Raw genomic sequence first — 116,445 nt, 5'->3', positions numbered from 1 at the left:
GATATTGAGCTGTTAGAGAACCTCCAAAGGAGGGCAGCGAAGATGGTGAAGGGCCTTAAGGGGAAGCCATGTGAGGAGCAACTGAGGGCACTTGGTGTATTCAGCTGGAGGAGACTGAGGGGAGACCTCATTGCAGTTAAAATTTCTTTGTGAGGGAAAGAAGAGGAGTAGACCCTGATGTCTTGTCTTGGTGACCAGTGACAGGACCCAAGAAAATAACCTGAAGTTGTGTCAGGGGACATTTGGGTTGGATATTTGAAAAAGGCTCTTCAGCCAGAGGGTGGTTGGGGGCTGGAACAGGCTCCCCAGAAAGGTGGTCACAGGACCAAGACTGGTAGAGCACAAGGAGTGTTTGGACAATGCTCTCAGGTATGGGGTGGGACTTCTGGGGATTGTTCTTTTACAGGCCCAGGAGATGGACTTGATGATCCTTGTAGGTTCTCTGTGATTCTGTGATTCCTGTCAAACAAAAGTGGCCATGTAGTACTTGGAACATGTACTTTGGTGGTTGCTATGGTTACGAAGAACATAAAGTGCATTTTGGAAGGTGCAAAGGCTTTTCTTTATTCAGACTGATTGATAGTGGATTTTTTTGTTTGCTTAAAGTCAAGGCTATCTCTGATTGTAATTTTGATGTGAAATTTCAGAAGTAATTAGTACATGTCAGAAAGTTACTAAGAAGCATATTTAATTTTTTACTAGAAATGGAGGCTTATCTGATAATTATTACGTCAAAATTTGCAGAAATACAATCCCATATTTATCAAGCAGTTACACCAGGAAATAATTTTCAGTGAAATGCATCAGGGATACAAATCACAAAATAATTTTATTGTACCACTCAGCACTTCCACACCTAATTCTGAAAACATATAAAAGGTGGAGGGTTCACACTGTTCTTTCTACCTGCCGGAGCATCAGCTCTGCAGTCAGGATGAATCTCCCTGTGAGTATGCATGCTTTTCTTCCTTATACAATGAAACTTTGATTCAAACCCATTCCTTTATCTCTCAGAAGGGTTCTGCCTCTCTGGGGCACTAAGGCTTTCTCTGGAGACATTTTGCTGCTCCAGAATGAGCAACTCACCCTCTGCTCCCCAGAGGAGCTGAGGAGGTAAAGGATTTTTTCACAGCTTGGCTGTACATTATTCAGAAAACAGGAAGCCTAATCCATGTCCATTATTGTCAATGCTTTTGCACAACTGGAGCACTGCACTAGGGGATCAAGCCCTTCCCTGTAATGCCAGAGCAGAAGAAAAGGAAAAGCTTTCTCCTCACTCTTGTAAAATACCTGTGTGAGCCTGCACAGGTCTGAGAAACAACTTGAGATTCAGCTCCTGAAAGAGCAAGTGTGAAATGTGTCTACTTTGCAGTGCCCTGGGGTAAAGCAAGAGTGCCTCCCTTTTGGGGCACTGATGCAATCCCAGCATGAAAGCCAAAAAGGATCTAAGGATCCCTTAAACACCAGATGATTTGTCAGCCAGAGCTGCAATTACACATTTGTATTTGATTTTCATTTCAGATTTTGACTGCCGTCCTTCTTGGACTCATCCTGACTCCAGCCCTTGCTGATTATGTGAGTACAAGTGAACAATTTCTACAAGAATGGCTGCTCTTTCTATGTTTCCTGCTTCATGAGATCTCATTTTTCTTTCTTCACCCCTTTGGAGGAAACAAATTGAAATCTCTGACAGATGAAGCTCTGGCACTCTCAGTGGGGTAGAACTTATTCTAGTGTAGCAAAGATTTTTATAAAAATTTTGGGAGATCACTGACTAGTTTAGAAATCTAAAAATGTCTTATTTTTTAAATGAGTCTCTGAAAAAAATTGAAAATCAGCAAATCATCCTTGGACTAAAGACTGAGGTCCCCATCACTACTGTCCAATCACAGATCATGATGACAACTTACCAGAGAGCAGCACTTCCAATGCAGCAGCACTTTTTCAAAAATTGTCAGACATCAGTGCCTCCCTTCAAAGACTAAACATCTTCTTTCTCTCGGATTTTCAGTCTCAGCAGACGGATAACAATTGCCAGGTGTCTGTTGGAGGTGTTTTCCAAAATCTGACTCTCAGTAGTCAAACATTTGTGGTGGTTATTGAACAAAGGAGTGACCACTTCTCATGGAAAACCATCTGGAACTACAAAATGGTGAGTGGTAGGGAGGGGGCTTGTTCACAAAGCATATGAGGATACTGGCTGCTGGTAGAGCTGGCTGAGGGATGGGGACTGTTTCCTTATTCTGACTGTCTGGAGCCCATGATTTGGGGTAACAACCTCTGGCATTCGCTCCTGTTATAACAAAGGATTTTCTCCAATCCCAAGGGTAGAAAAATGGAATTGCAAGTGGTCAATAACTTTTTCTTCAGGGTATCATTGCAACCAAAGTGATGCCAGAGAGAACTTGCTACGTTTCCACCATGAACAGAAATGAGATGCCCAGCTTTGAAAATCTGGTCCAACTGGTTTCGCAGAATAGGGTAAGATTCAAAATCAGTGGTAGCTTTGAATGCTTTACTGTAGTTGATAATAATTTTTAGCAGATACTGCTATTTTCCAAACCTTCTTAACCAATGGGCAAATAAAAAGACATTTTAGCGGTGATATTTTTAGTAATGTTTTACAGTTACATCATTTGTAAACATTAAAAAACTACAGTATCCCTCCTTGGATCGCTTTTAGTGAAGATTCACCCTGTTGAGTCCAAGTCCCAGATTAGATAGATTATTTTGACAATGTTTTAAATAATAATAAAATTCAATCTTTTTTTACAATCTGGGTAACTATGATTTAGATTTTTGGCAAATTACGTATCATAATTTCTCAAAATCATAGTCTAAAAGAAATTTTTTTCTTCACAAGATCTATATGAGGAAGAACAACTATTGCAGTATCTCAGAAAAAAATCTTTAAGCTTTCAAACACATGAAAGAAAATAAGCACCATGATTCTTTAGTTCAGCCATCCACGTTGCCATAGACATTATCAAAATTATCTCAGCATTCAGCATATTCACCATTCTTTAACATTGGTTTTCTTTGAAATCTGAGAACTGAGTCTCTGAAACACCCACACTTTAAAGAGCAGGAAGACCTGCAGGGCAGACAGAAATCAAGAGGAGACTTCTGCAGACTTCCAGTCCGAGTGCCACTGAGGGGCCAGGGCAGCAAATGTGCAAATGCTTTGGAAGGAGCTCTGGCTCCACAGAGTGCCCACACTCCTCATCTCTTCTTCAGCACTTTCCTGCACTTCCACTTCCCCTCAGGTTCCCTACACCCTGACTCTATTAGAATGAGCTCTGCTTTTAGAGCTGCCTACAAGTCTGGATAGTGGTCCCACAAAATCCCAGGGGATTAAACGGTGTCCCTAAAGGCAGGTCAGACTCAAACACCCTGGCCCTAGTCATTATTCCAGAGTTAGGAAGAGCCCAAGCTGGAACCAGCTCCTGACACTCAGCTTGCTGCATGCTGGTTTTTCATGTTTAGAACCTGCTCGGTCTTGGAAGGCCGACCAAGAAGATCACCTTTGTCACCAATGGATTGGTCCACAACCTCAACTCCTATGGAATAGAAATCACCACTATGTGCAGCGGACTCACCACCTACATGGCTTACGAAGTTCACAGTGAGTGCAAGCATGGGAATTCTCAGTGTTACTGCTCTGGTCTTTTACTGCTCTAGTCTCCTGGGGCATGACTAAGACACAATTGCTGCCCTTCTACCTCAAAACCCACAGACACCAAGGGTTTTCTTTCAGCAGTTGCACAAAGGGTTCGGCACCTCTGCAGAATGGGACTGCAACAGGCTGGGGTTACTGTACTCATAAAGGACCCAAAACAAATCCTCAGAGCTCCTCTCCAGAAAGCTTAATGTGCGTATTGGCTACACCTGAGCTGCCCTGTAATTCCCAGTAAAGGAGAAGGGTTGTTGTAAGAACCACTGGCCTTCAGGTTAGAGCTTACTGCACAAATTTCCCCAGTCAGTCACCAAACCCTTTTTCTTCAAAACACGCAGCCATGTGGCTATGATCCGTGCCGGTTTCTTTTTACATGGGCAACAATCCTATTCCCCAGGGCTTTAATGACATTGACATAGTAGGATTCTTTCACAGCGTCACAGCCCATGTGACTGGGCCCATGAAATGGCAGCAATCTCACTGTCAAATGCCCAGCCTTCAGGACTCTCAGGAGCCAATGCAACAGAGCCCCAAATTTTGCAAGGAAAATCCCACAGGGTTTTCAAGAGTACAATTTTGTGGCCATTCCTTGATCAGACACCCAGACAGTGCATGTCACTTGTACAGCTCAAACATTCCCAGTGCAGCAATTTGTCAGATCCTGGCTGGATCACAGCAAAAGCAGCACCCTGCTACACAAAGGCAGCAAAGATCTTAGGCGGTAGCTCATGGGGTTTTGCTTCTTCCTTCCTTGCTTTCCAAGGACTCCAAGTGAATCTGGGATCATGCATTACCCTCAATGTCCTGAGAGTCGTGGAGCTTCAGTACTGCACTGGCAATGGCGATGGCAATGGACAGGTGAGAAAACCTTAGCCCTTACCTTTCTTGAACCAGAATGGGGGCCTTCAGAGCTGCTGCCCAACGCCAGCCCTGATGCCCTTCCTGCCTGGCATCTTCTCTTTTGAGAGCTTCCTGCTTGAGGGTGCAGATGCTGAAACAGAGCACTGGGTCAGCAGAGGCTTCCCTCCAGGACTTCACCATGGATTGAACTGTGGCCAGTTGTCTTGCACGCATCAACAGGTGTCTAAAGACACCTGTCACAGCTGTCAGATGCGGCAATGTTTCACAGAAAGCTTAAAAAGGTTTCTTACGGCCTTTGCCCAACACCACAGCCGTGATTCTGGCTCCTTTGGAAGAGACTGAGGGCAGGGCGGGCACTTCCCAGGGGGCAGCAATTCTTCCATTGTAGCAGGGATTTTTCAGAAGCTTTGGGCACATCACTGGCTCCCTTCAAAGGTGAAACGTCTTCTATCCCTTGGCTCTCTAGTCTCCTCAGATTCCTGGCGGCTTCGTCAACAACACCCAAGTCATCATTGGTGGCCAGTCCCAAATTGTGACCATCAACAGGCAGTGGCACGTGGCAATCATTGAGCAAAGCAGCATCAGCGGGTCCTGGAAAACCATCTGGAACTACAACACGGTGAGTGGCAGGGAGGGGACTCATTCAAAAAGTGTCCAAGGAGACTGGCTCCTTGTCGAGCTGGCCCAGGGGTGCTGTTTGTTTCCTTTTTCTGACCGTGTTGAGTGCACCATTTTGGGTAGGAACTCTAGGGCACTCGTTCCGGTTTTAACAAAGGGTTTTCTCCAATCCCAAGGCTTGAAGGAATGAAGTGCCAGCACTCGGTAACATTGCTTTTTAACAGGGCGTCGTTGCAACCAAAGTCACGCAACAGAGCACCTGCTACATTTCCATCATGAACAAAAATGAGATGCCCAGCTTCAGTAATCTGGCCCGCCTGGCACAAGAGAGCAGGGTAAGATTCCAAAGGAGTAGCAGGTTCCTCAGCCTGGAGTTCACTGGCCCATTTCTTCATGTGCTTTTTCCTTCTTGGCAGGATGAGGTTGTCACAAGTGGCAGGATTTTCTTCCTCTCAACAGTAGTGGGGCTTGAGAATTTTTCCATAAGGAAGCTTTGCTGAAAGAAGAAAGGGGCTGCACCATTGCCTTCCTCCCCTTCTCTTTCTCTGATGATGTTGAGCTCCCAGTCTTGCTGGGCCAACCCTGTTTCGGAGGAGCCCTTCACGGGCCTTGCTGCTCTTGGCATGCCAAGATCTCAAAGTCATACGCAGACTATTCAGTACCAAAGTGCATTGGTCAGCTCGGAACTTTGCACTGCAGCTCTTCTTGGCCAGACTGCCTTTTCCTTTGGGGCGCAAGAGAGCGTCTCCCTATTCCCGAGCCTTTCCCCCGAAGGGAGCATGCCTAGCAGGAACCAGATCCCAGCACTGCTCTTGCTGAATGCTGGTTTTTGTTGTTTAGAACCAGATTGGCTTTGGAAGACCTACCAAGAAGATCACCTTTGTCGCCAACGGACTGGTCAACAACCTCAGCTCTTACGGATCAGATGTCTTCTCCATGTGCAGTGGACTCACCACCTACATGGCTTACAAAGTTCACGGTGCGTGCAAGCATGGGAATTCTGTCTCTAAGTGACCTGGCATTTGTTTCCCTGGTGGGAGGACCAATGCACAACGGTTGCTCTTCCACCTCGAGTCACACAGACACCAAGAGCTTCAGCAGTTGCACAAAGGGTTCGCCGTCTTTGCAGATCCGCACTGGAGCAGGGTGGTGTCACGGCTGCAATAAATGGCCCGATCCAAAGCCTTACAGCTCCTTCCTGGGAAGCTTAGGGAGGCTTACGTTTGGGCCCCGAGTGTTCCCGCTCACGCTGAGCTCCCCCGCAATGCCCAGTCTAGAAAAAGGGTCGTCCTAGGAACGGCTGTGCTTCCGGTCAGAGCTGACTGGTGGTTTGAACGGCAGCCGAGGTCTTAGGCGCTAGCTCATGGGGTTTTGCTTCTTCCTTCCTTGCTTTCCAAGGACTCCAAGTGAATCTGGGATCATGCATTGCCCTCAATGTCCTGAGAGTCGTGGAGCTTCAGTACTGCACTGGCAATGGCGATGGCAATGGACAGGTGAGAAAACCTTAGCCCTTACCTTTCTTGAACCAGAATGGGGGCCTTCAGAGCTGCTGCCCAACGCCAGCCCTGATGCCCTTCCTGCCTGGCATCTTCTCTTTTGAGAGCTTCCTGCTTGAGGGTGCAGATGCTGGAACAGAGCACTGGGTCAGCAGAGGCTTCCCTCCAGGACTTCACCATGGATTGAACTGTGGCCAGTGCTCTTGCACGCATCAACAGGTGTCTAAAGACACCTGTCACAGCTGTCAGATGCGGCAATGTTTCACAGAAAGCTTAAAAAGGTTTCTTACGGCCTTTGCCCAACACCACAGCCGTGATTCTGGCTCCTTTGGAAGAGACTGAGGGCAGGGCGGGCACTTCCCAGGGGGCAGCAATTCTTCCATTGTAGCAGGGATTTTTCAGAAGCTTTGGGCACATCACTGGCTCCCTTCAAAGGTGAAACGTCTTCTATCCCTTGGCTCTCTAGTCTCCTCAGATTCCTGGCGGCTTCGTCAACAACACCCAAGTCATCATTGGTGGCCAGTCCCAAATTGTGACCATCAACAGGCAGTGGCACGTGGCAATCATTGAGCAAAGCAGCATCAGCGGGTCCTGGAAAACCATCTGGAACTACAACACGGTGAGTGGCAGGGAGGGGACTCATTCAAAAAGTGTCCAAGGAGACTGGCTCCTTGTCGAGCTGGCCCAGGGGTGCTGTTTGTTTCCTTTTTCTGACCGTGTTGAGTGCACCATTTTGGGTAGGAACTCTAGGGCACTCGTTCCGGTTTTAACAAAGGGTTTTCTCCAATCCCAAGGCTTGAAGGAATGAAGTGCCAGCACTCGGTAACATTGCTTTTTAACAGGGCGTCGTTGCAACCAAAGTCACGCAACAGAGCACCTGCTACATTTCCATCATGAACAAAAATGAGATGCCCAGCTTCAGTAATCTGGCCCGCCAGGCACAAGAGAGCAGGGTAAGATTCCAAAGGAGTAGCAGGTTCCTCAGCCTGGAGTTCACTGGCCCATTTCTTCATGTGCTTTTTCCTTCTTGGCAGGATGAGGTTGTCACAAGTGGCAGGATTTTCTTCCTCTCAACAGTAGTGGGGCTTGAGAATTTTTCCATAAGGAAGCTTTGCTGAAAGAAGAAAGGGGCTGCACCATTGCCTTCCTCCCCTTCTCTTTCTCTGATGATGTTGAGCTCCCAGTCTTGCTGGGCCAACCCTGTTTCGGAGGAGCCCTTCACGGGCCTTGCTTCTCTTGGCATGCCAAGATCTCAAAGTCATACGCAGACTATTCAGTACCAAAGTGCATTGGTCAGCTCGGAACTTTGCACTGCAGCTCTTCTTGGCCAGACTGCCTTTTCCTTTGGGGCGCAAGAGAGCGTCTCCCTATTCCCGAGCCTTTCCCCCGAAGGGAGCATGCCTAGCAGGAACCAGATCCCAGCACTGCTCTTGCTGAATGCTGGTTTTTGTTGTTTAGAACCAGATTGGCTTTGGAAGACCTACCAAGAAGATCACCTTTGTCGCCAACGGACTGGTCAACAACCTCAGCTCTTACGGATCAGATGTCTTCTCCATGTGCAGTGGACTCACCACCTACATGGCTTACGAAGTTCACGGTGCGTGCAAGCATGGGAATTCTGTCTCTAAGTGACCTGGCATTTGTTTCCCTGGTGGGAGGACCAATGCACAACGGTTGCTCTTCCACCTCGAGTCACACAGACACCAAGAGCTTCAGCAGTTGCACAAAGGGTTCGCCGTCTTTGCAGATCCGCACTGGAGCAGGGTGGTGTCACGGCTGCAATAAATGGCCCGATCCAAAGCCTTACAGCTCCTTCCTGGGAAGCTTAGGGAGGCTTACGTTTGGGCCCCGAGTGTTCCCGCTCACGCTGAGCTCCCCCGCAATGCCCAGTCTAGAAAAAGGGTCGTCCTAGGAACGGCTGTGCTTCCGGTCAGAGCTGACTGGTGGTTTGAATGGCAGCCAAGGTCTTAGGCGCTAGCTCATGGGGTTTTGCTTCTTCCTTCCTTGCTTTCCAAGGACTCCAAGTGAATCTGGGATCATGCATTGCCCTCAATGTCCTGAGAGTCGTGGAGCTTCAGTACTGCACTGGCAATGGCGATGGCAATGGACAGGTGAGAAAACCTTAGCCCTTACCTTTCTTGAACCAGAATGGGGGCCTTCAGAGCTGCTGCCCAACGCCTGCCCTGATGCCCTTCCTGCCTGGCATCTTCTCTTTTGAGAGCTTCCTGCTTGAGGGTGCAGATGCTGGAACAGAGCACTGGGTCAGCAGAGGCTTCCCTCCAGGACTTCACCATGGATTGAACTGTGGCCAGTTGTCTTGCACGCATCAACAGGTGTCTAAAGACACCTGTCACAGCTGTCAGATGCGGCAATGTTTCACAGAAAGCTTAAAAAGGTTTCTTACGGCCTTTGCCCAACACCACAGCCGTGATTCTGGCTCCTTTGGAAGAGACTGAGGGCAGGGCGGGCACTTCCCAGGGGGCAGCAATTCTTCCATTGTAGCAGGGATTTTTCAGAAGCTTTGGGCACATCACTGGCTCCCTTCAAAGGTGAAACGTCTTCTATCCCTTGGCTCTCTAGTCTCCTCAGATTCCTGGCAGCTTCGTCAACAACACCCAAGTCATCATTGGTGGCCAGTCCCAAATTGTGACCATCAACAGGCAGTGGCACGTGGCAATCATTGAGCAAAGCAGCATCAGCGGGTCCTGGAAAACCATCTGGAACTACAACACGGTGAGTGGCAGGGAGGGGACTCATTCAAAAAGTGTCCAAGGAGACTGGCTCCTTGTCGAGCTGGCCCAGGGGTGCTGTTTGTTTCCTTTTTCTGACCGTGTTGAGTGCACCATTTTGGGTAGGAACTCTAGGGCACTCGTTCCGGTTTTAACAAAGGGTTTTCTCCAATCCCAAGGCTTGAAGGAATGAAGTGCCAGCACTCGGTAACATTGCTTTTTAACAGGGCGTCGTTGCAACCAAAGTCACGCAACAGAGCACCTGCTACATTTCCATCATGAACAAAAATGAGATGCCCAGCTTCAGTAATCTGGCCCGCCTGGCACAAGAGAGCAGGGTAAGATTCCAAAGGAGTAGCAGGTTCCTCAGCCTGGAGTTCACTGGCCCATTTCTTCATGTGCTTTTTCCTTCTTGGCAGGATGAGGTTGTCACAAGTGGCAGGATTTTCTTCCTCTCAACAGTAGTGGGGCTTGAGAATTTTTCCATAAGGAAGCTTTGCTGAAAGAAGAAAGGGGCTGCACCATTGCCTTCCTCCCCTTCTCTTTCTCTGATGATGTTGAGCTCCCAGTCTTGCTGGGCCAACCCTGTTTCGGAGGAGCCCTTCACGGGCCTTGCTGCTCTTGGCATGCCAAGATCTCAAAGTCATACGCAGACTATTCAGTACCAAAGTGCATTGGTCAGCTCGGAACTTTGCACTGCAGCTCTTCTTGGCCAGACTGCCTTTTCCTTTGGGGCGCAAGAGAGCGTCTCCCTATTCCCGAGCCTTTCCCCCGAAGGGAGCATGCCTAGCAGGAACCAGATCCCAGCACTGCTCTTGCTGAATGCTGGTTTTTGTTGTTTAGAACCAGATTGGCTTTGGAAGACCTACCAAGAAGATCACCTTTGTTGCCAACGGACTGGTCAACAACCTCAGCTCTTACGGATCAGATGTCTTCTCCATGTGCAGTGGACTCACCACCTACATGGCTTACAAAGTTCACGGTGCGTGCAAGCATGGGAATTCTGTCTCTAAGTGACCTGGCATTTGTTTCCCTGGTGGGAGGACCAATGCACAACGGTTGCTCTTCCACCTCGAGTCACACAGACACCAAGAGCTTCAGCAGTTGCACAAAGGGTTCGCCGTCTTTGCAGATCCGCACTGGAGCAGGGTGGTGTCACGGCTGCAATAAATGGCCCGATCCAAAGCCTTACAGCTCCTTCCTGGGAAGCTTAGGGAGGCTTACATTTGGGCCCCGAGTGTTCCCGCTCTCGCTGAGCTCCCCCGCAATGCCCAGTCTAGAAAAAGGGTCGTCCTAGGAACGGCTGTGCTTCCGGTCAGAGCTGACTGGTGGTTTGAATGGCAGCCGAGGTCTTAGGCGCTAGCTCATGGGGTTTTGCTTCTTCCTTCCTTGCTTTCCAAGGACTCCAAGTGAATCTGGGATCATGCATTGCCCTCAATGTCCTGAGAGTCGTGGAGCTTCAGTACTGCACTGGCAATGGCGATGGCAATGGACAGGTGAGAAAACCTTAGCCCTTACCTTTCTTGAACCAGAATGGGGGCCTTCAGAGCTGCTGCCCAACGCCTGCCCTGATGCCCTTCCTGCCTGGCATCTTCTCTTTTGAGAGCTTCCTGCTTGAGGGTGCAGATGCTGAAACAGAGCACTGGGTCAGCAGAGGCTTCCCTCCAGGACTTCACCATGGATTGAACTGTGGCCAGTGCTCTTGCACGCATCAACAGGTGTCTAAAGACACCTGTCACAGCTGTCAGATGCGGCAATGTTTCACAGAAAGCTTAAAAAGGTTTCTTACGGCCTTTGCCCAACACCACAGCCGTGATTCTGGCTCCTTTGGAAGAGACTGAGGGCAGGGCGGGCACTTCCCAGGGGGCAGCAATTCTTCCATTGTAGCAGGGATTTTTCAGAAGCTTTGGGCACATCACTGGCTCCCTTCAAAGGTGAAACGTCTTCTATCCCTTGGCTCTCTAGTCTCCTCAGATTCCTGGCGGCTTCGTCAACAACACCCAAGTCATCATTGGTGGCCAGTCCCAAATTGTGACCATCAACAGGCAGTGGCACGTGGCAATCATTGAGCAAAGCAGCATCAGCGGGTCCTGGAAAACCATCTGGAACTACAACACGGTGAGTGGCAGGGAGGGGACTCATTCAAAAAGTGTCCAAGGAGACTGGCTCCTTGTCGAGCTGGCCCAGGGGTGCTGTTTGTTTCCTTTTTCTGACCGTGTTGAGTGCACCATTTTGGGTAGGAACTCTAGGGCACTCGTTCCGGTTTTAACAAAGGGTTTTCTCCAATCCCAAGGCTTGAAGGAATGAAGTGCCAGCACTCGGTAACATTGCTTTTTAACAGGGCGTCGTTGCAACCAAAGTCACGCAACAGAGCACCTGCTACATTTCCATCATGAACAAAAATGAGATGCCCAGCTTCAGTAATCTGGCCCGCCTGGCACAAGAGAGCAGGGTAAGATTCCAAAGGAGTAGCAGGTTCCTCAGCCTGGAGTTCACTGGCCCATTTCTTCATGTGCTTTTTCCTTCTTGGCAGGATGAGGTTGTCACAAGTGGCAGGATTTTCTTCCTCTCAACAGTAGTGGGGCTTGAGAATTTTTCCATAAGGAAGCTTTGCTGAAAGAAGAAAGGGGCTGCACCATTGCCTTCCTCCCCTTCTCTTTCTCTGATGATGTTGAGCTCCCAGTCTTGCTGGGCCAACCCTGTTTCGGAGGAGCCCTTCACGGGCCTTGCTGCTCTTGGCATGCCAAGATCTCAAAGTCATACGCAGACTATTCAGTACCAAAGTGCATTGGTCAGCTCGGAACTTTGCACTGCAGCTCTTCTTGGCCAGACTGCCTTTTCCTTTGGGGCGCAAGAGAGCGTCTCCCTATTCCCGAGCCTTTCCCCCGAAGGGAGCATGCCTAGCAGGAACCAGATCCCAGCACTGCTCTTGCTGAATGCTGGTTTTTGTTGTTTAGAACCAGATTGGCTTTGGAAGACCTACCAAGAAGATCACCTTTGTCGCCAACGGACTGGTCAACAACCTCAGCTCTTACGGATCAGATGTCTTCTCCATGTGCAGTGGACTCACCACCTACATGGCTTACAAAGTTCACGGTGCGTGCAAGCATGGGAATTCTGTCTCTAAGTGACCTGGCATTTGTTTCCCTGGTGGGAGGACCAATGCACAACGGTTGCTCTTCCACCTCGAGTCACACAGACACCAAGAGCTTCAGCAGTTGCACAAAGGGTTCGCCGTCTTTGCAGATCCGCACTGGAGCAGGGTGGTGTCACGGCTGCAATAAATGGCCCGATCCAAAGCCTTACAGCTCCTTCCTGGGAAGCTTAGGGAGGCTTACGTTTGGGCCCCGAGTGTTCCCGCTCACGCTGAGCTCCCCCGCAATGCCCAATCTAGAAAAAGGGTCGTCCTAGGAACGGCTGTGCTTCCGGTCAGAGCTGACTGGTGGTTTGAATGGCAGCCGAGGTCTTAGGCGCTAGCTCATGGGGTTTTGCTTCTTCCTTCCTTGCTTTCCAAGGACTCCAAGTGAATCTGGGATCATGCATTGCCCTCAATGTCCTGAGAGTCGTGGAGCTTCAGTACTGCACTGGCAATGGCGATGGCAATGGACAGGTGAGAAAACCTTAGCCCTTACCTTTCTTGAACCAGAATGGGGGCCTTCAGAGCTGCTGCCCAACGCCTGCCCTGATGCCCTTCCTGCCTGGCATCTTCTCTTTTGAGAGCTTCCTGCTTGAGGGTGCAGATGCTGAAACAGAGCACTGGGTCAGCAGAGGCTTCCCTCCAGGACTTCACCATGGATTGAACTGTGGCCAGTGCTCTTGCACGCATCAACAGGTGTCTAAAGACACCTGTCACAGCTGTCAGATGCGGCAATGTTTCACAGAAAGCTTAAAAAGGTTTCTTACGGCCTTTGCCCAACACCACAGCCGTGATTCTGGCTCCTTTGGAAGAGACTGAGGGCAGGGCGGGCACTTCCCAGGGGGCAGCAATTCTTCCATTGTAGCAGGGATTTTTCAGAAGCTTTGAGCACATCACTGGCTCCCTTCAAAGGTGAAACGTCTTCTATCCCTTGGCTCTCTAGTCTCCTCAGATTCCTGGCGGCTTCGTCAACAACACCCAAGTCATCATTGGTGGCCAGTCCCAAATTGTGACCATCAACAGGCAGTGGCACGTGGCAATCATTGAGCAAAGCAGCATCAGCGGGTCCTGGAAAACCATCTGGAACTACAACACGGTGAGTGGCAGGGAGGGGACTCATTCAAAAAGTGTCCAAGGAGACTGGCTCCTTGTCGAGCTGGCCCAGGGGTGCTGTTTGTTTCCTTTTTCTGACCGTGTTGAGTGCACCATTTTGGGTAGGAACTCTAGGGCACTCGTTCCGGTTTTAACAAAGGGTTTTCTCCAATCCCAAGGCTTGAAGGAATGAAGTGCCAGCACTCGGTAACATTGCTTTTTAACAGGGCGTCGTTGCAACCAAAGTCACGCAACAGAGCACCTGCTACATTTCCATCATGAACAAAAATGAGATGCCCAGCTTCAGTAATCTGGCCCGCCTGGCACAAGAGAGCAGGGTAAGATTCCAAAGGAGTAGCAGGTTCCTCAGCCTGGAGTTCACTGGCCCATTTCTTCATGTGCTTTTTCCTTCTTGGCAGGATGAGGTTGTCACAAGTGGCAGGATTTTCTTCCTCTCAACAGTAGTGGGGCTTGAGAATTTTTCCATAAGGAAGCTTTGCTGAAAGAAGAAAGGGGCTGCACCATTGCCTTCCTCCCCTTCTCTTTCTCTGATGATGTTGAGCTCCCAGTCTTGCTGGGCCAACCCTGTTTCGGAGGAGCCCTTCACGGGCCTTGCTGCTCTTGGCATGCCAAGATCTCAAAGTCATACGCAGACTATTCAGTACCAAAGTGCATTGGTCAGCTCGGAACTTTGCACTGCAGCTCTTCTTGGCCAGACTGCCTTTTCCTTTGGGGCGCAAGAGAGCGTCTCCCTATTCCCGAGCCTTTCCCCCGAAGGGAGCATGCCTAGCAGGAACCAGATCCCAGCACTGCTCTTGCTGAATGCTGGTTTTTGTTGTTTAGAACCAGATTGGCTTTGGAAGACCTACCAAGAAGATCACCTTTGTCGCCAACGGACTGGTCAACAACCTCAGCTCTTACGGATCAGATGTCTTCTCCATGTGCAGTGGACTCACCACCTACATGGCTTACAAAGTTCACGGTGCGTGCAAGCATGGGAATTCTGTCTCTAAGTGACCTGGCATTTGTTTCCCTGGTGGGAGGACCAATGCACAACGGTTGCTCTTCCACCTCGAGTCACACAGACACCAAGAGCTTCAGCAGTTGCACAAAGGGTTCGCCGTCTTTGCAGATCCGCACTGGAGCAGGGTGGTGTCACGGCTGCAATAAATGGCCCGATCCAAAGCCTTACAGCTCCTTCCTGGGAAGCTTAGGGAGGCTTACGTTTGGGCCCCGAGTGTTCCCGCTCTCGCTGAGCTCCCCCGCAATGCCCAGTCTAGAAAAAGGGTCGTCCTAGGAACGGCTGTGCTTCCGGTCAGAGCTGACTGGTGGTTTGAATGGCAGCCGAGGTCTTAGGCGCTAGCTCATGGGGTTTTGCTTCTTCCTTCCTTGCTTTCCAAGGACTCCAAGTGAATCTGGGATCATGCATTGCCCTCAATGTCCTGAGAGTCGTGGAGCTTCAGTACTGCACTGGCAATGGCGATGGCAATGGACAGGTGAGAAAACCTTAGCCCTTACCTTTCTTGAACCAGAATGGGGGCCTTCAGAGCTGCTGCCCAACGCCTGCCCTGATGCCCTTCCTGCCTGGCATCTTCTCTTTTGAGAGCTTCCTGCTTGAGGGTGCAGATGCTGAAACAGAGCACTGGGTCAGCAGAGGCTTCCCTCCAGGACTTCACCATGGATTGAACTGTGGCCAGTGCTCTTGCACGCATCAACAGGTGTCTAAAGACACCTGTCACAGCTGTCAGATGCGGCAATGTTTCACAGAAAGCTTAAAAAGGTTTCTTACGGCCTTTGCCCAACACCACAGCCGTGATTCTGGCTCCTTTGGAAGAGACTGAGGGCAGGGCGGGCACTTCCCAGGGGGCAGCAATTCTTCCATTGTAGCAGGGATTTTTCAGAAGCTTTGGGCACATCACTGGCTCCCTTCAAAGGTGAAACGTCTTCTATCCCTTGGCTCTCTAGTCTCCTCAGATTCCTGGCGGCTTCGTCAACAACACCCAAGTCATCATTGGTGGCCAGTCCCAAATTGTGACCATCAACAGGCAGTGGCACGTGGCAATCATTGAGCAAAGCAGCATCAGCGGGTCCTGGAAAACCATCTGGAACTACAACACGGTGAGTGGCAGGGAGGGGACTCATTCAAAAAGTGTCCAAGGAGACTGGCTCCTTGTCGAGCTGGCCCAGGGGTGCTGTTTGTTTCCTTTTTCTGACCGTGTTGAGTGCACCATTTTGGGTAGGAACTCTAGGGCACTCGTTCCGGTTTTAACAAAGGGTTTTCTCCAATCCCAAGGCTTGAAGGAATGAAGTGCCAGCACTCGGTAACATTGCTTTTTAACAGGGCGTCGTTGCAACCAAAGTCACGCAACAGAGCACCTGCTACATTTCCATCATGAACAAAAATGAGATGCCCAGCTTCAGTAATCTGGCCCGCCTGGCACAAGAGAGCAGGGTAAGATTCCAAAGGAGTAGCAGGTTCCTCAGCCTGGAGTTCACTGGCCCATTTCTTCATGTGCTTTTTCCTTCTTGGCAGGATGAGGTTGTCACAAGTGGCAGGATTTTCTTCCTCTCAACAGTAGTGGGGCTTGAGAATTTTTCCATAAGGAAGCTTTGCTGAAAGAAGAAAGGGGCTGCACCATTGCCTTCCTCCCCTTCTCTTTCTCTGATGATGTTGAGCTCCCAGTCTTGCTGGGCCAACCCTGTTTCGGAGGAGCCCTTCACGGGCCTTGCTGCTCTTGGCATGCCAAGATCTCAAAGTCATACGCAGACTATTCAGTACCAAAGTGCATTGGTCAGCTCGGAACTTTGCACTGCAGCTCTTCTTGGCCAGACTGCCTTTTCCTTTGGGGCGCAAGAGAGCGTCTCCCTATTCCCGAGCCTTTCCCCCGAAGGGAGCATGCCTAGCAGGAACCAGATCCCAGCACTGCTCTTGCTGAATGCTGGTTTTTGTTGTTTAGAACCAGATTGGCTTTGGAAGACCTACCAAGAAGATCACCTTTGTCGCCAACGGACTGGTCAACAACCTCAGCTCTTACGGATCAGATGTCTTCTCCATGTGCAGTGGACTCACCACCTACATGGCTTACAAAGTTCACGGTGCGTGCAAGCATGGGAATTCTGTCTCTAAGTGACCTGGCATTTGTTTCCCTGGTGGGAGGACCAATGCACAACGGTTGCTCTTCCACCTCGAGTCACACAGACACCAAGAGCTTCAGCAGTTGCACAAAGGGTTCGCCGTCTTTGCAGATCCGCACTGGAGCAGGGTGGTGTCACGGCTGCAATAAATGGCCCGATCCAAAGCCTTACAGCTCCTTCCTGGGAAGCTTAGGGAGGCTTACGTTTGGGCCCCGAGTGTTCCCGCTCACGCTGAGCTCCCCCGCAATGCCCAATCTAGAAAAAGGGTCGTCCTAGGAACGGCTGTGCTTCCGGTCAGAGCTGACTGGTGGTTTGAATGGCAGCCGAGGTCTTAGGCGCTAGCTCATGGGGTTTTGCTTCTTCCTTCCTTGCTTTCCAAGGACTCCAAGTGAATCTGGGATCATGCATTGCCCTCAATGTCCTGAGAGTCGTGGAGCTTCAGTACTGCACTGGCAATGGCGATGGCAATGGACAGGTGAGAAAACCTTAGCCCTTACCTTTCTTGAACCAGAATGGGGGCCTTCAGAGCTGCTGCCCAACGCCTGCCCTGATGCCCTTCCTGCCTGGCATCTTCTCTTTTGAGAGCTTCCTGCTTGAGGGTGCAGATGCTGAAACAGAGCACTGGGTCAGCAGAGGCTTCCCTCCAGGACTTCACCATGGATTGAACTGTGGCCAGTGCTCTTGCACGCATCAACAGGTGTCTAAAGACACCTGTCACAGCTGTCAGATGCGGCAATGTTTCACAGAAAGCTTAAAAAGGTTTCTTACGGCCTTTGCCCAACACCACAGCCGTGATTCTGGCTCCTTTGGAAGAGACTGAGGGCAGGGCGGGCACTTCCCAGGGGGCAGCAATTCTTCCATTGTAGCAGGGATTTTTCAGAAGCTTTGAGCACATCACTGGCTCCCTTCAAAGGTGAAACGTCTTCTATCCCTTGGCTCTCTAGTCTCCTCAGATTCCTGGCGGCTTCGTCAACAACACCCAAGTCATCATTGGTGGCCAGTCCCAAATTGTGACCATCAACAGGCAGTGGCACGTGGCAATCATTGAGCAAAGCAGCATCAGCGGGTCCTGGAAAACCATCTGGAACTACAACACGGTGAGTGGCAGGGAGGGGACTCATTCAAAAAGTGTCCAAGGAGACTGGCTCCTTGTCGAGCTGGCCCAGGGGTGCTGTTTGTTTCCTTTTTCTGACCGTGTTGAGTGCACCATTTTGGGTAGGAACTCTAGGGCACTCGTTCCGGTTTTAACAAAGGGTTTTCTCCAATCCCAAGGCTTGAAGGAATGAAGTGCCAGCACTCGGTAACATTGCTTTTTAACAGGGCGTCGTTGCAACCAAAGTCACGCAACAGAGCACCTGCTACATTTCCATCATGAACAAAAATGAGATGCCCAGCTTCAGTAATCTGGCCCGCCTGGCACAAGAGAGCAGGGTAAGATTCCAAAGGAGTAGCAGGTTCCTCAGCCTGGAGTTCACTGGCCCATTTCTTCATGTGCTTTTTCCTTCTTGGCAGGATGAGGTTGTCACAAGTGGCAGGATTTTCTTCCTCTCAACAGTAGTGGGGCTTGAGAATTTTTCCATAAGGAAGCTTTGCTGAAAGAAGAAAGGGGCTGCACCATTGCCTTCCTCCCCTTCTCTTTCTCTGATGATGTTGAGCTCCCAGTCTTGCTGGGCCAACCCTGTTTCGGAGGAGCCCTTCACGGGCCTTGCTGCTCTTGGCATGCCAAGATCTCAAAGTCATACGCAGACTATTCAGTACCAAAGTGCATTGGTCAGCTCGGAACTTTGCACTGCAGCTCTTCTTGGCCAGACTGCCTTTTCCTTTGGGGCGCAAGAGAGCGTCTCCCTATTCCCGAGCCTTTCCCCCGAAGGGAGCATGCCTAGCAGGAACCAGATCCCAGCACTGCTCTTGCTGAATGCTGGTTTTTGTTGTTTAGAACCAGATTGGCTTTGGAAGACCTACCAAGAAGATCACCTTTGTCGCCAACGGACTGGTCAACAACCTCAGCTCTTACGGATCAGATGTCTTCTCCATGTGCAGTGGACTCACCACCTACATGGCTTACAAAGTTCACGGTGCGTGCAAGCATGGGAATTCTGTCTCTAAGTGACCTGGCATTTGTTTCCCTGGTGGGAGGACCAATGCACAACGGTTGCTCTTCCACCTCGAGTCACACAGACACCAAGAGCTTCAGCAGTTGCACAAAGGGTTCGCCGTCTTTGCAGATCCGCACTGGAGCAGGGTGGTGTCACGGCTGCAATAAATGGCCCGATCCAAAGCCTTACAGCTCCTTCCTGGGAAGCTTAGGGAGGCTTACGTTTGGGCCCCGAGTGTTCCCGCTCACGCTGAGCTCCCCCGCAATGCCCAATCTAGAAAAAGGGTCGTCCTAGGAACGGCTGTGCTTCCGGTCAGAGCTGACTGGTGGTTTGAATGGCAGCCGAGGTCTTAGGCGCTAGCTCATGGGGTTTTGCTTCTTCCTTCCTTGCTTTCCAAGGACTCCAAGTGAATCTGGGATCATGCATTGCCCTCAATGTCCTGAGAGTCGTGGAGCTTCAGTACTGCACTGGCAATGGCGATGGCAATGGACAGGTGAGAAAACCTTAGCCCTTACCTTTCTTGAACCAGAATGGGGGCCTTCAGAGCTGCTGCCCAACGCCTGCCCTGATGCCCTTCCTGCCTGGCATCTTCTCTTTTGAGAGCTTCCTGCTTGAGGGTGCAGATGCTGAAACAGAGCACTGGGTCAGCAGAGGCTTCCCTCCAGGACTTCACCATGGATTGAACTGTGGCCAGTGCTCTTGCACGCATCAACAGGTGTCTAAAGACACCTGTCACAGCTGTCAGATGCGGCAATGTTTCACAGAAAGCTTAAAAAGGTTTCTTACGGCCTTTGCCCAACACCACAGCCGTGATTCTGGCTCCTTTGGAAGAGACTGAGGGCAGGGCGGGCACTTCCCAGGGGGCAGCAATTCTTCCATTGTAGCAGGGATTTTTCAGAAGCTTTGAGCACATCACTGGCTCCCTTCAAAGGTGAAACGTCTTCTATCCCTTGGCTCTCTAGTCTCCTCAGATTCCTGGCGGCTTCGTCAACAACACCCAAGTCATCATTGGTGGCCAGTCCCAAATTGTGACCATCAACAGGCAGTGGCACGTGGCAATCATTGAGCAAAGCAGCATCAGCGGGTCCTGGAAAACCATCTGGAACTACAACACGGTGAGTGGCAGGGAGGGGACTCATTCAAAAAGTGTCCAAGGAGACTGGCTCCTTGTCGAGCTGGCCCAGGGGTGCTGTTTGTTTCCTTTTTCTGACCGTGTTGAGTGCACCATTTTGGGTAGGAACTCTAGGGCACTCGTTCCGGTTTTAACAAAGGGTTTTCTCCAATCCCAAGGCTTGAAGGAATGAAGTGCCAGCACTCGGTAACATTGCTTTTTAACAGGGCGTCGTTGCAACCAAAGTCACGCAACAGAGCACCTGCTACATTTCCATCATGAACAAAAATGAGATGCCCAGCTTCAGTAATCTGGCCCGCCTGGCACAAGAGAGCAGGGTAAGATTCCAAAGGAGTAGCAGGTTCCTCAGCCTGGAGTTCACTGGCCCATTTCTTCATGTGCTTTTTCCTTCTTGGCAGGATGAGGTTGTCACAAGTGGCAGGATTTTCTTCCTCTCAACAGTAGTGGGGCTTGAGAATTTTTCCATAAGGAAGCTTTGCTGAAAGAAGAAAGGGGCTGCACCATTGCCTTCCTCCCCTTCTCTTTCTCTGATGATGTTGAGCTCCCAGTCTTGCTGGGCCAACCCTGTTTCGGAGGAGCCCTTCACGGGCCTTGCTGCTCTTGGCATGCCAAGATCTCAAAGTCATACGCAGACTATTCAGTACCAAAGTGCATTGGTCAGCTCGGAACTTTGCACTGCAGCTCTTCTTGGCCAGACTGCCTTTTCCTTTGGGGCGCAAGAGAGCGTCTCCCTATTCCCGAGCCTTTCCCCCGAAGGGAGCATGCCTAGCAGGAACCAGATCCCAGCACTGCTCTTGCTGAATGCTGGTTTTTGTTGTTTAGAACCAGATTGGCTTTGGAAGACCTACCAAGAAGATCACCTTTGTCGCCAACGGACTGGTCAACAACCTCAGCTCTTACGGATCAGATGTCTTCTCCATGTGCAGTGGACTCACCACCTACATGGCTTACGAAGTTCACGGTGCGTGCAAGCATGGGAATTCTGTCTCTAAGTGACCTGGCATTTGTTTCCCTGGTGGGAGGACCAATGCACAACGGTTGCTCTTCCACCTCGAGTCACACAGACACCAAGAGCTTCAGCAGTTGCACAAAGGGTTCGCCGTCTTTGCAGATCCGCACTGGAGCAGGGTGGTGTCACGGCTGCAATAAATGGCCCGATCCAAAGCCTTACAGCTCCTTCCTGGGAAGCTTAGGGAGGCTTACGTTTGGGCCCCGAGTGTTCCCGCTCTCGCTGAGCTCCCCCGCAATGCCCAGTCTAGAAAAAGGGTCGTCCTAGGAACGGCTGTGCTTCCGGTCAGAGCTGACTGGTGGTTTGAATGGCAGCCGAGGTCTTAGGCGCTAGCTCATGGGGTTTTGCTTCTTCCTTCCTTGCTTTCCAAGGACTCCAAGTGAATCTGGGATCATGCATTGCCCTCAATGTCCTGAGAGTCGTGGAGCTTCAGTACTGCACTGGCAATGGCGATGGCAATGGACAGGTGAGAAAACCTTAGCCCTTACCTTTCTTGAACCAGAATGGGGGCCTTCAGAGCTGCTGCCCAACGCCTGCCCTGATGCCCTTCCTGCCTGGCATCTTCTCTTTTGAGAGCTTCCTGCTTGAGGGTGCAGATGCTGAAACAGAGCACTGGGTCAGCAGAGGCTTCCCTCCAGGACTTCACCATGGATTGAACTGTGGCCAGTGCTCTTGCACGCATCAACAGGTGTCTAAAGACACCTGTCACAGCTGTCAGATGCGGCAATGTTTCACAGAAAGCTTAAAAAGGTTTCTTACGGCCTTTGCCCAACACCACAGCCGTGATTCTGGCTCCTTTGGAAGAGACTGAGGGCAGGGCGGGCACTTCCCAGGGGGCAGCAATTCTTCCATTGTAGCAGGGATTTTTCAGAAGCTTTGGGCACATCACTGGCTCCCTTCAAAGGTGAAACGTCTTCTATCCCTTGGCTCTCTAGTCTCCTCAGATTCCTGGCGGCTTCGTCAACAACACCCAAGTCATCATTGGTGGCCAGTCCCAAATTGTGACCATCAACAGGCAGTGGCACGTGGCAATCATTGAGCAAAGCAGCATCAGCGGGTCCTGGAAAACCATCTGGAACTACAACACGGTGAGTGGCAGGGAGGGGACTCATTCAAAAAGTGTCCAAGGAGACTGGCTCCTTGTCGAGCTGGCCCAGGGGTGCTGTTTGTTTCCTTTTTCTGACCGTGTTGAGTGCACCATTTTGGGTAGGAACTCTAGGGCACTCGTTCCGGTTTTAACAAAGGGTTTTCTCCAATCCCAAGGCTTGAAGGAATGAAGTGCCAGCACTCGGTAACATTGCTTTTTAACAGGGCGTCGTTGCAACCAAAGTCACGCAACAGAGCACCTGCTACATTTCCATCATGAACAAAAATGAGATGCCCAGCTTCAGTAATCTGGCCCGCCTGGCACAAGAGAGCAGGGTAAGATTCCAAAGGAGTAGCAGGTTCCTCAGCCTGGAGTTCACTGGCCCATTTCTTCATGTGCTTTTTCCTTCTTGGCAGGATGAGGTTGTCACAAGTGGCAGGATTTTCTTCCTCTCAACAGTAGTGGGGCTTGAGAATTTTTCCATAAGGAAGCTTTGCTGAAAGAAGAAAGGGGCTGCACCATTGCCTTCCTCCCCTTCTCTTTCTCTGATGATGTTGAGCTCCCAGTCTTGCTGGGCCAACCCTGTTTCGGAGGAGCCCTTCACGGGCCTTGCTGCTCTTGGCATGCCAAGATCTCAAAGTCATACGCAGACTATTCAGTACCAAAGTGCATTGGTCAGCTCGGAACTTTGCACTGCAGCTCTTCTTGGCCAGACTGCCTTTTCCTTTGGGGCGCAAGAGAGCGTCTCCCTATTCCCGAGCCTTTCCCCCGAAGGGAGCATGCCTAGCAGGAACCAGATCCCAGCACTGCTCTTGCTGAATGCTGGTTTTTGTTGTTTAGAACCAGATTGGCTTTGGAAGACCTACCAAGAAGATCACCTTTGTCGCCAACGGACTGGTCAACAACCTCAGCTCTTACGGATCAGATGTCTTCTCCATGTGCAGTGGACTCACCACCTACATGGCTTACAAAGTTCACGGTGCGTGCAAGCATGGGAATTCTGTCTCTAAGTGACCTGGCATTTGTTTCCCTGGTGGGAGGACCAATGCACAACGGTTGCTCTTCCACCTCGAGTCACACAGACACCAAGAGCTTCAGCAGTTGCACAAAGGGTTCGCCGTCTTTGCAGATCCGCACTGGAGCAGGGTGGTGTCACGGCTGCAATAAATGGCCCGATCCAAAGCCTTACAGCTCCTTCCTGGGAAGCTTAGGGAGGCTTACGTTTGGGCCCCGAGTGTTCCCGCTCACGCTGAGCTCCCCCGCAATGCCCAATCTAGAAAAAGGGTCGTCCTAGGAACGGCTGTGCTTCCGGTCAGAGCTGACTGGTGGTTTGAATGGCAGCCGAGGTCTTAGGCGCTAGCTCATGGGGTTTTGCTTCTTCCTTCCTTGCTTTCCAAGGACTCCAAGTGAATCTGGGATCATGCATTGCCCTCAATGTCCTGAGAGTCGTGGAGCTTCAGTACTGCACTGGCAATGGCGATGGCAATGGACAGGTGAGAAAACCTTAGCCCTTACCTTTCTTGAACCAGAATGGGGGCCTTCAGAGCTGCTGCCCAACGCCTGCCCTGATGCCCTTCCTGCCTGGCATCTTCTCTTTTGAGAGCTTCCTGCTTGAGGGTGCAGATGCTGAAACAGAGCACTGGGTCAGCAGAGGCTTCCCTCCAGGACTTCACCATGGATTGAACTGTGGCCAGTGCTCTTGCACGCATCAACAGGTGTCTAAAGACACCTGTCACAGCTGTCAGATGCGGCAATGTTTCACAGAAAGCTTAAAAAGGTTTCTTACGGCCTTTGCCCAACACCACAGCCGTGATTCTGGCTCCTTTGGAAGAGACTGAGGGCAGGGCGGGCACTTCCCAGGGGGCAGCAATTCTTCCATTGTAGCAGGGATTTTTCAGAAGCTTTGAGCACATCACTGGCTCCCTTCAAAGGTGAAACGTCTTCTATCCCTTGGCTCTCTAGTCTCCTCAGATTCCTGGCGGCTTCGTCAACAACACCCAAGTCATCATTGGTGGCCAGTCCCAAATTGTGACCATCAACAGGCAGTGGCACGTGGCAATCATTGAGCAAAGCAGCATCAGCGGGTCCTGGAAAACCATCTGGAACTACAACACGGTGAGTGGCAGGGAGGGGACTCATTCAAAAAGTGTCCAAGGAGACTGGCTCCTTGTCGAGCTGGCCCAGGGGTGCTGTTTGTTTCCTTTTTCTGACCGTGTTGAGTGCACCATTTTGGGTAGGAACTCTAGGGCACTCGTTCCGGTTTTAACAAAGGGTTTTCTCCAATCCCAAGGCTTGAAGGAATGAAGTGCCAGCACTCGGTAACATTGCTTTTTAACAGGGCGTCGTTGCAACCAAAGTCACGCAACAGAGCACCTGCTACATTTCCATCATGAACAAAAATGAGATGCCCAGCTTCAGTAATCTGGCCCGCCTGGCACAAGAGAGCAGGGTAAGATTCCAAAGGAGTAGCAGGTTCCTCAGCCTGGAGTTCACTGGCCCATTTCTTCATGTGCTTTTTCCTTCTTGGCAGGATGAGGTTGTCACAAGTGGCAGGATTTTCTTCCTCTCAACAGTAGTGGGGCTTGAGAATTTTTCCATAAGGAAGCTTTGCTGAAAGAAGAAAGGGGCTGCACCATTGCCTTCCTCCCCTTCTCTTTCTCTGATGATGTTGAGCTCCCAGTCTTGCTGGGCCAACCCTGTTTCGGAGGAGCCCTTCACGGGCCTTGCTGCTCTTGGCATGCCAAGATCTCAAAGTCATACGCAGACTATTCAGTACCAAAGTGCATTGGTCAGCTCGGAACTTTGCACTGCAGCTCTTCTTGGCCAGACTGCCTTTTCCTTTGGGGCGCAAGAGAGCGTCTCCCTATTCCCGAGCCTTTCCCCCGAAGGGAGCATGCCTAGCAGGAACCAGATCCCAGCACTGCTCTTGCTGAATGCTGGTTTTTGTTGTTTAGAACCAGATTGGCTTTGGAAGACCTACCAAGAAGATCACCTTTGTCGCCAACGGACTGGTCAACAACCTCAGCTCTTACGGATCAGATGTCTTCTCCATGTGCAGTGGACTCACCACCTACATGGCTTACGAAGTTCACGGTGCGTGCAAGCATGGGAATTCTGTCTCTAAGTGACCTGGCATTTGTTTCCCTGGTGGGAGGACCAATGCACAACGGTTGCTCTTCCACCTCGAGTCACACAGACACCAAGAGCTTCAGCAGTTGCACAAAGGGTTCGCCGTCTTTGCAGATCCGCACTGGAGCAGGGTGGTGTCACGGCTGCAATAAATGGCCCGATCCAAAGCCTTACAGCTCCTTCCTGGGAAGCTTAGGGAGGCTTATGTTTGGGCCCCGAGTGTTCCCGCTCACGCTGAGCTCCCCCGCAATGCCCAGTCTAGAAAAAGGGTCGTCCTAGGAACGGCTGTGCTTCCGGTCAGAGCTGACTGGTGGTTTGAATGGCAGCCGAGGTCTTAGGCGCTAGCTCATGGGGTTTTGCTTCTTCCTTCCTTGCTTTCCAAGGACTCCAAGTGAATCTGGGATCATGCATTGCCCTCAATGTCCTGAGAGTCGTGGAGCTTCAGTACTGCACTGGCAATGGCGATGGCAATGGACAGGTGAGAAAACCTTAGCCCTTACCTTTCTTGAACCAGAATGGGGGCCTTCAGAGCTGCTGCCCAACGCCTGCCCTGATGCCCTTCCTGCCTGGCATCTTCTCTTTTGAGAGCTTCCTGCTTGAGGGTGCAGATGCTGAAACAGAGCACTGGGTCAGCAGAGGCTTCCCTCCAGGACTTCACCATGGATTGAACTGTGGCCAGTGCTCTTGCACGCATCAACAGGTGTCTAAAGACACCTGTCACAGCTGTCAGATGCGGCAATGTTTCACAGAAAGCTTAAAAAGGTTTCTTACGGCCTTTGCCCAACACCACAGCCGTGATTCTGGCTCCTTTGGAAGAGACTGAGGGCAGGGCGGGCACTTCCCAGGGGGCAGCAATTCTTCCATTGTAGCAGGGATTTTTCAGAAGCTTTGGGCACATCACTGGCTCCCTTCTATGGTGAAACGTCTTCTATCCCTTGATTTTTCAGTGTCCGCAGACAGATAAAAACTGCCATTATTCTGGTGCATGTATTTACCAAAACATAACTGTCAGTAGTCAAGCACACATGGCAATTATCGAGCAAAGGAGCAACCACCTCTCATGGAAAACCATCTGGAACTATAACATGGTGAGTGACATGGATGGCGTTGTTCACAATATTTGCTGGGTGACTGGCTCGTGGTAGAGCTGAGCCAGTGTTAGGTTGTGTTTCTATAATCTGACCATCCTAATTCCACGATTAGAGGTAGAAAGTTTTACCATTTTTTGCTCTTTTTATGTAGATTCTATTCCATGTCTTTATGTGGAAAACCAAACTGCGTCTGCTCAATAACTTTTGTTTTCCAGGGCATCATTGCAACCAAATTGGTGCAAGAGAGAACGTGCTACATTTCCACCATGATCAGAAATGAGATGCCCAGCTTTGATGCTCTTGTCCTATACGCTTCAGAGAACAGGGTATGATTCAAAGTCAACAGTTACTCGGAATATTGTACTGTATATGCTGTTCCTTTTTTTGCCTGAAACCCTGCTGTTTTCAAAACCCTCTTAACCAAAAAGTTATTTAAAAGCCATTTTAATTGATATTTTCATGGGTATTTTCTGTGATATATTTCAGGTATATAATTTGAAAGCTTTCAAAAATTGCAATATCCTCGTTTGTTTGCCTTTAATGCAGGTTCACCCTATTGAGTCCAAGTCCCAGATTAGATAGATTATTTTTACAATTATTTAAATCATTATTTCAATTGACCTTCTATATTGTCTTAGTAACCCAGACTTTAGATTCCCTGCTAAGTATGTTTCATAAAGTCACATTGTCAATGCCTAGAAAAATACTGTTTCTACAGAATGTTGAATTTAGGATGAACAAATATTTCAATTTTATATACAAAATATTTTAGTAAGCTGTCAAACTTTTTTAAGAGGACTATCTACCATGTTCCTTTTGTTCAGCCATCCACATTAGCATAGACATTATCAAAATTATCTCAGCCTTCAGCATATTCACCTTTCCTTAACATTGGTTTTCTCTGAAATCTGAGAACTGAGTCTCTGAAACACCCACACTTTAAAGAGCAGGAAGATCTGCAGGGCAGACAGAAATCAAGAGGAAACTTCTCCTGCAGCCTTCCAGCCCGAGTGCCACTGAGGGGCCAGGGCAGCAAATGTACAAATGCTTTTGAAGGAGCTCTGGCTCCACAGAGTGTCCTCATCTCTTCTTCAGTGCTTTCCTTCACTTCCACTTCCCCTCAGGCTCCCTGCACCCTGACTCCCTTAGAACGAGCTCTGCCTTTGGAGCTGCCTACAAGGCTTGCTAGTCATCCTACAAACACCCAGGGATTAAATGGTGTCCCTAAAGGCACGTCGGTCTCAAACACCCAGCCCTGAGTCATCATTCCAGAGGAATATGCCTAGCAGGAACCAGATCCCAGCACTGCTCTTGCTGAATGCTGGTTTTTGTTGTTTAGAACCAGATTGGCTTTGGAAGACCTACCAAGAAGATCACCTTTGTCGCCAACGGACTGGTCAACAACCTCAGCTCTTACGGACCAGATGTCTTCTCCATGTGCAGTGGACTCACCACCTACATGGCTTACGAAGTTCACGGTGAGTGCAAGCATGGGAATTCTGTCTCTAAGTGACCTGGTATTTGTTTCCCTTGGGGAATGACTAAATCACAATGGTTGCTCTTCCACCTCGAGATTGACACAAAGTTAGCAACAAACATGCATCATTGTAGAAGAGCAACCCTTGATACGGAGATGTGTGAGATAAATCTGTTGAGTCGCTGCCAGTTTCTTAATCATAGAAGTTCTTGTATTGAGGTAAAAAAGAATATTCTTTTGAAATATATTCAAATAATTCTTTTACTCTGATGGTGCTGAAGCACCATCAAAATCTTCTGATCCTTTCTGCAAGCTGATTGTTTCCAGCCTTCTTTTGGAAAACATTCTATGACTTAGGCTCCAGCTGTTGCATTCTGGCTTAGCAGTAGTTCCATGTACTCACTGCTTGCTTTGCTTGAAGCTTTCTTTGGCAGCTTAAAGGGCTTAATGTGATTGAAAAGGCAAGTGATATGTGTCAGGTATTAAGGGCTGTCATTGAATGCTCAGAGCACTTAACTGCATCTAAGCCACTGCCTCTTCTTTTTTTTTTCTTTTTTTTTGATGTTGTTTGTATAGGACCCCAGCTGAATCAGGGATCATGTATCTCACTTGATGTCCTTAAACTTGTGGACCTGAATTATTGTGATGGCAGTATCAAGGCCTGAAAACTTTATCTTTCTTCAGTCAAATACAGAGGCTCTGAGCTGCTTACCAAGGCAAACCTCGATGCCATTCTTCCCTAACATCTCCTTTTAGAGATGTTCTTGGGGATTCAGATTCTGACACAGATCAACTAGTGACCACATCTTCCAAATAAATTCCTTCATTATGGATTAACTCCAGCTTGTTTGTCATTACTCTACCCTTTTTCATCTAAGAACCCCTCCACAAAAATATTTTTATTGCCTCTCTTCTGCCCCATTTCAGCCCTTCAAATGCTCTTTTCATTGCCAGCTCTCAATACAGGGCACTGCCAGAGAGCTGGGCAAGCCCCAGGGTGTGTATGGTACAAACAAGACATTCACAATTAGGACCTTCCTTCCCTGTTTGGGGAAAGACACCTCACATTAAAAATCTTAATTCAGGGGCCACAAAAGGCAGAAAGGAAGAAAGAAAGATGGGCAAAGCAATGAATTTGCCTTCCTTAGGGGAAGGGGAATCTCCTCTGTGGGATTTACAGAGTTTTTCTATTCCTAAAATAAGGCAAGGTTGGGATTCCAGTTGCTCAAACCTTTAAAATCAAGATTATTTCCTCTCCTTTAACAAAAATTGCAGGATACCCCAGGCTATCCAGGTGAATACAAATCTATCTTCATTCCCAACACCAGCCATCTAACATCCCTCAGTTCCTAGCATAATCAAATCAGCCCTTAGTCCATAATCAGGTGCTACTCTCCTGAAAAGGCTCTCAGAACATGCAGGGCCATGTCTGACAAACAGAAAGCAGATTCTGAACGATCTTGGAGAGGAAGGTCAGCAAAAGAACTCAGCAATTCCTATGATTTAGAACCAATCTCATCATCTCTGGGGACTCATTCAATATTTTTAACACAGCAAGATAACCACCCCCCTTGGTTTGAATGGTGCTTTTGGTTAGAGACACAACTTCAGGCTGAGTCTTTTGCCACATTGGCACAAAGCATCAGTCACTACAAGTTTACTGGGAATCTGTGCTCTGCTTCTGATGATCCTTGGTTTCCAGTTAAAAGTGCCTGTTAAACACATTGAGCTTACCATGCCCAGTTTTCTCTCCCTTCCCTGTATGCAGTGAATTCAGTCAGGCAGGTATCAAAGCCTCCTCTTATCAGAGCACTTCCCCAGGAAGCTCGTCATGCTTCTGTGAACACAGGGCACCTGCCAATAAGGTAAACCCATGTTCAGATTTAACTTTGGGATATTATGTATAAAAAGTAAGAGTACACATCAATTAGCAGCAGAGCTGGCCTGGCCTACCATCCAAATGAAGTTGCCTGTAAGTATATCTACCACTTTCTCATAAAACTCTTAAGGCTGGGCAGCTTTTAAATGGTTTTGAGCTTTTCATGACACTGTGTAAACTCTTAGGGATTTCTGCAGGGCTCAAAAAGTGAAAATGCCAAAGGGGTGGGGACTACAGGGGAGAAATCTCCCTTTTGGCAGGGATGGAACTCCACATGCCTACTCAAACGTGAAAGAGAGAAGTGCTCTGTTCCAGGGGCAACACACACTCGTGACACACCACACAACAATATTCTCTCCTTCACAACTCAGAGGCAAATCAACAGTCTCAGCAAGCCACATAAAGTTAGGGCTCAGCTGTTTGCTGAGAGTTTGACACATGAGAAACCCCATGTGCACTCAGACACTTCTCATCATAATCCTTTAAAATGAAAGTTTGGACCAATTCTATGTTCAAGGGAATGTCTCCATGTTAATAATTGTTCATGACAGGTAACACAAATTAATTTATCATCATAGCAAATAATTCTCCTGCATACTTAAATCCTCTTCAGCTGGATCCCACTGCAGAAAGTGCTGAGCCTGTGCACAAAGTAAAGTGGAAGTAAGAATTATTTTAAGACAGAAAACTTGATGCAAGATAAGCAGTCATAGTGTCCAAATGTGAATTTCAAATGCTCCTTTCAGGTTGTGATTGCTTCTCTTTTTGGCAGTTTTCTGGCTCCTGCTCTAGCTAACAGGATGTTGTGGTTTCAGTCACTTAAAAATCACTATAACAGGTATTGGTAAAAGCACGTTTCAGTATGGGTTTGCGAAAGAACAAGTTAACAGAATTCAATGGCAAGGGTTAGTCTATTGCTTATAGCCTAGATGAAACCTGCAAAAGAAAATCAAATTAAAAACACTTTAGAATGGCACACACAGAGTCCAGGGATGTAAAGGGTGAGGGTGCAAAGGGTTTAAGAGTATTTAATCACTGACTCATTTACAAGGTGATTCAATAGTGTTTACTACAATTGCAACAAAGACTGAAATATAGATTCAAGATAGCAACATATATACCGTAATCACTCCTCATGCACCCAGACTAAGGCCAAGAGCTATCTATATCTATATATGTGTGTGCAGAAGTACCTATTAAAAATTCCCCTGGAGTTCACTAAAACAGGTCAAAATGCCTTTGTATTTCTCAGTGGGTGAGGGTTGTGTCTTAAGGAGTGGGGTAGAAGCCCAGTCTTCAGAGACAGTCTTTTGAGCTCCAGAAGACAGGTTGCTCCGTGGGAGATGCTTGTGGAACCCACTGCAGCTCAGAGGGCTCCCTTAGCTCTGCTGTTTATGGAGTCAGGAGATGACATTCCTTACTCCCCAGGAGATTTCCACCCTGGCCTATCCCAAGTTGGTAACAATAGTCCCGTTCCACTCAGGCTATGATACAGGTAGATAATGTTCCAAGGTTGTCAGGGGATGACTGATTATCCCTTGGTCCCTGCCTGGGTCAGGTAACCAATATTCCTGGTATAGTCATTGTCCCTCCTACGTTTCCCTCTAAGAGTTCCTGGTCGTGAAAACCAGCTCGGGGTAAAGCCTGAATGTAAAGGCTGACACAACAGCAAATGACAGCTTCCCAGCCTCCTCTCTGAGGCCAGAAATCATCTTGCCTTTAATCTGACTGTCAAAAGCAATAATTCCCCAAAACATGGCTGCTGGAGTTAATGTTTTATTGAGTGAAACACTGCTGGGAATCCACAAAGCTAAACCTCCTTTAATATATTCCAAAAAATGGAACATCAAGAAAAGCTCCAAGGAGCACCACAATAAAAGTTCACACCACTATGTCACCAGGGTTATGCTTGAGCAGGAGAACACATCATACACAGGCCATTGCTGGAAGAGGCAATAAAACCTGGTTTTTTGTTTTTATTTTTTTGCCTACCAGCAGATTCCTACATCATAATCATCAGACTCCAGCCAGTCAAAATTTCCAAAAGTACAATCCCCATGTTTACCAAGTAGTTACACCAGGAAATAATTTTCAGGGACAAGTGACAGGGAAACAAATGACAAAATAATTTCATTGCAGCATTCAGCACTTCCACACCTAATTCTGAAAACATATAAAAGGTGGAGGGTTCACACTGTTCTTTCTACCTGCAGGAGCATCAGCTCTGCAGTCAGGATGAATCTCCCTGTGAGTATGCATGCTTTTCTTCCTTATACAATGAAACTTTGATTCAAACCCATTCCTTTATCTCTCAGAAGGGTTCTGCCTCTCTGGGGCACTAAGGCTTTCTCTGGAGACATTTTGCTGCTCCAGAATGAGCAACTCACCCTCTGCTCCCCAGAGGAGCTGAGGAGGTAAAGGATTTTTTCACAGCTTGGCTGTACATTATTCAGAAAACAGGAAGCCTAATCCATGTCCATTATTGTCAATGCTTTTGCACAACTGGAGCACTGCACTAGGGGATCAAGCCCTTCCCTGTAATGCCAGAGCAGAAGAAAAGGAAAGGCTTTCTCCTCACTCTTGTAAAATACCTGTGTGAGCCTGCACAGGTCTGAGAAACAACTTGAGATTCAGCTCCTGAAAGAGCAAGTGTGAAATGTGTCTACTTTGCAGTGCCCTGGGGTAAAGCAAGAGTGCCTCCCTTTTGGGGCACTGATGCAATCCCAGCATGAAAGCCAAAAAGGATCTAAGGATCCCTTAAACACCAGATTAGGAAAAGGGAAGAAGGATTCTCATGATCAGATTTGTCAGCCAGAGCTGCAATTACACATTTGTATTTGATTTTCATTTCAGATTTTGACTGCCGTCCTTCTTGGACTCATCCTGACTCCAGCCCTTGCTGATTATGTGAGTACAGTGACCAATTTCCACATGGCTGCTTTTCCTATGTTCCCTGCTTCAAAGATCTCCTTGAACCTTTCATTTTTCTAACGCCTTGGGGAGATAATCACTTGCAAGCCTAAGTGTTCTTTCATTTGGTTTTCTAGCATCAACAGACTGAGCTAAGCAAGAAAATCTCCTTTAGTGGAGGCTACCAGCTTATGACCATCAACAGGTAATGGCTCATGGCAAGTGTTGAGCAAAAGACCAACCATGGGTCCTGGAAAACCATCTGGAACTATGACATAGTGAGTGCAGGGACGGGCTGGTTCAGAGACTGGCTCATACATTGAGTAAAAACTGGTTTGTTACTTTTTTTTAATATGTATGAAATTCCAATATTAATTATTAAATTCCAAATGATCAATAACTTTATTTTACAGGGTTTTATGGCAACCAAAGTGCTGCCAGAGAAAACTTGCTATCTTTCCATAATGAACAGAACAGAGATGCCCAGCTTTGATGCACTCCCTCAGCTGGCTCAAGACATCAGGGTAAGACTGAAAAGGAGCAGTTACTTGGAAAGTTGTACTTAATGCAAAGTAAACTGATATGTGAGACCTAGCATATTTTTAATACCAACAGAAGGTATATATAATATATTTTATATATATATATATATATATATATATATATATATATATAAAATACTCTGAAGACCAGGTTCATCACACCATTAATTGGACATTTTTATCAATGGCATTTTAGAACAATGTAACTTTAAACTTTTGAAAATTGAAATACCTTTTTTCAGATGCTTCCAGTGGACGGCTTACATGTTTGGCCAATGTTGTAGCTCAGTTAGATTATCCTTAAAATGTTTATAACAACTAAAGCTATGAATATGCCTGGAGTTAAACAGATCCCATCACTGATCTTGCTGAATGCTGTTATTTGATGTTTAGAACCAGAATTATCCAAGACCCCCTTCAAAGGAGATCACATTCACCCTCGTCAAGAGAACAATTCGTGACCTTGAATCATATGGACCAGACATTTTCTCCATGTGCAGAGGACTCTCAACTTCTGTGGCTTATGAAGTTCATGGTGAGTGCAAGCATGGGAATTCTGTCTCTAAGTGACCTGGCATTTGTTTCCCTGGTGGGAGGACCAATGCACAACGGTTGCTCTTCCACCTCGAGTCACACAGACACCAAGAGCTTCAGCAGTTGCACAAAGGGTTCGCCGTCTTTGCAGATCCGCACTGGAGCAGGGTGGTGTCACAGCTGCAATAAATGGCCTGATCCAAAGCCTTACAGCTTCTCTCCAGGAAGTTTAAGGGGGCTTACATTTGGGCCCAGAGTGTTTCCACTCACACTCATGCGCTTCCCTGTAATGTCCAGTCAAGAAGAAGGGTTGTTCTTAGAACCACTGTCCTTCAGGTTAGAGCTTACTGCTGAACTTTGCCCAGGCAGCCACCAAACCCTTGTGCTTCACAACACTCAGCCATGTGGCTTCCATCCTTGTAGGTTTTTCCCTGGGGCAACCATCCCATTCCTCAGGGAGTTAATGACCGTTACATGGGAGGATTCTTTCAGAATGTCATAGCCCATGTGACTGGGCCCATGAACTGGCAGCAACCTCACTGTCTAATGCCCAGCCTTCAGGACTCTCAGGAGCCAGTGCAATAGAGCCCCAATTTCTGCACGGGAAATCCCAAAGGGTTTTCAAGAACACGTCTTTGTGGGCATTCCTTGCCAAGCCACACAGCTGGTGCTCTTTGGGGACTCCAACAGAATCTGTCCCTGGTACAGCTCAAACATTCTCAGTGCAGCAATTCTCCAGACCCTGGCTGGCTCACAGTAAAACCAGCACCCTCCCATAGAGAGGCAGACATTGCGATGGAGATGAGCATAAATCAACTGAGCTTCTGTGAGCACCTTAATTGTAATTTGATCTTGCAATACAATTTCTTGTAGTGATGGGAAAAAAACACATTTGTTTTATATATATCCAGAGAAACTAAATTTAACTCAGAGAAGTTAATCCCGAAACACCCTCAAAGTATTCTTAGCCTTCCTGCCAGCTGGTTTTGTCCAGCCCTGTCATGGAAAGACACTTTAGAGCTCATGTTCAGGATCTTACATTCTGGCATAGCAGGAATGCACCTACTTACTGCTTGCTTTGCTTTAAGCATCGACTCTGTCACCTGGGAGGGCTCAATGAGATTGAAAACTGGAGTGCAGTGTGCCAGGTATTAAGGACTCTCAGTGAATGCACAGAGCACTTAACAGCATCTAAGTCTCGTGGTAATTGTTATTCTTTTCTTGTTTTTGAAGGACCACAATTCAGTCTTGGATCATGCATCAAACTCGATGTCCTTCAGTATTTGGCCCTCACGTACTGCCATAAGGATAATTTTGTGTAAATCATACCTTTCTTGAACCTTGTGAAGATGCTCCAGCAGCAGCCTTTTAGCAGCTGCCCAGACTCAACCATGATGGAGTTATTCCCTGGCATCTCTTCTTTCATTCCTTTGTACTGAAACAGATCAATTGGTGAACAAAGCTATCAATTAAATTCCTTCATCATGGTCTAACTCCAGCCTGTTTGTTTTTACTCTACCATTTTTCATCTAATAACACCTGCACAAAAATATTTGGCCTCATTTGAGCCCTTTCACTGCTCTTTTCACCTCAGCACAGCCAGAGAGCTGGGCAAGTTCTAGGGTGTGTATGGTACAAACAAGGCATTCACAGTTACGACTTTCCTTCCCTGTTTGGGGAAAGATGCCTCACATTAAGAATCTTGATTCAAGGGGCACAAAAGGCAGAAGAAAAGAAGGGCAAAAGAATGAATTTACCTTCTTTAGGGGAAGGGGAGTCTCCTTTGTGGGATTTACAGAGTTGTTCTGTTCCTAACATAAAGCAAGGCTGGGATTCTTGTTGCTCAAACGTTTAAAATCAAGATTGAGTATTTCCTCTTCTCTAACAAAAATGGCAGGATGCCCTGAGCTGTGCCACTCAGCCTCTGCTGTGCTGCCTGACACCATGATATCATCATTGCCCTGGGAGTGTTGAGGAGCCTCATCACCTTCTGGGAAGGTCTGGATCAGCCTATGGCAGTCAGTGAAGGTGTTTCCACCTCAGGGAGCTCTTGATCCTTTGAAAAATTAGAGCAGTCAAGGGAAGATAAAAATCCTCTTGGCCACTGAGTGTCAGCCTCGAGTTGCACAGCTGAGATGGAAAAGACACCAGACTCACATGCAGAGAAGTCTGCTATCCCACAGCACCAGGAGAGTGCAGTGGTGCCAGTACAGCTGTGCTGAATTACAGCACTAGAGGCACAGTCAGGGACTCTAAGGACGTGTCTGCACCGGGCAGGAATTCCTGTGCAGAGATAACTTAATTGTGAGAATAACACTGGGTTGTGTAGGAAGCTTCCACATAGTGCTGTAACAGCTTCCTGAAGTGTCCTGAAAAACAGGGAATATGACTTTTAGATCTTGACAGAAACCATTGCCAATCATGCAGGTCAGACACCTGGGAGCCAAAGGGAACCACCCCCTGAGTCACCCAAGGTGCTGCTCCCAAACCCAAGGGCACCATCTGGAGCTTAATCACCCTTTGCACAGCTGTGTGCAGTTAAAACACCTCATTATTGTCTCTTACACAAAGACTAGAATACACTCTTCTCAAGCGGCAGTAGGTCCCTTACACACCACCTGCAATTTTCATAATGTTTTTGTTTCTGGCATTTTTAGTAAGGGAGGGGTGTTGGGACCATGAAGCGTAGGAATTTTGAACTTTCTGTGCTTTCTGGCACTGACCCCCAAAAGAGCACTACTTTTGACTTGAAGCCTTGGAGAAGGTTTCCAAATTTGAGTGATGTAGTTGGGATCTCTGGGATGTAGTTTGAATAGAAGTGTGTAATATCACATGGTGAAGGGTTTTGAATTTTTGGGGCATTGGCTCTTTTTCCTTCTTGTTCCTTCTTCTTCTTAGTTTTAGTTAGTAGTTTTTGCTTGGATAGTGCTGCACTGAGGGTCACAGGTGGTTGGTTATTGGGTCAAAAGTATAAATAATATCGATGTTAGTTTTTAATTGGATAGGTAGGCCTTAAAAGACTTGCAACAAGCAAAGTCCAGCTCTATTTTGTCATTTTTAGCTTGTTAGCAGTAGTGCTGTAAAACTCACTGTATTGTAGATAAGAATTAATAAAAACTGAGTCTGAACACAAAAATCCTTTCTCTCATGCTTCAATCCCAACTCTGATTGAAGGCAGAGGAAAAAAGAAGCTACCCACTAATAGGGAGGAGGGCAGAAAAATTCCAACACCCCTCCTGGGTCCCACAAGAGCTTGAGGGTTGATCCTGCTCTTACCAGATCATAAACAAAAACGCACACTCTTAAGGCAGGTATATGAAGAAGATTAGTCCTCAAGAAATTCAGAATTTCAGGATAAAGCTGTGTTCCACTTGGTCAGTGGCTCCCTCCCGCTCAGAGCACTCACAGCTTCATTCCTTGGCTTTTCCCCAGACCTTCCTGAGCCTTGTGTCAGTCTGAATCCACAGTTACACAAAAAATCTGATCTCCTCCTCCAGATTTTGTTAAGGATGTTTTAAAGACAAATTGAATGCTTTAGGCAGTTCAGGGCAGCTAGAAAGCTTGGCTCAGGTGCATTGCATCCCCTATAACTCCTGCTGAGGCTGCTCCACTCACCTGCTGTTGGCACTTAGGAGTTTGGGTTTGCTGGTGTGGCCTGAGGGTCTGGGAGGGAAGCTGGGGAGCTCTTGGTACCTCCAGTTTAGCTCTTACTGGTTAAAGGGTTCCCTCACTGGGGAATGGTGTTCCTTTTGAGCTGTTCTGCTCTGCTTTTAGAGCCTGCGGTGCTGTTTGTGGAAAGAGCTAAGAGGTGAGTGTTGATGAATTTACATTTTCCACTGAGTTTCCTTGGAAGAGGGAGACTTTAGGCTTTAGAAGCCAAACTGAGTCTGGTGAGTTGGGGCAGACTTTCATAAGCACAGGCACTGCTGAGTACTCCTCAGGACTGGGAAAATGCAAGGCAGGAAGCCTGGCATGGCTTTTCACTGCTGTGAAGATGCTCCAAGTTTTTAAAGGTCTTTAAACTCAGATGTTGCCTGTGTGGGAAGCAAAGGTGTAGTGACAGGACAAGGGGGAACAGCCTTAAGATGAAGGAGGGCAGGGTTATATGGGATACTGGGAAAGAATCCTTCCCTGTGAAGGTGGTGACAGGCTGGAATGGAATTCCCAGAGAAGCTGTGGCTGCCCCTAGATCCCTGAAAGCGCCCCAGGGCTGGGCTCTAAGTCCATCCCAAGGCTGTGAATCCGTGCCCAGGGCTGGGTCCTGCTGAAAGAACTCAGCCTCTTTGCCGGGCTGGGGCTGCTGTTCATATGCTCCGTGCACAAAGCTGCGAACCAGACTCTGCTCGAGTTCTGGCCACGAGATGGCATTCTCTGAGCTTCTTTTGCTAAGAGCTTGCCATCTTTAATAATAACAATAATAATTAAAGGGGGGGGGGGGGTGGAAGCCACAAACCCTCCCTGTATTCTAAAGTCTGTGACAAAGCAAGATTTGTAAGGAGGCTACTCCTGCTCTTGCCAAACAATGGTGCTGCTTTTCGAGAGCTGCGAGGGAGACTGAGGGTCAAGTCCCTTTAAAAAAAAAAAGTGAAATACAGTATTGTGCATCTTGAAATCTGAAACCAAGAAACAGAAGTTCGAGGGAAACAAGGGGGAAAGTCTTGAAATTCCTGTGGACAACTGTTGCAAGTGGAGTTTTAAGGAATACAATACATATCTATACCTTTTAAAGGTCATTGAATGGCTTTTGTGGAGAAACCTGTGAAATAAAGGAACCTTGGAAGAAGAGATTTCTTTTTCTCCTCCTCTCTGGATATAATGGCCATTGCAAATCAAAACATCTTGAGACTTGGCTTCAAGTGTGTCTTCCTAGCAATTTTTGCACTCACCTGTGATGGACACGGTGGAAAGAGAGAGAATGGTGGTCCTGCCTGCTACGGAGGATTTGATTTGTATTTCATTCTGGACAAGTAAGTCAGTCCTACTTTGTTCTTTTTCACAAAGTTCCTTCACTAGGCATGAACTGGAATGGCACACGCTGATACCCAGGAGGTTTTCTTTGGATTTGGGTTTCGTAGAAGTCACTAAGTCTCCAAGGAATCTCTGCAACTCGGGACTGCTTGCTTTGTTGTTGTTGTTGTTGTGGTAACTATTTTGCTAGGTCCAGTGCATAAATCCCGCTGTGCTCTGTAATCACATAGTTGTAAGTTTTCCTGACAGGGGAGCTTTGTGTGTACTCAGACTAGAGGGTTGCACTTGGAGCAATGGCTGGGAGCAGAGCAACACTCTGGTCCCCTCTGGTTTCCCCACGAGACGAGGGGAGGTTGAGGATCTCACGAGAGCAGAATTATTCCTGCAGGCACTAATTCCATGGCTGAGAACGTGCAGGGAGCACTGCCCACAGCTCTGCTCGTGCCCCCCCTGCCCCCTCAGCTGTGCCCCAAGCAGCAATTCCAGGTAAAAACCAGCCCAGAGAGGGGCTACTCCCTTTGGAAGGAGCTGAATTCAGCTGCTGGGATGGAGAACAGCTCGAGTGCCTCATTGAAAGAGCTTTATTTTCCCCTAGCTGAGTCACACTTTCTGTGTTTCTTCTGTTAATCAAAAGCATGTTTTGACTGTTTAGCTGGTTGTGCTGAAGATAACTCCCTAGCTCATTTTTTCATCACTAATTGTGGCAGTGTCATCTCCTTGGCACTGTAAGAGTGCTGCTTTTTTCAGATGTGGATGGAGCAATGTGGAATTATTTTGTGCTGAGCTTTTTAAAGCTTCATACTAAAGCAATGCAACAATTTAAAAAAAAACAAAAAAACTTCCAAAATACTGGCTGAAATTATTGTCCTGATTTTCTTGATCAAAAGTAGTTATTTTGAACCAAAGGCTTGGAAATGCTGGAGGTGATCCCTGCCAGAGCCATGGCACTGACATTAATAACCACAAATTTCAGAGACAGGAAAGTATTTGCAAGTTGCCAAAAGTGTTCACAGATGAAGTTTCTGACTGATCCTCTGAAGTGTTTTGCAGTAGCTCCCACAATCCATTAGAAAAAATGACTTGAAATTATAGAACCCTTTATTACAAAATACTGGGTAAAATCTAAGACTGAGACACTGGCTGCTACAGTTGTCCTGATGCCCCAGGGGAAAGATTTATTTATTTTGTTCTGTGGAAAGATCTACCTGGCTTATTCATTTTGCTGGTCTTCAGTTATTAGCTGGAATAACTCTATAGCTCCAAATGGAAAAACCCCAAACAAATCCAGAACATGGTTCCCCTGGAAGCTGAAGCAGGCTTGAAGGTTTTCTCAAATGTCATGGATGTGCTGTGTTACACCTCTGAGCCTGTGTAACTTCAGCAGGCCCTTAATTCAAGTTCTGTGCTGTTCCCTTGCTAAAACCCATGACTTCTGAGCTTCACTCATGGGATTATAGATTTGGGTAGAAACATAAGACTTGGCACAAGCTTTAAAGCAGGCAGGCTGGCCCCAGTGTATGTATCAAGGTATCCAACAAAACTCCTGCTTTGACAGCTGTGCAATTCCTATGCCTGAATTTTTTCTGGTGCAGAAATGAACAGGATCTGATGTAAAAACTTCCTTGCTCTCCAGTGGAATTTTGGAGGAGCATTTTGGCTTTTCAGCTGTTGCGGAGTACAATACACCAGGGGACCTGGTCGTTTAACTTCTTATGAGTGATTTACTGTGGTGAAGTTGGTTACCACATATTATGTACACTTCCATGAAATCATAGAATGGTTTGAGTAGGGAGGTCTTTGAAGATCATCTGGCTCCACCCCATGCCATCTGCAAGGAACCTTCCACAGACCTTCCAAGACCATTTCTTGTCCTCTGCAAAATCTCAGACTGTGTCTATTTTCTCAATTTAGTCTCAAGCTGTATGCCATTTGGAGCAGCTTTGTGAGTTGCAATTTGCTGTTCGGAGTTGCTACTTGCTCTTTAGAGTAGCTGTTTAGGGTTCTACTGTGTGCTCTTTGCTGTTTGGCTTCTGTGCAGGTGCTGAGCACCTCAGGGTGAAGGTCACACCAAGATAAGCCCAGTGCTGTGGAAGGTTGGCCTGGCTTACTTTGGGAAAGTTGGTCCAAGGTGGCCTCTCCTTTTGTGTTCCTGTGGTGTTGAGAGGATTCCTGGGTTCAGGCTCCACACACAGGAGGAGTTGGTGCCAAGGAATTAACAGCCTGGTGCAAATTAAGATACAGGGCCTTCATTAAGAATGAAGCAGTGAGATGTTGCTAAAAAAGCCCGAATGTTTGTCTTTGCTGAAAAATTGTCCAGTTATTCTAAAAATATTCTCAATGTGATTAACTAATGTGACCACCTCAAATTGACATGGTGCCCAGCCCTGCAGTGAGCAAACATCCCCTCTCCTAGCACAGCTGGAACATCTAGGGGCAGCTCCCACACTAATTTATTTGCAGGTAGAGAAGAAGGAATAACGCAAGTCTTCTCAGCAGACTTTTGCTGCAGCCTGTGTGTGTCACAGGGATTATTCCTGTGGTGTGCAGATAATGGGGGATGTCTACCCATGTGCAGAGAGCACACAGGAACTGTTAACATGTGAAAGGAATGGTTCTAGGAGGTCCTTGGCAGAATAAAACAAGGAATCCAAGCTCTGGATCCCTTCCTTACCCAGCCAGACAAAGGATCTGTTTTTAACCAGTTGCATTGAAGTGAACCCCCTACTCTGGAAAGCCTGATGTTGGTTTCTTTGATTAGAGCTTGAGTAGCTGCAGTTACTGTGATTTAAGCAGGATTTAAGTCCAGATTTGCACTCAGAGTGTGGAAGGCACAGAGCCACAATTGGATGGGAACAGGCAGAGCCCAGGCAGGAGCCTGAGCCTCAGGATCTGATCCTTCCCCTGAGAAAGTGAGCCCTGGAGCAGAGCTGACCACAGCACTCAGAGCTGCAGATTGTTCCAGCCACTCTCAGAGGAACAAACACAGCCTGAGATAGGGAATGGTGACACTGAGGGTCTGCAGAAAGAGATTCAAAACCATCTCTGCTCCTCATTGACCCAGGGATTGCTTCCTTGTTTTTTTTCTAGGATCACAGACCTGCATCCAGAGCAAGGTGTGCATTTTGTTGGGATGGCAGGACCTTGCAAGGAAGTGGAGGGATGGTTTTTCTCTGTGTTAGCGTGAGGGCTGAGGGATGCCAGCAAGGCAGGGTGGAGAAATTTGTGCATTTTTGTCTTTTTTTGCTTGCTGCCTGAAGGAACATAATTAGCTCCCAATTCTGCCAAGGGCAGGCAGTTACAGTGAACTGAGCTCATGTGTGAAATCCTTGCCAGTCAGGACCTGTGTATGTGTTTTTTTACCCAGGGATACATCTTAGATAACCATTCCTTGGTAAAAGGAATGGACAGGAGCTCCTTTTAAGCCAGGATTGAGTGTGTGCCTGCAGCATTCTGCACTTCATCTGCTGACTGATATAAGTTAAGTCCATGGTTACCTGTTTGCTAGTTGTTTTTTTTCATACCCCCTGCCAGCCAGGAGGAGAAGAATGTTCTTGGCCTGTGACTGGGCTTAGTGGCTTGTCCTGCTCTGACCTGAGCCTCTGTGGACCCTGTGACCTGCAGTGTCCCCATGAGCTGTCTGGTGTGAAGTGTGGCACAAGATAACAGTGGTTCCTCCAGGAATTGCATCACCTCTCAGATGCCTTTGTGCTGTGGAGGGCTTTCAGAATTACTCCTGAAGTATTTGGAAAGACAAAGGATGCTTTTGGGCTCATTTGTGTTATATTTGAAGAGCTAAATAAAGAGATGTTGCACAACTTCTTAGGTAAATGCCATCTCTGAGAGCCACGAGATTTCTGGGAGCTGGTCCAAACCCAGGAAAGCTTAAGGAGATTTTTGGATCAACATCAGCCTCTGAACCAAGTGTCTTTGTCCTCCTGTCAGCTGTAGGGCACATAATTCATGTGAGGTCTTGGTGTAAGAGTGTGGGCTTGATTCTGTGACTCTTCCAGTCTGCGAATTGAGTAAACCCATGGGCATTCCAAGAAGGTGTAACAGCAGAAATTGAAAAGTGGAGTCTAAAAAGGGCAAGAAAGACCAAGTCTAGAGAGGCTTGAGCTGCTGCAGCTTTGGGTTCTGGAGCACCTTGTCCCAGTGAGGAGGAGGAAGGCACCTGCTGAAGAGCAGGGCTTGGCCAGAGCATGGCTGGATCCACAGAGCCCCTGCAGTGTTTCTTTCATCACTTGCATTCACTTTAGATGTACAAAATGCCATTGGAGCTGACCACAGAATGTATCACTCTCTTATTAAAGAAAATTGTTTACTTAGCTTTCATTTCCATTTATTTGGCCCCTCTCCAGAAGAGATTTTGGCATCCTCATGGATGAGCTTTTTCTTAAATTGCAACTTTATAGCATTAACCATTCAGCTGCAAAGCCTTGGCTCGCTGATCATCTTGTTTCTTTTGGAAGTATGAAAAAAGAACTATTTCAAAATTGGCTTTTCTTATCTTACAGTTGGACTTTAGAAATACTTGTCCTCCTCAGAGTTCTTGGCCTGCCTCACTGTACAAAGGAAGTTTCTTTTACAGTGTGGCTGCTGAATGACACAGCTCAAGGAGGTAGGCACTGTGAGCTAATGCTGGTTTTGTAAGCTTTTGTACTGGCTGCAGAAAGGTTGGTTATATTGGGTTTGTCCATTTTAGGCCAAGTGAAGAACATAAGAAGTCTGAAGTGTGTTTCAGAAAATACATTTTATGTACAAGGAGTGCTTTTTTTTTAAGTGCAAACATGGGCATTTCTGGTCCCTGACAGCAGAAGGAGAAAGGAACTCCAGGCAGACTGAGCTGTCTGGCTCAAGTGGGAATTGCTATGTGGGAAGGACAATGTGTGGTCAGCCAAAGTGGGAAACTTCTTTCTGGGCCCCTGTTACAGCTCCCTTTGGTATAGATGGGGGAAAACTGGGCTGCAGACTTTTCCAATGATCCCACTCCTGAAACTGAGCAGAAACCATCCTCCCTTTGAGGATACAGTGGGTTTGGTTTAATGTTGTAGCAGTGGTAAGAACTTTCCTTAAAGGGTGTTTTACCTGATGGGTGGGAGGAGGTTGGGTAGGGGCTGCTGGTCCCAGCTCCACCATTTGATGTCTGCTACCAAATGGGTCAACAAATGTAGGAATCTTCACTGAGGTGGTTTTTGTGGGGAAGTAATATATGGTCTAAACTGGCATTTGTTTCACTGAAGCAAGGACTAATTGGTTTCTGATTAACAAAGCCTTGGCTCTCTAGGTCTTCTGGAGACTGTGACCCTTGCTTGTAAAGTCAAGTGTTTCTTTCATGCCTCACCATATAAAGACAATAAACACTTCTTTTCCAGACCAGTTTTAGGAAATTATTTGGGCTATTTGACGCTGTTGGGACTGAAGGGTCTGTGGAATTCAAGGTCTCAGAGTTATCTCATATGTCCTGGGGCTGAGCTCTGTGTGTCTCTGTTCTATCTATTTAGGGTTTGGATGCAGCAGGATTTAAGTCTCCTGTCTTGAGAGCAAGCCCTGATGTATGCTACCCTTCATCTCTTATGACACCAGTTTTCCCACTGTCTGTGGTTATTTGGTTTATCAAGAGCTTTGCTCTTGGTGTTCCTTTGGTCCTCTTTGATACATATTTGTGTGGAGAACAAGCAGTCATGTCATGTCCTGGTCTGAGGAAAGAAAGAAATAATTCAGTACTGTGAGCATTTGCTGATGATCCCACCTGCTCTGCCATCTGCCCTGCAGTCGTGCCCTAAGCGGGGTGTCTGCAAGGCCAGCTTTAAACTGATCCTAAACTGATGCTTTTGGGGCTGAGTCCTTTTTGCAGCAAGATCTGGCAGGGTCACATTTTTTGCACAGAGCTGGAATGTTTTTGTGCCTGAGCAAAGGTCCTCAGTGCATGGGCAGACCAGGGTCACACAGAGAAAGAGCAGCTCCAGTGATTGGGGAGCAGGAGGAAGAGGCCAAGGTTCTTCCTGAATGGCTGAGAATGCAAAGCAGGTGTGGGGAAAGGGGGAGGAAATGTCTGTGATGCCTGGGACAAACTCTGCTGCTACTTGTGCTTCTGGAAGAAAAGCAATGCCCTGAGCAGCCAGGCTGGGGAACCTGCTCTATCTCTCCACTGGCAATCCCAGAGCTGAGGTACAACAGAATAGTTCATTTGCCTTTGCTTGCTCTGAAGTGAAAAACCCTCTCAAACATTTGTCTTTTCTTCCTCAGGCTGCAGATCAATTAAATTTCTGTTGAAGCTGGACTATAAATATTTCTAATTGTACTCAATGAATTAAATAAGTGATGACACATTTATTTTCCAACTCTAGAAAATAATTTTTTTTCCAATATTAATATTCCAGAGTTCATAGAAGTGTTTATGCCAGAAGGGGCATTTTGTGCTGAAAGATTCTGATTAACCTAATTTTTTCTTCCTTCTTAAAACATAAAGAAGAGTAGTCCAACCCCATTAGAGCCTATGGTTATTCTCTTGAGGAGCAAAATTAGTATGTTTTGTCTTTAACTGAGATGTGAAAGAATTAACCAGAGCAGTTGAGATGTGGACTAAGGTGTTTTATTTTTCATAGTCTCTGGCACAGTGGAAACACTGGAGAAGTTTAATAATCTGTTCTTCCAACTGCACGTAATTCTCAGAATAGGCTTGAGCTAAAAGCTCTGCATAATGGTTTGGAAGTGAGTGGGCAGAATTAATCTAAAACATTGTGCAGGGAAACAGCTCCTCACTCACATAGGGTTTATTTGGTTAAGGCTGTGTTAAAGTCCAGCCTAACTGCCATGAGCTACCAGCCTCAAACACTTGCATGGAGGGGGAATTATTCTTGCTTTTGAAAGTTAAGTAGGAAATGTCAATTACAGTTTGATCTCTCTTTAAGGGAAGAGCATGGGCAGGGAGTGTTGAACAAAACAGAGGCAAATGCCTCACTGAGCAGTGTGTGACTGAACAAATGGCTGGGAAAACTTCAACTGATGTGTCCTGTAATCATTGTGTCCATAGATCAGGAAGTGTCCTGCATCACTGGAATGAGATCTATCATTTTGTGGAGCACTTGGCCCGCAAGTTCATAAGGTAAGGAGGGCTGCAGGTCCCTGGGTGGTATCTGGGGGTGCTAGGGGCTCCCAGTCCCAGCACATGCTGTTTCCCATGGGGGGATGTGGTGGACAAAGGGCTCTTGATGCTTTCCTCAGATCTTCCATTGACTGCTCTTCCCCACTTTCACGTTCCATGGGAAAAGGGGGTGATCAAATAATTGCATTTATTCCTGCCTTCCAGGGATCACATCTGTGGAGGGAGGAATCCTCCTGTCCCTGAGCTGCTGCCTGAGGCACAGGAGTTTGGGGCTGTAAGGAGAGCCTGTGGCTTTCAGGCCCTGAATGACCTGAGCCTGGATGAGGAATCCCTTGGGATAGGGGATGGAATGTGTTGTGACAAACATAAGGAGCCCTCCCTTGTTTCTATGGTGACACCAGGATGCATTTAAGCCTTTCTTGCTTTAGCAATCCTAAGGTTGTGATAAAAGTGTTCTCTACATATTTTACAGGGATTCCCCAAGGTTTCCCTGGACTAAGAAGACCCAGGGCAAAATACGTTTTCATCCTGTTGAATTGTAACAGGATGGCAGAGTGTCTCATCTGATTGTGTTACACACAGAGCTCTGCTCTGGACCACCACATTAATTCACTTTTTTCTCTCCTCCAGCCCTCAGCTGAGGATGTCCTTCATTGTTTTTTCAACCAGAGGGACAATTCTAATGAGGTTAACAGAAGACAGGTAAGAAGAGGTTTAAAGGCTGACAGCAGCTTCTGTATCCTTGTAGCTTCCTTCACCTTCCTCAGTGATTTCCATCCCATTGGGAACTGTATTGCGGCACCTCTGTGCTTCTCAATTTCATCGGTAGAGTCACATGCCCATTCTCACCTACTAGAAAGAAACTAAGGCCTCTCAAGGCAGAGGTTCCCTGCTTAACTTCAGCTTCTGAAGCCCTTCTGTCAGCTGTCAGGGTTTCAGCTCACACTGGTTTTGTTGAGGGAGTCTGCACTCTGCAGAGATTCAGGATTTTGTCAGAGAAGCAGAGACTCAGTGCCTGTGAAAGATCCTCTGGGAGTTTCTTCTGCAAACAAATAGGTGAAACTGCCTTCTGGCCTGAAAGCCAGAGGTGACACCCACACTCCTGGGGTAGAGGGGAACGTGATTTCCTTGAAGGTCTGAAGGTGTGTCACAGACAAAATGTTTGGGATGGATTTCAGGGGTGTGGACTTTTTGGCAATAGCAGATTGTCTTGTTTGTGAAGCATGTTCCTGCCACCCCCTTACAGACCCCCAAGTTAATATCAGTAAAATCTATGGGATGGATTTTTTTTTTTTATTATTTTATTCTGACTTCCAAAGAGAGCTGGATGAGGTCCTTAAATCGCTCTTGCTTCCTCTGTTAACTTCATTGCCACGTGGAGCAAAAATATATGTACCACATGTGTGGAGTGTATAAGTCAGCATGTGTTTTACATATTGGATGTCTGAAATCACATACCACAGCAGCTGCCATGGGGAGGAAGCTGGCTGCCTTCCTACAAAGCAGTGCACACTCACACCAGCCTTGAAAATGTCCTTAAACTCAGCCAGTCTGAGCATCTCCTGCCACTTCCTGCTGCAACAGGGATGAAGAGAATGAACCACATTTATTTAACTGGCTGCCAAAGGAAAACCTGTTCCCTGCCTCTTGCTGGGTCCCACCCTAGGAGCAAACCCCACTGCAGAGATCTCCTTTCTGCTCAGGCTCTAAGCTATGAGACTGAGATGTTTCCCGTGTGGGAATGTATTCCATATTTCCCCAGCTGTCCCAGAAATGCTGGCTGGGAGCAAGATATTGTTATGGAGCTGGTCTCAGAGCCAGCTGGCTGGTGGGTTGCACTGGTAAACAAGGGATGTGCTGTGCTGTGGCTCACACTGGCCTGTCTCACCTGGGAGAACTCCCCCCACTTCAGCCCTGCCTCTGAGTGGTGTTTCAGCATCTGAATGTGAGGGTTAAGGGTGCTGAGCATTCCTTTTGGGAAAACTCAGTGTGTCCAATGGGACTGGACTGGCATTTTATTTACTTTTGCTGTGTATTTTTATTTACTTTTGCTCTTTATTTTCGTGTATTTATGGACCTCTGAAAAACAATTTTGATGACAGGAAATGCTCCATTTTATCTCCAACTTTGGTTTGGTATGTGCATGGCTGCCTGAGAGGAGGAACCTTGTAAGTGTCTAGCTAGTTTGGGATATCACTGGTACAGAATGGGTTCTTGGAAATGTGACAATTCAAAAGCAGAGAGTCTTTGCTCCCTGGGGAATCTCTGCTGTGCAGACCGAGCAGTGTCAATGCCCTGCTGCCATCAGCCTCACAGTGAATGTGTGATCATACCAGCTGGCCTTTCTGAAGTGGTTGGAAAATGTAGAGACAGAAGTGACTCCTGGCATGCCCATGTGGCTCTGCCTGCAGTGACTTCATCCCTTTCCCATGGACATTATGTGCAGTTTACTCAGATACACACTGCAGGGTTTTATCTTGTATTAAAGACTCCTGGCTCGTGCTTGGCTTCCAGAGTTTGGTGTTTGCCACTCAAAGGAACAACTAATCACTGCCTAAACCACAGAGCCTGCAGCTGACCTGTCACTGTGCCTGGCACTCCTGAAAAGAACTAAAACACGTACCCTGAGTCACAATAAACCATTGGGAAAAGCTTCAGTCTTCCAGTCAGCTTAACAAAGAGCTGAAGATGTAGCTCCACATAAATTGGAGTTGCCAGGATAGTCTGTGTGTCATTTTTTTGTAGCTGTTTGATAATGTTTGTATACTTGAGCAAGAAAATGTGTCAGGAAAGTGAGCCAGGTGCAAGTCAGCTGCTGAGGTTTGAGCAGGGAATATTAATTTAGGAAGAAATGTATGAAATGTGTGGCTATGAACCTTGGGGATGGTGCTGTTGTGATGTTTTCCCCAGGCACTGGGATCACTGGGAGCACAACACTGTTCACATCCCTGGAGAGGCATCTACCCTATGCAAACACTGGGTTAAAAACTTTTTCCCCCTCTCCCTGTGCCTGGCTCTGCCCTGCACATCCCCAGATGGCTGTCAGGACATCCTGGTGGCTTTGCTTCTGGGTCTAACAGAATGCCTGCCTTCATTCCAGGGAGCAGATCCGCCAGGGCCTGGAGGAGCTGCAGAAGGTGCTGCCAGGAGGGGACACATACATGCACGAAGGATTTGAGAGGGTAACTGGTGCAGGCTCAGTGCTGAGCACAGTCTCTGCTCCTCAGGAGCTGTAGGACACAGGGGCTGGTTGAGAACTCTCTGGTGGGTGAGTGGGACCCTGTCCCTTTGTTGCAGCAAGTACAGGGAGTGTAAGGGCTCAGTGCTGGAGCTGCAAACTCTACTAATTCTCTTTATTTCTGCCTTCAGCTTTTATGGGCAGAGCTGCCTTTTGTGCCTGGGAGAAGGCAGTGGCATAGAGTCCCCTGTGGCTCTGTGTCCAGGAAGGGTGGGAAGCTGTCAGTCCTACCTGGGCTGAGGGGGGGTGAGGTCACAGCTCACACCTGGGGTGACCAAATAGCTGAAGATCTTACTGCCTGCTCTGATCTTCTCCTTCTGGGCATATTTTTTACATATTTTACTAGCTCAGGAGTTTCTCTAAACCTGCACTCCCTCCCACCTCTGTCCTTAGTGGTTATTTGGGAGGGGTTTGAACTGTCTGCTTATTGTTAAGTGCTGCCCCATCACTGAAATGTGAACACAGAAGAAACTCAGGTGATCTAACAGAGCTGTTGGTTTGTTTGTAGTTGGAATAGTTGATCTGGAGGTGCTGAGGAATACTTAGCATTTGGCCTAGGACATTTCTCAAGGATGAAAGTGGACAGGATTTTCAGAGAGGAGAACAGAGTGGGAGACAGCACTGGGGTTGGTTTGGCTGATGAGACCTTGCAGGAATGCATCAAAACCCCAGGCAAGGACCTTGCTCTGTGAATCAGATGTCTGAAAGTAGAGCTCTTGTGTGAACTGCAAATGTGACATCCCCACTTCCATCCCTTCCTTTCTGCTGCACAAGTAGAAGTTCACAAGGTCTTATTATTGATTCATTACTGATAATCTTCTGCTTTGATTTTAGGCAAGTGAACAGATTTACTATGAAAATGTTCACGGTAAGAGGCCTTCTTGATCCGTTGAATGTTTTTTTTCTCTTTCTTTTTGAATGATAACTTTAACAGATCTAAAATGCAGCTTTGCTGTGGGAAGGGTGGGGGTGGCTTCTTTTCTTGCAGGGATGTGGTGCTAGTCAGGGAAGTATTGCTGAAAGGGAAAAAGAAAGAGTGGAGCTTTAAGGAGCTGGAATTAAAGTGTAACAGGCCAAAAGGGGGAAGCCAGGCTGGCTGCAGGTGCCCACCCTCTCCAAAATTGTCTGGTGCCTTACTTTTGCTGGAGGGCTCAGGCAACCATTTCTTCTTCTTTCTGAAATATAAGTACATGGAGAAGCTCTTAGGTAAAAGATTTTTTTTAAATCAGCAATTATTAAAAGCAGTAAGTGCAGACAACTGGAAAAATGTTTGTCCTTTCCTTCCCTGTAACAGATGTAAAAACTTTCTGGTTTGAAAGGGAAAGCTGTGAGGTTTAATGATATTCCTGAAATGTTACTCAGGAATCTTGAAGATTTTAGGCCTTTTTCCCATCATCTTTGTTTAAATCCCAATTGAGCTTTTTAACACAAGCTGAAAGAACCCCTCTGGATTTCTTGAACTGACAGCATTATTAAAATCAGGAGCTAACTAGGAACAAATTGCACTTTTTGATGGCTGCGGCCTCATTTACTGGTCTGAAATACCACCACAGTTATGCCCTCTGAGTGTGCTCACAGGCAGGATGTTTTCTGAGGTGGCTTAACAAACAGAACCAAAGCCAAGGGACTGAAGAGGTTTGTGTGTTCAGGTTACAGAACTGCCAGTGTCATCATTGCATTGACAGATGGAGAGCTCCACGAAGATCTATTTTTCTACTCTGAGAGGGAGGTAAGTGACTTACACATTTGTACTCAGGGAGACAGTGAAATGTCTGGGCTTGCTGCTGTGAATGCAAAAGATCACATTTCCCCACTGAGAAAACTCCACTTTGGTGCTCTGCAGACACAGATCTAAAGAATAGCCACTGACAGCAGCAGCCTCTGAATACCACAGCTGAGACTGTTCAGGGGAAAGGAGAGGGAGGGGTTAAAACTTCCAGTTAAAAATAAACACTAGAAGAAGGGATTGTTCACAGCTGAAAAGTTTCTGTATTTACTGGATTGCTCTGGGAAATGCTGAATAGTCTCACTTTCACTTTTTTACTCTCACAAAAAGAGGATGGCTTCTTTCACATCAGAAAATCTTTCAGATCACCCAGTCCAACATTTCCACAAATATCTCGAGATTCAAGCACATATCCTCAACATCCTCATTATATTAGTGAACTGTGCAAAATATTAAACAGTGGGGTGAGCGTTGAGAGCTTTGCTGCAGAATGTTCTGGCAGATCTCCTTTGGACATCCTCCCTGGAGAGATGAGCAATTGGCACTTATCAGTAAAACCAGGGTGATCTAAGCTTGGAAGATGGTATTTCTGCATGAATTTGCTATGGACAGAATTTTTCCTCTCAGACTGTCCAAAGTGCAGCATTAAATCCAATAACAACAAAAAGAATGGAGTTGTAGATTGAAACCAGTATTGCTCCATGAAATGTCCTGAATCTATAGCTCCCCTCCTTATGGTTCATCTCTTTTTATTTCCCTTCTAAAGTAAAGACTCCACAAGAAAAACAAGTTTGTTTTTAGAGGTGAATGAACAAGTTGAAAGGTCAGAAGTGCTGTATTTGTTTTGGTTTGGGAAGAGCAGCTATGGGCTGGTGGAAGGAGATCCTGAACTCAGCACTTACTCTGTGAGTTACTCCAGTTGTTTGGATTGAAGTTTCCCAGAGTAAAACTGGAATTATGTTTTTCTGCTAAAAAAGCTTTTTGCTAGTGAGCAACTTGCATTGCTGCAGTCTTCCCATACAATCGAGCAATCTAATTTATTCTGGGAAGGAGCTTTCAGCTGGGTCAGGTGTTCTTGTTCTGCTGAAATACTATTAAATTGCTTCATTCATACTTAGGCATTTGTAGCAGTAAATGCAACTTCAATAAAGCAGCCTGGGAAGATCAAACCTGTGCCTGCTCTCCCTTCAGTTCAGGATGCTGTAAGCCATGGGAGTGATGCAGTTTTAGGGCAGACGGAATGGAGCCTCTCTCACCTCTGGCTATCATGAAGCCACATTTGAAACAGAACACACAAAAGCATTTTTGGTTACTGTTATGCTGGGATGTGCCCTAAATGATGAAAAGAAAATTGATTTAGCCTGACATCTTTTGGGAAGCTGGAGGAGCTAGAAAGGTGAACTAATTCAATTTTTAAAATCTGCCAAATACCCTGGCACTTGTTTTACTAAACAATAGTAACCTTAGCAGCAAATAAAACCTGATTTTACAGAATTGGGGAAGAAAGTTTTTCAAGTCCTCTTCTGCTAAGCTCCCCCCTTTGCTCATTCTACAGAAAAAGAGGGAATTTATGGCTAAGAGCTTTGAGGAAGCTGCATCCCAGCCCGTTGGTAACCATGTGGTCTCTCCTCTCTTCTCCTCACAGGCGAATCGCTCTCGGGACCTGGGAGCCACCGTGTATTGTGTGGGTGTGAAAGACTTCAACGAGACCCAGGTGAGGGAGCCCCGTGGTCCCTGAGTGCCTGGCAAAGCCTGGCAGGGCTCACAGCCCTGGGTCCCCTGCTCAAGGCTTCTTCAGGGGCTTTCCCCTCCTTCTGTTGCCTCTCTGAAGTGACCACCTGATGTAGCTGGGTCTGGCTTTTGGCCCCTCTCTGTCTGAGCCTGCCCCAGCTACTCTTGCTAATGCTGGGGAAAAGGAGGGGAAAGACACAGGAAGAGCAGTGAATTCTCTGGCCTGAGCTGTAATCAGAAAGAAGTTGTGGGGATGTTTTTCCCCATAAAACTAAAATATTGCCATATAACCCTTCAGCTTCAGTGCAGCTTTCCTTTCAGAAGAAAACTGTGCTGTAAAAAGCAAACAGCTTCATTAGAGACCAATATTTCATAGTGTTTTGTGCGACTTCTGAATTTCTCATTTGAATATTGGTATGTCTGTGAATTGTATTTCACACATAACAGTTGACTTTTTTCTAAAATGAGAGAAGCACTTACACAGCCCCATTACACACAAGCAGGGGTTGAAAGACCTTTTCCAGGTTTTTCAGCTTTCAGAAAAGGAGTCAAACCACACTTGGTTTAGAACAACCTCCTTTAAATCAACCCCAGAGACTGGTATAACCCAGAGTAAGCCACAGAAAAAGCAAAGAGAGAATAAAAATGGCACAGAGACCAGACCTAAAGCAGCAGACCTCAGACAGCTGCTCCCTGAAGGCACGTAGATAGTGAAAAAATTACCTGGAATTAGATGGCTGTGTCTGAAGTCCAGAATGGATGAGGAGGAGGATTGAGGGGAATGAACTGAGTGAGCTGTAAACATCCAGCTTTTCTCCAGCAGCATCTACAGCTCAGCCAGCCAGCAATGAGCAGGAGGGCAAAGCTGCCTGAGGATGGCTCTGGAAGCAGAGCTGGGGGTTCTGAGTGACAGGAGCTGGCCAGGGGCAGCCCGTGGGGTTTTAGGAGGAATGTGTGGCTGCTTTGCTGCCTCCAAGAAGCTCCAGAGAGGCTGCTGGTACCTCTGCCAGGGGAGATTTACTGGAACAAGCCTTGGCCTTGCAGCACTCACATTGAGTCTGCTCCAGCAGATGCATGGAGAGCTCATTACTGCTGAGCTGGGCTTAGAGCTCTGCTCTTGGTGTGCTCTTGGCAGCTGAACCTGCAGGCAGCTCTTTGCAGGTGCTGTCCTGGCTCCCCTGAACTTGCCTCCATCTCAGGAAGGCCCCTCCTCCTCATCACAGAGGTTTCTGAATGCTCCTCTGAGACCTTTCAACCTCCACTCAGAAAATATCTCCTGATATCTCCCTGCTTCCTTCTGTTTGGCTCTCTGATGGTTGAACACAAATCTCTGTCCTGACAGGAAAGGTGAATCAGGCCAGTATCTTCACATGGGATATAATTTCAAAGAATTATGGAAGAGTTAAGGTTGGAAAATACCTCCATGATTAAAGGTTGAACCTTTTTTGGGGTTCAACCTCTGCCCTAAAGATCATTAACCCCTGGGCACCAGTGAAAGCCATGTTCTGTCTTGTCTCCAAGTCTTTTCTGATCCCTGATACAGAGCTTTATAAAGTCAATCAGGCTAACAAGATAAACATGTTACTGCTTAATAGGCCACAGTACAGTGGCAATTCAGAGAGTAGCTGAGTATTTGAGGGTTTTATTTGCAAGCCAGTTAATCAGGAAAAGTCTTAATTTGCTGCCTACTGGCTAATTGATCTCATTGTTTGCATTTCTGTTCCGTTTCCTCTCCCTGCTGTGTCAGCTGGCCCGGATTGCTGACAGCAAAGATCACGTCTTCCCAGTGAATGATGGGTTTGAAGCCCTGCAGGGGATCATAGACTCTGTGAGTATTTTCACCCCAGTGTTTGCACTCCTGCACATTGGTGTCACCCTGCACAGATGGAGGTTTGGTTCTCTGCTGCAGACAGAGATATTATAAAAGAAAGGTCTTAAAAATATGTTTTACGCCCTGCTACTCCAGCTAAGCTAGCAGTAGCTTGTGAGCTCCCATAAGAAAGAATCAGAGAATGAGAAGCTAGTTAACACAACTACCTCTTCTAGTAAGGCATATAAGTCTGCACCTGCATAAACAATAGAGCTGTCCCTTGAGAATCCACAAAGGAAAATGTAAACACCTGAGTGTTAGCAGGTACACACAAAAATAGCTTTTAACCAATGAATTACGTGGCAAGAATACTGCTAGCCAATCAGTTGCACACAGCATGTGTGAAAACTGTGTAAAATTAGTTATGTGAATAAAGAATTGGCTTTTTCCTGCATGAAGAAACAGAGTCCCAACTAGTCTGTTAAAACATTTCTTTGTTCACAAGAACCTGCTGGACAAAAATCCACTGAATCATTTAGTCTAAGGGAACCAACGTTGGTTTGTGCTAAAATGCTGCTTCAAGGTCGAGCTTATCAATAGGTTATCCCTAGGTTTCCCTATTCCCAGTTCCTGGATTTCCTGCAGGGGTAGGGTGCAGCACATGAGAGCTTCAGGGCCTGGGCTGGTTGGAATGCTTCCCCTGGCTCCAAGATTTGGGAAATCCCCAACCCCCATTCTGTGTGTTGTGGTGCAGGCTGCAGGTTTTGATGCAGGCTGCTTGGGTGATAAAACCCAGGTGAAAGCTGTGCTTTGGAGCTGAGGAGGGGGCATTCACTGGGGGGCTTGGGTTTCTCTGTTTACAGTGGTTACATACTGTTTGGACAATGCAATTCCAGAAAACCATTCCCTCAGCAGAGGCTCAATTCTCCCTGGTGCTCTGGCATGGACATGGAATACAATCCCTGGTTTATTGGTTTTCCTGGCACTGTCTGAGCATGGATGTACTGCCTCAGCTCTCTTGGACAATCAGGTGTTGCATGTCATTTAAGAAAGCAACAAAACAACAACAAAAAAAAAGCACTCGTTTGCTTCCCAGCCTTGCATTCCCTTTGCAGCTGTTTTTAATGAATTCCAGCAGCAGCTCTGACTCCCCTTCCAGTTACACTGAGCAGAGCGGGAAGATTTCAGCCTCCAGGCAGCCAGTCCAGAACTGCTCCAGCTGAGTGGTGCAAGACTTCCCATCTTGGGAAGGGGGGTCACAGGGAAGTGCAATTGTACAGTGATGAATCTGTGACCTGAGCACTTGTACTGGAGTCACTGCAGTAGCCTGGCAAGAAGGGAAGTGTTTTTTTGTGTGAAAGGAATGACAAGGAGGGCATTAATCACTCCAGAGAATAACAAACTGTGGATTCCTGTTCTAGCTGGAAAATCAGGTTCCTCTCCCCTACTTTTCTCATCCTTGCCAAAAGCACCCCTGTGCTGGAGCAAACGAGCATCTGTGGTCACAGGGAATGTTAATGGTGAAAGGACCCCCTAGGATTTGCAAACTTCCTTCAGTTCCTGTGTAAGAGTTGGCACAGCAAGGATGCTCATGTGGAGAGAGGATGGATCAGGCTGATGTCACAGGGGAAGGAAAGATCCAGTGATGAGCCTGGGGAGATGAGTGCTTGAATTAACTCTGGAGATGTGAACCCCTGGGTTTGTGTGGGTCTGCAGGGATTTGGTGTGAGCTGCCCTGGCTTTCTCCTCTTGCCTTGTCCTGACTGGGTCTCTCCCCACCCTCTGCATGTGAAGAGCTGGTGGACTTGGGAGTCCCTCTGGAATACGGAAGAGTGTGGGAGTTGGGAGTGGTGGAGCTTGGGGCTGGCCTCAACTGGATCTGCTGAGCAAAGATGTTCAGGTTGGTGGAGGTGGGAATGTTCCTGAGCACCTGCCCTTCCTATTCTGTGGGAGCCAGAGGGCTTGGAGTGAGCAGCTGCAGGAGATCTGCTCCCAGCATTCCAGGAGGGATTGTCTCTTTCAAGCCCTGGAAATTGAGAGGAAAATCCAATCCCACACTGAGGTCATGCCTAAAAACACGTTTCTTTAAGTGGGTGTTCAGTGCACCATGGGGTATGGTCCTTTCTCTCCCATGTGTTTAAGTGTGGCTTTTTTTTAAGCAAACAAATTTATTTTTCTTCCTCATCGTGCAAAAGCCACTGCTAAAACTCCAGCTTCCCCCTGTTAATGATTGAGTGGTTTGAGTTTGTCAGGAAGGAACAATCTGGAGCAGAAGCAGTTCTGACTGATTGCTGCACACTGGGAAATGAATGGAAGGAACTGAATTGTTTTATGACATTTTCCTTTGCTATGAAAAATTTCTGCAGATTATAACTAGTAAATTTAAAGCAAATGAAGCAAGTCTTAGAAGAAAACCTGAAATGCAACTTCATGTCCTTCCCAGTACAGCTTTGGAAGGAGTGCTGGAGGCAAGGAGCATGAAGCAACGTGAAGGTCAGGATGGGATCCTGTCATCACCTTCCTTTGAGCCTGTAATAGGAGCTGCCTGAGGAGCAGCTTTGGGACAGGACAACTCCTGATCCTTGCCATGTGCTAAACCATGGCACCAGCTTGGAGCTCATCTCAGAGCTGTAACTCTTAGCAAGGGGCCTGACAGTTGCAGGGAGCAGTTGTGGTGGGTGAGAAATGAAGCAGCATGAATTAGTCTGTGGGACTGTCTCATGTCTGTATGAATTCCACATATGGTTAATCCTTTCAAGTTTAATTTCTGTGTTATCCTTCTGGACCCCCTTGCAGTGGTGCTCAGCTGCTCTCACTGTTTCCCAGGTTCTGCCTCAGCTCTTAGGATGTGGCAGTCCAAGGTGCTCCTTCACCCCAGGAAGTTTGAGCTTGGGAGTACACTGAATTCTTCTGTGTATTACACAAATGTTTCCTGGGACAAATTGCAGTGCTAGATGTGTGCAGTGTGGGGACTTCAGAGAGAACTCCATGTGAGCATCAGTGAGGCGCTGCGAGGAATGTGATGATGGCTTTGTGTGCCCATCCTGAGCTGTCTGCCCAGACTTCACTGGCAGATTCCCTGAAGCAGGGAGAGGGGCGAGAGCCCCTGAGTGGGGATAGGGATGAGAGAAGGTTAATTCCAGGCATGGCCTGCAAGTGCAAATTCCATAATGGACATAGAGAATGTTTATCAGCTGATAATTCCCAGCCTCAGCTGCACAGAGTTCCTTGTTAATTTTAATGGTGTATGATCGGCTTTCTACTTCTTTCTTCCCCCGAAGGCATCTTTAAGAAGCACTTAAACATGTGGGTCTTTTTTTTTTTTTTTTTAACTTAGCTCATGTAGATATTACTGGGCAGGAAACACTTCATAAATAAATGGTTGTTTTGTAATTGGCAACAGACTTTGGCAATTGAAGACAGCTTGCTAATGAGCACCTGGCATCAGACTGCAGGTCATTCCCACTGACACTAATTAGGCAGTAACCTATTGTACTTCAGCATCCTGTTTGCTAATTAGAATGCCCAAATTTGGTGGAAAGAACATCTAAGGAATATGCAGCTGCTGTGGTGAAATGATATAGCTGTGTGTTCATTGTGAGCAGAATACTGAGTGAAAGTTTCCAGCAGATGTAGAATTTCACTCCCCTTCTTCACTTAGTTTCCAAAAGGGCCCAGGTATCCCCCAGGCCCTCAGAAAATGACAGATCCCATGAAATCTTCTATCATGAAGACACTGAGTCCTTTTGGAATGTATTTGTAATGAGGAAGAGACATAAAGGAATTTTTTTGCAATAGTCCTGCCTTTTGCAATAATTCTTCCTGATGTTCACTTTAAGTAAGAGTGTGTGCTCAGAGCATTGGAAACTTAATCTAAATCAAAATAAATATTGCAATTGGCACCATTAAAGTATTTAAGGCCAGTTTTTTTATAGTCGTGTAAAGGGATTAGATTGGACTGGGAGATCTGCATCATCTAATAGAGACACCTGCTATTCCCCCTCTGAGCTGCCTTACATCAGGAGTGTTTGCAAATAGCTGAGTAGAAGTCATTAATTTCAAATTTAATCATGTGGGGTTTTACTTCATTTTTTAAAAAAGTACTGATTGTATTTTGCATTCTCTGTGTTTTTCCTTATTCTATTTTAAATTCTTCTACTGGTTCTCAATTCTGTTCTCAACTGTTGACTTTCTCTTTTTTTCTACTTGACAGTTCCTGTTAAACTTTGTTCCTGCAAATCTCTCTCCTCACCTGTCAGGCTGCCACCAGCTCAGACCATCCTGCCTCCTCAAGTCCCTTGGTACTTTCAGCCCTGCTTTCTCAGTAACTCAGACTTCTGTTTAAATGTTTTAAAAAACAAAGCCTGGCTCAATGAGTAGTTTTTGCAATTAGGTCTTTGAGGCAGGGAGCTGTGACTGTGGAGGAAAAAAAAATGTTATCTTTTTCCTACAGAATTTATTGTATTGCTTGGTGTTCTTTCCTTACAGATGTTTCAATGTAAAGTTGGGAAAATAGTTTTCATGTTGGGTTTGAGTCACCAAATGATGCTTGGTTGACATTTGCTTGCCCCTTGGAGCTGAGCTGGCTTTTGATCAGTGTTGTTGTGTAGGGGCTGGGGCTGAGCCCCCCAAGCCCTGTCCAGGGTGCCAGGCACTGGCACTGTGCAGGAGGAGCTGGGGCTGGCCTACAGGGCAGAGGCTGCAGCTTGTGGGGAACAGCCTGAGGAACTCCAGCACCACGAGGGAATAAATAAAGTGTCCCGCCCAGCTTGCTCCTCTGCCTTGAGTGCTCGGCTGAGCCTGTTTGTGTAAATCACTGCAATAAAGTGCTCAGAGCCAGGGACAGCCCTCCCAAGGACACTCTGCCTCCTTTAAGCCTGGCTTAAACAGAGAAGAATTGTCTGTGCGTTTGGTCTGAAGTCGCAGAGCAGCCTTGGGGATGCTCTTAGGTGAGCTGGCATAAGTCAGGTGAAAAAGAGAAGTCGCAAACCCTGGGTGAGACGTGACAAGTGGCTCTCTGGGATGTTTTAGTACAAAGCTAAACAGTTTAGCTTAAACTTGTGATGAATGATTTGGAGTTTTGAGTCTGAAGTATCTTTGGAGAGGGAGGTGTGGCTGCAAAGGGAGGACAGTGATGGTGCCTCCACAGCCTTTTGGGGTTGCAGACCATGAATAATTTCAGATCGTGGGGTGCAGTATGCTGGGCACACAGCCATGATTGCCCTGGGACAGGAGAGAGCTTGGCATCCCTCACCTCGGCATCCCTCACCTTCCAACCAGCAACGGTGACACCTCCCGGGTGGTTCAGAGTTGGGAAGACAAGAGCTGTAATTGTACAACGAATGCAAAACGCTCCCATGAGTTAAATGTTTGTGTGAAAACCGTGCACACTCACCTTTCACAGCTCTGTTTCCATGGAAACAAAGCTGAGGTACTTCACGACTTTTTGTCTCTTTTAGATTTTGAAGAAGTCCTGTATAGAAATCCTGGCAGCAGAGCCTTCCAGTATCTGTGCAGGGGGTAAGTATGAGTGAGGCCATGCTTCATGTTGCCTAAAATACAATATTCAGTTCACCTCTAATTGCGGGACAGTGCAAGATTCGCTAATTATCGGGGGCTAAATATTTCACTTTTTTCGGAGGGTGAATTTCTTTTTCAGCTCAGGGTAGTTTGCACATGTCCCAATTCTGCCAAGTGATGTCAAATTGGATTTTTTTACAGAACAGGCCTGAATTCAAAAGTTTTGCATAAATGTTCTTCTGTCAAACCAGTCTGTCTTACAGCTGTGCCAGACTTGAAATAGATGCACTGCACTTAAAAAGATATTTACATACTTATTCAAGTGATAAACAACGATGCTTATAGAACTAGAAGATGGTTTATAATCCTCATTTATAACCATCTTGAACACTTTCTAGGTGCTTTGATCTTATGACTGCCATTCTTTGCCATTCACTACCTCCCTTGATGGGAGGACAGGGGTAGGAATAGCTGTGCCCAGCAGAGTAGCTGAGAAGAAATGCAGATGGGTTTATAAAAACTGTTTGCATCAGAATTTGGCCAGGACTTCACAAGAAGAGCATGGGAAATGCCATCAGTTATTTGGATCCTCAGTTCAGGGCCTAGTCTCCAAATTGGGGCAAACAGTCCCTGCAGGTAATTTAATCACTTAGGGCTTTGAGACTGATCAAAGTGCCATTGACTACACAAATGATGTGCATTGGTGTCCTTGAATTCCATGTTGGTATGTCACAGGTATGGCTGTGACTCCTCAAGTTTTCATGTTGCTGTGCACACCCTGGAGGATGTTGGCAGTTTTTTCCTTTTGTTTGTTTTGTTTCGTTGTGGTTTTGTTTTGTTGTGTGTTTTTTGTTTCATTTTGGTTTGGGTTTTTTTTTTGGGGGGGGGGGGGGGTTTGAGGGGCAGGGGTTGGTTGGTTTTTTTGGTTTTTTTTGTTTGCAGGGAGCAAACCTGAGGTCTCTGTGGTACCTGAGGCCACTCTTGCACTGCTCACCTGCCCAAGACAATCCAGGGATAGCTTTCAGCAGTGATATCATTCTGAAAGGGCAGTTTTTGGATGATTTGGTCATGCAGGGGGCACTGGGCTGTTCAGTTCAGGCCCAGGCAGAGCCAGATTCTGCTGATATTTCTGATTTCTGTTCTTTGACTGTACATGAACCCTCATTCCCTGGAGCTTGAGATTTCTGTGATTTCCCTTGAACATTCAGCAGAATAGAGCTCCAAAAGCCGTCCCCCAGCACACCATGGGCCTGGAGCAGCTTCCTTGGATGTGCTGGGATGATTTGCAGATCTGGAAGGGAGCCCAGATTCCAGAGCAAATCTGCTTTTCTTGACAAGTACAGTGTGTTGGTCCTCGGGGGAGATGAGAGAAAATGGGGGCTGGAAAATGCAAAGGGAAAGATCTGAACCTGCAAAAACAAAGTCCCTTGTTGTTCCTGGAGATTTTCAATCCGGGTGGTGTCCCTGATGCACTGAGGTTGCTCCTGGTTTGTCTTAGACAATTTGGTGTTCAAATCACATTCCCCAGCCAAACTGCAGTGGGGATGAGCTGAGTGCCTCTCTGAGAGTCACAGGAGTTGTGGGGGCTGCTTCCTTTGCAGTTACCTGGGAAAGGAATACGTAAACTTCTCCAAATTAACTGTCACTAGAAGATTTTTTTGCCTTTCTTCATCCAAAACTTTCTGCCATTTAAAATGGACACTTGGAGGAGGCAAAGCTCAGGGTCCTTAAAATTTCATGTTTCCACTGCAGGCCAGTTAAAGTATGTCTGTGCTGAATTATTTCCCGCTTCTAAAAATTAAAGTTGAAATTGGGTAGTGTTATAAATACATATTATGGTATTGGCTTTTCGCTAACATTAGAGTAGATGTTATATGTGTGGTGTTGAAATGGTTTTTAAGATATAGTTTTCTTTAAGAGTAACATAAGCTAATAAAGTGTCTTTACAGTAAGTAAACTATCTACTTAGTTAGTTAACACCCTAAACACCTGCTACTGATATACTAGTTACCAGCACCAACCATCTGTAGAAATTAAAAACGACAGCCCAAATAAAAACTGATAAAAATAAATTAAAACCACAACCAAAAAACCACACATGCTCAAAAAAATCAGACTCAAGAAATGGCCATGTAAAACAGATCTTAAAATACAAAAAATAGTTTGTAGAAAAGTTTGAAAATGTATAATGGGTCTATGAATATCTAACAGGCTAATAAATTTAAGGAATGTCTCCAAAATAGCAGGTGTGCTCTTAGCTGAATGCCAAACACCCACCAATTATAACCTTTTGCTTTATTGTTTGTCTCTTATTGTCTTTCATTAAACTTTTTTAACTGTACCGAAAAAGTAAATCTCATTTTTCACAGGTAGGGAGAGCATGGAAGTTACGTTTTTAACAGGTTTTAAATTAAATTGTGAAACTGCCGATTTTAGCAGTTGAAGACCTAAATGACCATTCTCTGACTTGCTTTGCATCACCAATAACCCAGTGCCTGTTTTGGCAGAGTCCTTCCAGGTTGTGGTGAGGGGAAATGGCTTTCGCCATGCCCGCAACGTCGACCGCGTGCTCTGCAGCTTCAGGATCAACGACACTGTCACCCTCAGTAAGCTCCTTGGATTTCCTTGGTTTTTCTTTCTGACTCTGCACTGGCAGGCATTTGGATCTTCAAACACACTGGTTGTGGAAGCAGTAGTTATGGGATGAGGATTTTCATTTGCAGGCTGCAGAAGGGATTATTTTTTAAGAGGCAGATTGCTGGTGGCACTGTGTGAGCAGATGAGTTTGAGGGGGTGAAAATACACAAGGCAAGAACCTTAATTAGCCCTGGAAAGTCGAGATCAGTGTGTTTTGAGCATCTGGGTAACTGGTTCTTTGGAGCAGGGGGAGTTTGCTGAGGCTGCTTGCTCTGGGTGGGATCAGTGATCCCTGGGGCAGGTCGTGCTCTTGCAGTGGCCTCCTGAAGGAGGAAATCCTCTGGGCTTGCCAATTCCTTTGTCACCAAGCAGAAGGCTTGGCTGGCCCTGGCTGACATTTGCTGAATTCAGATGTGGTCAGTGCTGAGGATATGAGGAGCAGAAGCTGCAGGGCTCTGGAGCAGGGCACTCATTCCTGGAAGCATCCTAAGGGAGCTAGGGATGGCATCCCTCAGCTTCCCACTGCTCAGGGCCCTGTCTGGGGAGGCTCAAGCACAGGGAATGGTGTGTGAGGGTGCCCTCACCCCAAACACTGGGCCCTGCTGCTGAGAAGGAGGAGAAGGAGGAATCCTTCCTCCCTCTGTGCTGACTGCAGGTCCAGCCCAGTCATTTTTTTATAGTGTCTGCCATAACAATTCCATTGCATCTATCAGGAAAGATCAGTTTATCCTAATGCAGCCCCTGAGCTTTTTGAATTTGAAGCTGCATTCCTGTGCCCACCTGTGGCTGTGGAAAGGGAGGATACGGGCCAAGCACATGTCCTGCCCTCTGCCCCCATGCATCCATGGTGTCCTGGATGCTGCAGAGGTAAGGAGTGAACTCACCCTCCCTAGCCATGTGCTCTGTTTGAAGCTGTAGTGTGGCAGGAAAAGGCCACAAATCCAGATTCTGGGTGGAGCCCTTCCCTGAGTGAGTAAGAAGAGTTCCCAAACCCAGGTGTCTCCAGGTGGGGACTTGCACAGCTCTGCTGGGTTTGAGCTGCCCTGGGGGAGATCCCAGAGCCTGCAGCCCCTGCCTACTGCTCCCAACTCAAAACACTCTCTCTGAGAGAACTGAACCAGTATTTTATGGAAACCCCATTGAGACTGGAAAGCTCAGCTGTCTTTGTTTGCCCCAAACCTCTTTGCCTCTGATTGTATCAGGGAGGGAGGTATTTTTAAAGATAACACTAAGCCAACAGTTCCTGAAGCCTTAAATTATCCCAGATGAGATGTAGTGAGCATGGCTAGGACGTGCTGAGGTTAAAGGCATGAGCTAATGGGGTTTTATTGGGATTATTGGCAGGGAAAAGTGGCAGGTGAAGAGAGCATCGACTCATAATGTTCATGGTTATGGGATAAGAAAAAAAAAAGGAACATCTGTAGAAACCATGAGGAATATTTGGCTGAGCAGAGCTGTAATCAGATGCATGTTCAACAGCAGGGTGTTCCTGCCAGCAGCAGGACCTGGGAGAATTGGGTTCAGCCTGCACAGAGTTAAAAGTAATTATCCAGTGCAGTGACTTATGACTGCTCTGTGGTGCTAAAATGTCTGAGTCTGCCCAGATTGTGCAGGAGCCAGCAAAGATAGTTCTGGGCAGAGAGGCTGAGCTCTGTCCTAAGCAATTTAAAGCTGAATGGAGAGATGAAAGGTTGGTGAAAGAGCAGGCACCACAGCAGAGCTGGGCTGGATCTGCTGCACTCCAGTGAATGCTCTGAATGCTTGGCCAAACCCCATCCTTTGCACAAACTGGTCTGGATTTGCTTTATTCAGACCCTGGGAGCAGGACAGTGCAGGGTATCAGCAGACAGTGGAATTTATGGGGGACTGCATCCCCAGACTGCCCAACAAATGTCTCCAAAGAATTGTCTCCTGTTTTTAAAACCTGACAGATTGTTCCATTTCCCCCATCTTTCATTTCTCCTGGCAGCACAGTACTTTTCTTGTGATATTCTCTTCACTTTCTTGCAGCCCTGTCACTCTCAGCACAGGAATGTTTTGCTTTGCGGTTCTACTCTCTAACCCCTGATTTCCCAGCCTGATCATATCACTGTAACCCTCCACTGAATCTTTCTCCTCTCTAGCAGCAGCTTTTCCCTTTTCAAGGCAGTGCTAGAGAACGTCCCGCTCTGTACCAGCTCCCTGAGGTGTTCTGGAGGTTGACCTTGAGGAGGGACACAATATTAGATTAATAGGTGAGAACATGCACTAAGGAGAGTTTGGCCTCTGCTTTTGAAAGGTGGCTGAAGTCATTGCTTGTCAAAGAATATGAAGAAGGAAGAAAATGGTTGTGCTTCCCTGAAGTGCTGCCCCAGCCTCCAACAAGTAGCAGGGTCAGAACTTTTATCCCAGGCTGCCTCTACCCTTTTCTGTAGCAGAGCTCCAGGCTGAGTGGAGGGATGAGCCCAGGGCCAGCAGTGGGGTCGTGATTTGTGCTGAGTGAGGAGGCTGGGAGCTCTGCCAGGTTCCCCCAGTGCTCCAGGTGCTGCTGGGCCCCAGTGAGGAGCTGATAATGACAACTCTGGGACTGGAGCTGTGCTGGCCCAGGGCTCCTGGAGGGACCCCATGATGGTGCAGCTCCCTGAGCAAATCAACCCTGGGGTGTTCAACCCCAGGTGATCAACCCTGCCAGCTTCTGCTGGAATCTTCAGGTTCCTTGAACAGTTGTTTGCTTGGCACAAGCAAATCCCTGCATCCAGGGACTGCTAGGAATGTGATATCACTGTTCTGTGCTTATCTATTCCCCATCCCCTGACTCTGCTCTGCAAGACTGACACCCAGTGCTCGTGTCCCTGCACAGAGCAGAGCAGTTACAGCTGATCTCAATGTGGTTTGCATTACAGCATTCACAAAACATTTCTTATTTATGGCTCTTTGTCATAGGCAGCTTCTGCCTCAAAAAGCATTCCAGTCTCTTCCTGCATTCCCAGATCCCACAAAATGGGTTTGAAACACAAACTTCGCTTGCAGAGTTGTCACAAGAGTGGCATGAGAGGAGGAGTCAGCCGGGGGAACAGAGATCCAGCTTTGATAGGTGGGGCAGAGAATTAGGGAGGTGTTTTGGCTCACCTGAGGTGACAAAGGGACAATGGAAGTGCTCAGGATGACTCAAGTTGCCATTTCAGGTGGGATAAGGTGCAGATTCCTCTTACAGCATCAGCTTCCAGGCTGGTCTGGAGTCTCCCCTCCTGCAGGAACAGGAGGCCAGGACAGAGCATCTCTGAGGTGAAATTCAGCCGAATGCAGATCATGAGTACAGGGAGAGCAGATGGAAATTGTTGGTCTGCAATATTTAGGAAGTTTGGCAAACAGCTTTTGCAATCTTTTCTTGACCATGAACCAGCTGATCCTGCAGGACCTGCAGTCAGCACTTGGTATTGCAGTGGCATTTTGGAATGTTGTCTTTCCTAAACCCTTCTGTGAGGGATCCTTGCAGTCAGATTTCACTGCACCAGTGGGTTCTTTGGTGAACCATTCACCAAAGGGAAGGCTGTTAATTTTGGCATGGTTATATTGCTACAAGAAAGTGCTGCTATCTCTTTAGGCCACCTTCTTAGGGTTCTTGTATGTATATATGTTTTTTTTTTTTTTTTTAGGCTTGCTCTTTTGTGTTAAAGCATCCTGCGCATACTGAAGCTTTTATTATTATGGTTAGGAAATATTCCAAGTCACGGTTTGCCAGAAGGTTACACCCTACTAATGGCATAAGAAATTATTCACTGTAGCTAGCAATAATAGATTTTCCAGGCTACATTGAGCTGTTCGGGTGCAGGAATGCTGGGTGTAGAATTGCAGGAGTCTGAGCAATATCAGGTACCTGCTTGAAAGGGCATCCACCGAGCCCAGATGTGTTGTTGTGGGAGGTTTGACTCTCCTCTGTACCTGCTCACTGCTCAGGCCCCAGGACTGGCCAGTTTGGGTCATCTGTGGGGGTTTATACAACAAGAGCCTTATTTTGCTTGAGGGAGTGATGCACAGGTAGGAGGAAGTTGTGCCCATTGCTGTGGGCTGCTTTTCTCAGAAGAGAGGGATTGAGCAGTTTGCTGGGGCTGTCCAAGCCCTGCCTGTGGCTGGTGTTTGGGAGGTGATCAAGGCTTGGGCATCCCTTGTGTAAAATGTCCAAGGAGGCAGAAGTGATTCCAGCCCCGAGCCCAGAGCTGAAATGATGTCCAGGGCAGTGAACCCAGCAGCTCTGCCCTTCCTTCCCAGCCCTTCCAGTGCCACTGGCAGCAGTGCAAAGCACAGAACCCAGCCTCTGGCACAAGGTGTGGGGAGCCTTCAGCCCATCTCTGAGTGCACTGGATACAGGAACCTGTCCTGCAGCTCTGCACTGTGCTCCCGGTGCCAGCACAGATGAGAAGTGCTAGTTTGTTTGCTTTCCCTGTGGAAGTTTTCCAGGCAGGAGTCAGATGGGCCAGAGTTGTGCAAACCAAATGGATGCTATTTTGTTTGGAGCAGAGGGAAAGAGCCGCTCACTTCTCCGGTGAAGCACAAACATTCTCCAAACAAACTCATCTGTGCCTGCTGCCAGCCTGGAGCTTCCCCGGGGCACCCAGGGCTGATAAACTTTCTAGAGAGGCATGGACTGATGGGAGTTGGAAGTGGGAAGGAAAAGAAAGAGAAACAAAAACCTGATGAGATCTAAGTGAAAGGCCTTCCAATATGAATGAAGCAGCTTTTGTTTTAGTGAATGCTGGCATGGACAAGCCTTTGGCCTCGGCTGCCAGAGTTTGCAAAGGAGAGATGAAGACACTGATCTTCATTTTCTTGGCATGTGTGCGCTGAGACCATGTCATAAATTCGTGGGAGTTAATGATATTGTCGTAAGTGGGGGTGAGAACAGCACTGTGGGACCTGATGTGCCACCACAGCACATCCAGGCAGCTGGAAAATGGGCTGGACAGTTTCTCAGGATCCCCCTCTTTCTGGTCACCAGCACAAAGCTCTGACTCAAGTCCACAGAAGAGGAATATCGGTCAGTGCTCCTGCTTCCCAGGCAATTGCTTGTTGGTAGTTTCTCTCACTCACTTTTAAAACCAGTGTAATTCAGGCTGGCAGGTTTAACTGAAGTTCAGATGCTTCTGCCTTAAAAGGCAAAATTTTCCATAATCTACAACTTTTTTCACTTGGATATCTCTGTTGCAACTGACCCTGTGTTAGCATGGAAACACATAATCACAGGATTATTATATGCAGGTGCTTTTATTGAAGAGCTCTGGGAGCTGGAGTACAAACCGAAATCTGACTCCAACATGGATTCAAGATGAACATGTTTTTATACCCTTTTCGTTATATAACTATATATTAATTATTAAACCCATATTGTTCTATTGTATACATTGATTTTATCCAAGCATGAATTCTCATAATTTTGATCAGGTCCCTCAAATGTCTTTCTCGTGATTCTTATTACAATTAAACAGTAACTATTCAACTACCAAACAATCGTATTATTTATCATACCATGCTTATACAGGTACAGTTTCACTTGATTTAATTCATTCCCAGGGCCTAGTTCCCATCCTGAGGCCTACCAGACCCAACCTTTCTTACCATCCCCTGAATCGATATAATTCCCATGATTTTAGAGACATTTTAACCTTGTACTATCACCTGGGCCCCTGCACAGAGTGATCCTGTACTCTGACCTTCCAAAGAGCTCCATGCCTTCAGCTGTGCTGTGGCTCAAACATGTCAGGCAGCTCTTCACCCCCCATCTCATTTTTGTATAAAGAGCAAGGAATATCATTATTTAAACTTGTTCTTTAAGGCCTGTGTGGCTGATTTGGCAGTAAATCCCACTATTTTCCTTTTGCAGATGAGAAGCCTTTTGTGGTGGAGGACACCTACCTGCTGTGCCCAGCCCCTGTGCTGAGGGAAGTTGGCATGTACGTTTTTCCTGCCCCAATATTCCCTCTGGTTCTCCTCCCTGTGTTCTGCTGTGCTGTCTGGATCCCAAGCTGCCATTCTCTTGTGTTCAGTTGTGCTCTGAAGCCCAGATCTGCAATCGAAGGTAGTTCCATGAGAATGGATAGAAATAGGGGCTGCAGCTCACCCCAGAAACAGAATTCCCAGCAGGAACACATGGAATCACAGCCCCCATGGTGGGAAGGGCTTGGGTTTGGGATTTGCCAGAGCACAGATCTGGGGACATTGTGATGCAACTGCAATGAAAGTTGGTACTGTGAGCATAGATGGAAATGGGGGCTGGTAGTTTTTCCTCAAGGACAGAATTCCCAGCAGGGAAACATGCGAGGGTCCCACCCAGGAAAAGATGGAATCTTTTGTTGTGGAGCTGCATCAGAATATAAATGGCAAAGCTTTCCAGGCCATGGAGCCGCTGGCTTTGCTCCTTCTCCCACTGAACACCCATTCCTGGGGAGCAAAGGGGGTTGGGGTTCAGGGCATGGGCACCAAGGTGATCGTGGCACTGCTGCCATCAGGGGAGCCAGGACACAGAGGCCAGAACACCACCAGTGGAAATTATCTGTACAAGAGGTTTTGCTGAGTACCAGCAACCCAGGGGCACAGCATGGTATCAGAGAGAGCTGCCCTGACTTGTTTCTTTTTTTCCAGGGAAGCAGCTCTTCAAGTCAGTATGAACGATGGTCTGAGCTTCATCTCCAGTTCTGTCATCATCTCCAGCACACACTGTGTAAGTTTTGATTGCTGAAATGCTTCTGTGGGATGCTGGGATTTAGGACCAGGTATGTGTTCCATCAGCAGCAGGGCTGTCAAGTTGGGTCTGCCTAGTGTGAAGGACATGTTCCCCCCCGAAGGCAAGTTTGAACATGTGGCAATGTGACATTTTGGGTGTCTTGTGTGCCATAATGTGGCCAAGCCCTCCAGTGAATGCCTCAGGCTCCAGGTCTGTGCTGGCACAGGGCCAGGGCTGGGCTGGCAGTGCCCTGGAGGTGTCTGTGCCTCCCTGGCCACTGCCCAGGGAACAAGGAGCAGCTCTGCTGCCATCCTTCCTTGGGCTGATCCCTCTGCAGCAATTCCAACAGCCGTGATCAGCCCCTCTGCAAGGAAACCAGAAATGTGCTGGTGGGGGCCGTCAGTGAGGAATTGCTGCACTCAGGCCCTGCTGGCACCAGGATGATGAAAATTATAATTCCCAATAATGGTGAAGATGTTGCTCCTGCTGAGTGCTGGCTGTTGGGAACACGGCATGAAATGAGTCTTGCTAGGGGGATAGTGAAGGAATTAGTTTGGAATTCCCAGCAGTCATTCATGCTTCAGTGTATTCAGCTTTATTCATCTGTGGGCAGACCTAGCATTGTCCAGGCCATGAGTGAGGCACTGCTTTAATTTTCCTGTGAACTGGCTTAAAGTAATTTTTGGGAAGCCAGTGATGCCAGAAAGACTTAAAACTGTGTCCCCAGCCTGCTTTTGTCCCTGAGTAGCAAAAGCCACTGGGTCTCTGTGCAGAACAAGGGGAAGGCCAAGCACAACATCAGCTACCAGAAGGGTTCTGTGGCTGAGGCACCAGCTAAGAAAAAGCTTTTGTGTCATCCAACTTGATCCTTGCTCAACAAGGACAAGATTGTGTGGAGAGTTTTCAGAGCTTACATGAGAGGTTATATTCCAAAACTGACAAAGATTTCCTTGTGCCTTAAAAGAAGGGAATTTATTTTATTCATCAAGTTTTAGTTTCCAGTTCACTGATCACTGGCAAAAATGTATTTGCCTGTTGTCAGCACATAGGGGTTTGCTGGGTTTTACTCACATGAGGCAGGACCTGAGAAACAATTCTTACAGAAAAATTATTCCTTCCTCATATGTTTTTTCCAGGGTTAGAATTATTATCTGTAGGTTCTAGGAGGTTAAATACCTGTTTATCTTCTGTTGTTTAACAGCTGTAAGTAAACTTTTGAAAATGCCGGTGCTTTAGGGCACTGCCTGTTGCTCCAGACTGGGAACCTGGATCTGCAGTGCAGCTGAGCAGCCACAGTTCCAGTCCTGCATCTGAAGCTGGATGCAGAGACATTCAGTGGCTGCTTTGCAATTTGTAAGTTCAGGCTTCACTAATCAAGGACATTCCTCCTGGGCAAATGCACATTTTGTCTTTGTAGCAGTGTTTTATATTTTCAAATCCTTTTAAAATACAAAACTGAGACTAATAATACTGATAATTACTGAGACTGCAATGCTGTCTTTATTTAAGCCTACAAGGGCTCCTGTCCTGGAAATACCCCAATACAAAATGAGCACCAAATTGTTTAATTGACTTCAGGCCTGGAATTTGGTCTGTTGGACCATCTGCAGCTCAGGTGGGAGAGTGAGAGGGAAATGAAGTGATGGAACACATAGGGAAAAGCCAGATATGATCTCCCCTTTGTGCACAGCAGCCTCCAGTGCTGTGGTGTCTCTGGAATGGTCAGGTTTGGCAGCAAATCTGGAATGACCTCTCCAAAAGCTCCCCCAATGGCAGCAGTGCCACGATCACCTTGGTGCCCATGCCCTGAACCCCAACCCCCTTTGCTCCCCAGGAATGGGTGTTCAGTGGGAGAAGGAGCAAAGCCAGTGGCTCCATGGCCTGGAAAGCTTTGCCATTTATATTCTGATGCAGCTCCACAACAAACCCTTCCTCTGCCACCTGTAAGTGATCTGCACCAATCCCATTTTCCCTGTAATCAATAGCTGTCATTTTCTATCAGTTGTCCAGGACTCTCTGGAGTTAATTCAGAGAATCAAAAAATTCAATTAAGAGCATAGCTGAAGCAGACAGCTGCTTTCCTGACAAACAAAGACCAAAAATGAACAGTCAAAAGTTAGCTGGGCTTTGACTCCCTACTGGAAGAATTAGCAAGTGGTGGCTGGTGGAGCTGGAGAGCTCTTGGTAAGGGATTTACTCCTGGTGCTGTATTAGGAGTTTGAAGAACTGGAAGAGAGGAAAGTATTAAATGCTGTTTTGTGGATGGGCAGGTGTGCCCAGGCACTGCACACCAAACAGTGCAGGAAAGGGAATGTGCAAGAGATGAAAGAATTGCCAAGGCTGTGTTTGGGGGCAGGAAGGTAGGGCCAAATTCTGCTGTGCAGAAAGAGCATCTCGGAGAGAAGCCAAGATGGGAATTGAAATGAGTCTTTGTTCATTTTCTAAAATGCTCCCAGAAGAGGAAAACCACTCATGACCTCTTGCACTGGTGGCTCTCAGACCCAAAACTGGAGGGACAGCATAACCCAGCTCTTGGCTGAGAAAGCAGGGACTGTCACCAGATCAATAAATGGCTGGGGATGCTGCCTGAGGTGGGGGCAGGCCCCTCTATTTTGAGTAGAAACAGCCCCTCTGGTCTGACAATTCCAGCTGAGAGATGGAGGAGCCATCAGAGTCAGCTAAAGCTTTGTCTTTTCACCTGGAGAGGTTTTGCAGCTGCCAGAAGGAGGTGGGGACTGTCACAGCCTCACTACAGCCCGGTGTACCAGCTTTCTTCCTGTGGCAGTTTGAAAGAATGAAGGAATTTGCACCTTTGTGTTAATCAGCTGTGGATGGATTTGACCTTCAAATGTGGAGAGAGTCAGAAAAACAAGCAAGGACTGCAGTCTGGTAGTAAAAACTAGTGACCTTTCACTGAAGGTTTGTTTTTGTTGGGTTTGTTGTTTTTTGGTTTTAATTCAAAAGAAGTGTAACTCAGTGTTAATGTAATGTAATTCAGAGTAGGGTTTTCTCAATTGTGCCTTTGTTCTGGGCTGCACAATTTGGGCTGTGCCATTGATTAGCGCCCCTAAAGGCACTCCCTGGGGTGTCAGAAGAGCCTTTTTGAGGCTGCCAGAGTCCATTTAATGAGAATTTCCTGGGCCCTTGACCTGGGGGTTTGTTATTACCTGAGGCATTGTTCGGTAGGAGCTCCAGGGCATGAGATTTCAGGTTTGTTTCTACAAGAAAATTGCTGTTAAATGTGCAAGTGTAACAGGCAGGGAGTGATTTTGCTCCACGGATCACCTGAAGAGTTAAACGTGCAGAGATTATTTCACTCTGATATTGCTGCATGGGCTGGTTTGTAATACCCTGAAGTGTGGTTGTCATATTGCAAAACCCTTATTACTATGGTTTAGGAAACAGAGAGTCACAGAAGAGACCAATAAATTGGAGGTGGGGGCAGGACAGGATGGAAGTTTTTCAAAACTTTAATTTGAGAACATCACAATAGTTTGTGGCTGTGCCCCTGTGACATTGCTGAGGTTAAATAGCAAATGCAGTCCAGGATCTCTGCACATGTGGGCACCCCACTTAGCAATGAGGTTGAAACAGAGCACTTTGAAACAAAACATTTTATTTTATTGAAATGTTTTTCTGTTGAAAATGTGATTTCAGTTTAAACTCAGTTTCAGAAGGAAACTTATTTGAGAGCTGCTGTTGTGTGTGTCCAGGTCATGCTGGCAGGTTCTTACCCCATCAGAGCCTGTGAGGACCCTCTCTTGCTCAGCTTAGGGGGCTGGAGAAAAAGTTCAGTGTTTTATAAAGATAAACCCAGTGAGTTCCATAAGGATAAACAGTAATCAGGGGTTAGAGAATTGTTTCCCCCAACCAAAGATTTTCCCTTATAACAGAGGGTGCAGTGATCACTCCTCCTTTCCACCAGGCGTTTGCCTGCTGTGTTTGCAGTGTGAACTCCCCAGGACAGAGGTTGTCCCTTGCTCTGGGGTTGTTTGTCCCTTGCTCTGGCTTTGTCCAGCCTATGGGGAAGGGAGGCCTGTGCTGCTGCTTGCACTGGGTTGTAAAGCAAATAATGGGATGCTGGAAAAATGTTTGCTGCTCTCATCTCCTCTCAGATCTGGAAGGAGAGTAGGGAAACAAACCATTGCCAGAGGGGAATTTTCATGTCCCGGCACAGAAAACAGGGGGAAAGGAGCTGAGATCACCTTTGCTGGGTGACCTCAAGCAGGTGCTTTGTGCTCACATCCCCTGCTGAGCTTGGCTCCTGCTCAAGCAGCTCCACACAGACACGGACCAGAGGCTGACCCTGCAGAGCAGTAACTTTTCATTTCCTTTTGGAAGTTAGGCCACATTGTTTCTGTTATATAAAAAATATTCCTGTATGTGATAAATGATGGGTAGCAGTTTCTGTTGCCATGTGCACAGTAAAGTGAGAAACTAGGAAATAAAATCTTAAACGAAAATAAAATTAGAGAAAACAAACCCAAATGTGACAAAAAATGCCCATCTGCTATGTAGCAACATCTTTTGAAAAACCCTCAGGAGTAAGCCATAGTTCCATTGAAATTCCAGTTAACTGATTCCTGTTTTTCTATGAATGGATTTATCTTTGTTTCTGCATTAGAAGCATTGAGCATGTGTAAGATGAAAGAGGGGCTAGATACCACAGATCCTGCCTTAGCTTTGTCTTGCCTCGTGACTGCACCCGTGTTTCCAGGGCAGGATTTTGGGAGCCTGGTCTTGGGCAGTGATCTCAGCAGGGAACAGCAAAGGAATGCTGAGCATGAGGCATTTCCTCATTTTCAAACCATGCCTGGAGGGACCATCCCTTCTCCCCGAGTATGAAATGTGCACCTGGCTCATTGTTCATACCAAGCTCTGGGCTGGGATCTTCCTTTCTGGGACATCTCCCAGAGTTTGTAGGTCAGCGGGAAACACCCTAGGGACATTTTTGGAGCAGATTTTGCCATCCCTTCCCTCCTTTCTGGAGGAGAGCCTGCACTCCAGGGGCTGGGCTGGTGTCCCCCAGTGCCAGTCTGGCTTCTCACTTCCCTGACAGCTCCACAGCTGAGGGGAGCCTGGATGGAGTTGGTGATAGCAGAAGGTGTCCCTGACCATGGGAAGGGAGCAGGGTAAGATCAGCTTTAAGGTCCCTCTCACCCCAAACCACTCTGATTATGAGTCTCTCTATTAAGATGTATACACCCCATATATATGAGGAAATGTCTCTAACATGTCCTGCCCCAGATTTCCTGCAGTCTCTCTACATCTTCCTGAGGTTCTTTTCCATTCTACTTACACTACCAGCAATACTGGCAGCACTTTCTTGGCCTTGCTGGACTCTGGCAAGGCAAAGGAGTCTTCAAGGCACAGCCACCTCTCTTTCTTCACAGCTGATTTGTTTCAGAGTCTGCACAGGGGAGTTTGAACACGTGAGATGTGGGGCACTACGAGAGGCCAGGCAAAGAGCCCACTGGTTTTTCTATTAGCGTTTCTTGGTAAGATAACAAGGTGTTTCCACAGAACAGCTCCAGGCACTGTCCAGGTCTCCAGCAGCTCTCAGGAAGCAAAGTGCCAGAGTTTTGCAGTAATTTGGCACTAACTCTGAGAGCACCTTTGCTGTCTGGTTCTTGTCAGCTCTTCAGTTTTAGGATGTTGATCTCACTGTGGGTAGCAGCCCCACATTTACCTGTAGAAGGTGAATCCCTATGACAGCAGCACCCATCACAAAGCCTGGGTGCATTTTGGGGCTGGCCAGGCTTTTCTCCATTGATCTTTTCTTACGAAAGAAACCCTTCTGGTTTACTGTAAAAACTCTCTTTTTAAAATGAAAGCTGTTTTCCTGGTCTGAATCGCCAGCCTGTATTCAGTAAGTGTTAAACACACTCATTGCATTATTCCATGGTTCTGTGTTTCCATGAGTGTTTGCATTGTTCTTCCAAATTTTAATTAAAAATATATATATATAATTCAAACAGACATTTGAAAGGCTTCAGCCCTTTTTCACCAGCTATATAAGACTGGGAGGGAGGTCTCAAAATGCCAGTGGAACTTTTGCAAACTCTTTGAGAGGCAGATTTTTGTTCCTGTTTATCATTCAGCTTGACTAAGTGGCAGCTTCCATCTCAACACAATCCAAGCTGTATAAAACCTAACTGCACAGAGTAACAGCTAAATTCTGAGTGAGACTGGGAAGATCTGGCAGCTCCAAGCCTGCCCAGTCCTCTGGACTGGTTTTCTTCTGTGATACACAAAACCCCCATTAGCCAGAGGAACAGATGTGCTGGGGTATCAAAAATTGGCCTTTATAGGTTGTTCCTGGGGAGAAGAAAAGTAAAAATAAATTCTGTTTTTAAAAATAAACCCAAAAAATCCCTAGAAAACAGTTAAAAAGCCACTTTAATTTGTTTTGGAGTTTTGAAAATTGATTTTAGAGTACCCTTAATTACCAAATAATTGTTTTAATATGGGGCTAAGGGAGCAGACAACGATTAGACATAAAAAGCTTGATTTCTTCTTTCAAGGCAGTAAAGCACTGAGATCAGTTTCTAAAGCATTGAATACCTGCAGGTTACATTTTGCAGAAGATGTGCCTTTATGCTGTTTGTCTGGAGGAGCAGCCCCCAATGTACAGCTCTCTCTTCTCAAATGAGTTTTTTTTATGTGTGTTGGAGTCCAAGTTCCATTTCTAGATATGCCTTGGGTGAATTCTTCTCCTGTGTGGATTACCTCCTCTTGCTTCCAAGTGTCAAAGATCAGGTTGTCTTGATCCAAGCTCTCCAGAAATTCTTTCTGCACCAGCAGAGAGTTTGGAAAATGTTCTCAGCCTGGTTATTCTTCCATAACTCTGTGTTCTGGAATGATGGGAGGTCATCTGACACTTGAGTTGCAGGGATTCAAGCAGGCATTTCTCAGACCCACAGGTCAGTCTGTCCATGGACATGTCCTTAGTCTGGCACCATGGCCTTGACATTGGGTGGAGGGCTTTAAATGTCTGGCTCAGAGAGGTTTAGGTCAGGCCTTGCTGGTCTGTGAACAGCAGGATCCTGGGGAGGAGTGTGACAGGGAGGCTGGCACAGCTCAGGGACACAGGCACATCTGGTTTGGGTTAAATCTGAGCAGCAAGAAGTGGTGCACATCTGGGGCTGGACAGCTGAACTGAGCTGGCCTGTGCAGCAGTCTGCAGTGCTGAGAAGAGAGAGAATTGCAGATGAGTTTTAACTGGGAGGAGTGTCCCAGTCAGAGAGGAGGGGTTCTGCTGGAGTTAGTGATGGGGAAACTCCCTGTGTGTCCTTGTGCTGGATGTTCAGACCTCTTGGAAAGTTCCTGGCAGAACTGCCCTGAGTCAGCACAGCTGAGACGAGCAGGAGGACCTGGGTCATGGTCATCACTGCAAATTTTCTGTTTGGAGTCAGCTGTAACACCAACATCACTGTCACTTGGTACCACAGGAAGAAAAGAGCTGCAAAGTTGTTTAAACTGCAGTGAAACCTTGCCAGTACTGTGGCTGCCCCATCCCTGGAAGTGTCCCAGGCCAGGCTGGACACTGTGGCTTGGAGCAGCCTGGGACAGTGGAAGGTGTCTCTTCCATGGCAGGGATGGGACTGGATGGGCTTTGAGATCCCTTCCAACCCAAACCACTCCATGATTCCACAACTGTGTTGTGAGCTCTTCTTCAAATCTTTCTTTAACCCTTCACTTAAATATCCTGAGGAATGTTACATTAATTTTAATCTGAATTAAGTGTTTCATCTAACTGTGAGGGTCAGAAAAATTGATGCCAAACCTGTGAAGTGAAGGAGAGGTCTCAGCCTCTCTGCAGTGAGGGTTGGGGAGGGCAGGTGCTACATTCCATGTGTGAGGAGAGAGGAAAGCTGCTTCTTGTCTGACAGTTAAACAGAGTGTGACATTAATAACCATGGTTAATGTGGCAGTAAGTGGGGAAGGGCCTTTGGGACACTGCTGGGAGTGCAGGGGGTGATGTGTGTGAGGGCAGCTCGGTGGCACAGGTGTCACACTTGTCACACCTCTCTGTGTTCTCTTCCAGTCTGACGGGTCCATCCTGGCCATTGCCCTGCTGATCCTCTTCCTCCTGCTGGCTTTGGCTCTGCTCTGGTGGTTCTGGCCCCTCTGCTGCACCGTGGTAAGTGACAGACGCCATCAGCCCAGAGCAGCATTTCAGTGCTGACCAGCTGTAAGAAATGCAGGGGAGGGAGGCAGGGTTTTCCACAGGACTGAGCCCAGAATGGGGCAGCATTTCTGCCACTGCTGACTCTGCCTTGGGCTTCTGCTTCATCTGCCCAGCCATGTATTACACCCATGGAACAGCAATGCTTCCAATGCCCAAGCCTTTTCAGGAGCCTTTTAGTCTTGTGTTTTGGTCACAAAATGGAAATAGTTTGCAGAAATTTATTCCTTGCCATGCCTGTTCTGAATTCTCTAACCCTGGTGCCAGCATATCCATGCCGGAGGGCTCCTGTAGAAGGAAGGGCAGGACTGATCAGCTCACACTAGATTCCTGGTTCTGCCTCAGGTGCAAAGAAAAGACATATCCAGGTGTCCAAATTTTTTGCAAGTTGAACTGTGTTTCCTGGATCACCATGTCTGAAAAGTACTTTGAATATCCCAGTGATAGTGGATGTCTGACTGTGCTCCACTGAGCATTGTCTTTCCTCCAGGCCCTTTCACAAAAGTTCAACAGCACAGTTGCAGAGTTAATGCTTTAAAAGAGCAGAGAAAAATCAGGAGAAAACAGGGGAGATTTAAGAGGTGGAGGGAGGCAAGAAGGAAATCACAGGACTTGAGAGGAGCATTCATCTCCTTACGACTCTGCTGTCTGTCTGCATAGACCTGTCACACCCTGAGCATCCCTGCTGAGACCTGGCACTGCCTTTCCCAGCAAGGATCAGGGCAAGGGCTCATTACTGAGGAACTCACAGTGCAGGGAAGCTCTGCTCTTGTTTTGGATCTTGTTTGTGATGCAAATATAGAACAAGAATTAGGGACACACAAATGTCAGCAGCTTTGGAGCCTGGGTTTGTGACTGGCTGTGTGTAATGCTTCAGAAGCTGCTTTTAAGACCACCCAAACTGGCTCCACTTTCTGGGTCACCTTCATTACTCCTGATTTTAAATCACAGACTCCATGTTGTAAATTTGCACCATTTTGTACCAAACCTACAGTGCAGAGCAGAGAGCTTTGGAGCCACACACTGCAGGAGCCACTTGCTGGAGAATGAGTCTCAGTGCTCAGATGTGTTATCCAGAACTAGGATGGAAATCTTGCAGGAAAAATCTTAGTTGTCTATTTCTGTTCCTGGCTGAAAATGGGGATAAAATGCTTCTCTTCACAGTAGTTTGGCACCTCTGTCCCAAGATGAAAACCAGAATGGAAAAAATATTTATTTGGACTTTCAGAACAATTAAAAAAAAAAAAAAGGTTCTAGAATTGGCCAAAGGACTAGCAGCATGGTAGGTTGCTCACAGTTATTTGTCTAAATTAGATGGCACATTCCCAGAGGATTTGGGCCAACTTTCTGTTGGCACATCTGCATAGAAGTCAGTAGAGATGTGCCCTGTGCAAGCGTTTGCACTGGGATCTGGAGGAGAACTGAGGGGATAGAGGGGAAATGCTCTCAGTGGTGCTGCTGGTTTAAGGTTCTGTTAGAGCAGAAAGGTGAAGCTGATGAGAAAAAGGCATCAATAAAAGCAGCAGGGCATGGAGTGGATGTGGAGCTGTTGTTGTGAGGGCACTGTGGCTCTGCTGCAATGGAATCATGTGAGGACAGTGCTCATGTCACAGCCCCGAGTGTGGAAAATAGTCCAGATAAGCAAGGTGGGTGCAGCAGAGAGAGGGAGTCTCTGCTCCACATGAGACTTTATAAGCTTAATATTTTCCAGATTTAAGTTCTCTACTTAAATCATTTGTTGCAGAAAAAAGCTTTTCCTCACTTTCCTCCTTTACCTCGCTTGTTCCCTCCTAGCAAGGTCTGCAAGTGGGGACTGTCTCACTGATATTTTTCCAATGTAGTCAAACACTTCCCTGTAGCTATTGGAAAGATTTTATTCCAAGAGCCTGTATGAAATTTCTTCCACCTCTCTGGGAGGGCATCCGGTGTGTTTGGCAGAGGAACAGGATGCCTCACTGTGCACAGCTCACCCAAAAATTCTGTGAAATTCAGGATAAACCCATGGAGGAGTGCCCAGCCTGTCAGGCCTGGGGATGGAGAAAGGGAGCACAGCAGAGCTGAGTGACTGCTCTGGAAGTGGCACAGGGAGGAATGCAGTGTTGTCAGAAGTGAATTAAGGGCAGAGGAATTGCCTTGCACAACAGCCCAGAGCTCCAACCTCAAATAACCAAACCACAGACCCGGAGACATCTCCATGGATTCCAGCCCAGGGACGTCTCAGAGATAATTGGAGATGTATCTGGGGGAGAAGAAAAATAAACACAACAAACTGTTCTCTTACCAAGTATAAATTTGTTTCTGAGTGACAAGCAGATTTCTAAACCCTGAAATTCCTCTTGGCCTGCTTTTTAATTAAATAGGAGTCATTACTATCCAGCAGTTCTTCAGGAAAGACACTGAGTCAGCTTCGTCCCTGGAGTAAATGGACTGGAGGCAATAGACTCACTCTGGAGGTTTATCTGGAGCCCAGTATCTCCTTCCCATGCGCCCATAAAGGAATGCTGTTTACAAATGTATCCAAGTTTATTGGTCTCAGAAGTATTCTGGGATGAAGTCTGGAATTTACCACTTGGTTTACAGTAGAGGCAATTGTTGTTTAGTAGATCAGAACAATAATAACTCTTTGCTGTGCCTGATATACCAGCACAGGCACAGTTTCCCTGGATGCCCGTAGAGGATATTACAAAAGCATAGGAGGGAGGCACTAACCTCTCCAAGGGTTGTAGGAGGTTGATTGAGTAACAGAAAATAAAGGACCAATTCTACCATGCTGAAGTCCCCAACACTGAACTCCTAACAAGAACGATGGCAAAAAGGAAACAAGCACACAGACACCTCTATCAGGGTACCCCACCTTTCCTGAGCTGAGCACCTTTCCTGTGCCAAGAAGCACATCCCAGCTCCTGGCTTCCCCCAGCCACTGCCTGTCTTCCCATTCATCCTCTTTCCTCAGCACAGCACAGCCTGGAGCAGTGCACACATCCACAGCAGGAGCTGTGTGTGCAAGGGGCTGTTCAGCTGCCCAAGGGTGAAATTGTTCTGGGTAGGAGGCCAACATGAGCCTCAGGTTTAATGTTGATATAAATCGGTTTTAATGTAGAGGTAAGCCAAAGAGATAATCAAGCTCCAAAACTGTCTTAAGGAGGACTTTGCAGGCACATTGTTAGATTGGCCTGGGAATGGAGCTGCTGAAAGTGTTTGGATGCACAGTGAAGCAGAATTAATGTAATAGCTGGAAGGCTTGGCTGTGCTGGGATGGTCTCTCTTGCTGGGATGGTGCACATCCATCACATCTCCTCCCATGTTTGAGTTTTTCCTCCATTCTGCAGCCATCCGGGGTGGCCTGAGGGGCTGGGCTGGATTATTTGCCCACATACAAAATCTGCCCCACCTCACTCATTTTCATACTATACTGATTTTTAAATGCAGGGGTGTGCCTGGCAGATAAATGAGGTGTTGGTATTTAAGCATCCATCACCAGTTTTAACTTTAAAGCTGTTTTCTGGAAGTAAGCTTGGAAGAACCCAGCAATCCATTTGGCTCTCAGTATGTACTGCAGCTGACCAGAAGTTTTGGAAACAAAAAGCTGGATGGAGAAAATACAGAAAATATAGATTAAAACCACATGGCTAAACTGGTGGAAGAGCAGGGGAGGAAATGCATAGGCTCTGCAGCAACCCTGGAGAGCTATAAAATGGCAGGGTCCTGTTGGCTGGATGGAGATTCCTTGCAAAGATTTTTGGATTCTGCAGTTGTGCTGATCTGGGGAGAAGGGAGCACAGGATCACTTAACCAGATAATTCACCGGGAATCAGTGAGCGAGGGCAAGGGCTCCTCTGCACAGCTCAAAGTGGCCACCGTGGTTTTCCTCTGCCCAGAAAAGGGATTTCATTTCCATAGTCTTCCCCAGAATGTGGGTCAGACACTTGGAGCACACCCCAGTGGCTCTGGCCTGGTTTATCTGTGTGGGTGAAACAGCCCAGAAAAGGGAATGACCTGTGCAGACGCTGCATTTTTGCCTACATTCCCTGCAGAGCTGCATGCCAGCCCCATCCAGCTGCAAACTGCACCAGGGTTAATTCAAACAAAGCCTTTTTCTCTCCATGATGTCCTGTCTTTCAAAAGTAGATGATTTTGGCATGTGCTGTGATCCTGTATTGAATTTGGTTTGGGCCGTTCACCTCCAAATCTTAGGGGAGAAGCAGCCTTTTCTTGTAGTTTTAATCAGTTAAAATTGAGTTTCCTGAATCTGCTCCCAGGCTGACAACAGAGGTGAACTCAAAAGGATGAGTTAGCTTTCCACTGGACTTCCTGTACCTCTTACTTGCACCTCTAAGAAGATTGTATTTTATTGCAGATTAAGAAACTGGGACAGGCCCTTGCTTATGTTAGCTTTGAAGTGTAGATTCTCCGAGGATGTAATGGATACTGAGAAGACACAGAAGATAGGACAGAAATAAAAATGAAATGTTCCTTTACCCAACTCATACCTCAAATATGAAACGGTCACAGGACGGAGAGGTCAAAACTATAAATATTAAGGGAAAAAATAGGTAATTAGTCAGATGGCTCATAGTTAATGCTATTAAAAATCTTTGTTTATTAAGGTAGCAGGAATACATATTCAGTGTTTTCCAGAAGAGTGAAGGTAATTAAGGACAAAAATAATCTGCTCAGTTAACAGCATGCTTCCAAACTGTAGTACTAATTAGGGGCAGAGTCCTTTATTTCTTATTTTGTACTGTTTGCGTAATTTTAAATGATGGTCTGTCCCGTCCTACAGCAGATGCTCTCCTCTGACAAGAAACATATTGCCCCTATTTATTATCTAAAACTCCAGGGATGGTTACTGTATGATTGCTGGAGAGCTGGTGGAGACTCCTGGGGTCCCAAGACAGAAAACATCCTAGACACATTCCTGGAATATGCAAAATTTGGATTCAGCATGTGCTTTCTTATGCCTGAATGGCTATAGAAATTTCAGGGTGACAGAAAATTTGTCCTCCCCAGTGTTTTTACCTTCCAGGAGGTGACTGATAGCATTCCTCTGCTTTGCCACTGGGTTATCCAACAGACACAGCTGCTTCTCCGCAGATCTGAGGCATGGCGAGCCTCAGCTAACAGAGCCCTGTCCTCCACATGCATGTTGAGATCTGTGGGGAAAAGCAAAGAATTACTGCACTGTCCTAGATTTTCACAGCTGAGTGTGTGGAAGTGCCTACAACTGCTCTCCAGGTTCCTTCATGTGCCAAGGAAAGCCAAGGGCCATCTCTCCACCCCAGGGGCCTTCACCCTTGGAAACAAATGAACCTTGCCAGGGTTTTGTAGCACAGTGATGGTGCAGAAAATACAGAAAATAGAGAAAGGTGATGGTGTAGAACCATTCAGGTGTTCCTCACCTAGACAGCAAACCTGGGGCTGAACCATCGTGGTGTTCTTCTTCTCCTAAACACAGGGTCTGGAGACCCAGTGGTCCCAGGGATGGCTCAGGATCATTCAAACCCCACGTTTGTGTGTCCATGTAGCCCACGTTGACAAACACTTGCCAAGCCAAAGTGGCTGGAGAGCCATGCTGGGCCTGGCCCACTCACCACTGATCCTTCAGCAGGTCCTGGGGGCCACAATGAGGTGGCCACGTGGGCTGTGTCCTCACAGGGTCCCTGTGATGGCATTTTTGCTCTTTAGAGCTGTTTCTGGTTGTGCCAGGCGAGTGGGCATGAGCCTTTGGTGTTGCTCTGGGCTCCTGCTGTGCCCACTGCTGTGGGATGGCACCAAGGTGCCATTGGCTTCACTGCCCTCCGTGTCCCAAAATGAGGGTCTCACTGCCCCAAAACAGGATCTCAGTGCCCCAAAGTAAGGATTTCATGCACACAGAGCTGTGACTGTGACGATCTAAAAGGGAGAAGGAAAAGATTTGTACTGTTGGAAGGCCTGGGCAACAAGTCAAAAATGAGATTTTTTTTTTGTAAGATTTGAACTTTGAAAGGTTGTACAGGCTCAAAGGCCCGAGAGACTGAACTCCCCCATCTCTAGACTTGTCCAAATTAACCAATCCATGCTGCCAATTTGCAGGGAGTTCAATTGTTCTATAGAAGTGCAAAGCACTCAGAAATTGAAGGAATGTCTTTCTTTTCCCTGCCCTCTTGGCCTGTGATAGAAAACACTTGATGTGTTTACAGAAGTCAGTCAGTCTGTGTATACCTGTGTGCATAGGGGAAGGAATGCAAATGTATGGAAAGCAGCCATCTCCTCACTTTCAAGTGTGTAATCTCCAGTGATACTGGCTGAGAAGTTGTGTTTGGATGCTCAGCTGGACCAAAATTGGGTGGTTTATTCTGATGTTTTATTCCAATGTAAATTAGAGGAACTCCTCTAGAGCAGGGGATGTTCTAGGAGGGAACCAGGAGGTTCCAGCAGGTGCATTTTGGGTCAGATATCTGGTCTGTCAGTGTCTAATGGGTTTGTGTTCAGGGATTTGGTTCAAAATGGGGTCTGTTGACAAATGCTAGCTGTCAGACTGGCCAAAATTAATCTGAAAAGATCTCCTGTGTCTTTTGGTACATTGCACACTGTCAATATTTATTGTGTCAAGGGACACAGAAGAGATGGTGTTGTCTCCATCTGACAGCTCTGATGATGCTGATATCCAGGATTTCTTTTCCACAGAACAGCAGTGGCATGCAGACAACTTTTCATCTGCTTTTCACAGAACCCCAGAATTATTTAGGTTGTAAGAGACCTCTGATATCACCAAGTTCAGCCTGTGATCCCCACCTTGCAAAGCACAAAGCCTCTTCACCAGGGGTTCCCTGAGGTGCTGAAGGCTGCCTAAACAGAAGCCCTGTGGCCAGGAGCAGGCAATGGCAGAGCCCAGCACTCATCCCTGCCCTGGGCTGGGACACAACTGCTCCAGCCCTCTCTCCTCCCCAGCCAGAGGCACATGCTCCTCATTAATGGCCACATTGCATGACTCGGGCTTTGCAGAGCAAAATAAAAACAGTGAGCTCATCACAGGGGGAAAAACACGAGTGAGAGGAATTGCTGTAAATATTTATATCTTCGGGGCCTTTAATTGCAGTTTGCAATTGATTGCAAAGTGATTGCAGTTTTCCCTTTCTGCATTTAAATGACCAAGCTGTTGCTGTTTGGGACTGGGTTTTTTGGGCTTTTTTTGTGGGTTGTTTTGTTGTTGTTGTTTTAGGGTGATGTTGAAACCCACACACGTGTCCCCCATGCCAGGGCAGCCTCTGCCCTGACACCCAGCTCAGGACACTCAGTGTCACCTTCAGTGGTGCTCAGACAGCCCCTACTCCACAGCCTGGTGTGCACAGGAGATGCCTGGTCCAGGTGCACCCAAAGTCCCAGAGCAATCCCACCCTGGGGCATGGCACTGCCATGCCAGGGCTGGAGTTGTGCAGGGTGAGGTGTACGAGGGCTGAGGGACAGTGTTGGACGTGCCTGCTGTCACTGCCCTCCCCTTGGAAACCTCCCTGTTGCTCTTGGATGCAGGCTCTGGGAGCAGAGATGCCTGCCAAACCCTGGATGCAAACTTTGTGCATGAAATAATGGCCTCACACCCACATCAACTGCAATGGTTCCTATGGAGAATATACTGGACCAGGCTGCCACCTCACTGCCAGCTTTATTAGAAACCTCACTGAGACATATAATGTATATATATTGATATTTTTTAAAGTTTATGACAGTGAACTATATTAACTTGATAATGTGAAAAGCATGAATGTGAAGAGCTTGAGGTGGCAGAACCTTCTGGAATGAAATAGGGAGAATGGTCTGGGAGCAGGAAGCTGGGTGTTATCACTGCTTTGCAATGTCCCCAGGGCATTTTGCTTCATGCTGGTTTTGCTTTCCAGCCTTTGTTCAGATGGTAAATTATTTGAGGCAGGATTTGTACACGATTGCAGAGGGCAGGAGAAGGAGTTGCTGATTTTACTGTGGTTGTTCAGGTGAAGCATCAATGCTTAGAGCCAGCACTGACTGTGGCAGCTACTGGGACTGGGAGAAACTAGGGAGATCAGACTTTGAATTTTCTGTTGCCTCACCTAATGAGCAATGTAGGTGTGGAGCTGTCACTAGGAATGTCTCTGATGTAGGGCTTTGGGACACCTCCTGCTCCCCCCCAGTGACAGTGGCACCCAGATCCACCCCCTGATTCCGCTGGGCTGTAACAGAGGTGTTCCAGCAGCACATCCTGTTGTTTTCTCCTCTGGATATTTTTTGTGACATTTGAGTCGTGCTGAAGAACAAAGCATGAATTTATGATTCGCTTTCTCTTTAATCCTTCTAGATCATCAAGGAGCCTCCCCCACCTCCTGCAGAAGACAGCGAGGTGAGTGACACTGAGCCTGGCTCTCCTCAGTGTTCAGGAAAGTGTTTGGTTCAGTCCCCTCACAAAAGGTGTGAGTGCAGGAAAGGACAGCTCAGACAATACCTGACCTGGTCAGAACAGAGTCAGGCTGTGATTCACACAAGGGACAGCCCTTCAGCCTGTGTTTAACTCTGAAGTCAGTGGAACCTGAACATGTGCTTAGCTGCCCTCCTGGAATGGCACTGTAATGATTTTGGTGGTTTGGTATACATAACCACTCATGGCAGGAGCTCCCAGTCCAAGCCTGTGGAGCACTGCTGCTGTGAGGAAAGGAAACTGCTGGTCCTTGCAGTGTCTGAGACACATTCAGAGCAGATGTAAAACCCCAACAAAATCTTCTCGACACCAGCGGAGCCACACAAGCCAGGGAAGTTTTAGTGGAGAGTAATCAACAAGCACTAAATCAGCATTAAAGCTTCTATCTTAACTCTGCTTACAGGTTTTAGAGATCAGCCTTGCTACAAATGGTAAAAGCTCTGCCACCATTCCTGAGCAGACTGTGCTCAGAAAACATGCCCAGTTTTCCATCTGTCTCTTTCTCTGTGCTTTCAGCACACAGTGAGTCTCTGCCCTCTCCCAGTGTTTTCCACACGGGATTTCTCTGCATCCCTGGGCTCTGTGCAGGGCACTCTGATGGCAATGGGAGTCTTTCCACTGACTTCACCAGGATTTGGACCAGTTCCTCTTGAATATGCAAGTAAAATTAGCCTTAGGTCTGTGCTCAGAGTGGTTTGGTTGGGTAGCTTGCCTTGCCTTCTGCTTCTGGAGACAAATTCATTGCCTGCTTCAGTTTGCAAATGGAAAACTTGTGAAATAGTGCTCTCTGCTCTCCATGAACCTGGCCCAGGGAGTGTGGGCTGAGCCAAGGCTCAGGAAAGCTCAGGCCTCTGCAAGGAGCAGGGATGCAGCCTTGGTTCTCCTGCATTGTCCAGGGCCAGCCCTGGGACCTCCACCTTGGGGCACTTCAAAACAGGCCTGAAGCAAACTCCAAATCAGACCATTCCCAAACCCAAGGGGGATTTGCATTTGTACCCAATGCCTCCTGTGCCTCTCTCTCACCTGGCCCATCTCCCTGAGCATAGATTTATTTGGGCTGTGTGAAAATCCACCAGCGTTGTCAGCTTCTGTCCTCTGAATGGAAAGGAAAATATTAACCTCAAATTGCACATGCTTTCTTCTGCATCACACATGCCTCCAAGCCAAGGGATTCAATTGCTGAAATTAATTAAAATACATCATTCTGGAATGCTGGCTCCCTGGCCAAGAACTGGAGGGGGAAATTACATCCCCTAAGAGGGGAAGACATGCGTCACCTATAAGGAAGTCTTCTGTCAACCCAGCAAGTGCTGCAAAAACAGAGCAGTCATTGAAAAATCACAGTTGCAGCTTGAAATTCAGCTTGTCCAGGCTTTGGTTGTTCCCTGAGAGGGCCCTGCTGAGTGATTGAAAATTGACATTCAATAAGACCTGTGCTTTACCTGCTACCTCATCCGTCCAGGAGGGGATCTGGACATTCTTTGGGGTGTTGCTGTCTTCTTTGGGGACCTTGGCATGGCAGGGTTTGGTTACAGTAGTCATGGATTGGTTTGGGTTGGAAGGGACCTCACAGACCATCCCATTCCATCCCCTGCCATGCCAGAGACACATTCCACTATCCCAGGTTGCTCCAAGCCCCATCCAACCTGGCCTGGGACACTTCCAGGGATCTGACATCCATCTGTACAATGTGCCAGCTGCTCCAGTGGTACAATTTCACCTGTGCTTCCCACCAGAGCACATCCCCTAAGCTCAGTTATCCCAAAGCCAATGTGCACATTTAGCAGCCAAATGTTTTTTAAGAGAGGAAAATGTAGTTTATACTATTTCAGAAGCTGTACAGCACAGGGCAGTGCTCAGAAATCAGTGAGGCTTGAAGCTGTGACTTGCACTGCTTTTTCCCAGACAGAAGAGCTTCCCGCTAGTGACAAACTAGCAACAGCTCTGAAAAGATGTATTTTTTTGGTGCCTTTACTGCTGGAGAGGCTGGTCCACAGAGCAAGACTGACAGTGCATTCTCAGAAGATCAAAGCCTCAAGATTTTCTACTTTGCTCTAAACAAATAGAAGATGATTTTCTACAATCCAGGTTTTTAGGTGTTGCAGATATCCCTCTCCCGTGCAGGAATCCTCCAGCAGGAGGGATTGCTGGGCCCTTCAGCAGCAGGGTAACAGAAGTTGGATTTTTCCCTTCTCATGAAATTTTTGGCCATTAAAAAAAAAAAAAAAGTGGAATTCTTGCATCAGCAGGTTTGGGAGCTGAAGCACACAGGAGGAAGGAGAATGCATTACACCAACAACAAGGGGGAAGCAGCCTCTGCTGCCAGACCTGCCAAAGGTTTCACTGAACTCTGCTTCAGAAACCCTTTGAGACATGTTGGAAATACTTCACAGTTGGTGAAGGAAACCATGATTGACCGGAAACTCCCAATTAATTCATCCTGAAATTGCAAATGTTGTTAGCTCCCACTGTGCTGCTTGGGGAGCTCGGGATGCTGAGGGTGAAGCCAGGGAAGAACAGATGGTTTCACTTAGGCCAGGAAGGATTGAGTTAATGCCAAGCGGAAGAGATGAGTGCCTGGAGGAGCCAGGAGCACCTTTCTGGCCTGTGATTAATCAGTCACTGAAGGTGGATCAAAACCACATTCTTCCACCTCCAGTGAACTGGAAGGCTTTTTCTAGCCCTGCTGGAGGAAGACACAGCTGCTTTTATTCCTGTGCCCCATCACTTTAGGCTGGGTTTATTGGAACAGCTCTGCACAGCTCAGAGCAGAGGCTTACTACAAGGCTGAAGCTGGTTCTGCTATAGCAACCCATCCTCAATATACACCAAGTAACCCCAGCTGAAGGGCTCTGCAGCTTCCAACAATTCTCTATTCAGTCCCTGGCCCAGGCCAGAATTCTGCTGCTGTCAGTCCTGGACAGACAGAGGAACCCACAGCTGGGTCTGCCCAGGCACCACTTGCTCCCATAGCAGCAATCCAGGGACACAAAGCTCCCTGGAGTCTGGCAAAGCCAGGCAGATCAACCAGATGCCCACAGCTTTCCTCATCACTCAGCCCCTTTTTTTCCCTGCTGCTCTGTCACCCAACATCCAAGGACATCTCTGGTATGGCACCAGAGCCAAGCCACCAACCAGCCTGTAATGGGATAATTCTGATGTCTGTTGTCCTCTTGCCCACACACAGCACAGCAAGCACTCACAGGGAGGTGCTGGGGAGAAATGGCCCTTCAGCAGCTCTGGCACAGCCCCTGAGGGCTTTAGCACTGTCCTGGGAGGCATAGGAGAGGAGGGACTACAATCCCCACAGTGGAGCCAAGGGATGAACCCACTGTTCAGCTGGACCCACGCTGACTGCTGGGATCTGATCTCTCCCACAACATTCATGAGGTCAGAGGATGCCTGAAGGACATCCAGAGATGCTTGAAGAGCTGCTTGAACCCTTACTTATTATCATGGAATGGTTTGGGTTGGGAGGGTCCTGAGAGATTTTTCTGCTCCACCCCTTGCCATGGGCAGGGACACCTTCCACTAGACCAAGTTGTTCAATTATTGCTGTTCATTGTTCTTTTCCAAACTGTTTTCCTTGCTCCTTTTGGTAAGCCATGCTGGGGAGAGAGCAAAACAAGCTCCAGAGAAAGGCTGTGATAGGAATCTCTGTAGACACCAATGCAGGAAATTTATTCCTGAAATGAAGCCAGGTCCCAGTGGTGTGCCAATGCTTCTCCTTCCCTGTAGTCCCTCTTTACAGCAAGTTGTGGAAGTATGGGAGGAGAAGAGGAGCCTTCCAAGAAGCAGGCATCTAAAAGAAAAAAGGTGGGGCTGTCATTGGCAATAGATGAGGTGCAGGTATTACACCATGGAGGTGTGGAGTTGCATAGCCAAATCTCAGTTTCATAGCCAATTTCATGTGAAGTATGCAGGCAGGCCCAGTGCAGTGCAGAGGCTGTGGGAGTTGGGTTTAATCCCATGCTGGTGTTGATTCCCATGACCTGATAGGAACTTCACCTTCCTGCAGCTTGGTGTGTGAGCTCTGGAGTGGGAGCAGCTCAAATCTTTCTTTCAGCACAACCAGGGTTCCCTCTGAGCTGTGCACACACCATGCTCTGCTCTTGGAGCCTCCAAGGATCTGGGCCAGGGTAAATGGGGAGTTTCTGTGATGATCAAGGCCACCGAAGGCTGGTTTGAGAAACACTTGTGTCTCAAGGATGAGTTTGTATGAAGCTAAAGTTGTTTGGGCTGGAGAAGATTCTGGGGAGCCTTTAGAAGGTACCAAGGAACCAAGCAAAACCTTCTCAAGCAGGAGGAAACATTCCCTGAGAACAGCAAGGTGTCCCCAAAGTGTCACAAAGCAGCTGAGAGGTGGCCATGGGATCTGGGAATGACTCCAGTGTTGGGAGAAGGGGTAGAAAGGAGTCTTGATTTGCCTCTGTGTTTTCTCAACACTAAATTTTGATGACAACATCTCTCACACAGAGAAATGATTGTTGTGTCGTGGCTCAGCCCTTGGTGCAGGCAGAGCTCTCTATAAATTCAGAGACAAAATTCAGGCTTTGCAGAGACAACTGGGAAAATAATTATAAGGGTGGGGAGATGGGTAAGTAGTCCAAAATTATTTTTTTTTAATATCTGGCCAAATTTAGTTTGAATTCTTACCCTGAGTGGTTCAGATGTCCCTTGTGGAGCCTGAATTATCCTTGTGTTACCCACAGATGAGGTTCCCTCAGGTCAGGGTCAAAGTATCCAGAGCCCAGCCTGGCCTGTGAGATAAACACAGATCTTTGTTTTCTGCAATCCAGCACTTATGAGTCTGGATCCCTGACTATGAAATGCAGCTCTGTCCTGCTTCTTCTTATTTGTTAAAAGAAACTCCAGCTCCATCTAAAGCAGATTTTGGGGGTGGAAAGCTTCCAACTTCTGTACAGTCAATTTCCAGCATCCTTAAATGCACTTGGATTTTCCAGGGCTGTTTTTGATGCTGCAGCTGGGTCAGAGCTGGAGCTCCCCAGGTGGCCATGTGGAAGAAAATACAGGTGAAGCAGGCAGGGAATGGGAATTCATCCCTGGCTCACAAACTGGGGTGCTGGATGTGGGGTTTAGGTGCCTCTTCCTTCCCATTTTCCTGCTCCTCCCTGTCCTGAGCCCCATTTCCATTGTGTAGGACATTGCTGGTGGGGGCTTCTTGCTTGTGTTGCAAAACCTCCCCCACCCTTCCAAACATATAAACAGGCTCTTTCTGCAAAAAACTTGTGACTCCTTTGTTTGTCAAGTGTCCGTGCTGCCTCTCTATGCATGTGCTGTTGTCCTGGACTTGCAGGGCTTTTAAGGGTTTATGGGGAAAATTTCCTAAACTTTGGTATTTCCTGTTGTGAGAAGTCCAGTCTGTGCTGAAATGAAGAGAGAGAAATAGAATTGCTGAAGGAAAATATTTAGATGGCTTTGCTTCCACTTTTTTTTTTTTTTTAATAAAAAACAAAACAAAGAAAAAGTCCTGATGGAAAACTTCGTGCAGAGATATTGAGTTCCTGGATTGCAATGAAGAGCCTCAGCAGCTCTGTCTGGGGCCAGGGAGGGAGGTCAGCTCTGAAGAGAAGAACCTGGTAGTTCTGACCAGTTGTTCAGCCTTCCCTTAGATCAGGACATTTTGCAGGCCAGTTTCTGTGTGTTTTGATAAACTGAAACGCTTTTGGTTGCCATGAAAACCAGAGTTTTTCTTGGAATTTTTTTTCCCCCCACCCAGTTTTTCAGTTTTCCTGGTGGGGAGTTTCAATTTCAAAGTATTTTTGGCTTTTCCAGTTTTGGAGAGCTCCTAAGTTTTGGAGTATAGCCAAATCCCTGTGAAAAATTAAAGAAAGAAGAAGAAAAAAGAAAGAGGGGCCATTTTTCTTTTCTCTCCATTTTTTTTTCACAGGAAATACTCCACGTTTTTGATGAACTCTGCTTTTCTGCTTTGCCAGTTCACAGCCTGAACTGTAGAAATTAAAGGGAAAGGCACTGTAAGAGCTCCATGTGCATTCTGACCTTACAAAGTGCAGAGAATTTAAAATACCTTGAATTTCATTGGAGTTTTAGCAGCCTCATTTTAAATACACTGAAGGGAATTTTCTTGATCTGTTAATTCACCCAAATCTGAATGTGATCATGAAGTGCTAGGCATATGTAGCTCTGTGGCTGGTGATGTTGAATTTAAACCTCATTTTTCACATAGGGCCTGACTTTCTCTAGCACAAGTCATGGGGCTCCCTGAAGCCACATGGACTTTCATGGGTAGCTACCCCAGGTTCATTCCAGGAGATAATTCTATTCTTGGGACTTCTCCATGAGGCTTTCTTATTCTATTCCTCTGGGCCAGCTCCTCTCAATAAACCTGGCTTTCCCACCGGGGCTGTTTCCAAAAGTACCCCGAGTTTGCCATCACTCAGGACAGACTTCACTCCTTTTCTCGCTCTTTTCCTGCATCCTGTGGGAGCTGAACTCCAATATGGGGATTTACCTGGGCCCTGGAGTGTCCCTGCAGCACAGGGAGCAGCAGCTGCCTCTGCCCAGTCCCAGCTGAAGGGAAGGGGTGGCAGAGGTGAAAAATCCAAAATTCTCATTTGTGCTGGATCTGGACTGTACCTTTCAAGTAGTGGTGTTTCTATCATGAAACATTGTCCTTTCACAAGTGCACATCCTCTGGGAAATAACAAGGGAGGGAGCAGAACCTCACCTGTCCTGCAGGGCCAAAGGACAAGGCAGCCTGGGAGGGGTTATTCCTTTCCATCCCTGGTCATTGCTCCTGACAGTGCCACCCCTTGCTGCTGTTTTGTAGGAGGAAGATGATGATGGACTGCCTAAGAAGAAGTGGCCAACAGTCGATGCCTCTTACTATGGTGGGAGAGGAGTGGGTGGCATCAAACGGATGGAGGTGAGGAAATCCCAGCTCTGAGCTGGGACATCCCCTGCTACCCACACAGGAGGGGACTCGGGAGACAGGCACAAACTTCTTAAGGCTTTTTTGGTGCATCTGAGTCTAGATCTTTTTCTATGGGGATATTTGATAGCCAAACATAGATTTCTGAAGTTTGGAACCATCTTGGGACCAGCAATGTCCTGGTCCATGCCTGGGATACAGGTCAGCACTGCCATACAAATGACAAAGGAATGATTTTAGTTTTTCTGAAAAGTTTTCCCACTCCCCCATTTCTCATATACCACCATGAAGGACAAGTTCAAAATCTGGGCTGCAGGGTAGAAACAAACCTCACAGCCTGTGCATTGCCCTTCAGCTTGGATCTGGATGCTTGGAAAATAGAGGCAGGCCTCAGAGTGGTGTGACACAGCCTGATCCCTCCTTCCAGGTGCGCTGGGGAGAAAAGGGCTCCACGGAGGAAGGTGCCAAGCTGGAGAAGGCCAAGAATGCCAGGGTAAAGATGCCAGAGCAGGAATACGAGTTCCCTGAGCCCAGGAACCTCGGGAGCAACATGCGCCGGCCCTTGTCCCCTCGGAAGTGGTACTCCCCCATCAAGGTGAGCCCAGCCCTGCCTAGGGTGTGTGCAGGAGATCTTTCTTTTGGGATGAATGTTCACATCCAAGGGTGACATCTTGCAGTGGTCCCAGGTGCTGCTGGAGTGGCTGTGCCCAAGGGAGCCCCCTGAGGGTGTGCCTGGGGAAAGAGCCACATGGGGCACTGGGAGTTTCCCACCTGCTTGGTCAGGTTTAGGAGTTGTGTTGCTGGGAAATGAGAAATGGCCTCTCTGAAGGAGAACAGAGGCTTTACTCTCCTGCTTCCTTCCTGCCCAGCAGCAGCCTGTGGGGTCAGCCAAAAGCAGTGAGCCAGGCTGGATATGTCCCACCCTGCAGATCCCCCGGGGCTCCCTGCACTGCCTCTGGCTCCTGACCTGCTCCAGGTGGTGCTCAAGGAGCCAGGGCAACCTCGAGCCTGGGATCTCCTCAGTGCCTGATCTTGCATGTGGTTCAGATCCAGGGGTAGGAATGTCAGCGATGCTCATGGAGCCCGGCTGGATTCTGGAGATCCGGAAACTTGAGCCTCGTTGAAAATTTGGTGCAGCACCTTCTCTCTTTTTCCCCTGGAAGATTATCATCTCATAAATACAGCCTCCCAACCCAGCATTTGCAGTCGTGTTGTAACGACTTCAACATGTGTCCATGAGGGTTCTTCACTCCCATGGTGGGACAGGGGGGAGGCAGCTGCCCCAGCTCAGAGTGGGGAATGCAGCACTCCCCAAATCCCATTTTAGAGTGGGGAATGTAACACACCCCAAATCTCAGCTCTGAGTGGGGAGTGCCACACACCCGAATCCCACTGGGCTGCCCCGTGTTCTTGAACGAGCTGTTTTGTCACTTTGCATCACACGCCAGGCCCACCTGTGAGGTTCTCCTTGCTTCTGGAAATTACCTCATTCAGCCAAGACACAGCACGGTCGGTTCTTGCAGCTGAACTGACAGAAACACTGATTTTAGCACAAAGAGCCCCAAAGAGCTGCTCAGGCAGCTGGGACCAATGGGTGCAGCCACCTGAGCTCATTCCCTGAGAGCTGGGTCCTTTCCCACAGAAGATTCTGCTGAATTTCTCCCCTTCCCCAGCTGATGCTGTTGGATCGCAGCCTCAGGGGATTTTCAGTGAATTTTCAGGATTTATTCTGCATGGTGGGAAATCAGCTCTGAAAGGAGGAGTCAGGTTTGTTGCAGATCTGTTTCCAGGATGGAAATTCTCCAAAGTTCAAGAGAGGCTTGGAGAGAAGATTCAATGTATGTAGGGCTGAGGTTCAGTTCTGACTCTGGGACAGCTTTTGCTTCATAATAAAATTCAGTTATAAGGGTGCCTACAAATATTAGCAGCATCTCATGGATGATACTCTTAATTCCTTTAGAAATATCTCTCTTATCTACCATTCCAACTGTATGCAGGATACAGACAGTTCCAGTCCAAAACATTGTGTTCAAATACTGCCAAAACTTTGGAGTGTTCCACATCTGGATAGTATTTAGCAGCCTGGACAAGAATTTACCTAATTATTGTCACCACACCCCTTACTGAGCTGCACCCAGAAAGTGTATGGAGACAGGATAACTGTCTCCAACATTTTCCTCATGGACAATCATCAGCGTGCACCAAACCCAGGAAGGATCATTCCTGTGGAACAGAGCCCTGCTCTTGCTCTCCCTGGGCAGTAAGGAATGAACAAAATTGGCAAAATCCATCCACAGTCTTGGCAGAAAGTTGTGTCCTGGAAGTGTGAGCACAGAAGATGGATTTGCAGAGAAGGTGCCTGGGCCTGGACCCTCAGCCAGGGCAGCACTGTCTGGGATCCATCCTGCTTTGTCCAGTCTGGATTTTAAAATAACAGAGAGGGTCCCACCATTTCTTGGGGGGAATATTTCATAGGCCTCACCCATAGGAAATATCTGTTGATAGTCACCTTGAGTTTTCCCTCATCCCCATGCTCCAAGTGCACTGTGGATAAAGCAGATATTAAGTTTCCACCCACTCCACTGGGCTGGTTGAAGCACCCCTTTGGGGAGCAGATAAACATGGCTGTAACAAGCTGCTTAAAAAAAACATGGGTAAAGGAGAAGGGCAAGGAATTAAACTTCCAGAACAGTGAACCAAGGGTGCTTGAATCTGGTAAAGAGCCAGGAAATTCATATTTTAGGACCAGTCATCTTGCTGGTCACATGCTTCCCCTTCTCCAGGCTGCACAAGTACCAGTCCCTACTTAGAATATTCTGCCTTTTATGATGGAGTTCTTCTTCCCTCTATTTTTCAATCTTCCCTGAGTCACGTCTATAAGTAGGTAGACAGCTGAGAGTGGATAGATTGCTTTTTTTAAATGCTCCAGAGATTTATTTGCTACCAAATGTGACCACTGACACTTAACAGATTGGGGTTATTATTGTTGTTAATCTGATTTGCTGCCGTTACTTCTAAGCATAGTGCCGACTGGATAATCCTGCTTTTAAAATGTCATTTCAACTGTTTGAAAAGCCAGTGCAGATAATCCAAAGGGAATGACAAATCTGAAAATTTCCTAAGAACCTCACCAAGCCCTTGGTTCGTCTGACGGGGGGGAGCAGCACAGAACGTAGGTGGAAGTGAATCAGAGAGACACAGAATCACGAAGGTTGGCAAAGCTCTGCAGGATCTATCCAGCACCACCACCATGTTCACCATTAAACCATGGCCCTGAGTGCCACCTACACGTTTTCTGAACACCCCCAGGAATGGAGATTCCTCCACTGCCCTGGGCAGCCTGGGCCAGACCTTTCCAACTCTTGCAGTGAAGATGTTTTTCCCACCACCCAACCTAAAACTCCCCAGGCACAACCCGAGGCCATTTCCTCTCACTTGTTACATGGAACAAGACACTGACCCCAGCCTAAGGCTGAAGCAACAAGGGGTACTCTCTAAAGGAAGCTTCAGGTGAATCCTACATGGAGGCCACTCCAGCACTGCCTGGGCCACCTGTCCCTGGCAGTTCCCCAGCCTTTGTCCCTCCTGTCTCCTCTCCCAAAGCTGCCATGGCACTGCAGCCTGGCCACTTAGGTTTACAGACAGCTGCCTGACAGCAGCAGGTCTCAGGAGCACTGAGGTAACTCAGGGTCAATGCAGTGGTGAATTAAACACGAATTCAGAGGAAATTCCACGGCTGGAATTGTGCACTCCTTCATTTGTCATCTGCCCCAACTGTTTCTTCTCTCTGGGCTTCAGTTATAGTGGGATTCAAGGCCTTATTTGCCTTCAGACCTTTTTTTTTTTTTTTTTTTTTTTTTTTTCTCCAAGTGACCTCGTGCTTCAGCTGGGTTCCAGACACGGAGGCACAGCCCATCCATGCAGGGTTTCTGTTTCCAAGGGAAAACGTTGCCATTTCACTCATTCAACCATCATCCTTTCCATGATGCACACTCCCTCTCTCTTCCACACAGATATCTCAGGCAGGCAAGAGGCTCCCAAAAAGATGGAGCTCTTGGCTTTTCCCAAGAAATCATGGTAGACTCTTGGAAATTGGGACTGCAGAGGAAAAAGGAATTTTTTTTTTTTGTTCCATGGAAAGTTGTCACTTTGCCTCTGGTTTCCTAAAGGAGAAATGGAAGAAAAAGGTGCTTATTTCTTAAGCTGTCAGAGTGGACAGGAGATCAAGAGCTTCAACCAGCTCTGCTGCAGAGGAAAGATGGAGTGGAATAGAAGGGATGCTTTCCCTCAGCTCTAAGGAATTCTGCTGTCCAAAGTCAGAAGATCTGACAGAGAAGTTTCTTGCCTCTTCCTTTGAGAATCACAGAGTTTCCTGGCTCTCACCTTAGGAAGTCTTTTCCCCATATCCTATGGAAACAAGTTCCATGCAGTCATTTTATGTGTCTGCCTCCACCCATGTGTCCCTGCAACTCCCAAACAAGCTTTGAACCATTGGCTGAACATGCTGGTGGAGGAATAGAGATCCCAGAGAGGATTATGGCCCTGATGGTTTCTTGGAGGGGTAGAAGAAGGACTCTGCCCCCATGAAAGGGAGTCTTTAGTTAGACACCAGAGACCTGGGGTCACAAAGGACCTCCCAAACACCCCGAGTGTCAAGTCTAGCCCTCACAGACCCTGGAGTTCACACACCCACAGCAGGCCCACAGGAAAATCAGCTGCCTTACTCTGAGTGAGGATACTCACTCTTCCCCACCATCTCTGCAGTATCCAGCTCACATTTCCATTTGTTCATCCTGTCCCACGACAGCTACACAGGACATTTCTGCTCTCACAAGAGTTTTGTAGTCTTTATTTCCAGGATAGGGTGATCAGACAGGAGTTCCTGGATCCAGTCATGAGCCATTCTTTGGCTTTGATACTCTTATCTGCAGAAAACAGTTTTGTACCAGGGGATAACTTTGGCTTATCTCTGCATGTACAGAAAAGTTTTCTACCAGGGGCTATGCTTGGGGTTCCTGCTCTAATATCACAGCACTCAGAGCATTTGGTACAATAATCATGGAAACATTAATAAATAATGCCTGTTGTAGAAAATACAATAGACAGAAATTCTGTTTCTGTAGAAAATAGAAATCCCAGAAATTCCTACAAATCTCAGGATACTGAGTTCTTTACAGACCAAGGATCAAATTAAGTGAATATGAAGAGAGTTAGATCAAATAATCTTGCTTTGTGACCTGTCTGTGGCCTTGCACCGAGGCAGCCAAGGTGTGCCCCTTGTGCAAACCCTCCTGCATCTCTCCCAGGAGCTGAGTCCTTTTTGGAAAGGAAACCCTGGCCTGTCAGAATGGGGGTAGAGCAGGAATCCTTCAGCAGCAGATGGATGTTTCAGAGCAGGTGATTTGGTGAATATTTTTGCATTGCAGAGCCCTGGGCTTCTCCTTCTGGCCTCGTTCAGCTCATTTAAGGAGCACACTCAGGCTTAGCTGCTGAATTCCAGTCAGGGTGGAATGCTTGGGCTGCACTGCAGGGAATGGCAGGGGGGTCTGACCACACACCAGCCAGACCCTGTCTGCAGGAGCTTTCAACACGCTGGGTTTGGAGCAGAGCTCACCTGGGTCAGTGCCTGTGCACAGGTCTGTGGGTGTGGGCAGTGAACCCACCCAGCCAGGGCACAGCTGCTGCCCCTGGGCTCAGAATGGGGCTGGAGGGCTGGGCAAGGCAGGTGTGACTGCAGGTGTGACTGCCTGGAAAAGTGCAAAGATGAGCTGCCATGGGAGAGCCTGGGTGAGCTCTCCCGTGGGGGCTGCCAGGGGAGCTGACCTGGCCATCACACCTGGCTGGGACCCAGCTCTCCTGGCCATGCACAGAGATGGGGTTTCACTCAGTTCTGTCCAGCAGGTTGTTTTGAGCCACGACTGAGATTCTTTCTCACGTGTTGCAGTGGTCACTGAGGCTGGAGAGGAGCTGCTCAGCCAGAGCAGGAGGGGCAGCAGCTGGGAAAGGCTTTGCACGGTTTTACTGCTCGCTGTCTGAGCTGATTTAGCGTTTCGCTGGTTGCCTGGAGCTGAGTAGGTATTAGTCTCTCCCTGAGCCCAGGAGGTGCCTGAGTCACACATTACCTTTGGAAAGGCCAGGTAGGCTGTTATCTGTCAGACAGCTGAGCGCTCTTCCTTTGCCCTGCAGCGAGCTCAGTGGAGTGTCAGGGAGAGAAAACATTGTTCTGCAGCATCTCCTACAGGCACTGGGGTAAAACCTGCTCGGTCTGGGCACTGCACTTGGCCCCGAGCATCACTAACAGCTCTTTGCTTTCCTTGCAGGGGAAGCTGGATGCCCTCTGGGTCCTGCTGCGGAAGGGATACGACCGCGTGTCCGTGATGCGTCCCCAGCCAGGAGACAAGGTACCAGCACCTCCAAACCCTGCCCTGCAGCAGGGAACAGCAGAGCCCTCTGCCTGCCCTCCCTTTGGGGCTGAAGGCAGGCACTCCTGACAGCTCAGAAGCAAATTCTCAGTCAAATCTGTCCCCTTTGTTTGTGGGGTTTGGCTGCTGCGGTTTCAAGGCTGAACTGTGCAGGTGCAGGGACCCCTGGAAGAGCCCAGCACAGTCTGCCCTTGGAGCACGGAGCTGCTCTCCACCAGCCACAGGAGAAATTCTCATGAATAATAAGGGATATTCCTGTAGGACCCAAGGGAACAGCTGGAGCTGTGTCAGGGGAGGGTCAGAATATCCTGGGTATCAGGATATTCTGTGATTCTGTGATTTTAGTTCATTGAATTCCCCTCATGGTGGAAAATGTCAGTTTAAATTAATGTCTTATGCAGTCAGTCACACACCCCTGACATGAATCAACAAAGAGCTTGGAGTTGTTTCAGGAATATATTTGTCCCAAAGTATAAGTAACTGCAGCACTGTGAAGGCTTCAAGAAACTCAACTGCACATGAAAAATGTAATTTTCTGCTAGAGAATCACAGGCCTGTAGCATTTGGTTCCTTGTGAGCATTTTTATTGAACACAGGAGCTCTTTGTTAATTAAAAGGTTTAATATTTTATTCCTTCCCAGGGAAGATTTGCTAAAATGGCTTCACTGATTCTGGTTTCTGGGAGAAGTCGGGAATGCTCCCAGGCTTAGAGCTGCTAAAATACCTGTTCCTCTTCAGGTGACTCCTTTGTCTGTGCACTCACTGTTCTAACCTTGGTTTTGCCTGTGCTCTTGGGGGTGACCTCACCTGAGAGTTATGTCACTGCTATGGGGATAAGCACAAACAGCTCACTAAAACCTGCCAGTGGTTACCAGCAAGGGTTTGATGTCCTCTAACACACCCTTATTCACAGAGGCCAAACACTCAGACTCACAGATTTGTTGGCACAGAGGAAAATCTTGCAGAAGGACCTGGAAGTACTTCGTATCTACTCAGGGAAGTGCCCAAACAAAGGAGTCACCTGAAGAGGAGCAGGTATTCCAGAGCTCCAGGTGGATTTCTGAACAAATGCCTCCGAGTTATCCAGCAACAAACCAGTAGCTCCACAGTGCCAGCCTGGACAAGCTGCCAGCCAGGGGCATGATCTTGGGGGTAAGAGAACCAGGGGTGAGCAGAGCATCCCACAGGAACCAGCAACCCCAGAAGGAGCCAGCAGATTAAACATGGAACCTTCTCAGGCTGGAGAAACATGGAAACTCTTGCAGGCAACATATATGGGTAGTAAAGAGGAGCTTGGGGTTTGCGCACAGGAGCCTCTGGCCGTATGACATTCCTGAGAGCTGCAAGGAGGAGCTGTTTTGATAGCAGTCTGTACCTCCTGCTTTCTCCTCTCTTTCCTGGAGAAAGAGAAACAGATTTCAGACTCAGTGCTGTTGAATGGGCTCCTTAATTTGCCCACTGATCAAGATTTTAAAAAGTGAAGCCAGATAAAAAATAACAGAAAGGCATCTCTGTTTGCTTTGGAGCCTGGAAATGAGTTGGACTGAGCCCCAGGATTACATCACTTTCATATATAAGCAATTCCTTGCTGCAATCAGGGACTTTATCCCCTCCAGCACTTGAGCTGAGCTGTTCAGAAGATTCCTTGCATGGAATGAAGCAGAGGTTCCACCTCAAGCCCTGAGCTGAGTAATTGCTGCTGTTTATCTGCTGTAGCTTCCAGGGATCCCTGGGATTGTCAGGAAAGAGGAGCCCTGGCCTAAGGGTCACATCGGTGTGGGAGCAGACACTGCTGCAGGGGCAGTGGCTAACACAGTTCATGCACATGGCAGAATGTGGGGCTGGAGATTCCAGTCCTCTCCTGCTCCCTGTCACCTCGGGCTGTCCCTGTTTGTGCCCTCCAACGAAGGTGGGGATGCTTGGTCCTGGGGCTGCTCCCTCCCTGCAGCAGGAATGCCTGGGCAGAGAGGGTGGGATCCCAACCCTCTCCAGCTGCCACGAGGGAAGGGATCCCTGCCCAGAGCAGGGCACCCCAGCCTACTGCAAAGCCCCAGTGTCCCTAGAGCAGCAGGACACTGCCACTGCTCCTGCAGCCCCTGCCATCCCCTGGCTGCCCCAGCAGGAACAAAGCAGGGAGCAAACCCTGCTCTGGGGTGCAGGAGGCTTTTAACAACTCCTTTCCTAGCCCAGAACAAAAGGAAAATCCAGGGATGCTCAGGACCTGTTCTGAGGTGCACCCAGAGAGGCTGAGATGCACAAAAAGATGATGAAATTCTGGTTTTTTTGAGTCAGACCTGGCGGTAGGGGGTCTGAGATTACCATCAGACACAGATGGTTCCAATCAGGCGAGGAAGTGAGATCACATGGGATTCCTGTGGTATTCTCACATTTTCAAGAGACTAGGTTTGCATTCTTGTCAGCATTAATGAGGTTATTTTTATATTGGAAACATCATCAGAGAGAGGTGATGTAAATATATATAGACTTTTTAAGAGAACGTTATCACTTTTATAATGGAATACAGAAACCCTTATTTGTGCAAATTGCTCACAGGACCCAAACAATTCGTGTTTCTCTGAATGCCACTTGCACTTCCTTGATAAATGTTGTTCTGTCAGGAATTTATGAGATTATCAAAATGTGTTTCAAGTTCAGACTTGGCCAGAAACTCTTCAATTAGGGACGAAACTGTGTTTTGTTATGGCATTGCATTAATTGCATTTTCATTTTGTACTTGAATAGGTGAATATAGATAAAAAAGGGTATAAAGAGAGGAAAGGTATAACAAAGCTATGTGTAGTCGTGTGTAAAGATGTATCCTACCCAAATTAATGAAGATTCAGGAAAAAGAGCTTGTTTGGGGGTTTTTTGTGGTTTTTTTTTGTTTTGTTTTGGCTTTTTTGGGGGTTTTTTTTGTTTGTTTGGTTGGTTGGTTTTTTTTTTTGGTTGGTTGGTTGTTTGTTTGTTTGTTTGTTTTTTGTTTTTTGGGGGTTTTCTTTAGGTTACTGGTGTAATCACACCATGGTGAGCCCACAGTAAAATTTCCTTCTTCTCTGTCCTTTCTTGTTTCTTTGAATAACCTTTAATCTGCTGCAAGGATAGGGTCTTTCAGGGAGGGATTAGCACTGGCTGCTGCACCACCTGAGGAATCTGGATGTCTCTTTATTTCTGGCAAATTCAAACCCTTAGAAAACCAAATCTTCTTTCCTTGACTTTCCTTGTCTGCTGGAGAATGCTGTGTACTTGCAAAGACCAGTCTGGGAAATAACTCCTTGTCTCTCACTTCCCACCCAGTGCTGAAAGGCAAGAAAATTAAATCTGAAAAGCTGCAAAGATTGGGACAGTGCTGCCACACAGCCTCCCTCCCTGTGAAGGTGTATTCCTGTGCTCCAGGTGTCAGCTCAAACCAAACCCATTGTGTCAGGTGCTGCCCAGGTGTAAATCAAACCAGGAATTCAGCTGCGTCCAAGGCAAGGGGGAAGAGAAAATATGGGCAGCTACAGGGAGAAGTTCTCACTGTGGTGGTACTAATTCATCTGAACTCTAAACAGGGGATCTGTGAGACCGGCTTGAATATTCTGTTAATGTAGTTCAAATCCTCCCCTAACCACAAGGAACAGTTTTTCTTCCTAGCTCATTTTCCCATGCACAGCTCCTATGAAGCATTCAAAGAGGAAATTGGAGGAAATTCTTCCCTGTGAGGGTGGGGAGGAGCTGGGGTAGAATTCCCAGAGAAGCTGAGGCTGCCCCTGGATCCCTGGCAGTGTCCAAGGCCAGGCTGGATGGGGCTTGAAGCAGCCTGGGACAGTGGGAGGTGTCCCCTGCCCATGGCAGGGGGTGGCACTGGGTTTTAAGGTCTTTGCAACTCATCCCATGGCTCTGTGAAGAGTTCTCTGAAACTGTGGAATGTGTTTTATTATTGAGTAGCCGCAGTGAAGGGTGATGTGTGAATGGCCAGGTAGTACTGATGGATGAGGAACATCACAAAGCACACAAGCAAAACCTGCCATCCAGGAAAATCCCCTGGCTCCTGCCTTATTTTTAATTAGGAGCCTATTGTAGAGTCAAAGCAATTTGGATATAAGGTAATTGTCTGATTTCAGTGTCATGAATGGAAACCTCCTGAAACAAAGGACAAGAAACCAGGAGATAGGATTTCAAATCCCCCTGGTTTAAACACCAGACACGGTCCCTTTTCAGACCTGAGAGTAAAATCAGCTGTGCAGCCCCCTAGGTCACCCTTACACATGTCCCTGTGAGGATTCTTGTCCCTGCGAGGATTATTTTCCCTGCAGACCCAAAGCCACCCAGGAACCAAGAAGGAGCTGCTAACCCATCCTTAAATCCCAGTCACAGATTTCTCCTGACAGGAAGCAGAGCCTGAGAACAAAACCATAACCTTTCCACACATTCTGCTGCAGTGTGGTTTTCCATTAACAGCCATGGAAAAGTTAACCTAAACATTAGCTCCTTTTCCTGGAACTAGCAGCTCCAAAGCCAAAAGCCTGGGCTCTGCTCCTGCAGAGTGCTCGGGGCTGGGGGAATGAAGCAGAGCTGGCCCTTGAGCTCCTGAGGCAGCTCCTAAAGGGTCTGGTGAAACCTGACCCAGAGTAGGGTTTATCCCAGACAGAATCAGAAGTTACCCCTTTGATATTGACATCAGAAGCCAGACAAACCCAGCACAAACCCAGCACCAGGGACTGTGGGGATGGGAATTATTCCTCACCAAGTGCTGTGGGAATTATTCCTCACCAAACACTGTAGGACAATACCCTGTGGGCAGTAATTCCCACTTCCTCAAGACATCAGCACTGCTCAGGATGGTTGTCCTGAGTCATGAAAGGTGAAAACACCCGTCAAGCTCTGTTCTCACCTTCACATAATGGAAAATCCTGTCCTGAATCCTGCCCTGTCCTCTTTGCCCAAGCTGCAGGCAGGGAAACGGGTTCATCCCCTGTCTCCTGGTTATTCTGCCACCATCTTCCTCGTCCACCCCATCTTAATTTGGACGCCTAAATGAGGTGATGAACCGTTTTGGAGGGCTAGGAGCAGGTGGTACCTGGGGGCCATGGAGACATTAATGGAATCAGTCATGGGAAGGTCCCTGCCTGGGGATATCCTGCACTCCTCTTGCCTGTAGTATGTCAGGTTTTGGTGAAAGACCAAACTCAGACCCTCCTGTTTGGCAGCCAGACCCCAAAGCGGATCAAGGCATTGGGGCTCATTTATTTAGAGAGTCTGATACTGCTCTCTCAGCTTGTGCTGCCTGTGGGATGAACAGAGCTGCCCTGACAGCAGAAGGCCTGTAAAACCCTGCTGGGGTGGGTGAAGAGCATCCTGCTCTTCCTCCAGAGCAAGCAGAGCTGGCTGTGGAGCAGCTCAGGGATGCTGATGTTTTATTTTCCTGCTACAGTAAGGGGTGCAAAGCCCAGCTGTGGCTCAGGGTCCTTTTTGGCTGAGTACAAGTGGGAAAACACAGCTCTGGCCACGAGTCCAGGGTGGGCTGGGTCCTCCAGAGCTCCGGGGTCACTGTTTGAGCTCACACTCTGCCATAGCACAACCTCTGCACCTTTGCATCGTGCTTTAATATCATGCTTTTTGCTTAAAGGAGCTCTCTCCCTCTCGGGCTTTCTTTGCATTTGTGCCCAGGGCAGTAATTAAAGATTTTCTGCCCGTCCTGTGCAAGGGAACAGTAATTTGTTTCCTGGATATCCCCTTGCCATTCAGTCTGACAGTTCTCCCCAAGGAGCTGTTAGCTTTCCCATCTCCTCCGAGGCAGTGGAGCTGCCAAAGTCCATCCCAGCCCATCTGGACTGAAAACTCTGGCACTCTGCCCCATCTGCTCGGGTGAGAGCCCTGGAACACAAGAACTGCCTCGCTCTGGCAGCTCCATGCAGGGAGGAGGAGGAGGCTGGGCTGTGTCTCTGCCTCTGCCTTCCACACGTGCTGGGTGCCCTGCACTGAGCAGGGCACCTGGAGAAGGTGCTGCCAGCCAGTCCCTGCCAGCCCAGGGCAGCACAACTGGATCAGGCACAGGAGCTAGGGAAGGAGCTCTGAACTCTAATTTAGAGCAGGGGACAGCACAGGGCAGTGGGTCAGAGGGAGCTGGTGGTCACTGGCTTCTGGGCCAGCTCTGGGCCAGCTCTGGCTGTCACATCTGTGCTCCCAAGCTGTTCCTGCATCTGTGAGTACTAGAAGGCTTTTAGTCCTTAAGCCCTGACCCAGCCCCAAACTCAGGGATTTCTGCACTTCACTGCATCCTCCTGAATGCTCTCTGGGCAGTGCTCAGTTCCATTTGGATCAGCATCTCCATAACCTCACTCTTGGAGCATCCAGACAGAAGATCTCTCCACACAAAAACAACTGCAGCTATTTGTTCTCTGGCCGAGATTTCTGACTGCTGCTTTTTGTTCAGGTTTATTTTATTCTCAACATACATAAAGAAAACAAAACTAGTGCAAATAATAGTCTGAAGGAACTTGAGTTGCGTGGCAGGGGATGTGGCACTGGAACAAGGAAAACATTCTTGTGGGGATTTTTTCTGAGCAGAACTGGTTAATCTCAGGTTCAGACTTTCCCTCACTCAGCAGGCCTGTCCCACAGTATTTACTTAAAATCTCAGCAGAGTGCATTAAAACAACATTAGAGGTGAGGCAGGAGCTCAGGAGAGCAAAATGGGCTGGGTACTGTGGGATGGGGCAGGGTGTGGGGCTCACTTGGGCTCTGCTCAGCTGGGGCTGCTCCACAGCCTCCAGGAACCCTTTTCCTCAGCTGAATGGGGCTCAGACAGATGTTATTCCACATCCACAGCTGGCAGAGCTCTTGGAGAGGAGCTGTCTGGGCATCTCTGTGTCCCTTCCAGACCAGCTGCTCCCATCCCTGCCAAATCCTTCCAGCACCTTCCTTTTCCTGGGTCCTCCCTGCAAAGCATTTGTGCCCAGGCTGGGGACAGCAGGAAGGAGATGCAGACCTGTGCAGGGGATTAAAAATGTTACCCCAACAAATCTGCTCCAGCCCACAGGGGTTCAGTGCTCCATCTGGTGTTTTGTCACCAGGAAAAACATTTACTTTGGGAGAGGAAAGAGTAAAATAGAAAATAAGCTCATGCTCACCAATCTGATAATAAGGAATGGATTCAGAAATCCTCTAGTGCCTTTTTGGATGATTTAATATCTAAAGGAATGAATCCATAATACAGTAATGCTGATTCTGACATTTGAGTATTTACAGTGGGATTTTTTGCAGGTGGAACTTGTGAGAAGAAAAAAAAAATAGCTCAGAGGCCAAAGGTTTTGTTTAAAACTGTACAACAAACTGTAGCTTAGCACCAAAGAGCAAGAAAAGCAGTTTGTTGGCTTCTCACAAGCACTGGGATATCAAGACATCCTGATGAGGAATGGATGCATTTCAGGAAAAATTCTGAGCAAGAAAATGTCGTAGTTAAACAAACCTTCCCTTTTGCCTGGTAAATGCTTGGAATGGGACACAAAAGCCAGGTGTTTGAAGGAGAGAGAGGCTCCAAAGGGGCAAATCCCAGATTTTGTGCTGCTGGAAGTTTAAGACTGAGGTGTGGGAAGAGGCATCTGTGGAAGCAAGAACCACAAGTCATGCTGTGACTCCAGCTCTGGGACACAGGAAGGAAGGCCAGGACAGGGGGGAATGGCCTTGGGCTGATGGAGGGCAGGTTTGTGTTTGATACTGAGAGGTAATTCTTTACTCAGAGCATGGAGAGGCCCTGGCACAGGGTGCCCAGAGCAGCTGTGGCTGCTCCATCCCTGGCAGTGTCCAAGGCCAGGCTGGACAGGGCTTGGAGCAGCCTGGGATGGTGGAAGGTGTCCCTGGCATGGCAGGGGGTGGCACTGGGTGGTCTGTGAGGTCTATCCCATGCCATGGTGGTGATAATGCCTCTCCCACTAACTCTGCTCCTCCTCCTGTTCTGTTCCAGGGCCGCTGCATCAACTTCACCCGGGTGAAGAACACGGAGACGCCCCCCAAATACCCCCTCAACAACTCATACCCCTCTTCCCCCCACCCAGCGCCCATCTACACCCCCCCACCCCTCGCCCCCATCTACACCCCTCCTCCCCCCAGCTCCCCCCATGCCCCCTCCCCCTCCTCCACGCTGCCCCCGCTGCCCCCCCCGCCCCAGGCCCCCCCCCCCAGCCGGGCTCCCCCCCCCTCCCGGCCCCCCCCCCCGCCCCACGGCCTAAGGGGATCCCCCCACTCCTCCAGAGGTGGCCAGGGGCTCCCTCAGCAGTACTGTACCACTGTACCACCCCAGCTGGGGCCAGGGGCCCTGCCATGGGTGACAGCAGCACCAGCGACCCTGCAGGCATCTCCTCCTTTCATTTCTTTCATCTCTTGAACCCCTTGAGCATCAGTGCCTCCAAACTCTCAAAGCAAGAAAAGCCCAGAAGAGGTCCAAGTCCATCCCAGCGAGGCTGTGCCACCTCTGGGTCCCTGACACTTCCCTGTGCCTCGGCATGGTGAGCCCAGGACTGGAAAACAGGAACGGGGAACTGGAGCCAAGGAAGTCCTCCTGGGTCAGGATTGCACAGGACTCCTGCCACTGCAGAACCCCAGCCAGCAACCTGGGGACATCTGCACATGGCACAGGGACAGGGACAGCCCCTCCCTTCCAGCTGCCAGGCAGCAGTGGCACCAGCAGCTCTGCAGGCCCAGAACCCACCAGCATGGGCAGGACTGGTGACAGACAGAGTGTCACCCACCAGGCACTGCCAGCCTAAGGCGGTGTCACCTCCGAGGGGCTGCGAAGGACAAGGGGCTGTGGGATGGGGTGGAGTGGAGGATGTTTGGTTTGTAGATGTTGGTTTGTGGATGTTTGGTTTGTGTTTTTTGGAAACAGTGTCACTAGGAAATCAGAGTGCAGGGGAAAATAAACCCCGTCAGGTCAGCCTTTGGTGTTCCCAGCAGGACAGAGGGCATAACCATGGGGAAGTTTGGGAAAGGAGTGGTCAACAGAAGAGTCTTGGCATTGGGTTCAGGTAATTCTGTCCATCTAGTCCATCTCTCCATGGTTCTGCAGTGCAACTTTATGCTAGTTTCCACTTCAAAGAGAAAGACTCTGAATGTAAACCAGAGGTTTGGTGTCTTGAGTTTCCTGAATCCAGTCTGCTTGGGCTCCTTGTTGCTGTCAGTTTGAAAAGGTTGCCACTGATGCATCTCTGTTTTACTGTAAATTGAATTCTCTCGCCTTAAAAATGTTTCCACATGGATTTTTTTGGATTTTTTTTGTTTTCCTTTCCTAAACAAGTAGCAGCTGCCTCCCCTGAGTGAGCTCTGAGTGAAGAAGAGCCAGTGTCCTTACTCAGTCTTGTCAGCTCTCAACATCATCACTCCTATTAGCAGTATTGACTGAGGCCAACCCCCATGGGACAGCCCAGATGGGACTCAGTCTGCCAAGAAATGCACTGGCTGCATTTCTCATGCTTCCTCCTCACCTTCATGGCACCCCCAGCACACCCCAGAGCATCTCCTGCACACTGCTGTATCCTACAGCCACCCTGAGCACCTGGGCAGCCCAGGGCAGAGCCAGGGGAGACCTCACAGCCCCTCAGCCAGAATTCCCTGATTGACCCTTGGGATCAGTTCTCACAAAAATCTCTGGAAATCTCACAGGACAGAAACCACCTTTGTAGCTGCAGTTCTATCAATAGCAAAGGGTTCTCATCTCATTTTTTACCAGATAAAGAAATGCTTTGCCAAGTACTTTCTTCAGTGCTTTTGGAAATACCAGTTCTAGCTTTTCTAGAAAAACAAGGGGGAAAAAAAAGAGAAAAAAATCTCAAGAAGGGAAGGGAAGGGAAGGGAAGGGAAGGGAAGGGAAGGGAAGGGAAGGGAAGGGAAGGGAAGGGAAGGGAAGGGAAGGGAAGGGAAGGGAAGGGAAGGGAAGGGAAGGGAAGGGAAGGGAAGGGAAGGGAAGGGAAGGGAAGGGAAGGGAAGGGGACAATGGAGACCTACCCTGGGCCCCTTTGGGCAAGGGCAGCAGGGAACCCTTGGCACAAGGCTCTGAGTCCCTCCCTCCCTGTGCTGGGTCAGGGTCAGCTCTTAGGTGGGATAAATCCGTCAGTCCTGAGGAGCTGGGACTGAACCCAAGCCGAGGCTGTGTTCCCCTTTGATCCCCCACTGTTCTGTCTGCAGGCAGCACGGAGCAGTCCCTGAGCCAGAGCAAATTCCCTGTGTGCTGCTCCCTTATCCCAGCTGTACCAGTCACAGGTTGGTTCCACAAGAGAACACTAAGGGTGGGAGGGGGAGCTTCCCCCTGACACCCCCATTCAAGCTGGGCTGGGCTCCCTCGTGGATGGATCTGGGCAGGCAAAGAGCTCCTGCATTTGCTTTGCTCTGGTCTGGTCTGGTCTGGTCTGGTCGGGTTTGGTTTGATCTGGTCTGGTCTGGTCTGGTCTGGTTTGGTTTCATGATGGAAGGTGTGAAAACTGGGAGTGGTGTAACACAGGACCCACATCCCCAACAGTTCCTCAGCATTTCAAAAATATTTGGGAAGGAAATTATTTTCAACAGTACAGCATTGAGAATTTTAAAGTGTCAGCCAATAAGTTGGTTAATTGGTTAATTAACCAATAAATCTACTGCTGGGGGGAAAATAAAAAGAAGTATGTTCTCCATGACATTTTTGCAGATGTACATAGAAATTCTCATTCTCCCCAAACTAAGGGAAAAATAACAAACCCTGCAGATTTAAAGACACAAAATATAGCCTAGATCAGGTTAGAAAAATCAGGATTTTCAAATCCAGTTTAAGAATAAAAAACAAGCTCCAAATTTTTTGTTGTACATATTGTTGCTGCATGCTTACCATATGTTAGATGGAAGCATTTCCTATCCATTGTGGATAAAAGAACATTTTTCAAGTTGTAGTAAATTATTATAAAGCCAATGACATTTCATGGCATGTTACCGCATCAAGCTGTGCTTGTTGTATTTTTTCTTTATGGTTGTATTGCCTTTTTCTTTTTTTATAAATGTACAAATATTTCCTGTAGTGACGAGTACCTGTTTGACATGGCATTAATTGAGGCACTGCAGCTCCAGACTACACAGGCCACCCATCCATTGGCAAAGGGATTTTGCACGTGGATCTGGGTGGAGCGCCTGAAAAAAAAAAACCCTACACAACTCTGCAGAGTTCTGAACTCTGAAGTGAGGAACTTCCTAATGTTCCCACAAAACTTAGAGCATGTTTGGTGGTGAATTTTGTACATGGTTTGTATTTAGGAAGGAATCCCTGCCTGGGAGGGTGGGGAGGGGCTGGGATGGAATTCCCAGACAAGCTGTGGCTGTCCCTGGATCCCTGGCAGTGCCCAAGGCCAGGCTGGATGGGGCTTGGAGCAACCTGGGACAGTGAAAAGTGTCCCTGGCATAGCAGGAGTGACACTGGATGGGATTTAAAGTCCCCTCCAACCCAGACCATTCTGGGGTTCTGTGATTTAGGACCAAACTAAATCTGGCTGCAGAAATGGCTCCCAAAAGTACCTCATGTGCTTTCAAAAGCCACATTCCCTTTATGCTGAACCCTAAAAATTAATTTAGGAACTTGATGGCTTAATGGGAGGCCACTGAGAGTGAAAAGTTGGTCCTGAATTCAAACCAGCTCCCACTGACAATTAATGCCATGGAAATGAGGTCGAATTTGCTGGAGCACCACCCAGTGCTCTGTGGTGCCCTTTGTACTCTGTCTGTGAACCTTTCCTAGTCCACACCAGCCAGACTTAATTAAATGTTCATCCAAAAGGAGCTGAGTGATGCCACAGCTGCTGTGCCACCCCAGAGACCCCAGCTGGGCTGGTCACAGCAGGTACCAGGTGTCTGATGGTATTGAAAATCCATCAGCTTTTCTTTTGCCTTTTGATTCCTCCCCTTGTCTGTCTTTCATTCATTTGTTCAAAACTCTCCATCAGTGCCTGGCAGCCTCCAAGGGTTGAGCCTTTGCAAAGGTTCAGGTTCTGTTTTGGTTTATTTTATTTTATTTTACTTGCCCAGTGTTACCAAGTGCTGCTGGCATGATCTCTGTGATCACCTGAATTCTCTCTCTGCTCCCTGGCGTGTGAAGGCCTCTTCTGTTTATTTTGGGGAAGGGGCATGTCTGGATCTGAGGGCTCTGGCAAGTTTTGGGGGTAATAAATTGGGCCTGTTGCCCTGTTTGTGGTGCTGGTGCAGGGGAGGAGCAGAGCAGTCCCTGTTTTGATGTTGAATTCTGTGTTGTGAGCTCAGCCAGTGCAGTACAGTGATGTTTTACTCCTGTTTGTTGCATGTGTCATTTGTTAAATCCAGTCATTACTCTTGCTGACCTTGATGTTATTATTAAAGAACTACACAAATCTCTGGTGGGCTCTGAGCAATTCTTTGTCGCAGCAGAGCAAATCCTGGGCAACAAATTCTCACAAACTGCTTTTTCATTATGTTGGGGAACTAAGACTTGGTTGTTTTCTTCCCAACAGCCCAGAGCACTCCTGACATAAAAGCTGTTTTCTTCGAGAATGTGGCAGAGTTTAAACTGCCCATTCCTCCCTGAATTTGCCATTTCACACAAACTGGCTCAGGAACCTTTACCAGAGGCATCTTTATCAGGGCACAGCCACTACCAGGAATAACCAAACTTAACTACCCCAGCTCACCTGGATTTTGATGTGGTTGTTTTGATATTCCACAAAGAAGAGCATGAATAAATTCAGTCTCTGGCTGTGGGTCCCAAGCACACAGAGCCAGGCTTTACCTGCCTCTGAAGACATGAGCTGGCAGTTCCCTCAGCACACCAGACCCTGCAAGCCAGGGCTCAGGCTGCTTTTGTCTTGCTGTGTTTTGTTTAAACCAAGCTTGTACCTGGTAAATGCAAGGAGCAAGTCACAGTGCTCAGTAGGTCCTGCTGTCACTCAAACTCATTTTAAAAAAAGGTAGTGTGTTTGTGGGTTGTTTTTTTTTTAATGAAGACTCAAAGAAAATCACAGTTGCTTTGCTCAGAAGAGGTCAGGTGAAAAAAACCCCAAGTTGAACCTGATTTAGCCCAACCTCAGAAAAAAGGATGAAAACCTGCTTTGATGGAAGCTCTGGGTCTGTCAGGGCAGGAAAATTCACAGAAGTGGCTGCACAACTGTGCTGAAAGAACCATCACTGCTCTGGGCAGAAAATCCCAGGAGAACACGGGGACCTGGGCAGGCTGGTTTGAATTTCCAGCAGATCCAGCCCCACTGGGCAGGACCCCCTCGGCCCCTGAGCCCCAGGGTGCCCCACAGTGCTGCCAGAACAGGGCAAATTTCCCAGACAGAAAGGTTCTTTTGGAGCAAAGTGTCCCCAGAGCATCAGGCGCACACGAGCCAGGGTCATTGCCAGCAGCTGCACCCAGTGAGCCCAGTGGGAGCAGGGCTAGGCTCCCAGTCTGGGCTCCCTGTCTGGGCTGATCAGGGCACTGGGGGCTCAGGGAGGGGTTTGGGGTGCCACAGAGCCATGGGAGCAGCTCCCCTTTGGAGCAAGGAACTGGGGGAGACCGGGATGAGGCTGGGGCAGCTGCAAGGAGCCCAAATGGGGATTCCTGGCAGGGATTTCTCTTTGTTTTAGGCTACTCTGTCCTGGTTTTGCCTCTCTGGACACACAGTTCCAGCCCACGGTGCTCAGGTGGGGCCAGGGAACAGCAGCGGCTGGGTCTGGGGGCTGCTCCCAAGCCTCTCCTTGCAGGTGGATCCTGTTTGTTCCCCATCTGCCCTGGGAAACCTGAGGAGCTCCTCTCTTGGAAGGGAGGGAAATTGCTTTATTTCTCCCTAAATTTGGCAGAGAAAGCCTCATCAAGTCGCAGATAATGGTTTGTGTGGGGCTGATGGAAATGTCAGGGGTACTCAGCCAGAGCATCCTCTCTGCTGCTGGAGAGTGTAATGCATCTTTTTATTTCAGAAACAGCTATAAAATAACTTGTAAAAATGATATGATCTGTAAAATAAATCATCCTGGATGCATACAGTGGCTGAAAGTCTGCAGCACATTGCTAGAACTTCTAGATTATTTAAGTATTTTTTAACAGTTAAATGTTTTGAAGGGTCCTTCCTGGTAATGTGGGAAGGAAAAATACATTGGAAAGGTGCAGAGAATGAGGGGAAATGTTTTCTCATCCACAAGGTCAGTGCAGTTGTCCCCCAAAGTGAGGTGTCCCTGATGGTGGAGGACTTGTCCCTTCCACCCAGGGGACATCCTGGCTCTTGCTGGATGTGACCAGAGCTGCAGCCTGAGCAGGGAAATCTGTAGGAGTTAAATCGTGGGACCTTTTCCAGAGCTGGAGAAATTAACAGGGATGGAGAAACCATAGCATGCACAAATACCACAGGGAGTGGAAAACTGAACTTAGCAATGAGGTAACTCCTACTCACAAGAAAAGCTGGGGATTTCTAAATTCCACTTTCCATCCCCACTTCAAATCCTCCCTGGCATCTCCTCTGGGTGTGAGAGACTTCAGCTGCCTGCAGAAGATTCTTTGTGCTTCTCCCCTGCTGCCCATGAGCCCTGTGGTCAGTGTGGGCTCACCAAGGTGTAGGGATCCTTCCTCGAGGTATTCCTTACTCCACGGAAGGTCTCTGGGAAAGGAAAAGCCAGGCAGGAGCAGGGGATGTCTGCATTCCTTCAGTATGCTCCTAGTGACGTGAGCTGTGAGCACCTCTGGCCTTGGCAAGCTCTGCCTGCCTGTCAGCATTCCCACGGAATATCCCGCGGAATATCCATGGCTGGGACCTGTGGGGACAAACCTGGAGTTGTTTCGTCTGGGAAAGTGAGAATCTTGAACTCTGCAGTGCCTGGGGTCAGACAGAATGAGAATTTCTGTGCACTGCAGATGCTCCAGTCTGAAGGGCCTGAGGAGAAGGCTGGGATTGATTCCCAGATTTTATTTAAGGCATGGGCACTTGTGAGCACCTAAATATCTTAAATAAAAGGATGCAAGGATGAAACACCTGGAAATACCCTCCCCACGTGCAGAGCCTCCCCCTCCCTGCTCTGGAGGGCTCCTGTAACCACAACAACAGCAGATGTGGAAAAACAACACCGGGAATGAATGGGGGTATTTTTAGCTGTGTCCAGGGCAAGAGAGCCAGCCTGGGCTGCAGGGGCAGCCAGAGCTGATCCCATAGGGCACAACTTGGGAACTCCTGTTTTGGTATGAATTTGACAGCTGTAAACTTTTCGGGGAGCAGGATGAGTGTCTGGGGGTGTTCGCTGGAAGTGATGGCAGCCACCTGTGCCACAGTCTGTTATGGAAACTGGAGAGATTTCCACCTGCTGAAAATGTATCAAAATCATTGCAGTAGCATCAGACACGTTCTTGTTTGCTTTTTAAGCAGTCCAGCTCAGAAGGTCAAATCCTGAAGTCATCCTCACTTGTCTGCATCTGCCTGTCCCTGTCTGGGGTGGCTTGGTTGAAGCTGCTCCCCCAGCCTGAGATAATCCAGCAAAAATAATCCACTTGCAAAATGAAATGTCTGTTTTTTCATTAAAGAACCACGTGGAAGCAAGTAACCTGTCCAATGAGGGTGGAAGAGGGAATTGCTGGCAGAGATGTGACTTGTGTCCTGAGTGCTCTGAGACCCTCCTGTGCCAGCATGTCCTCCCCCAGACATGACAGCAAACTTTTGCTTGCTCCTCTGCAGCTATAGGAGAATCTTGTAAAATCCCTTTTTGGAGAATGAGGAAATTTGTGTTGACCCAGAAAACACAGAGAAATGCAGTTTTAATTCCTGGCTGTGGCAGTGGGTGAACTGAGGGTATATGTGACACCCAAAAAAAAACCAAAAAACCCAAGAAAAGTGTTCAGCAAATTGGTCCTTGGTCCCTCTGGCTTTACACCTGGTTCTGCTGCTGCTCCCTGTGGGCAGGCACAACTGAATAATTCCAGGGACTTTTGATAAAGAAATACAGGATTAACTCCTGCTAGCAGATTCCTGGTCCTTTAAACATCCAGATGTTCTCTAGAGCAGGCAGGGGAAAGTTTAGGTATCGCTGCAAATCTGGAGGTGTCTCTGCTTGTCTGAGGCCAGTTTTCCTCCTGCTATGGTGCTGTAGCAGCATCATCCCCCAGGTTCCTGCAGCACCAGAGGGGTCCTGGTCCCCACCTGTGTTGTTTTCCAGCCCAGATTTCCCTGCTTGGTGGATTTGCCATCTCCAGGGGGGTCTGTTCCTCCCTGGAAGTTCTTGACTGCCCTGAGGGGCAGCAGGAGCTGTCTGGGGACAGCTGCTAGGGCATCCTGCCCTCCATGCTCTGCAGGGAGGTTTTGTGGAACAGGATCTCACTTTCCACCCCTTCCAAGATTTCTGACTGCAGCAGCTTGGCTGACTCAGGCACGGGCTGAGCCAAGTGTGGGACCACCCAGGCCACCAGCCTCATCCACTGGGGCACATTTTTACATTCCCACAACACCAAATTAAATAAATAAGAAACAGGCCCGAATGCAAGGGAGAAAAAAGAAGGCACAGGCTGCTGGAGAGCAGCCAGAGAATCCCTTGGTTCAGCAGGATGAACACAGATCTTTGTGGAGCTGCAGGTAGGGATCTTTGGCTTAAGGGACCTTTGATCACTCAGTGTTGGCAGGCAGGGGTCGTGCAGCACCATAAACAATTCCCAGTGAATCCAAACCTGGGCTTGGAGAAGGAATTCTGACACCTCTGAACTCCCACAGCAGAACAGCTCCAGAACCAGCTTGAGAAGGGGAAATTACAGAAATCACTGCTGGGGTTGCCAGGATGGGAGGAAACATCCTGCTGGCCCTGGGGGTGGGACACGAGGGACACGGGGGACATGGGGAACACAGGGGACATGTGAAATGAGGGACATGGGGACACAAGGGACACAGGGACATGTGGCAGGAGGGACACAAGGGATACAAGGGACACAGGGACACAAGGGACACAAGGGACACGAGGGACAGAGGGACATGTGGCACGGGTGGCACTGCTGAGGTGTGCAGGGCAGAGCTCCTGAGCTCCTGCTGGGAGAGTCAAGTCACCTCTTGTCACCTCTCCAGTTCTGCTGGGGTATTTAAGGGAGGAGAGTGCCGAGTCCCCAGAGGAAATATTTTCACTTCCCTACGAAGTAATTTAGAGCTGAGCTTTAAACAAGGGAGCTTTGCTGGTTATATTTCTTTGAAAACAACAACGGCAAATTATTTATCTGAGAAGAATATTTACTGACAACTGTGATCTGGCCAAAACTGAAAAATAAATCATTTTTTCTTCCTCCTCTCTGCCCACTTTTTTCCCTTTTTTTTTTTTACCAGAGGCCTTTTTAAGGTCTAATGTATTTTTCAAGCTGACAACTGTTACTTTATGCTCCACTGCAGACATCTAAAGCATCTTGGCAGGGTCACATTTACAGACAGCCTCTGGGACCCCTTCTCTGGGACCCCTTCATGAGCCCCAGACGGACGCTCA

At 47.7% G+C, this 116,445-nt stretch overlaps 7 protein-coding genes across 7 annotated transcripts; all 7 read left to right on the top strand.

The window, feature by feature from the left end:
- Positions 1-934: 934 nt before the first annotated feature.
- Positions 935-4,549, top strand: GKN2 (gastrokine 2). Its single transcript, XM_062510443.1, has 6 exons — positions 935-946; positions 1,522-1,575; positions 2,012-2,152; positions 2,371-2,481; positions 3,487-3,625; positions 4,440-4,549. The coding sequence occupies exons 1-6, from the start codon at positions 935-937 to the stop codon at positions 4,547-4,549; spliced, it is 567 nt and encodes a 188-aa protein (XP_062366427.1).
- Positions 4,550-17,293: 12,744 nt separating this feature from the next.
- Positions 17,294-19,347, top strand: LOC134054587 (gastrokine-1-like). The gene is made up of 5 exons (XM_062510442.1): positions 17,294-17,368; positions 17,688-17,840; positions 18,064-18,174; positions 18,680-18,818; positions 19,238-19,347. Exons 1-5 carry the CDS (start codon positions 17,294-17,296, stop codon positions 19,345-19,347), a joined length of 588 nt encoding a protein of 195 aa, XP_062366426.1.
- A 60-nt stretch (positions 19,348-19,407) lies between these two features.
- LOC134054586 (gastrokine-1-like) lies at positions 19,408-21,461 on the top strand. Its single transcript, XM_062510441.1, has 5 exons — positions 19,408-19,482; positions 19,802-19,954; positions 20,178-20,288; positions 20,794-20,932; positions 21,352-21,461. Exons 1-5 carry the CDS (start codon positions 19,408-19,410, stop codon positions 21,459-21,461), a joined length of 588 nt encoding a protein of 195 aa, XP_062366425.1.
- Positions 21,462-21,521: 60 nt separating this feature from the next.
- LOC134054585 (gastrokine-1-like) lies at positions 21,522-23,575 on the top strand. The gene is made up of 5 exons (XM_062510440.1): positions 21,522-21,596; positions 21,916-22,068; positions 22,292-22,402; positions 22,908-23,046; positions 23,466-23,575. Exons 1-5 carry the CDS (start codon positions 21,522-21,524, stop codon positions 23,573-23,575), a joined length of 588 nt encoding a protein of 195 aa, XP_062366424.1.
- Positions 23,576-23,635: 60 nt separating this feature from the next.
- LOC134054584 (uncharacterized) lies at positions 23,636-28,798 on the top strand. The gene is made up of 9 exons (XM_062510439.1): positions 23,636-23,710; positions 24,030-24,182; positions 24,406-24,516; positions 25,022-25,160; positions 25,523-25,674; positions 26,144-26,284; positions 26,503-26,613; positions 27,627-27,765; positions 28,341-28,798. Exons 1-9 carry the CDS (start codon positions 23,636-23,638, stop codon positions 28,427-28,429), a joined length of 1,110 nt encoding a protein of 369 aa, XP_062366423.1. The 3' UTR covers positions 28,430-28,798.
- A 3,080-nt stretch (positions 28,799-31,878) lies between these two features.
- Positions 31,879-34,951, top strand: GKN1 (gastrokine 1). Its single transcript, XM_062510643.1, is given in 6 exon segments — positions 31,879-31,890; positions 32,497-32,550; positions 32,691-32,831; positions 32,967-33,077; positions 33,489-33,630; positions 34,863-34,951. Coding segments are annotated over 6 exon segments (549 nt in total).
- A 3,493-nt stretch (positions 34,952-38,444) lies between these two features.
- On the top strand, positions 38,445-107,374 carry ANTXR1 (ANTXR cell adhesion molecule 1). The gene is made up of 18 exons (XM_062510438.1): positions 38,445-38,596; positions 45,631-45,702; positions 46,333-46,404; positions 48,803-48,884; positions 49,775-49,808; positions 50,590-50,669; positions 52,312-52,380; positions 54,145-54,225; positions 59,667-59,727; positions 62,235-62,333; positions 68,222-68,291; positions 68,980-69,058; positions 77,109-77,204; positions 85,558-85,599; positions 92,486-92,581; positions 93,015-93,182; positions 98,908-98,988; positions 106,955-107,374. The coding sequence occupies exons 1-18, from the start codon at positions 38,445-38,447 to the stop codon at positions 107,372-107,374; spliced, it is 1,854 nt and encodes a 617-aa protein (XP_062366422.1).
- The last annotated feature ends 9,071 nt before the right edge of the window (positions 107,375-116,445 follow it).

The sequence above is a fragment of the Cinclus cinclus genome, chromosome 29, assembly GCF_963662255.1.
Source record: "Cinclus cinclus chromosome 29, bCinCin1.1, whole genome shotgun sequence".
In the NCBI taxonomy this organism is placed as follows: domain Eukaryota; kingdom Metazoa; phylum Chordata; class Aves; order Passeriformes; family Cinclidae; genus Cinclus; species Cinclus cinclus.
The sequence above is the reverse complement of the archived record's forward strand: the minus strand, read 5'-3'. Positions and strand labels throughout refer to the sequence as shown.

Bases quoted from the DNA above. Each gene is read 5' to 3' on its own strand.
- GKN2 (XM_062510443.1), top strand. The intron at 1,576-2,011 runs GTGAGTACAAGT...TCGGATTTTCAG, and splicing joins CTCCAGCCCTTGCTGATTAT to TCTCAGCAGACGGATAACAA. The intron at 2,482-3,486 runs GTAAGATTCAAA...TTTCATGTTTAG, and splicing joins AACTGGTTTCGCAGAATAGG to AACCTGCTCGGTCTTGGAAG.
- LOC134054587 (XM_062510442.1), top strand. From the start codon at position 17,294: ATGCCCTTCCTGCCTGGCATCTTCTCTTTTGAGAGCTTCCTGCTTGAG. The intron at 17,369-17,687 runs GTCAGCAGAGGC...TTGGCTCTCTAG, and splicing joins ATGCTGAAACAGAGCACTGG to TCTCCTCAGATTCCTGGCGG. The intron at 18,819-19,237 runs GTGCGTGCAAGC...TTGCTTTCCAAG, and splicing joins CATGGCTTACAAAGTTCACG to GACTCCAAGTGAATCTGGGA.
- LOC134054586 (XM_062510441.1), top strand. From the start codon at position 19,408: ATGCCCTTCCTGCCTGGCATCTTCTCTTTTGAGAGCTTCCTGCTTGAG. The intron at 19,955-20,177 runs GTGAGTGGCAGG...GCTTTTTAACAG, and splicing joins CCATCTGGAACTACAACACG to GGCGTCGTTGCAACCAAAGT. The intron at 20,289-20,793 runs GTAAGATTCCAA...TTTGTTGTTTAG, and splicing joins GCCTGGCACAAGAGAGCAGG to AACCAGATTGGCTTTGGAAG.
- LOC134054585 (XM_062510440.1), top strand. From the start codon at position 21,522: ATGCCCTTCCTGCCTGGCATCTTCTCTTTTGAGAGCTTCCTGCTTGAG. The intron at 21,597-21,915 runs GTCAGCAGAGGC...TTGGCTCTCTAG, and splicing joins ATGCTGAAACAGAGCACTGG to TCTCCTCAGATTCCTGGCGG. The intron at 22,069-22,291 runs GTGAGTGGCAGG...GCTTTTTAACAG, and splicing joins CCATCTGGAACTACAACACG to GGCGTCGTTGCAACCAAAGT.
- LOC134054584 (XM_062510439.1), top strand. From the start codon at position 23,636: ATGCCCTTCCTGCCTGGCATCTTCTCTTTTGAGAGCTTCCTGCTTGAG. The intron at 24,183-24,405 runs GTGAGTGGCAGG...GCTTTTTAACAG, and splicing joins CCATCTGGAACTACAACACG to GGCGTCGTTGCAACCAAAGT. The intron at 24,517-25,021 runs GTAAGATTCCAA...TTTGTTGTTTAG, and splicing joins GCCTGGCACAAGAGAGCAGG to AACCAGATTGGCTTTGGAAG.
- ANTXR1 (XM_062510438.1), top strand. From the start codon at position 38,445: ATGGCCATTGCAAATCAAAACATCTTGAGACTTGGCTTCAAGTGTGTC. The intron at 68,292-68,979 runs GTACGTTTTTCC...CTTTTTTTCCAG, and splicing joins GTGCTGAGGGAAGTTGGCAT to GGAAGCAGCTCTTCAAGTCA. The intron at 85,600-92,485 runs GTGAGTGACACT...GCTGTTTTGTAG, and splicing joins CTCCTGCAGAAGACAGCGAG to GAGGAAGATGATGATGGACT.